The sequence below is a fragment of the Parus major genome, chromosome 8 (genome assembly GCF_001522545.3).
Source record: "Parus major isolate Abel chromosome 8, Parus_major1.1, whole genome shotgun sequence".
Taxonomy (NCBI): domain Eukaryota; kingdom Metazoa; phylum Chordata; class Aves; order Passeriformes; family Paridae; genus Parus; species Parus major.
In genome coordinates, this window is record NC_031777.1 from 6,090,072 (window position 1) to 6,211,967 (window position 121,896).

Genomic DNA, 121,896 nt, shown 5'->3' on the forward strand with positions numbered 1-121,896 from the left:
CATTTCTCTCCCTAAATTTCTTTTATTTTTATAATCAACATGCCTTCACACATATGTATATACAAATCTACACATGCTGGGAAAGAAGGCGGCAAAAAGAGAGCAGTCCTTCATACTCAAAGGAAGAATTTTGTTTGTCCTCAGTGAAATGTTCATGTTGAGAAGTTGTTTAATCTATCAGTATCCTTAGTCTGATTTCAAAGCAAGTTATTGATAAGTTTCTCATTTATGCTAAAAGAATAAGCATGTGGTCACTGTTTTTCTGTAAATGGTTCTGTAAGAATCACCGTTCTTTCTCAAAAACAGTTCTCCTAAATGTAGCCTTAGTTTATGGGAAAAGCAAGTGGTAGATTCCAGACAGCCTGGAATTCAAGAGAACTCTCCAGGAAGATTTTTGACACGTCAATGTTTTTGACACATCTTGGCAATGCCTATACAGTCTAATGGGACACATCATATATATGTATATTCAAATTCTTTCAGCAGAAGACTCTTCCATGTAAAGCCTTAATTTGTGGGCAAAGTTGAAATCACAGCTAATTTCTGTAGAAGTCTACCTGGAAGAGGAAAATTTCTATTCCCAATTCAAGTCTACTTGATTATAATCTCATAATATTCCATATGGCAGTATCTGTTTTCTATACAGAACGTGAAAAGCACCACTGAGCTAAATGTTTGTTCTGAGAACAAGCATGGACTTTTTTGGTCCTATTATGTATAATAATACTCTTAAAAGGCAGCTGGTAGAACAACAAAACATCATCATCATGTGTTGTTGCAAAGACAGAGTACTTTGGACCTGATTATCATAAGAGATCTGATAATCAGGATGCCTTGGCAAGAACAAATGGAGCTTTGAAGAGTGCAAGTGGGTTGGATCAGACTGGTGGCAGAGAAGAAGCTTGTGTGATGATTAGCCCAATCAGTGTAGTAAAAAATTACTAGCCTTCCTAGAATGGTATATAAGCATATGTAGCCCACAGTAAATTCAGATACTGATCACCAGTCAGTTGTCTCTATCTCTCTCAATTACTGATAATCACGGAATGGTTTGGATTGGAAGGACCTTAAAGCCATCCAGTGCCACCCTCTGTCATGGGCAGGGACAACTTCCATTAGCCCAGGTTGCTCCAAGCCCCATCCAAACTGGCCTTGGACACTTCCAGGGATTCAGGGGCAGCCACAGCTTCTCTGAGCATCCCCTACCAGGACCACCCCACCTTCATAGGCAGAACTGCTTCCTAACATTTAACATTAGTATTGCCTTTACTTAACTAAAAAAAAAAATAAATAAGTAGAAAAATTTCCATTCAGTATTTCCTTCCTTTCTCTCCAAACTGAAATTAAATACAACTACCTTGTGAAGCTTTCTGGAAAAGCTGAGGCGAGTGAAGCTCAGGAAGCTTCATTTTCCCTTCAGTTTGAAGAGGCCCACAGAAACATATACAAAAAAATCTGCTTAACACAAAAAAACCCAAAAAAAACCCCAAAACCAACCAACCAAAAAAAAAAACCCAACTACCAAAAAGACCCAAACAAAAACAACAACAAAAAATCTAAGGAGCCATTGCTGCCCAAGTCCATGTTCTTATCACATGTCTGTAAGAATGATTCAAAGGTAATTACAGATGAAATATAGGTGATACCTCCGCTTAGGATCCTGATCTTGTATCCAAAGAACATGTCCTTTATAATTCTAAATATAAAAGGAACAGGGCCCAGTTTCTGCAGTGAAATGTACATAGCCCAATTTTTATCTGATGGCAAATGCCAGCCAAAAGACCCTCCAGCTATTCTGTGACAGATGAATGAAAAACAAGAGCTGGGCTTACCCTGATGTTCAGAGAGGACAAGTTGAGGATATTTTGACATTATATGTTTTATACATGAGATGCCTTGAAATAATTTATCTTCACCCTAATTTTAGCTTTGTTCATTAATGAGAATATTCAGTCCATGCCCTTTTCTCAACCCCAGTTCAAAATTTTCTCTACCTCCTCAACATTCATTCTTGCATCTTTTATCAGTCATTTTGGAAAAATACTGGTAACAAACCTGTAGAAAGTGTTTACATTTTCTCTACTGCAAGATGACCTATCAGTCCTGTTCTGACCATTTTTTTATTTCTGTTTTGGACTTTTATCAATACAATGGATGAATACAAGTCAGTGACAGCCTTCCTATAGCAGAATGAGTATATCTTTAAAGTAATTATGAAATATGTGATCAACCAGCAGTAAAGAATGAAATACAAAATTAATTAAACAGAAACTTTTAAACAATTTGATTAGTAATGAAGAGTTTGAAATTCCCAAAAGCTTCACTTAAAACCTTTTAGAAACAGCTGCAATTACTGTCCAGTATATTGAGGAAACAAATGATGAAAACTGGATGGAGTGCTGAAGCTTAAATTTCCCATGAAGGATAAAACTGCAATAACTGTTGTTTTCTCTGGATTTCAAACCTTCTGCCAACTTTTAAAGTAATCTTTAAATCATGTGCCAGTTTCTGAGGAAGAGCCTGTTCGGCACTACTAACTCCAGCAAGGTTTGCCACAGATCAGAAGCATTTTCCTTGGTTAAAGACAAAACAATACGAACATATGTTCTGTCAGTAAGGATAACTCCGTTCCAATACTTCCCCCTTTCTTTCCATCACCCAAAGGAACACCCGGAGCTGTGTCAGGGCAGAGTCAGGCTGGATCTCAGGAAAAGATTCTTCCCCCAGAAGGTGCTAGGGCACTGAACAGGCTCCCTAGATAATGGGCACAGCCCCAGGTCAGCTCAAGGAGTGTTTGGACAATACTCTCAGGGATGCACAGGGTGGGATTATTGGGGTGTCTGTGCAGGGACAGGGGTTGGACTCCGTGGTCCCTGTGGGTCCCTTCCCACTCAGGATAGTCTGGGATTCTAAGAAGCCATTGTATCAGTAAGTGTGAAGTAATGCACAGCAGGGAAGGCAGTACCTATGGAAAACCTGATAGGTCTTACAGTCCTCTTTGTCTGAATGGTGTTCATGGAATATAATTTCCAGAACACAGTAAAAGTCCAAAAAGTATCTGTGAACAAGTAGCAGGACTAATGAAAATGACAACTAAATGACAGCATTACCTAGCTGTTCCTTCTTGTGCTATTAAACCATGTCTCCACACAATGATGTAAACCAAGACAAAGGAATGAATCATAACCCTAATTTAGGATGATCAGGGAGATGACAGTTTGTGCAAGCAAATGACAGAGGTAAGTGATATACATCCTCATGAATGCTTGCAGCAGGAACATCAGCACAGGAGGAAAGGTAAGCATGAGGAAACAGTCTTTATTAAAACCACATAGGAAACAAGTTACTCACCTGAACATAAAGTTCCCTAAGTTCAAATTGAAATTTCTTGGGATCTGTGGTTATTGTCACTGGACCAATTTCTAGAATGAAATACAAAGCAAATAGAGTTATCCAAAGACATACAGTAGTAAAAAAAATGAAACTATAAGAAGAATGAACAGAAAGGAATAGTAGAGAATTGTATCCCCAGTACTGAAACCTATGATTTCAAATCTGGTAACTTTAGTATTCTAGTTTTACCAATTTCTGTGTGCCTGTAAACTTTTATAAGCACAAAGCATTTCACCTTTGATTTTGATCAAACATTTAATTGTTCTTAGTAATAAAAACAGAACAAAAATTCCCAGAACAAATGTTGCTGGACCAAGAGATAATGTATTTTTCCAGAAAGAGACTCTTCAGACTGGAGAAAATGAGGCTTTGAGAAAACCTTACTGCAGCCTTCCAGTGCCTAAAGGGGCTCAAAGAGAGTTGGAGAGGGACTTTGGACAAGGGGAAATGGCTTCAAACTTAAAGATATTAGGTACTGGGGAAGCAGCTCTTCCCTGTGAGGGTGGGGAGGCCCTGGAAGAGAGTGCTCAGAGAAGCTGTGGCTGCCCCTGGATCCCTGGAAGTGTTCAAGACCAGGTTGGATAGGGCATGGAGTAACCTGGGATAATGGAAGGTGTCCCTGCCCATGGCAGAGGGTGAAAAAAGATGAATTTAAGGTCCCTTCCAACCCAAACCACTCCACAATTTTGTGATTCTAGGTAAACTTGAAGAGGCCTTTCTGGACAGAATACACATACTTGGCTTTGCAATTTTACTCACATAAAAAAAAAAAAAAATACATGCCAATGTGCTACATCTCTTCCCTGAAAAAAATCCCAGTATGAGTGCTATCCCCAATCCCAGCACATCTAGCAGGAGCTGCCAGAAAGAACCAAAGCAGAAACACTTATTCATGGCATTCACCATGTCTTTATCTACTGAGGAAGACATGAGGATGTCCAAGTGAAGTTGCCTGGGATGTGTAACAGTAGCAAATGTGAGCATTTCCCAATCCCACCGAGCTGTCCCTCTGCCCCTCACACAGCTGCCTTCCTGATTGGTTACAAATGTGATTCTAGTCAGCTGGTTCCTATGCCATGATTTCCTGCCTGGGTACATCAATCTGCCTTGGCACCAGTGCCCTTCATTCTTTGCCTGGCCTGAGAAGGCACTGCTGCCCTGGCCATCAGCACTCGCCCAGCTCATCAAGCACATTCAGGGTGCTACACCAAAAATCAATAAATAAACACACACACACACACACAAATGAAGAGACTTCTGACAGTTGAGCACTCCAAAGCACTCAAAGAGATCAGCTGAGTCCCAACAGACCAAATGGGGCACAATTCTGCTGTCAGGGTAAAAGCCAAGCATGAAACTGCAGCAGTGCCAATTTAATACAGCTGCAGCTTACAGGGAAGTGCTGCCTCAGCAGACCTCACAACACTTTCCAAGCTCTATAAAAGTCAATATGCACTTATCTTCCACATAATACAGACATTTCTCTTTTTTAAACAATCCAAAGTTTTATTTCACTGAAGTTACAACAACTGCCATCACTAAGGTCTACTTTAATCACACGAGTATTTTTTGGGCAAGCTCTATTTATGAGGGTCTTTTGGTTTAATTTCTTTGAAAGTCACCCATGAGATCACACAAAACCTTTCCTAGAATATTAAACTGTCCCTAGGGTTTTTTTGTATGGCTGTGAGTCATTTATCTGTGAATGCCATGTTCTAAAATGCTGCACTATCATTAAAAGAGCCATTATAAAGACTCACTGTTCCTTCACATACCTCATCCTGCTGTGCTCCCTTTCCTCCTGACACTATTCTCCTTTAGGTATCCTTTAAAGCCAACACCTGCAAATTGTTTTGCTCTAATCTCCCCCTTGCCAAGCACTCATCTAAAGTATGTCACTGACTGGAGTTTATCCACAGAGTAACCCTATTAGCTCCATTATTCTCATCCGTTGAGGGAGTCGGTGTTTCAGTCTACAGCAGTAAATCCTTTGGAAAGACTTTCTTACCCTATAAAATAAAGATCTGAAAAGCAATACTCCTTCAGCTAAGCCAAAACAGTCCATCAGGTCAGATGGGCTGAGAAAATGGCCTTATGCCCCCACAGGCAGCACAGGCTGGTTCCAGCCAAGTGGAGCCCAGACAGCTTCCTGCAGGATCATAGCTCCAGCTGCCCTCTTCTGAGAGCTCAAAAAAGAGCTGTGAAGTGCACACAGGCCACAAGAGCATGGCATAGTCAGCATCAAGTGCTGTGGGGCAGGACAGAGCAGAGAACCCTGCAGAAGCTGTGCAGGGGCAGATGTCCTCAGCTGATTTCACAAACGAGGCCATGACTGAATGGTGATGGTGCTCCTCTTCACCACCTGCTTCTCCCAAAAAACCCAGCAGCTGTCCTTCACATACTCTTGTGTCACCAGCTCGTGTGACCTGCCTGCCAGAAAAAATAAATAGCCTTCACCAGCTTCAGTTTCTTTCATTCTCATTCTGTGACCTCCAAGTACAGCCCAAGTAAGGCTGTTTCACCAACAAAGGTGGTGAAAAGGCCTTCAAAGTGTCCAGAATAGAAAAAAGTGAGAGGGCTTTATGAGAAGTGATTTAAATTTAAGTAACAAACACAGTTTAAACAGAATGCTCACTCAGAAACTATACCCTGTAAACACACTTTGCAGAAGCAAATAAAAAGCTTTTTAACTTCATTAGCTCTTTAGGTCAAGCTTGACACATGGAATACTCTTAACAGAATACAGAATCACATAATGGTTTGGGTGGAAGGGACCTTAAAGCCCCTCCAGCCCCACCCTCTGCCATGGGCAGGGACACCTTCCACTATCCCAGGTTGCTCCAAGCTCCATCTAACCTGGCCTTGGACACTTCCACCTGATGGGATGGTTCTCCATTCTCACACTGCATTCTGAATCCATTTTTAGGAACTGATATGGGAAGATTTGGAACTGTTTTGTTGTGGAGGTCTGTCCGCTGCTCACTACTCCAAAACTTTCATGGTCACCCAGAGGGAGCTGTGCAAAGGCGAAAAAGCTGACACAGCCCCAGAATGGCAGCGAGTCTTTTTGAGGCACGAACTCAATTCTCCAGCCTCACAAGTACAGTGTAAATATCAGCTCTTCCAGACTGACTTGGGAATCCAACAGTCAATGCACACACACACAAACTGGTAACAGCCAAAAGGAAACATTTTAAAGGAATGGCTGCAGATCCCTGAGCAAAGCCTGGACTTAGGAAACTGAAATTAGAAACATCAAGGTAGCCACTGTGGCATCTAAGCCTCTACCAAAGCAATTAAACAACTATGACAACATAAGACTGAGTAACACAGAGATCAAGGATTTTGATGCTTCCTTCCTGGGGCAAGTCTTGTATATACCATTTCATTGGTAAATAAAGAGAAAAGCACACAACAACCAGAGAAACTGACCATTCCAAAAGGCACTGCTGTTTTTCCATGGCTTTCAAATGGCCACATGTTTATGTACAAGCTGACCAACAAGCACATTGGGAAAACCACAGATTTCCCCATGACACACAATCACACATAATTACTACTGATGTTGATTGCAAATTTGGCACTCCCCTAGTCCTGACCACAGAATACATCTGCACCAAATATCTGCTTTGGAGAGCTGGGTGCATTAGGAGATCTAGCAAAGGAATATGGAAGTCTTTTGCCTATCTCTCATCAACTCAGAACACTGGATTTGTTTGTTCCAGAAGGAATAAAAAAGCTCCAAGTGATACATGGTAGCCGAAGGAATTTGGGCAGAGATGCTAAACCTTGTGGAGTGTTCTCACCCACAGAATTCCTTCTTCTAATTCACAGCAAGGATGTTTTCCTGACACAAAGCCACATCCAGAATTAAAACTAACTAAATAAATAAAGCAAAGATATTCCCCCTAAAAGCCTCTACACCTTTGAATACTTCCAAAGAAATAAATATTTCAGAACTATGACACTACAAATGAAAAAGCAGAAAAAAACCAAAACCCCAAAACCCATCACAGAATAGCAACAAATCCCTGATATTCCAATAAAAACATTATTATTCTATTATATATAATAATACCACAATAATTATACTATATTACATTATATAACTACATTAATTACATACTAATAAAAACTAATATTGTAGTTATTAGTTTATAGTTATCTCTTCATAACACAGTATACACAGAAAAAATCTGGGTAATAATTATCTTCCACATTCTTTTTTATTTATGGAGTTGTGATAGATTGGCATTGAAGAAACAAAGGGAAACAGCTAAGGAAGTTAAGGCTGCTGGAGGCTGATGGGAGTTTTTTCTCCTAGCCAATAACTGGCCATTTCTGAGAACTGACAGTAGTTTTGACCACTGAAAACTGAGATCAACCTGTGAACACCCCCCCCCCCCCGCCCCCCCGCTCCCCTCCCCTCCTTTAAAACCTAAGCCCGGGCATTTCTCTCTCTGGTTTCCAGCTTCGAAAGGTAACAGAACTCCAGCTGGCTCCTATCTCCTCCCCAGGCCACGCGGCCCGGGTGGGAGCTGGGCTGGGCCTGCCGCGGTTTCCGGGCAGGAGATGGAACCTGCGGGAATTTCCCCCAGCCCCAGGCTGGGCCGGGCTCTGCTGCGGCCTCCCGGGAAACCTCTGGGGTGCCTGAAGCTTTTCCTGGGGGGCCCGGCTCTAGGCGCTGCTGAGCTGAAACCTGGCAGCATGAACACCTGTGGTTTGAGCAAGATTTTAACCCTTTTACTACCCAGATGAGACTTGCAGATTTAATCCTTCTTCCAAGAAGAGGGCAAGAGAGAGTGATCAACAGGTAAAGAGACAACATAAACTATCAAAGACAGTGAAGAAAGGAATTAAACTTCAGATGGGGGAGAGAAATAAGGAGATGCCTTAATAAGCTGAAAATATTCTTTTGTTAAAGCTATGGAGATGGACAATAATATTCTGAAAAAACTCCTTTAATTCATGACAGTATTTTGGGGGGAATGGAGTATTTCAAAGTGTGGATCTAAGCAAATGGTAAAGTAGTTGTAGTCTTAAGAGATGCTGGAACAAAAAAAGAAGCGAGAGTTGTTGAAGATTTGTGGCCCTTAAGAGACAATGAGAAAACTTCTGTTTCCAGAGATGATGACAGAGATAGATGAAGAACATTTTTGCTTTTGAAAAACTCATCCTTAAAATGACACCCCTTGACTTATGGCCCATGAATGGACCTCAGAGTGATGTGAAAAGGGAGGAAAGAACTGATGGCAGAGTTTTCTGGGCAGCTGGCATCAGAAAAATAGAAAGCCATGAGAAAATGTGAAAAACTCCATAGATTGACAAAAGAGAACTTCTTTTTCTCTGCCAAGACTGATGAAAAGACTATAGCAAACTTGGGACTGTTTTAACCACCAGGTTTTTTTTCTCTGTTGTCAATTAAACAAGAGAATGATTGGGTAGTGGGGGAAAAGGGTTTCTAGAGGCTTTATTCTGGTTTCTTATTCTTGTAGTTTTGTTAATAAACTTTATTCCTTTTAAGTTTTAAGCCTGTTTTGCCCTTCTCCATATCTCACAGCAAGAAATGAGTACGTTTTCTAGTGATTTTTTAGCTTATGCTTTAAAACCACAACAGGAGTGGACTGACAAATCTAGCACTGGGCTGTGGCAATTCTGACAGTTTTTGAGATCAGAGGACTAATATGGTTTTCACATACTCATATATACAAATCCTCACCTGCCCATTTATATATATGTGTGTGAATACACGTACATCAAATAATTTTCACAACAAATTAAGAGATGCTGAAGGATTTGGAGTAATTAGATGGGACAGCTGAAATGCCTTAACCAAGATCCCTGACAAAAGAAGCTGGTATACAATTATTCACTAAGAGTCATTTACTAAGGGTGCTGAGCACCGAGGTTTATCTGATGTAATGCTCTCCCCAGAGTGAGAAGAGAACTATATCCAATCCATTGCAAAGCTCTGCTTATAATGCCTCCGAAGACCTTTAGGAGCAGCCACTGCCAAGAATTCAGAGAATAAGAACAATGGTACAGCTGCTCCCAGCAAGGCTCCAGCAAGCTATCCATCCTGAGGGCACAGAAGCAGAAACCTGCAATTTTCCAACAGCAAATCGGGTCCTGCAGGTTCTTCCCTCTACAGATCCTTCACAAGCTGCCACTGGAAGTGATTCACAGGGCTCTCCTTCCCCTTAAAGGGAAGGTCATCAGACAGGGGAGACTACATAAAAGAAAACCACTTGTAACTGCTATCTCAAATGATAGTGAACAGTTTTGTTCCACACACAGCTGACAAATACATGTATACAGTATCAGTAACTGGCTTACAGCATTATGTTTTCATGCACCAAAAAATGCACTCCTTTTTGAGTGATTGCAAATTTCTATTGTAGACTACTAAAGCAAGAAGCTGGCTCCACCACATAGTAAAGAAAGACAAAACTTAAAGCCTTGTGCTTTGTGCTCTGAAGTGAAGGACACTATCAGCTCCCATTCAGTTGATGGGAGCTGTGTGGATAGAAACATTGATGAATTTTTCAAGGAGCACAAGACAGCACTGAAAATGCTGCCTACAGTCATGAGCCCCCTGTGGCTAACACACATCCCTCTGGAAAGACTGTCCCAATTCATTTAGAGAGCACTGAGTAAGCCAAGATGCTTAGCAGTAGAACATGTAATAATCTATTTAAAGGTTCCTAGTAAATTGTATTACCTCATGACTCAGCTGCTTTGAGATTCTAACCTGGTAATAATTAATTTTTTGAAGAGACCAGAAACTTCAGTGAGCAACTTTTACCTGATTCTTAACCAGAGAGAAATGAGCCAAACCAGCCCAGCAAGTTCATGTTTCCTTAACACACTCACTTTTTTATTTTTTAAATAATTTTTCAGCCTCATGACTTATGACTACTAGGTTTAACAGCAGACAGGAAGGAGTCAGACTGCTCAGTTTTTCACTGAGTTTTCCATGAGTTGGCTGTTCACAGACAAACCAGATAGATTATCCTGGGAATTGCAGAGCCCTGCTAAGCAGCCAAGCCTAGTTCCAGTGGAGCTGATGAAGCTCCATCCTCACAGATGGCAAGGGCCACCACCCTCATGCATCAAACTCTTCACCTCCAGACAGTGGCCAGAGCCTGACTGAAATTCAGTGACAAAGATCTAACACAAGCTTTACTAACAATGTGCCTTAGCAAGTGCCACGTTTTTGTTGTTATTTCCTATTGTTTTAATAGTTATGAGGTCATGATTTTTTAATTTTTTTTTAAAAAGAAAATAACAATGACAAAAAAAAACATTATACATGCTTCATTTCTTGGAAAAGTAAAGCTCACTGGGAGACCCACACTGGATAAAATCTGATATTCTCATCTTTTGTCTACTGCAACAAGCACCAAGTTTAGCTTATGAGCCTCAAGTGCAGTTGTCTAAAAATTATTAACCCCATGCAGTAAGAAGCAATAAAAATAACAGACAGATTTGCCCACCACACTGTTAAGTCCATCTTCTGAGAACTACAGTCAAAAACCACAGCATGTGCAGAGTAACCTCCTCTACCCAGAGATGGTTAAAATAAATCCAGATTTACTACAAATGCTCTCTTAAGTGGGTAATGCACAGTCTTGGAGCCTCTCAAGCCCTCTGCTTGAGTGGCACATCACATTAACCAAGGAATCCTAATTTAAAAACTACTCCCTTAGACTGGAAATGACAAGAAGACAGCTTGAATGAAATAGAAACACAGATTGATTATAGTTTTGAGAAAGTAATCCACCTGAGCACCTCCTCTAGCTCCACTGTGAAGCCAGAAGTCTATTGCTGGTGCACAACTATGGGCAAAGAGACCAGAAAACTTGAGTCCATGTGGTTCAGATTTAAAGTAATGATTTTAGCGGCTATTAAATGTCTCAAAAAGAATGACACAAAACAAGGTTTTTCCTTTCTAGGGACAAGCAAACATACTGAATGTTGAAATCTGGAACAGCCCCACCTTCCTCCTCCCTGTCTTTTGCACAGCACAGAGGTCTGTTCTCAGCAGGGCCATAACACCATGTCTGAGCTGACTCTGCTGCCTCTGGCCAGCCCTCCGTGGATGACTGCCCAGCTCACAACACGCAGCCACAGCTGGCAACTCGGCTGACAGGCCCTGAGAGAGGCCAAGGGCTGAGAAGCCACGGAGATTATGGGAAGCTCATACAACTAGGTGGTCCCCGACATCCAAGCCTTGAGCTCGAGCTCCATCCCAGCACTGAGTATATTCAGGACTGCAGTCCGTGCTCTCCTCCATCTCTCCTGTGTGCGCAGAGCTTTGGGGTTCATGGTTGCCCATTCAGCACTGCCACTACTGCAGGCATTCATGGGGCTGCTTCGCTTTTTCAACAAAAGGCACAAGCAGACACAAGGGGAAAATGCTTTGAGCGATTTGCTTTGCTCAGCCTACAGTAAAGGACAAACAGCTGATAAGGACTGCAGACACAGCTTCCTTACTGTCCAGCCTGGGAGCAGCACCGGATCCCAGGGCTGGCCTGCACTCACAACTCCCACTGAACATCTGAGAAGGTCATCAGCTCACTTTCTGCTTGTGTTTATTTCCCCTTGTTAACAACAGGCTGAACAGAGTAAAACTCAGTTCATAATACTCTTTAAATTCTTTCTCCAGACTGAACTCCAGTTCAGTCCAGGTCTATTTCTGTCTCATCTCTGGGTCTGTGTATTTTGGCACCACTCCTTCTACACTTGTAACAGCACTGGATAAAGAACGTGCACTGAGGAATCAGGCAGGAATGAATGCAACTACCCATTTTACAGTGCTGCCTTGTCATTAATTAGCTTACCATGCTTAAGATAAATCATGAAATATTTTAAACACAGTTTTTAATTCACCTTTTTTACTTAATATTGCATTACAAAATTAACTTATTTACTGTGACATCTAGCATGATTGACTTTGAGCTGCTGTCCATACCACTGCCAGCTTGGAATATCTGAGCTCCACCATCGGGAGCCTCCTGGCACTGCAGGGTACCACGGCCTCATCCATAAAGCTCCTTCTTCTTCATTGAACTCAGGCTCCCACTGTGTCCCCAGACATACCTCACCATAAGAGGGGTCCAGTGGCTGACTGGAAACAGATTCTTTTATTTGAAGGATAAATAGATTCAATTACAATGGCTAATTAAAAGCTTCTTCTGCTTGGAAGATTATATTCCCAGATTACTTCCTTCAAAGACATTTGGAAAATCCCTGGAGAGAGCTACCTTACTGAAGCCAAGTCAGCTTTTTGATATTGAGACATCAGCAAACTGAAAAGCAACTGACTCTTTCCTGCTGAAAGTGAAGTTGCATTGCTTTCCCAAAGGATATGGAACTGCTAATGCACTCAGAACCCACAGCTACACAAAAGTAGACCCTTTAAGCAAATAAAGTTACCATCAGCAACCTGAGCATCCTAGGAGCAGGATAAGCCAGTCCTGCTCAGTCTTGGATGAGGGGAAACATTCCACATCCCCATTATATAGCACACATTGAAGTCCCAAGGCAGGAATGGTACTTGATGAGGGTAATTACCCCCCAGTTATTAATAAAGCAGCAGCCAGTTTTTCTTCAAGAAGCTGCTCTCCTAACAAGCTTTATGGAGACCATGGCACTAATCCATCAGTGCTTAAAACTGCCAAGAGACCATGGGAACACAAGGACTTTCCAGAGTATGTTCCCATATTAACCTTATCATGCTCTTTAAGAAGCTTATGTTGTGCATTTGCTTTCACATGATATTTTTATTTTAAATCATTATAGAATCATAAGGTTAGGAGAGAAGGGACCTTAAAGTTCATCTAGTTCCATTCCTTGAGCAGGGACATTTCCACTATCCAAGGTTGCTCCAAGCCCTGTCCAACCTGGCCTTGGACACTTCCAGCAAAGGGGCAGCCACAGCTTCTCTGGGTACCCTTGTGCCAGGGCTTTCCTACCCTCATGGGGAACAATTCCTTCCTAACATTTAACCAGTGCTTCCCTCTGGCAAAGGGAAGCCACCCCTCCATCCCTTGTAAAAAGTCTCTTCATCTTTCCTGGAGGCTCCCCTCAGGTACTACAAGACCACAATTAGGTCACAGCAAAGCTTCTCATCTCCAGGCTGACCAATCCCAATGCTCTCAGCCTTTACCCATAGGAGAGGTGCTCCATCCCCATGACCCCCTTGGTGGCTCTGCACCTGATCATAGATGCAATATGGTGTATTAGATTTAAATGAGTTTCTGGAGGTTTCTTTGGCTGGAGGGAGTTACAGCCTGGGACAAAACACCACTGTTGGATATGACGCTCAAACACAGTGTGGTAAATTTTAGGCTTTTTTTCCCTAAAAGAAATACAAAAAAGTAAAGACTGAGCTAGAATTCCTTCAGATGCCAGACACAGTCCTTGAAACATTAATTAAATTTTGCTCAGCAAAGTATCAGCAAACCACATAATTACTCAATTAGCCCTAAACAAAGGGAAAAGATAGACACTAAACACAGACCTACCTACACTTGCATAATTCAAACACTACTAAATAGAGCTTCCTCAGTTTTCATACAAAGTTACCTGTCTCTCAATAGAACACAAGGAAGAAAGAAAAAAGTTTCCTTTTAAAAATTCTAGGAGAATAAAACCAAGGTTCTAGGAGATTATGTGTGTGTGTCTGCACACATATACATACATGTGCATGAACATCATCATTTTGATACTATAAAAGGCTTTAGGATATATCCAGCTGCCATCCTCTGAGAATGCAATTTCCAAATATAACAAAAATCAAGTAATCTGAGGCCAGCTGCTGGGAGAATGAAGTGTCACATTCAGTACAAAATTCAGATATGGGAACTGAACCAGCTGGGATGGATAGTGGCTTAGCTCAGATGACTTGTACAGAAGGCATAAACCTGAGACCTGGCAGGAAGGATACTGAAAGGATGGAAATTAGGATGCTGCTGGGATCATTCCATAATAGACCATGTTTCTGGTTCTGGTTCTTAGTTGGTTCAGGACCTGTCACATATAAGATCATGTCCCTGGTCTGCATTTGCAATTGGACCCCTGTCCTCAGGTATCCCCACATATTGTTAAGTTCGCCATGCCCCTTGGCCTTTGGAGCTTGCCCCCAGAACATGTGGCTTCTGGGGTCTGTTATTTTACCATCATTAAAGTATTTTGGGCAACTCCATTGTTCCCATCCCTCTATTTTGCCACGTTCACCTGGCCAGGCCGGACTTGGAGTCACAGTGAGCCGACTGTGACATTCAAATATTCTGCATGAGGTTACTCTGTACCTAAAATATTCCTTTTTACTACTAAAAATGCATCTGTCTTCTTTCCAAGTACCTGACACAGTTTTTATTGATTTCAGTTAAACAGACCCTAGCTCCTGTCCAAGTATTCCACTATGAAGTGAATTGCTAAAGGGTTACCAGTGTAAAACCATTAGAAACCCCAGCCTTGTCCTTTCAGGCATTACAACTGTAAATTCAAATCTCTGCATCATTTCAGCTAAGTCTCCACTTCACAGAAGTAATCCATGTGCAGCTGACAGAACATGGAATATTACAGCAGATAACACTGTCAGTGTACAGCAATTATTTACTCTGAAAATATCCAGTTGGAAATATTATCCCTAGGGCTCTAACAAGGGTCCAGTGATGCTTCAAATACCACTGTGAATACAGAGGCATCAATTAGCTGAAGTTAAAACACCCACTTAAGGATGTTCAAAGAAGGGCTATTACTGGTGTTCCAGGTTAACGTGAACTTTTTGATCTTTTAAAAAATCTATTACTAACTTAAACAATGAAGACTCTAAATAGATCATTTTGTATTTCTACCTATCAGACACATTTCTTGCTCCTAGTGAGGCTCTGTTTGAGAAGTTGAATTAGATGATTTTTTCAAGGTCCCTTCTAACCTGAGCTGTTGCAGGACTCTATTGTACAAGAAGGCAGTGAGAAAAAGAAGAAAATAAGACTGCAAAATAGTTTATCTGACAGAGCCAACCCAGGAAGAAGAAGATACGGAAATATTATAGTTCTGTTTTTAAAAATATGTGGTTTGGATTGAAATGCCAATTTGAAAATAAAGATATAGCAAGTTTTGCATGGCCAGATGAGCCTCTCAAAAGCTTCATTAGAGCACTGTTTACTTTGGTAACTGGTGAGTCAGCTGGAAGCAGCTCTTTCCCATCCCTTCACTTTTCCCTGCATCATTTGTAATTGTGTCATTTGCAAAATTGCACCAAGAAAAACATTTTTAAGCAGAAACCATTCAAGTAAGGGATAAACTTCTTGCAGAAGTCTAGAGAACCAAGGCTGAGAAAATACAGTGTTCACCACAACCCAGTGGAAGGGGAAAGGAGTTAGGCCAGGCTGAGCAGTGTCTCCACACTGCCAGAATAGCTCAGTGGCGACAGTGGTCTCATGTGTCCTTGCTTTCCATGGGCCACAGCAGTGAGAATGCCTTGCCTCTGGTTCTTCCCAGCTCTGAGTCTGGCCCAGCAGTGCACACAGGGAGCTGGCAGCTCTTCTACCTGAGACAGGCTGTAACCCCTGGAGCTGGGCTGCTGGGAACCACCTACACAATGGCACAGAGGCTTTTCTCCCCCTGCTCTGCAGCACTGCACTCACTTCATGGTTTTAATAAGCCAGGAGAACTGAAAACCAGAACTTCTCCCCACAGTAGTCACACAGGCCCTGAGAATGACTATTTGGTAAATGAATCCTGTTGCACAGAAGTCTCCCACTCAGTGCTGCTGAGGGTCTGGCTGCAAGACACACATGTTTAGTTGTCACTTTGGAAAGGGAAACTGCACATTCATTGATGTATGTAAACTCTGTGGTACATAAGCAATCCGCCAGCCCATGTCTAAGTATCATTTCTGTCCACAGTCATTTGTCATATTAAATTGACATCTCAGTGAGATAGTAAAACACCTTATAATAGAGAATCATGGAATCATTTAGGATGGAAAAGCCCTCTTAGATCATTGAGTCAAACCACAGCCCCAGCACTGCCAAGGCCACCACTAACCACATCCACAAGTGACACATCCATACAGTTTTTAAATCCCTCCAAGGATGGTGATCCCTCCACTTCCCTGGACAGGCTTCCAATGCTTTCTTCTGAGGGAAGAAATTTTCTTAATATCAATTTAAAGCTCCCCTGGAGCAACTTGAGGCTATTTCCTCCTGTCTTATATAACAACATAGCTTTAAATGTCAACTGAGAAAAGACCAAAAAGAAGTCCAAAGCTGGAAGAGCCATGCACTTGATCAGGAAGAATTTCAGGCTGCTTCTCAAGCTGTGCAACAGCAGCTCTGGGGGTTCATCACCAACAGCTCGGCCAAGAACTCAGAGCATGTCACTGTCTCAGTATGACCTGGATCCATGCAGGACTCAGAATCCTAAAAGCTCATCAGGTCCCATCTTCAGCATCCTTCAGAGTCAACCTAAACCCTCAAGGGTATGAGAAGTTTTCAAACCAGATGAGCTGCCATAGCAAGCTGAAGGACTTGCCCTGAGAGCCTGTGACTGCCCCATTCCGGGAAGCATCCAAGGCCAGGCGGGACAAGGCTTGGAGCTACCTGGGCTAGTGGAAGGTGACCCTGCCCATGGCAGGGGGTGAAATGAGATGGGCTTTAAGGTCCCTTCCAACACAAACAGTTCTGGGATTCTATGAGCTGAAGAGATCATCAGCACTTTGGACTCCACAGCAAGAAACCAACCAGGATTTCAGCTGTAGCTGTTACCCCATTCCACCCTGTGAGCAGGCAGAAAAAGAGCCTTTACTGACTATAAGCAGTACTACAGTGCTATGTCTTTACTCCCTATGGGTCTGGCTCAGGACAAACTCAAAGTTAAGCCTCTGGAAGTGTTTTCAGAAAACTAATTTCAAGGGCAAATTTGAGTTGCTGCAGCTGGCAGCCAAGCAGCATAACTGAGGATGCCACCAGTGAACACCGTGGAATGCTTTGGTTTGGAAAGGACCTTAAAGATCACCTTGTTCCAACCCCCTGCCATGACTTCCACTAGACTAGGTTGCCTAGTTCACAAAAACAGCACAGGTGTGTGTCACAGGGCCTGGCCTGGCACTTGGACTGCAGCCCTGCTCAGATGCTACTGATGAGCCCCACAAATGGCATTTGTTCCCTGTGCTCCAGCAGCTCCCTTACAACCACACTGCCTTTTGCCAATTCCTCTGCAAAAGCAAGAACTCCAGGCAGTTCATTACAGCAGGATCCACGAAAGCTTAACTGGGGAGCTGCTAATCCGGGCAGCTTTGCCCAGCCTTTTCTGCCCAGTTGCGGAATCCCAGCCATGCAGATCTCTATCATCTCCCCACACGGGTCCTGTGTGCCCCTGCACTGACTCACAGACACGGCACAGCCCACAGGAGCGCTGGGATGCCTCAGCACAATGGGAGCTCAGTAGCTAGACGAAAGCTGTTTCATGGCTTTGGAAGAAGAAAAAAAAGGCCAGAATATTTCTGCTCTTGATGCAGGTTTCAATGCCCAGTAGTTTTTAGGAAGCTGTGGAAGAGAGGAAAGCATTAAATATTATCTGTGGATTATAAAAGTCCACAGAGCTTTAACAGTGTAAAAATGCAAGCATTCTCCAAACTAACTCAAAAAGCAGATGTGAACAGGGAGGGAGGAAGAAAAGAGGATGAAAACATTAACTTTTTTGCCCTCATCAGCTTAACAGGAATACACTAGGCAAAACTTTGTTTTCCATTCACTCATCATGTAAAATTTGTTTGAAATAATGCCACTATTTATGTTTAGACAGAAATTTATTTAGACTAACTGATTTGTCTTGAACCTTCTATTTCCCAGTTTCAGCCTCTATCTGGCCTAGCCCAAGCAGACTCAGCTGACTACTGGAAAAGCATGGAACTCTCATAATGAAATAATCAATCACTAAATAATTACCAAACTTATCCTAAAAGAATGATTACAGTGTAGAAACAGAAGCATTTACCATGATGATTGTTTTCACTAAATTGTTCAGCTTGTTTATACAACACAGAGCACAAAGATTTCGTCTCTGGGGAATTTGGATCTGTGACCATAAAGCCATCAAGCTCCAAAAATCAATGTTACCACCTGACTTGCACCGTTTGTGTAGGTCAATCTAAAGCATATTTTTCTCAGGATCTGCATCATGTCTGGAAGAAAACCCACTCTCTGAACTGCCAGGTCCTTTCAAATACAATCTGACAGGTCAGATATTTGAAGTGGTCAAGTCACCACTGCCCTCATGAGTGAACATGAGTGAAGAGTGAGTGCTAATTCCTGAGCTGCTGCAGCAAGTATAGTCACTGAGGATGCCACCAGTGCATGGCATGGAATCATGGAATGGTTTGAGTTTGGAAGTGATCTTGAAGCTCATCTCATTCCACCCTGCTATGGGCATGGACAGCTTCCACTAGGTTGTTCCAAGTCCCTCCAATCTGGCCTTGGACACTTCCAGGGATCCAGGGCAGCCACAGCAGCTCTGGGCACCCTGTGCTAGGACCTCCCCACCCTCAAAGGGAATAACTTCTCCCCAGAAGCCCATGTAACCCTGCCCCCTGGCAGCTGGAAGCCATTCCCCCTCATCCTATCCCTCCAGGACCCTTGTCCCAAATCCCTCTCCAGCTCTCTTGGAGCCGTTTAGGCACTGGAAAGGGCTTTCAGGTCTCCCCAGAAACCTCTCTTCTCCAGGTGAACACGCCCAGCTCTCCCAGCCTGTCTTCAGTCCTGCCCTTAGAGACTAGTCCTGTCTTTGCCCTGCTGTGCTGCTCAGTGCTCCAGCTGCAAACTCTCTCTGGCTCACCCTCCAGTGTCTTAAAGACACTCACTAACCAAAATGGAATTCCTGCATACATGGAGAGTCAAGGCAATTTTGATGAACATGAAATGAAGGCCAAGGAACAAAGATTGTGAGGGCATCTCTAATTCTTTAAACAACAGCCTGTTGGGCAGGCCCAAGGCACCATTTTTTTGTACCAACTGCCCACTGGAACGGTTACAGTGAAGACTGTCATTTCATGGAATTCAGGAGATATTCAGGAAATATTCATGGATAGTCATCCAGCCTCTCTTGAAGATCTTGTCCAGGTGTCTGCAGTACAAAATGGCATCCAAATGAGTAAGGCAGGATGGTTCAGGTTTAAATCACCAGTTCTGCCAAACATCTCCTTTGCTTCCAGAGGCAGATCTTCAGGCCTCACTTTAAGGATATGTGAAGCAGGTATCAAAATCAACAGAATATATATATAAACATTCCAAAGTGTTTTGGTTAACTACAGAGTTTGTGCCTGAGGTCTCCAAACTAAAGGAGGTGACATTTCCCATCTCCTATCCCTTCTTCATCTCTAGAGCTGGGGCTGGATATCCTGGGCAGGATTATTTATCATCACATGAATATAGCAATACTGTACCAGCATAAGCCCAACTGCAAAACTGTTAAGACAAACATTACAGATTAATTTCTGGAATGATTACGAGGCCCAAGACCCCAGTGTCCAGCTAAACTACATAAACACAGATAAAACTGTCCAAACTGCAAACCTGAATAATAAACCCTATTTAACTAACAGAATAGCCTAGATGAAATTCCAGATGTCTCTCACACATGATAAATTAAAATACTTTGTGAGAAAGTTGAGTGTACACTTCTACAAAGGAAATATCAACAAAACCAGGAAAAGCTTAATTCATTTCATTCTTCAAAGTTACATCTCACATTTACTGAGACTTTCCAAACACATTATGTTGCTGATTAGCAGTAATGCCTTAAGGTACTTCTTCCTGATCTTTGGAGTTAAAAACTTCTTTAAAACATCACTGAGGCACATAATTCTTACTGAACAATAACATCGGGGAGCACCCTGTAATTTAAAATACCACACTTCTAATGGACAAAATTGAGTCAAGTAGGAAAAGCAGGATGGATCCAGATTCCAGCCTGAGCACAATCAGACTTCAAAAAGGGCTGAAAAAATGAAAACCAGCTGAGCTAATAAAAACCAGACCCTGCTTAAACAATCTTTCATCAAGTAAACTTCACCTATGTTGTTACACTTGGAATTTGGTAAAGTAGGAGGAGCCAGCAAGGTCTGAAAACAAGATGAGAAAGCATATTTGGGAAGGATGTAATATTTAGCAAAATAAGATGGCAGACAACCAAAGCAGACTCTGAGCTCAGTCATACTGGTGTAAATCCAAACTAGCATCACTGACTGTAATGGAATTACTCTGGATTTACTCCATGTTAACTGAGATCAAAACCTGGTCAGAGACAGGATATCAAACTGGGAAAAAAGGCTTTTATATCTACACAATGGGACATTTCATTGCAAATAACTAAGCAAGTGTTTAATGCTACATAGCTACAACACAAGGTGAGATGGGCTTGAGTTACTCCATAAATACCCACAGCCAAAATTCTCTACAGAGTGAAAAGTGTTATGTACTTCAAATCTACCTCTAAGCAAGATATATGCAAATTAATGAGCTAATACAAAACATGCTTCATTATTCAAGACTTTTCTTATTTGTTTTGTAAAAAGGACAGTTTGAGATCAACCAAGACTCATCCCCATGAAGCAGGAATGCAACAGCATCTCTTCAGTTACCTCCCTTGTGTCTTTTCCAGAAAGGAATACAGACTTTCACCATTTGCTAAGCTGCAGCTCCAGATGCATACCATATTATACACTTCTACACTGGGGAGTATTTCTCTAAATAAAGTCCCAGCAACAGGTACACATTGTATCAGTGGCTGTGCCAAACCACCAAGGCATTAAAATATTTGCTCAATGTGGTAAAATTGCCAATTCTTCAAAATGGCATTTAGCCAACAGTCATTATTTTCATCTCCCTATACTGTGGCTCATTTGGGTAACAGAATACCATTGAAATCAATTTTGGAAGATGGAGAAAGGGCCTACGTTTTACAGCAATGACACGATCTTTTCACATCCTAAGCATAAGCCACAGCAGGAATATTGAGAACGAAGCTTGACACACAAAGCAGCCACATTTTTCCCGCCATTGTCAGTATTCACAGAGACTGCCCAGATTCTCCCTCATACACAGATCCTGTGTAACTCAGTCCTTCTAGTTCACTAGCACTAGTGATGGTACTTCCCTGCTCACTGCAGATCTGCCAGCTGAGCCCACTGCCAGTCCTGCTGGCCAGAACCACCACAACACAAGCCATCACCTCCTCTGCTCAGACCCAGGGTGGCTCATGCACTCTAATCAAGCTCCCAAACTAAAGAGCTTCTTTAGCCTCTGCTAACCTGGATTGTTTGGGAATGAATCTGGGATTGCCAAGCAGCACTCATGTCTGGGGATCAGAAAAAGCCATGACCTTAAAGACAACAGAAGCAGGAAGCAGTGCAGAATAATAATTATTTTGTCCACTACAGTTACAACTTTAGGAAAGTGTAACTCAACTGATTCAGAACAATTTCAGAAAACAAAATATCAGGGTCAGTAGGTCCAATTTTGACCCAGAACAAACTCTACAAAAGTACTCACTCCCACGGCCAACATGTCAAGGGGCAATGAGATGTGTCCTAGCTAGCAGCCTCATTCAGGCTGAGGCAAACATACCTGGCAGGTCAAGAGAGGGGATTCTCTCCTCAACTCTGCTCTGGTGAGACTCTACACTCAGCACAAGAAAGACATGGCCCTTTTGGAATGAGTCCAGAGATGCTCGTAGGGCTGAAGCCCCTCTGCTCTAGATCCAGCCTGGGAGAGCTGAGGGTGTTCACCAGAGAGAACTTCCCTGGAAAAGGCTCCAGGGTGACCTTAAAGCCCTTTCCAGTGCCTAAAGGGGATCCAGGAGAGCTGGAAAGGGACTTGGGACATGAGCTTGGAGTGGCAGAACAAGGGATTGCTTTGAGCAACCTGAACTAGTGCAGGGTCTCCCTGCTCACAGCAGGGTGCTGGAACTAGATGGTCTCTGAAGCCCCTTCTAACACATCCCATTCCATGATTCTGTGTTCTCCCACACAAACCCTTTTGTGGGTAACAGAGCACCTCTTTCAGAGCAAGAATATATTGTAGCACTAGCACATTTCACCACCAGGATCCATCCAGTGTGTGTATGCAAAAGATACTCCAGACTGCTAGGAAATCTTGAGATACGGAGGGGAGAGATGAGAAGAGACACTAAACCTCTGAGAGAAAAGGGTCAATGAAAATTTTGAGGAAGCGATGGGCTGAATACAAAGATTATAAAAAGATGAGGAGTCAGACAGACTAGGAAAGAAATGAAAAGAACTAATAAACATTTCAGGGAGAAAAAAGTGATTTGTGGATTTGTGGTTAACACTGAGAGCTGTGACTCAGGGGTAGGTCACATGAATTCCCTGTGATTTGATTCAGCTTATGTAAAATTTATAAAGGGAAAGACATGACCAAACCAAAACAAACAAAAGCCCCAAGACACCAAAAAAAACACCAAACAAAAAAACCCACCACCAAAAAAAACAAAAAACAAGCCTCAACAAAACAAAGCCAACCACACAGACATCTGAAATGTCCTAAGACATAGGGGTTTAAGTAGCATGTTGTTAAATCAGGAGTAAACAATCCTGGCCAAGCACCACTGCCTAAGCACTTTGTTATGTTCTCCAAATGCTGTAGAGAGCAGCCAAAATGTTAACCCAAGCAGTGTACACCATGCCTTATTTCAACAAAGTACTAGGGCATCACCAGGGACTTGGACTGGCCTGTGCCACACCCTGGGTTCTTGATGTGCTACTGGTACTCAGACTCTGGCACATGACAGCAATTAGTGTGCACAGAAATGCTAAAGATCTCTAATTAAAAATCACACCACTAATGTATTGTGTAAGTAACAGAAAACAGGAAAGGATCTGCCCAAAGATGGGCAGAATCACAGGTTCTCTGCCTGAGTGTTCCAGCTATTGCTGTTTTACCTAAAAATGTGTGCTTGCCCAAACATTTCCCTTGTTTGCAGCCTAAAAACTTGGCTCTGACATAGTAGCTTGAAGTTGCAATCTCATGAAGATTTTAGTAAACAGAAACACAAATTAATATGGGACCATAAAAGAAATTACAGTACTCCTAGCTGTCCTAAGACAGAGCCCACCATTTTCCAGCTTTCCTCCTCTTCTGTTCCTCACTAAGTTCCAACAGCAAAAGCATACTACTCAAGTGAACTAAGACCTCACTAACTAAACAAAAAGCTCCATCCTTTGGAAAACAGACTCGGACATACCATTGCAGAGCTTAAGAAAACTCAGGAAATGTTTCAGAGATATTCAGCATCCCCAGAGACACTTCACTTCAGCTCATGAAAATACACTGGTGTCCAAGGCATGAAAATTACAATGGCTTCCTGCTGACCACCCCAGCCCCCAGGCTAAGAATCTAATTTAAACAAGCTGGCAGAAGTCCAGCAGTAACCTACAGTCACAGCTCAGAGCTGCTATCCTGAGCAAACAGCCCAGACATTTAGCAGGGACTACAGCAACATAAGACATTCCTTCATTTTCATTCCATGCTGCAAACCCACCCCCACTCACTCCACTTCAGCAGCATTTTTCCAGGCTAAGAACTAGGGTCCTGTTCTGCTTTGGTTACCTCTCATTGCTGAGCAAGCTCTGCTGGTTGTAATTTATCCTATGAAGTTGATACTTGGCTCCATTATAAATCAGGCTACATGAGATTGGCTTTTAAAGTTGTATAATCATTCACTGTACCTATATCACACACTTACTTGTCTATTCCCAAAAGCAAATGGTAAGGAAGCCACCATTCCAGCGAGAATGGATGAGTCTGCTAAGAGGGACACATCACTAAGAATAAATTCAACCCTTTCAGTTATCTCTGGTTGTTTGAGATGTTTGCTTCATGCTGGCTTGCTGTCTGGGAATATGTCATTTGCAAAAACGCATATATCTTACCAGTAATGCCTTGCAGACTGAAATCTGTGGCTGATATGCTTTTGGAGATGGGCTACAACTTGGGAAAGTGCACAGAGAGGAGTATCAAGGGTGCCAAAGCAAATCAAGATGGAGGAGCACAGGGATACAGAACAGTAAGTTAACATTGCTGCATTAACACACACAGCCCATTTATATTTGCAGTACACAGCACAAGGCACATCCCAGCCCCCACTTGGGGATTGTCCCACGGCACTATCAGCCTCAGAGCTGCCAGTGTTTAGCTAACACAGAAGGGGTCTCTGAACACCCAAGGTTCAAACCCTGCCAATAATCTATGGAGAGGGCAAAAGAGGTGCATGAGCTTCTGAGTAGCCCTATGATAAGAAATGCACCAAGGACTTCGACAAAGCAAGCTCACAGAAGCCCTCAGGGTGGGGCTGCCACACCAGGGACCTTTTTCAGCTGCTGGGATCACCATGTGGGAATAACCTATTTCCGCCCGAGAGCCCTTGGTATCCATGTGGTAGGATGAAAACCTAGGTGTGAAACAAACCTCAGCAACTATTATGTGGACAGTCAGCCCAGTGCAAAATGTGAGAAAGCAGAAAGCCTCTCAATTAACTTCATACTTTCTAAATTCAGGGTTTTGACTGAACTAACCATTGCTTCCCCTACAGCCAGTGAAAGCAAATGAGATCTCCAAACAGTATTTAAAAATTTACAGGGGATTAATTGCTCCTTAAGGTGCCAGTTTCATTTTGTGATTTACAGAAAGTGCCTTTGGGTCACCAGCCTCTCAGCTGAGAGTCTTCAGTTAAGTTCCTGAAGTGAAATGGGATTAATCCTGTCCTCAGTGTCGTGGCTTCATATATCTTGACATATGATGCCATCCAAGTGCTTCAGGAACACAAAGTCATTGTGTTCTTTTTTCCTCCAGCAAACCAGTTACAAAAGAGTAAGTTGCACATGTTCCTCAAAAGGCAACAAAAGCAGCTTAACCACAGATAATAATGGGGTATGCCTGACCTAATCCATTCTGATCTCCCTAAAAAAAGGCAATACTGCAAACTATACCTTTGCAAAATGCAAATCTTGGACCCAGAGTTCACCCAACAACTGCACAGCATGAATTCACTACCAACATCACTAAAGGATCTCATAAATCTGATCTCAGAGCAGCATACCTCAAACAGGAAATCCTAAACACCAGCAACAGTTACAAAAAGTACGTTATGTTCAACAATGTGAGGGGTAAAATATTCTCCCTGGCTGGAGTAATGAAGCACAAAAGCAGCCAGCCCAGAGCATATTTCATTAAATCCATCCTATTCCTTCTAACAAAACTGATTACCAAGGCATGGTGAGCTGATCAAGTAACACCATCACTCTCTTTCAACAGAGAAACTGTTTCGCCATTTGCAAACTGAAAAACAGATGTTCTTAATATTTCCTCTGATGCATGTATCTCCTTCAAAACCAAAGCCACAGCATATGCCAACAATCAAATCATTGACTGGAAAATATATACCAACTGGCATCTGAGGGCTGTCTAAAGGGTTCTTCCTGACAGGCTTTAGGCCACATTCAAAATACATTAACTAAATGAAATATCTGCTCCTTTCCCATTGTTCTTAATCTGGTTTATCCAGATCTTTTAGTGAGTGGAATCCACACTCACTAAATTCCAAGTATGAATTCCAAGCAGCCTCTGATACACACACAAAGGATAAAGCACAAGTCAAGAAAGATGACAGAGGTCTCAAGTCACAGAATCACGAAGTATCCTGAGTTGGTAGGGATCCACAAGGGTCATCCAGTCCAATCCCTGGCCCCACACAAGTCACCCCAACAATCCCATCCTGTGCCTGAGAACATTGTCCAATAGCTCCTGGAGCTCTGGTAGTCTTTGGATCATGACTGTTCCCTGTTTTCACAGTACAGCGGAAATAGATCTAAGGTTTCTAACAAGTTGGTCCAGAAGGATGCAGAATGAACATTACATGATGCATTGGAAAAATCACCAATCCAATACAAACGCCTTTCGCTCCCCATTGGTTAAGAAAAGCTCAAATACAACTTGTCACAGGGAGTCTCATCACTCCATGCCACCTCTGCAGGACAGGTACTGTTCACCCTCTGCTGGCAATACACAGCACACCTCTGCACCACACAACAGTAAGCTTTCAAAGGCACCTGGGCACCGCCTCATACCTGATCCTAATCAAGTCAGTACTGCTGGATGGCAGTGCAGCACACAGAACAAGGATTAAGGATGAGAGTGTCAGTTTCACCAGTGTTCAGATATTGGGTGGTTCTTTTTCTTTATTCTCCCCTGAGAACTCAACTTTATTCTCTTCAGTAAAGGCATTCACCATTAATTCATGTCCAGAGAAGGAAACAGGGCTAGGGAAGGGGCTCAGCCTGGAGAAAAGGAGGCTTAAGCGATAACCTTCTAGTTCTGCAAAAATTCCTGACAGGAGGGTGCAGCTGGGGGAAGTCAGGCTCTGTACCCAGGGAACAAGGGACAGGATGAGAGGAAAAAGCCTCAAGTTGTTCCTGGGGAGGTTAAGATTGGATATTGGGAAAAATTTCTTCACCAAACAAGTGGTCAAGCACTGGAACAGTCTTCCCAGGGCAATGGAGAAGTCACCAGCAGGCATTCAAAAGACGTGTCAATATGGCACTTGGGAACATTCTTTAGTGGTGAACATGGCAGCACTAGATTAGTGGCTGGACTCAAATATCTTAGGAGTCTCATCCAACGTCTCAACAATTAACCTCTCTTAACAATTCTATGATTCTAATTCCCCGTCACAGACATGTTTTTTCCTAGCTTTCCTCTAGGATTGGCACTTGAAAAGAGCAAGCTTGGTATTTCAAGAAGCAAATACTCTGATTGGCCTCCTTGTCAACTTTCCTTCCATATTTCTGCGACAATTCTCTTTACAATGAACACTGTTTCCTCATTTAAAGTGAGATAAAGATGTATACAATATTCGTGGCTCTTTATTCATTTCATTACCATGCATTCTCAGAAAATAGTTGTTTTCTCCAGATGAAAATGAGACACTGTATCAGTCTCAGGGAGGGACAGCTTATTCATAGCTTAAAAGTACTTGAAGATCTGCATCAAATATCTGCTTTTTTTACAGCAGTAGGAATTTGATTTGTGTGCGTTTAAACCAACCCAGGAGATGCATGCAGCAGCAGAAATTGCTCTTTTCTTTCCACACCACAGAGCTCCCATCAAGACCCATAGCCAGTGTAGCTTTGTCTTAAACAATTACTGCCGTGAATAGGATTAACTGGGCTTCTCCATGTGATTGTATCAAACACAAACTGCTGCAACTCCTGGGAGATAAATTCAGAGTGAGGGAAAGAAGAGAGGAAGGTGAATGAGGAAGTTTCTTTGTTTAAAAGCGGTTAAGAAACTGGGAAAAAAATCTCTCTGTGAATTGTCACATACCTAAAAGTTGAGTTTACAAGGGCACTCTGAGTTCTATGTAGGACACAACAGGTGAAGTATCCTCTATGCAAACGCCAGAAGTTCTAGGGAAAAGGTGCACACTGCTAACAAAGAGCAAGGCTCACCTGATAAACAGCATCAGCAGTAATTCTAGGGACAGAATAGCACTGGAATGTATTACATTGTAAATGAGATGCAGAGCTTTCCTTGGGATTAAAACCACTTTGAGCTGAGGAGAGCAAAGCAAAATAGAACAAGTAGCTTCCAAGTTTTGTAGGCAACAATTTCAAATGTAACGTGAAAAATAAATTGTAATTCAAAGCAGAAAAGAATTATGTATTTGAGGCATTATAGCTTTTTTTCCCAAAGAAAGAATCTCTACTGCATCTTCAAATAAAAACAGGGAGAATGATCCTTTCCCTTGACAGAAGGATTCAGGAATCAGAGGGGAAATTCACCCTTGTGCATACCTTCTGGGCTAGACATGCAGAGTTAAGACAGCAGAAAAATAAGTTGTAAGTAATGCTCTAACAGGTTTTTGGATCATGTCACAACATTTTGGCTGACTCACAGATTTTAGAGCTTCTGGCACTGGCAATACTTACTGGTTTATAATCTATATAAGCAAATACTTTTAGAGGGACCCCCAGATAAATCCCTCTAGAGGAACAAGAAAACATCCATGCAATCACAGGGAATTCATTTTATAGATACCACAATGTCTTCGTTAAGGGTGACAATAAGGTTTCAAACACTCTTCACCACACGGTCAGTACTGTTATCCCAGATGCCTCAGAGATGGAAAATGTCTGCAAGTGTTTTATATTTCATTCTTATCAGCCCAGAGCTGTTCATTACAGCTGTGTTGATGACAGCCACTCACCTGGTGACAGCAACAATAACACTTGTTAATGGTAACAACACAGCGCAGTTTTTGAGCATTAGGCAAGCAGTATTTCTCAGTGAAATATTAATAGCAATACTTCATCAGTTTTGGCACAAAAGAGCAGAATTCCCAGTTATTATGCCCAGGTCTGCTTATCATTTGCACTCAGACATACCAAGACAACACTGAACAGCTGTAACTTTGCACTGCACCTCCTAAAACACCAAGGAAAAAACTTGGAATTTGGATGTGCACTCATTATTGCTGTCACTGTGTATGTAAATCCAAAATAAACAAGCTTCCAAAAAACCCCAAATCCTTACACATCCTTGAGTTGTTAGATGGTATGTTCACCAATTTGAAGCCACCAAAAAGCAGTGCTGACAGATCGGCTGTGACAGCTTTAACCTGGTATTCTGTGTGTGATCCATCAGAAGAAGAGGGAGATGAGACTTCCTAAATTAGCACTTTTTTTCCCACTTTTAATTTTGGTAGCAATATAAAAGCCACTCAATTCTCAAATAAGACAAGCCACTCAATTCTCAAATAAGACAATTACTTGAATTAAGTGGACAGCATAATTTTTTTGGCCTCTGACCTTACTCTTTCCAAAGAGAATTGAGGAAATTCTCTATCTGTCATGGTTTGACACTGGCCCAATGACCCAAAAGAGTCACTTGCTCATCCTCCCCTGCTACAGCTGAACAGAGGAAAGGAAAAAAAGTTAACAAAGGCTTCATGAGTTAAGGACCAGGAGAAAACAGTCCAAGGGCAAAACAGGCTTAACTTGAGGTTGCAAAGCGAAATTTACTAACAGAATCAGAGGAGGAAAATGAGAAGTAAAATAAGCCCTTAAAACACCTTTTATTACCCAGCCCCTCCCTCCTTCCCACCGACAGCACAGGGAGACAGGGCCTGTGGGTTTTGGTCAGTTCATCACTGAGATTTTCTTCCCCTGCTCAGGGAGTGGAGTCCTTCCCCTGAGAGACCGTGGGGTCTCTCCCACAGGAGACAGTTCTCTGTGAACTTCTCCAGCATGGGTGCACTCTCAAGGCAGCAGCCACAGCACACCTCCCATAATGTGAGTCCCTCACACGGCAGACAGCCCTCCCAAAACTGCTGCAACTCGAGTCTCTCTTTCCACAGGGTGCAGCCCTCCAAGGACAGGCTGATCCAGCCTGGAAGTAGGGCCCTTTCTCCACCAGGTCTCCCACTGGATCACATCCTCCTCCAGGAATCCACCCGCTCCAGTGTGAGCACCTACCCCACAGGCTGCAGGTTCTCTGCAGGATCATCTGCAGGATGCAGGGATCTCCACATCCTCTGCAGACCCATGACATGGGGGTGGATCTCCGCATCCCTGTGGATCTCCATGGGCTGTGGCTGTATCTCTGCATCCCTGTGGATCTCCATGGGCTGTGGGTGGATCTCTGCGTCCCCCGTGGATCCCCAGGGGCTGCAGGGGCACAGCTGCCTCACCATGGTCTCACCACAGCCTGCAGAGGAATCTTGGCTCTGGCACCTGGAGCACCTCCTCCCTCTCCTTCTCCACTGACCTTGGCATCTCCATGTTGTTTTCCTTCACATGTTCTCACCTTCTCCTCTGACTCAGAGAAAAACCTATGACTTTGTTTTGATTTTTGTATTAAATACATCGTTACAGAGGTGTTACCAGCCTCTCATATTGGCCCAGTTTTGGCCAGCAGCATGTCCAGCTTCAGAGCCATCAGAGATTGGCTCTTCTGGACACAGTGGAAGCTTCCAGGAGCTTTTTACAGGAGCCATCTTTGTGGCCCCCTTGCTACCAAAAACCAAGTCATGCAAAACCAATACATTATCCTATAAAAGTTATGATATTTTGATAAATACCCAGCTTTCACAAAATATTTGCCCATGGAAACTTCACTGGTAAGCAGTTTATTTCTTCTGGGCAACCCAATATCTTATCTATTTCAAATAACAGACAGTTTTCAAACAGTTTTAAGCAGTTTTACCTACTACGGAAGGTAAGGAGGCCCCTGGAATTTGGACAGGAACACAGGGTCATATCCCTCTCTCTCTTTCAGCTGTTTCCCTTTTCATTATAATCATAAAATCACAGACTGGTTTCAGTTGGAAGGAATCTTAAAGCCCATCCAGGCTCACCCTTGCCATGGGCAGGGGAACCTTCCACTATCCCAGGTTGCTCCAAGCCCCATCCAACCTGCCTTGGACACTGCCAGGTATCCAGGGGTAGCCACAGCTTCTGTGACACCAATCTTTTCTCCTGCTGCCTCCATCCCCTGTAAAAGCACCACCTCCATGGTGTGGGCAAACTCAAGATACCAGTACAGAATACCACATTTCCTTTGAATTTGCTCTCCCTGCTTTGGATACCACTGTTGCAGTATTGTTTCCCTACAGCCACGTTCCCGTTCTTTACCAAAACTAATAACAAGTGTTGAAGCACTTCTTCCACCCTGCAAAGGAAGCAGAGGGAATGCTGAAGACAATGCCCCTCTTCTTCAGGCTATACCAAAAGGACCATTCTTCATCTTCTCCAACTGGTTTACACAGACTCAGCCTTTGCCTGAGAAGTTTAGACACTCATAAATCTGAGAGTAAAGCCCAAGGCCAAAGACCTCAAGCGACAGAAGAATGCAAAAGTGCAGGGCAGCACATGGGAGAAGGGCTATCAGGAGAGTTTATACAAGAGGAAGAGGCAGTGACATCATCTGTGATACCATCCAGCTGTGGATACAGCAAAGCCACAGGAGTGCCTTCCCCTCTCCATTATCCATCTGCATAGCCATAGTACTTTAACTCCATTAATAGACTAATTTTAATTTCATAAAATTCCTCTCTGGAAAAAACATTACTTCTTCATTATAACCTCTAAAAAAAACTATCAAACCTGCAAAACCCAAAGTTCCCAGGCTTTTCATATGACCTCCTGAACTTGATCCAAGCTAGTATGTGGCTCGGCAGCCTAACCATGTTACAGACACAGACCTGCCAGTCTGTTAAAAAAAGGAGACTCCAGTTACACATAACTACATGCTTAACTATGTGCATAACTTCACTTAAGATAGAAAAGAGCTTTACTCTCTCAAAAGAGAGGAGTGGGATCAAGAAAAAAAAAGTATTCATAGTTCTCCTACACACTGTGTGACTTAAGTTCAATGCTATTTTCCCATCTAAACTAAGCATTATTAATGTTTCCCCTTTTCTCACACAGTGTTTTCTATTTGATTTGTAAGAAAAGGGTCAGGAGATGCACAGAGTATGAACAGGCAAACACCATCCTCTAGCCCAGGAAGTCCAGAGGTTATATATTCCCTTTATTTTTGTCTTAATCACTGTAGTTTGGTCTATAGAATAGCCATTCACACTAAAGGAATGCTCAATTAAATCACACAGATTGAGTTATGGCTGGTATAATTCCATTAGCTTTACAGAAAAATACTAGGGATGAATTCGTCCTCTCAGGCTTATTTTTCCATTCCAAAATTCCTTAATGGCATAATGAAAAAAATAGCAAAGCTGGCCACAGATGTTAAAGACATTCCAAGTCCAATCCCATTTCCACAGGATACAATGGGAGTTAGTAGGACATCAGGACCCACAAGATGCAACAACAAAAGCATTTGCTGATCTTCAGCTTTAGCTGCAGTTCAAAATTTTCCTGTGCCAACTCTTCTTAAATTTGGGACAATTTTCCATCCCCCACACCAGTTTTTCCATTGAACACAAGTCTGGCAAGAGATTTCTTAGTCAACAGCCCTTTCCACTATCTACAAAAGTTCTGTGGTCATGTTTAGGCATTGAAAGTCCAAAATAAAAAAATTCCCTGTAATCTCTTAAAGCACTTCACATACTTATTCACCAAGTAGAATCCAAAGCAAAAGGTTTTTCCAAAGTTGAACTCTCTGCATCCCACCAGATGGTACACAGTATAGGAATGTGAAACCCATGACTAATTTTTCTGTAGGCCATTATTCTGTGCCAAAGGCCTCAGGTTTGATACTAAAAATATACTTGTATTCCTGTTTTACCGAAGTGCCACTGCAGTAGGGAAAACATACAAATCTACCATCACACACCCCAGTGCATCGGCACATTACAGACATGGAATCACGGAATCATTCAGGTTGGAAAAGACCTTTTACAACAAGTCCAACCATCAACCCAACACCACCACTAAACTTTGTCCCCAAGTGCCACACGCACTTGGTTTTTGAACATCTCCAGGGATGGGGACTCTACCACTGCCCTGGGCAGCCTGTGTGAATGCTTCACAGCCCTTTCTGTGAAAAGATTTTCCCTAATGTCCAACCTGACCCTGCTTTGGCACAGCTTGAAGCCGTTTCCCCTTTTCCTGTCCCCTGGCAGCAGACCCTGATCCCCCCGGCAGCCCCCTCCTGTTAGAGTTGTTCAGAGCCAGAAGGTCCTGCTGAGGCTCCTCTTCTCCAGGCTCAGCCCCCCTCCCAGCTCCCTCAGCCACTCCTGGTGCTCAGCCCCTTCCCCAGCTTCATTCCCTTCCCTGGACAAGCTCCAGTCCCTCAATGCAGCACTAATAATGCAGCACTTTGAGTTATTTAAAAATCCTCCCATATTCTGTTAGACTACATTTATACCAAATTATTTACAATCCAGCTGTGCCCTGTGGGATGTCAAGTGCACTCTGCAACACAGACTAGGAAAACAATAGAGTTTGAAACCAAATCCACACCCAATTTAAATTGCAATTACCTATCAACAGTGTATCTGCAAAAGAAGCTCCTTGGACTTGAGCCCCAACTGTATCTGTACCCCTGGTAGAGTCCCACCTGCCCAGGGACCACAGCAACTCACCAAAACATCCAGAAAATTTGCCTGTGAGGCAACTAATTTTTACATATAAAGCTCTTTTTTGAAGAAGAAGAATTGAGTGAATAACAACACAACTTGTGAAAAAAAAATAGCTTCATGCCAATTAATTCAGTTGATCAACCTTCAGAAAGAATAACACTAGGTAAACAAATTGGATGCTGTGAAATACTTGCCAAGCAGTATTTTTATGAGGTTTTGAGTAAAGTTACTTCTCTATGGATTAAAAAAGAAGGAAAAAAAAAAAAAAAAAGAGGTTCATGTGGTCACAGCATTTCTTGAATTTTCTTTTCAAGTGCCTTGGCTTGATCATCATCAGATGTACGGTACAGATGACCAGCAGTCATCTGGACCTTGCACATTCATAAAATTCAAGACTGGCCTGTGGTGTGTCTTTCTATTCTGAGAAAGACCAAATAAATAATTTTCAGAAACTAGGACAAAATTAAATTGAAAATTGTCCATCCTCCACTTTGAGAGAGCTCCCTGCCATCACAAGTTATCCATCATGCTAAGTAAGGCCCTCTCAGGGAAGTTGGACTTCCACACAGAGAGGTGTAACAGGATACTCTGAGGCATGTTTGCCAACAGCTCTGTGCTGTACAGGTCAGTCCTCTGTAGGTTTGAGTTTCAGTTGCTCCACTGAATATGAAGTCTAACATTTGCCAAGGAAAGGGATCTCCTGTGCAGAGAAAGGGAATAGGGGAGGAGGTGAGGAAGCAAGGAGTCAGTGAGTGGGAAAATGTGACTCAAGTAGGGGAGGGTGGCAGTGGATTTGCTGCTGTTGAGATGTGTACAGAGCAAGGAGGGGTGGTATAACAAGGCATAATCAAAAGAGTCAGTGTGGAACACAAGCAAAGAACCTGTAGAGGCAGTGGGAGCAAAAATGTGAGAAGGACAGAGAAAAGGACTGAAAAGGTGAAAATGCGCAGAAGAAAAACTGAATGAAAACATACATGATGAGAAAGAAAACAGGAGCTACTGAAACAGAGGATGTAAAAGTGGTCTGTTATGAAAACTGAGCACAAGACTATCCAAGAGAGAAAGCTGAGACTTCTTTCTGCTGAGGATGCACAAGAACAAAGGACCACCACACAAACCTGCAAACTAAAAGTGCACCACACAAGATCTTCTTGCCCTTGTGGATGGAATAGCTACCCAATCACTCTGAAAAAAGAGAACTATCAACTCCTAGAATGATCCCTTTCTGATCACTGAAAATGTGCTATCATTGAAAGAAAAGCAAACCAAAACACTCTCAACCTATCTTCTTGATCTTCTGGCCATTCCATGGAAAAAGAGGTCCAAAGAGATCTATTAACTTGATTTTCCAGGCTATAAAAGAGTTCCGGGTTCAACACTTGACCCAAATCTTTCCCTTGTTGTTTATTTCTGTGGCGTGATGCTTCTTAAGTCCCATATAAGCTTGTTTTATAAAATAATAATAAAAAAAAAGGGTGGGAACAGAGGGAAAACAAAAAGAAAATGACATCAAATGTGGAAACAGTAAGGACCCTTTTGTGATAGAACACTCTGATACCACAATGAAGAACTCTTTGTAAGAAAAAAGGAGAACCTATACAAGCTATTCCCTCTAATTTTCTAAACATTTGGTTTAAGGTATTTATACCAACAACAATCATATGTCTTGTAAGCAGAAGCATCTGTGACTGGGGGAAATAGAAAGGATGTCCATTTTTTTTGCTGGCATCCCTGCAAAAATGGAACTCTTAAGCACTGAGTTTGGGAATACCATATTCTGAGATATTCCACGGGAACTAAAGGCAAAAGGTAATTTTCAAGGGCTTTTTCCCACTTTCTAGGGTGTTGCGTTTTTTTTGTTTTTATTTAAGAGAGCGCATACTGCACAGTACAGCACACATCACCAGCCTGGGGCATCCTGTTCCTATTTCCTCTTCAAGTCAACAGAAGAATTTGACAAGGAAAGAGAAAGAAAGCCAGAGAAAATGGATAGGAAGGGAACAAACAACAGATGCTGAGAGGAATGCGCGATGTACACCGTAAGGGGGAAAAAAGGTACGATGAGGGAAAGAAATAAAACCCCAAACAAAAAAAAACACACCATGTAAAGCTTCTGGATCATTTCAATGCAAGTTTCTGAATGTAAACAGGGGATAATAAGACAGGAGGAGGAGTGCAACAGCATTATGCATGTTCTTAACTGCGCTCCCATAGAAGGGAATTGGAAAAAACTCAGTAGCACCATTACTACTACACGTGCAGTTCACTGATGCTATTTCAGCCCGTATCAGAACAATTAAGGGAAATATTTGATCCCTTAAGCTACTCTGTGGTACACAAAGTGCACTTAGAGCCCACTCCAGTATATCCTGAAGGCTTTGGAAAGCTTTGTAGAGAGATAGAGAGGTGGTGGTCACAAAATGTTATTCGCCCTCTGCAGAGAAACGCGTGCGCCAGGGACTAGGACGGGAGAAGAATACTTGGGCTCCAGTCTCTGCAAGCGCAGGAAACAACCTTGTACCAGCACTCGGGAGCTCCCTGCCGCCCTTCCCGGCTCCTGCCCGCCCCGGCCCGGGTCCCGCTCGGCCCACCGGGATGAACGGCTACCTGGGTCGTGGAACGGCACCAGCGCGAAGTTGTACAGCGGCCGCTTGGGTCTCTTCAGCGATGTCTCCAGGATCTTGGATGCGCCCTCGATAACTTGCACCAAGTCGTCGTACATGGAGCCGGTTACATCGAAGACGAAGGCCAGGGTGGAGGCTCCCTCGGGCACCGCCTCGGGCTCGGGCACGGCTCGGGCGCTCAGGGCGAGCAGCAGCAGCAGCACTGTGCCCAGCGCCCCGGGGCTCCCACCGACAGCCATCGCGCCGGCACCCTCGGTGGCCGCGAAAGGCACTGGGGGCAGTCGGGCCGGGGAAACGGGGACAGACCGCGGGGAGCGCAGGGAAAGACCTGGATGGACCGCGGAGAGCACGGAGATAGCTCCGGAAGGGACCTGGGGGAGCACGGGGACAGACCCGGGAAGAACTGGGGAGAGCGCGGGGATAAACCAGGACGGACAAGGGACCGCGCTGAGATAAACTGGGAAGAGCGGGAACAGACCGAGGGGAGCAAAGACCGCGAGCGGAGCTCGTCGCCCACCGCCCGCTCCCCTCAGCCGCGGAGCAGGAAGCGCCGCCGCTTTTGTCTGCGCGCGGCTGCGGCCCCGCTCCGCCTTCCCTACCGGGCAGGGCTGGGGCAGCGCCGCCCTGAGGGACAGGGCTGAGCCCCGGCCGTGCCGCGGGGCTGCTGCTGCCGGCCGGGGCTGGGGATGGAGCCCCCGGGGATGTGAACGGCGGATGGCTGCCGCCCCGGGAGTAGCGGCTGTGGATTGAGGCGGCGCCCGCCCTGGTCCCGCCTCCCGTGGCCCGCTGCGGCCCCTGCCCTCACCTCGGTGTCCCTCTTTCACCTGTGATCTCCTCACTTCGGGGTCGCTGTACTTACCTCAGGGTTTCCGCCCTCACTAGGGGGCCTTTCCCTCACCTCGGGGTCCCTCCCTCACCTCCGGGTCTCCGGTCTCAGCTGGAGTCCTCCCACCCCCCGTCCTGGCCACCCCCCTGCAGGACCTGTCCTTCACGGCCCGGGGTCTGTGCCCGCACCTGCCGCAGGTGAGGGTGGCGGTGCTGGCTCGTCCCAGAAGAGCAGAGTCAGATGGGATATTGGGAAGGAATCCTTCTCTGTGAGGGTTGGGAGGCCCTGTCACAAGGTGCCCAGAGAAACTCTGGCTGCCCCTGGATCCCTGGAAGTGTCCAAGGCCAGGTGGGAGAGAGCTTGGAGCAGCTTGGAATAGTGGGAGGGGTCCCTGTCCATGGCATGGGGTGGGACTAGGTGAGCTCTATGGTCTCTTCCAACCCAAACCATTCTGGGACTCTGTGATTTCTTAGTGTTTTATTATTGGAAACGTGATACAAGACTGAAATCACTGTGACATGCACTACTGCCCTGGCTGTCCCTTGGTTTAAATTACATGTCCATAACTACTGAAGCCCTCCTCAGTGCTCATGTGCATATCCTTAAATTTAATAGTTTAAAGGTAGTAGGAAAGACTCTAGAATGTGACCAGGACCATGACTCCAGGCACTATCAGTTCCTGGTGCAAGAAAAAGCCTAGAAAACAAAGGAAAGGAAGCAACCAGAGTGGTTGCTTCAGGCAATGGAAGAGATTAAAGGTTTTATATTTAGGGCCTTCTTAGTTGTTTAGGGATGCAGAAATTTCCCAGCAGGCATCTTTGGAAAACTCTGTCCTGACTCAATGCCGCACAGAAAGGCTCTGCAGAGTCAGGAGCCAAATTCCCTTTGCTCCAGCTCACCTCAGTAATGCTGTGTAAGCCTCCTTTCCATGGGCTGCATCCTGCACTGTGGGGAGTAACGGGACATCATTTTAAACACCAAGTGGAAGGGAAATCCCCAGCCTTTGCACAATGTTCAGTGCAACTCAGAAAGGTAAACCATGAAGCAGGATTTACCTCATTAGTTTCCATCCTTATTTTACTAATCTTCAAATTGCTGCTAAAACTGTGCATTGTTGTGACTGGAAAATAAATCATGTAGAAACATTGCTTATCCTAATCAAGTTATAAGCCTGGAATTGAATTATAAAAAGCAGATGTTTACATTCTTTCTCCCCTTCAGCACTGATGTCATGAGAAGGAAGCGCATAACCAGAGCTGTGCGAAGCATTCACAATAAAACCCAAAACCATGGAAAACTTGTCTCATCTGTAACTCTGCTAGCAGAAAACTAGGACCAGGTTTGTCAAAAATACTCACAAATTGTGTAAGGAGAGATGCACTCACACCATTAAATAGGAATATGTATTTCAAACATCCTAAGGACTGGCAGCATTTGCATTTAAGGATTGCCTTCAGTCCTTTAGGAAGACAAATTCCTATTATGTTTTGTATCATAAAAAAAGCCGTTGTGTTCTTTCCGTCTCAAATTACTTCCCAATTTTCTGTGAATGAGAAATAAAAAACCCAATGCCTATATGAAAAAATAACCCTCTGGGGTACCTACTTCTGTGTCCCAAAACACATGTCCCTGAACATGGCTTTTAAGGTACAACATAAAGCAAAATCTTTATTTTGTAACAGTGGAAACTGATATTTGTTTTGGTTGCCTCATACTTTCCACTATAAAATAGCCTTGCAGTTGGAAGCTCTGACACTATTATTCACAGCAGGCCCCTGAAATTTTCAGGAAGAAAGTCCTGTAGCAAGAGGAACAACTTTTTTTCTTCTTCTCCAATGAAGTGGTTTTCATAGTTTGCCAAATATTAATCTATGGAAAAAAAAAAAATCCTTGTGTTCCTTCTGACATGCTCTACAGTAAGGTTTTGACATGATGCCAGAATGAGAGCAAAGCACAGGCACTCTGAGGTCAGATCATGGCACTGTGGGAGTTCCCAGACAGGAACACCTGGGGATTATCAGGGTGTGGGCAGAACATGGAGGGGAGCGGGGTCGGGGTACCCCAGAGGGAGCAGGCCTGGCTCTGCCACAGTGGGTACCACCCTCACGAGGTCTGCTGGAGTCTCCTTCATACACAGGTATTTCAGTTGTATTCTCACTTCCTAATTCTGAGCATTTCTAATTTCACCTTGATCATCTTTTTGTGCCTGTTTTGGGGCTAAATTTGGGGAAAATTTAACATTTTCTTTATGCAATTTGGTAGCATGGAAGCATCCAACAGATGTGGTCTTAATAGTGTAAACCCTTGCCACCACACTCCTGTACTTTCACACCGAGTGTGGGCAAAGTGTGGGGCAGCTGACTTTAGAAGTCCCTTCCAACCCAAGCAGTCCATGAGTCTTTCCCTATGAATTTATCCTGGACAGTTGTAAAGTATTAGCTTTAGAGTAAAGAACTAAGTTGTTTAATTTCTTTTCTAGCTCATTTCAGTTAAAACAAATAAAATTCATATACTAGCTTAAAAGATTGGGAAGGAAATACTTTTCACCCTTTGTGCTTCTGTCTGAATCTGCCCCATTTGGTAATTTGCACCTAAAAATAGTTACTGTCCAGTGGCTGCTAATGAGGAAAGAGCTGTCTGTTTCATCCTCATTTATAATAAACAAGACTCCACTTCAAAAACCCAAGTTTCCATCTGAAGGAGAACATCAAAATGATTGTTTTTAAAGTTGATGCTGCTCTCCAATTACAGCAACTGCTGGTCCCAAAACAGATGCTCCTCCTGGGATCCCATGGACCACTCACAGCAGGCTGCATCCACCAGAGCTCTTTCTCACGACACCTCTCTCCTGGCCAGCAAGTTCTGCACGTATCCCAGATACTCTAGGCTGCCTTGTCACAGATATTTGACAATATTTTGTTTCCTCTTGAACTCCGTAAAGCTTTTTATGTATTTATGCATTTAAACCTTTTATTCCAACTTGTCCTGAAAGTCCCATCCCTCCTCTTTTTTTTTTTTTTTTTTTTTTTTTGTGTGTGTGTGTTTGAACTTGATTATTGTGGAAAAGAAGGGAACATTTGCTGTTTGTTTTGGGTAGGTGGCTTTGGCTCTCCCTGTGAGAAATGTGTGTATTGCAGAGTGACATCTCTCCAGTTCACTGACTGTATTTTCTTAGCCAGCCTTTAGTCCTGTCTTTGTATTTTATGTATGCAAACACTCTGGTCCTGGATATGAGAGGTGCAAAATCACTGCTTTAAAACTAAAAATAAACTTTTTTTGTCTCAAAATCTTTCATGCAGGCAGAACCTATGCTGCTTTTGGCAGAGACAGGGTTAAAGTGCCATCCCAGGACAGGAATGCTGCAACAGGAATTAGCAGGTATATCAGGAGCCTGGAAACAGGTAATGCAGCTCACTGGAGCTGCTGCTTAGAGAAAAATCAAAGATAAGCAAAGTGCAGAAAAGAGAAAGAGATGATAGATTAATCTGTGGTTATATGGTTATAATCTTCATACTCATCTACAGAGACCATGAAAAGACCTGCACAACTTTCTGGGGGAGATTTTGTAATGTGAATGCCATTATATGATGAGGGCTCAGACTCTGAAGGGACTCTGACCCTTTTCCAGCCTGTGCCCTGTGGTTTTCATCTGTGCAGCTGCTCTCAAACATGGACAGTGTGTTTTTAGTACTCATCTCTGCTCTGTGACCAAGGCATTTCACTGAAGATGGTTAAAAGCGGTCCTGCAGACAGAACCAGGGAGCCTCTATACTGAACAATCTCAAGGTCTTTCAGTCACAAGAGGACTCACAGCTTCCTGTGAGGTACCTTACCTTTGCCAACAATATGAAAACTGTGATTTAATATAAAAATGGGATGTATGTAACTTTAGTTCTACTTCTGCCTTCTGACTCTTTGAAAGGGTAATACATAATGAATTTTCTCCAGAATCCATGACTAGGAACAACTTGCTCTAGTTAAGGAAACAAACCCTTGGATTCTTGCATCTGTGTAGGAATGATTTTATTACATAACCCAGGTGCAGAAGAACTGCAAGTTTCTGATCTCTACTTTCCCAAAAGGCTTGAATCTGAAACTGAGCTACAGGCTATGTTCCCTGGTCCTACCCTACATCTATAAAGAGATAAGTTTGGAACTGAAATCTGTTTTGAAATGTTCATACCTATAGTGTCTGGCTGAATTCTGGCCGAATTCTAGCCATCCTGTGTTTTATGGGTTCTGCTTCATTTTTAAACTCAGTCTGCTCTAATATTTCATGGTTTTGCCAATTAATGCTTTACAGCAGAATCAGAGCAGACAGGTGAATGGTAGCAGTTCCCTGTATTTTACAAACATTTCTGATGACAGGCAGCTTTTCATGTAGAAGTTGTAAAAATTAGGTATTTTAACATGCTGTGTGTTGTACATTATGAAGAATCTAGAAGTCCTGCAGAGACACTTCTGCCATTTTGAATCTTCTTTCTGTTCCACGGAGGTTTGCTTAAATATAAATGTCAGTTTGATTCATAGTTCAAGACATTTCAAACTTCTCCCAGTGAAAAAGAGTGAGACACAGGCATAAGTAGCTGTAGCAACTGGAGTAGTTTGTTTAACAAACCCTGTGCCTGAGCCAAGAGACCATTTCACCCTGCTGTAGCACTGAATCATCTCTCATCTGCAAGATGAAATCACTTTACTTTTGGTTATAAAGCATTTGTTTTATAAAACAGGCCATCCTGTGATCATGACATAGAAGTCAGGGGTCAAAAGTTTTGTTTCTGGCTCAGAAGCAGACTTGCTGCCTTCATTAATACAATTATGGAGCAAGACCAGGACAAAGTTAGGACCTGCTCTGCTGCTTACTTGGAAAAACAAAAGAGAAGATAAACTGATGAATGAAGATTTCAAGCTATTAAATATCTAATGAGAAAAGTACTGTATTTCTTCATAAAAAGACTGGGAACACACTGAAACCAGAAGAAGAACCATGCCATAAAGGTAATTTTTCAAGATCAGTTCTATAAAGATTAATAAATCGTATAATTGATTTTTTTATTTCTGCACATGGGGAATTCATGCCAATTATCCATTATTCCAAGCTATTTTTACCCACAGCCATGTCCTCATGAAAACCTTACTTGTGGTTGTGTATTAAATACAGTGCATGAGGCAGTGGGGGGGGGGGTTTCATTGGCCCTAAAATATCAGGATCTCCACTGACCATGTGTGTCCACATCCACCCTAAACACCTGGAGCTCCTTCTCCAGTCCATGGAGATCTCCCATTTGATTTCTCCAAGAAAGCCCCATGTATATGCATTATGTTGCATGCATGAACTTTACATCAAATTATATTTATAGAGAACTAGATGTACAGAGGTAACAAAACAAGAATTACAGGAAATGACCTCAAGATGCACCAGGGGAGATTTAGATTGGAGATTTCTGGGAAAATTTTTTCATGGAAAGAGTGTTTAGACATTGGAACAGGTTGTCCAGGGCAGTGGTGGAGTCCCCATCCCTGGAGGTATTCAAATAATGTGAGGATGTGGCACTTGGGTCAGTGGTGGGGAATGGCTGGACTCAATGATCTTGGATGGCTTTTCCAACCTAAACAATTCCATGATTCTATGAAAACAGATAAAATTACTACACAGTTACTGCTTTCACTGCTGGAGTAATTGCCTGTTGCATACAGAAAGTTTTTGAAAAATATTTTTTCAAGGTGTATTAAAATTTTGTCATTTACAAGGATTGTATTCTGGAGAATTTCAACATATTCTATTTGCCATGTCAGGGTTATCAGTACATTTACAATTAGGCAACCAGGTGTGTTAGGAAAGCAAGAGGAAGAACAAGAACATGATCTCCCTCTGCTGGTACAACACAACGAAATGTTGTGAGAAGGGATTATAGAAAGGATGAATTTCAGGCTTATTTTTAATAAAGTTAGAGAATAATAGGATGAAATTACTTTTCACACATGACATTGAAAACAGCCTTAAAATAGCAGCAAATACCACAGATACACACAGACCCATCCCTATGTCCAAATGTTTTGTACATAATATTTACACAAGTCTTATCTACAGTAAGGTTTTCTGGAAAGTAAATTAAATTGCACAGAGATTCTAGTGATAAGAGAATTTAAAAAGGAAGAGTAATTTTTATATTTGGGGGGAAAATGTATTTACTTAGAGTAAACTAATTTTAAAATTGATCCAGTGATAGATTTGTTTAATAATTTGACAATAGAAAATCTAGCATTTAATACTTTCTGTTGTCTCCTTAATAGTTCTGAATTACTTAAAATTAACTTTTCTATTCAGAAAAATCAAAAAAAGTTCCATCACATGACAATCTATAACATGTAACAGCTTCTTTGGAGATGCATAAATATTCTCAATTATTTTACTACTAAAGCAAGTCCTATACACTGGAGAGGGACCTGAGGTTCAATGTTTGATGCAGTGCTAACAGAATTAGTCCAGAACATAGCTCTGCAATCTCTTATCTGTCAGGCAAGCAGTAATATTTCCTGGCTTACACCCAGAATAGGTTCTGAAAGAAGAGGAAATTACTTCAGATAGCATAATATTTGATATTTGAATTACATATTTGAATTGTAATTGAGTTACAAAGGGCAGCTGCTTTGGCACTTGGCTTTATAGATAAAAACTTGTTTTGGAGTCAATGACAGACACTCAAACCATAGATAAAATCATAAAGCATCCCATTCCTCTCATACCAGGAGCTATCTTCTGGAATACAGTTGACAGATGAGCTTAAATACTGCACCTCGTGCCTTGGAATGAACTCTTCTAGTTTTAATTTCTCAGGAGGAGTGAGTTAGGGTTCAGCATCACATCAACACCCCATGACAGAATTTAGATATAGCTGTCCTGTGGGTGTATTCTGATAAAGCTGAACTGAAAGAGATCTAGGCACCCTTGATCATAAATCATGAAATAAAACTACTTCATGGAACAACAAACCACAGAATCCTAGAAAAGTTTGGGTTGGAAGGGATCTTAAATTTCATCCCATTCCAAGCCCCTGCCAGGAACACCTTCCACTATCCAGGTTCCTCCAAGCCCAGTCCAATCTGGCCTCAAACCTTTCTAGGAATGGGAATGAGTTTGGTGTTTGTGCCATTTGCACAGCAAAGAAGAAAATAAATGTTTAGTTCTCCAGAGTTGTGGTTTTGCTCCTTTTAAGTCTGTCAGAAAGGTATTATGTTTTAAACCAAACATAAGTCCAGATTCCAGGCACCTGTCTGTACAGGCTGAGACTGATGAAAATTGCTTGGCATTTCTCTCCCCACCTATCCTCATCTGCATGGAAGTGTTAGCTCACAGTTCCAATCTCAATATTATATTTTTGTCTGTGTGTCAACTTGGCTAATTTAAATATTTCTCACATTATTAAAAATCCTGCTTTAGATTTCTTCAGCCACAGAGCACTAAATAACTTCAGGAATGTGAGATGTGTTTTCCTGGCATTTGAAGAAACCAAGTTCACCCAATTTATGAGTTTATAATTTTTGAGTTATTTTTTTTAGTCTACGGTTTCAGTTTTTACATTTAAGCCCTTAAAGACCAAAGTGTCCTACCAGAGTATAAGTTAGCACCTCCCTAGTAGTTAACAAGGATAACTTTCCAAGACCTCTAGGTAGTGGAGAGCTTGTTTTACTACCAGCATAGACTGTATTCTCCACAGTCACACTCTTCTTGGCATAACAGAGGTGTTCTGAAAACTTGGAATGTTTTGCATATAATTTTTTTCATTATTGTCTGTTTCTCCTTCTACTGTGAAATGTGAGCCTTCTGTCAGGCATAGCATTTTCTAGGATTAAAGGGATGAGTTAAATAGGAGTGGACTTGAGTCCTTATTCATAATAAGAATAAAAAGCCTTTCATAGGAAAGGGTGATAAAAAAGTTTTCCTCTTACAAAACATAATTGTTAACACACACACACACACAACACAAACACACACCAGACAGAAATGGCTAATTAATCATTTGGCATCAGGTTACCTGGCGGTTTCCATTCCAAACCTGCTTTCAGGGCCTTACTGTTTCATTAGACTCATGGTTTAGTTTGAAATTTTCCAGATAAAACATCTGCTCTGGGGTGATTTTGTTGGCTTTCCACTGAAAGAACTCAGGTGTTTCCAAGAGCACTCGCTGCCCCAGACAAGACCATCTGTACCCTTCTCTGCACTGATTTTGTAAAGCTCAGTGCAGTGAGCCAAATGGTGCCCAAAGTAGGAACCAGCAGTATCAGGAGCTCTGCATCAAAGATGGAAGGAATCACAGAATCATGAAGATTGGAAAAGACCTCTAAGACCATTGAGTCCAACTTTCAACCAAATCCCACCATGCCCAATAAAGCATGTCATGAAGTGCTACGTCTGCTCAGTTTTTGAACACCTGCAGGAATGGTGACTCCAGCACTGCCCTGGGCAGCCCGTGGCAGTACTTCACCACTCTTTACATGAAGATATTTTTCCTAATATCCAATGTGAATGTCTCCTGGCACTACTTGGGACCAAGCTTCTGAATTAGCACAGGTGAACTAACACCATTCTGATTGTGGTCACTCTTTGGTCACAGATACTGATTTGGTCACAGAGCAGGGCTCTGAAATAGGGCTGGGTGAGATGCTGATTCTCTGAGCCTGGCAACCAGGCTTGCAGCTATGCAAACTGGAGACCAGGAGCCACAGGTCTATGCTGCTAGGATTTGAAGCTCATTTTCTGAGACTTGAGAACATCTATCTAATTGTTTTCACAAATACCCACAGCTACAGCTGCAGCTGGTCTGCACAGCCCTGGAAGGCTGTTCAGCTTTACCTTGTAACATGTACCAAAGCCAACCTGCTGGCCTGCAGCTCTAGTGGGTGTCAAATTAGGTTGTGAATGGACCTCAGGAGGTTGATGCTGCAGCAGTGTGGGGCTAAAGTCAGCTGTAAGCAGCAGAGGTTATTCCCCTATGGTCACCAAATCCCTTGGTCACAGTCTGAACACAGCAGTGGTTCCTGTCACTACTCTAAGACCTCTGTCTAAAGTGAGCTTTTCCAGTGCCCTGTGACAGGCTGATTTCTCTTATAAAGCCTGACTTACAAGAGAGAAACTTGGTTTGGAGCCAAGCTACAGCAGCATGTGAGACAAGCAAGCCCATTCTGCTCCAGCGCACTGAAGCATCAAGCAATGCTCTGGTCACTGATTGTGGTTTGTCTGTGCTCCAAAACAGTTAGCAGCAGATTCACTTCATGTAACTCAATGCCAAGCCCTTTCTGAAGAACCACAGTGAATCTTGGTAAATTCACATCATGAGTAACTGACATAAGCTGAGCTGGGAAAAGTAATTGTTCCTGCAACTGCAGTGGCAGGCCTATGCACAGGGACGGCTCCTATAAGGAATGATCACAGCTGCACCTAAAAAGACAGTCCTATTTCAGTGCTCTAGTCTTGGGTAGCTTTACCTCCTGCCTTCAGGCTTCTGGGTCTAAGAGTGAAAGCAGAAGGTGGTCTGTTACACTGAAAGGTGTCAGAAATAATGTTGATTCCTGTTAAATACAAACAATAACACATTTCTGGCCTCAAGAAGCGAATGGGCTCCTTCACTTCCTTTCCCGCCATCTCTGGGATCAGACCATTCCTGTTTAACCAGGCAATGTGTTCAGACTCAGAATAAGCTGCTCCTTCAGTATGAGAGGCCACAGTCCAGACACAGGCAGCCTGATCAACTTTCCCATTTCTCCTGTCTCTGTATTTCATTTCCACTGGGAGAGTTTCTGAATCCACTGATTAGGGTGCCATGTATATTAGCATGTATAATAATTCCAAAAATGCAGGGCCTTGATTAGTAGGACTGCTGCTGAAGCACATGGGTCTGCTGGCAAAGTTCTGCATGACTCCTTTCTACCCTGTCTGTGCCCACTAACTAACATGTAACAACAGTAATAAACTAATTTTTCATGAGTTTTAGAATCTAGTCAGTAAAATATAGAGAGATCTCTCCTTTCCATGGCTTGTAGATGAGCAGAAGGTGAGGGGAAGTGCTCTTTCCATGTTTGTCAGCCACGGAACATCTCAAGTGTCTGCAGAATCACATACTGTCTTTGCCTAGCCTTCCTGAGCTGCTGTGAAGATTTTTAAGATACTCACACTTTAATAACTTAAAATATAAACTTTTGTGTGTATAATAAGATCATTTACAGGAAGGTAGTGCATCATAATTTTGTTATACTTCTTGAATCCCAAGATAAAATTTATTCTTGCTTAATAACACCAGTGGCAGTATTGCAGGGTTTGGGAGTGTTCTTGTGATCAAAGCATTTCTGCAGACTTCTTTGGATGCTTGTTACAGTCATTTAGTTCCTGTTGCTTGCAGTTACCATTTTTATTGTTGTATTTTTTGTTCTGGTTAAAGTACTTCTAAATCCACTCTTCAAAACCAGAATAAACAGAGTGAATACACAGCAGAACTGCAGTATTCAGCACCCAACTAACCTCTTCCAGTAGTGCCACTCTGTGATGCTCAATGTGACTTTCCCAGCACAGAACCCAAGAAGCAGGGAGTGAACCTTCTCTGCAAATAAATAAGTAGTAATAGGCAATGTATCCTTCTAATATATTTTAGAAACTCTACTGTAGATGTCCTCATGAAGGGATTGTTCTCAAGGGTCTTCAATTTAAAAAAAAAAAAGGTCTGGAAGTAGAAGGTTTACAGTCTCTTGCAAAATAAAATATTCTAAGGTTTCAGTAATTGGTTTTAAATATAGGACTTTTATTTCACTGATGCCACAGTTGAAGGGACCTACAAGAAACCTGGAAAAAGACTTTGTCAAGGGCATGGAGTGACAGGACAAGGGGAAGTGGCTTTAAGCTGAAAGAGAATAGCTTTAGATGGAATATTTGGAAGAAACTCTTCCCTGTGAGGGTGGTGAGGCCTTGGCACAGGGTGCACAGAGAAGCTGTGGCTGCCCCATCCCTGGAAGTGTCCAAGGCCAGGTGGGAGAGAGCTTGGAGCAACCTGGGATAGTGGGAGGTGTCCCTTCCCATGGCAGGGGATAGGATTGGATGGCCTTTAAGATCCTTTCCAACCCAAACAATTCTGTGACTGTATGATTTTTAATTATTTAACTAACAAAATAGCCTTCAGAAAAAGGCAGGCAGTAAGATTTTGATGTCAGGGCAAGACATCAGATAGAAACTGCTATGGTACCCCTGAAACTCTTGGTTTAGTGCTTAAAGCTGGTTTCTCTGTGTATTGAATGCAGTTTGGATGTACAGAGCTCCCAATTAAAACAACTGCCACAATACACAAGTATTTGTGTTATTTCACTATTTCCCAGAATGGCTTGGATTGGAAGGGACTTTAAAGATTGTCCATTTCCACTCCCTGCCATAGGCAGGGATGTCCCTTACTGGATCAGTTTGCTCATGACCCCATCTTACCATCCTTGGTTACCCTTTTGGGCTCAGAATCACCTGTTACCCACTATTCTGATTTCAAAGTGACCCAGCTGTAATGATTACTGGCTCTCTAAATTATTCATTTTTATTAATCAAGCAGAAACTGCTCCACCAAATATTGCTCCCATAGCACAGTCACAGCTCTACTTTTGACGAAAGCTTATCTCCCAGTGCCAGGCCATGGTAACTTAGATTAGAGATTAGAGATACTTCCTGGAGCTCATGGGCTGGAACAAAGCAGCATGTGCATAAATCCAAAGGTACAACTCAGTTATTAAACTGCTGGGAATTCTTCTCCTGAGCTTTGAAATGGGAATGGTGGGTTAAGAATGGGCTTGACTGTTTTCAGACCAGGACAATTTTGCCAGAGAATTGAGAAAGAAATTGGGAAGAAAAATGAGTTTTCTGTACAAAAATTAGTTCAATATCTAAGTTGTTTACATTCTCACTGGATTTGTCAGAAAGGTAATTTTGAAATGAATACTTTGATCTATCATCCTGAAGGATGCATAAAATCAGTAAGTGTTCCACAGTTTATTTTCAATTAATATTAGTAATTACAGTATTTGGATTTGTCACATTCTTTTAAAATTGACCTGGCAAAGAAAGAGGATCTATTTGGGTTTGATCTAGTTAAATCCATTTAGATTCTTGATGAAGCTTGTGGTTTTTCTTTTAGAGAGTGGGAAGAAGCATACAAGTGGAGAATATTAATGTGACATGGGTAGCTTGGGACTTCCAAAGATCAATTTTATTTTACTTTTTAAACAAAATTCCCTTTTCAGAACATATTCAAAGACCTTATTAAGTGGGAAATGAGGATTAGTACAAACCTTAGCAGAACCCCAGCTCTCATGATCAAACAGAGATCTCTAATCTCTTTGGAATACCAGCCTTCAGGATCAAACAGCACTGTTTAAACCACAGCTGTGTACAGTCCTGGAGAAGCAGCTCATATTTCCTTCAGGGAAGGGGCCAAAGATGGAGGATGTGAAAAGGAAAAACAAGTTCTGCTTACAAGGGATAGCCTAGTGCAGCACCATTGTGTTTGTCCCTCTTGGGAAGAGCACATTTGGGACCTGCCATCACTGCCTCAGAAGATCCAGCTGCGCCCGGTTGGGAAAGGAAGTGGGAATTCAATCATCCTCTGCCTCAGACTGCTCTCTGTGTCACATGAGGTGGCCAGAATCTCACTGCAGTGCTGGGAAGAGCAGAGGGCAAATCTCATCCTGAGGACGTCGCATACAGCATGGTGCCCTGATCCAGAAAGGGGACGGTCCTGCTGGGCTCAGCGTGGGCTCACCTGGAGCCCCATGTGCAGGGCTGTCCCTAGACTGGGGAAAGATGTGAAGGTCCTTGGATGCATCCAGAGGACAGTGACAAGTCTGAAGGCAGGTCCTGGGAGAGGCAGCTGAGGGCTCTGGGCTTGTCTAGTTTAGAGAGACAAGACTGAGGAATGCCTGAGGAAGGAATGTGCAAAGAGAGGTGCTGAGCTCTTCTCCCCAGGATCCAGGGTCAGGATGGTTCAAAGCTGTGCCAGGAGCAGTTCAGACTGGATATTTGAAAGTACTGCCTGTACTTCAGCAGGCAGTCAGACATCGGAACAGGCTTCCCAGAGAGCTGGTGGATGCCCCAGGTCTGTCAGTGTTCAAGAGACATTTGGAACATGCCCTTAACAACACACTGTAATTTCTGGTCAGCCCTGAAGTGCTCAGGTAATTAGGCTGATGATTCTTGTGGTCCATTCCAACTGAAATATTCTGTTATATTCTAGAACTTCTAAACTATGGCTAAGCCAGCCATATCTAGTCAAAAGATTTCTACAAGCTGTTTTTAGTGTCTCCTCTCAGCCAACAGCCATTTACAAAACCAGCCTATATCAGAGCTCTTTGATGCCATCTGAGATATTTCAGCTGCTTTTTCCCTTGCCTGACCAGAAAGCCACCTGTTCCACAGCCTGATCCAGTGCTGATCTGCACTTATGAGGTGCCTCATGGGGTACAGGGACAGGATGACACAGCACATGGGCATGGCCAGCCAGCCCAGACTGGTGTCTCTCGAGTCTGCTTAAGGTCTGCTAGAGGTTAAACAAAGTGTGCACAGCATGCAAAGGAATGCAAGCAGCATCCTCCTCTTCGTCTTTTCAACTTCCTTGAGAAAAATCCAGAGGAGGGACTTGATGGTGAAGGGTCTGGAGGGGCCGTACAAGGAGCGACTGAGGGCATTTGGCTTGTTCAGCTGGAGGATACCAAGAGCAGAGCTCACCAGGGGCTGGCTGCAGCTCTTCCCAAGGAACAGCGCAGGGACAGCTCCAATTTCTGTTTCCTATGCCCAGGAACAGGAGCGAGGGAATGGCTGTAGCTGAGCCAGAGCAGGGCCAGGCTGGAGATCAGGGAAAGGTTCTTCCCCCAGAGGGTGGTGGGCACTGCCCAGGCTCCCCAGGGAATGGACACGGCCCCAAGGCTGCCAGAGCTCCAGGAGTATTTGGACAATGCTCCCAGGGATGGACAGGGTGGGATTGTTGGGGTGTCTGTGCAGGGACAGGGGTTGGACTCCATGATCGCTGTGGGTCTTTTCCCACTCAGGATATTCTGTGACTCTGTGACCGGGTCAAAGGACAGCCCAGGACACCGCTGCTTTAACACCATCCCTCACATTCCTCTCACACGGTTTTAATATTCCCAAAAGGCTCATTAGGGAAGTAAGCAAAACGTGCGAAGCGCCTACATGACTGGTAAGTTAAATTTCAGCCATGCCTGGTGCTGCCGGCTTATTGCACAGCACAGCCACGAGGTGGAGACCTTTACAACGCTTAGTCCAATTACAACAATTAGCCCCAAAAGTCCATTTTACCTACCCGAAGAGACCCGGGCTCTCTGGCGGTGTGAGGGGACACAGGCCGGCGCTGTGAGGCGGACAAAGGCCGGTGATGTCAGGGGAACGCGGCCTTGCAGCCCCAGCCCCACACGGCACACGAGGGGGGCACAGCGGGGGCACCGTGACCCGCAGGGCCGGGTCAGTGCCACAGCGGTGGCACCGGCAGGGCAGAACAATGCATCGTGCTCACAAACACAGCTGTGTGGCTGGACACATTTACAGTTTTGTGACAGAGATTCTTAGTCAGGGATTGATGTCTTGGGCTGAAAGCTTTGCCTTTGAAAGCACAGAATGATAAAATAGCTTGGGTTGGAAGAGACCTGAAAGCTCATCCAGCACCATCCCAGGGGCACCTTCCACTAACCCAGTGTTATATATGGGGTGTCGCAATTGGCTCATGCAAATGAGAGGAAGCTATCAATTATGTTTAAAGAAGTTCTGTTAAAGTTTGGGGTTCTTTTAACATGTCCTTTGTTGCTTCGGTTTGGTTTTGAATGCTTTCCTATTCTCCCTTCGATCCTTTCCACACACAACCCCCCCTTGGTTGCTGCCCGGCAGCTCTGGCTGACAGAGCTGTCAAAGCCTGTGGGGAGAAAGGTGGATGCTTGCCCCTTGCAAGAGGCAGCAGGGGATGGGGAAGCTTATTGCTGGGGAACCTGGCATGGTAACACCTCACCTCCAATCTTGATGAGGCCTCCACCAATGGACAACGCAGAAGGGTCAACTGGCAGACCTCAGGAGGTGCCAAGTATATATAAGGAAAATATTAAAATATGTATGACTGCTCATAAATATTCATGTAGCTAATGCAATTTCCCAGGTGTGTAAAAGCAGAGCTGCCATTTTGTGAATGAGCCTGGCGTTGAGCCAAGCTCCCAGCGGTGCCCCTTTTGCTTTGTGTTTTTATTTGGTTCTCAATAAAACTTTCATAACTCATTCCCACCCAGGATCTGAGTTGTTTATAATATCCAGGTTCCTCCAAGCCTGTCAAACCTGGCTTTGGACACTTCCAGGGATCCAGGGGCAGCCACAGCTTCTCGGGGCACCCTGTGCTAGTGTCCCACTATACTCACCAGCCAAGAATTGTTTCCTAGCAGCTACTTTAAACCTTCCCTGCTTCAGCTTCAGCCCATTAACAAAGCCTATTGCTTTACTTTGGAAGACAGGTGTGGTAGGGAGGGCTGGAGCCTCCCTTGGAATGAAAATGTAGACCTTCTTTCTTCGAATTACTATAAATTTAAAATCAAGGAGCTCTCAGGCAGAAATCTGGGGATAGGAATAACAGTACTTTACTAGTATTTATAACGAGGCAAACAAACAACAATAACCACAGCATTAACAACAAAACAGAACCAGGGACCCTGTGACAGTCCTCTCGGCCAAGACTGGAAAGGATGGAGTAGAGGCTTTGCTTCACAAACCCCCTCAGGCGGGCAGTCCCGGTGCTCCTTCAGGGCTCTGAGGAACACTCAGCTGGAACAGCAGGGATGAGTTGAGATCCTGGGCTGGTGGATGAGATGTATCAGCAGCTCCGTGGTGGTGCCTGGCACTGCCACACATCCCGGCAGGACAGGGGGTGCGAGACGCACCAACGAAGAGGGAAGAAGAAGAAGCAGCAGCAGCTCCATCTGGGTGATGGTGAATTCTCCAAGCCGCAACAGCTCTGAGTCTTCCTCTCCAGCTTAAGAAATCAGCCAGTCTCCAGCTGCTCCTGCCCAGCTAAACTCCCTGTGTTTCTCAAGCACTTACCAAGTACCATCAATCAGGTTTTTCCGCAACTAATGTGCAAAAAATTCCATAGGTGAGACGGAACAAAAGGAAGGACACCCAACCCCCAATACCTATGCTCCACAAAATCCCCTGACTGCATCAACTCCATCTTTAGCCTGTAATGCTTTGATGCAGCGCTCCCTTGGTCTGGAGCTGCCTGCCCTGGAATTCTTACCAGAACTGACACTGACACTGAGCAAACAGTCCAGAAACACTCTGGGTCACCTTTTTATCCTTTTAAACATTTCAAGTGTATGCCAAACTTCCAAACCATTGATGTTTTCCCCATTGAAAAAGGTAAAACATACAGTTCTGAGGAATTTTGGAAGGTTATTGGTTAAATTAGAAACAGATGAGCCAGCCTAAATTGTTTCAACTTCTCCCACATTTTTGCCTTAGCTTGAATAACATTGTATTTTTGTTTTACATGAAGGGAAGAAAATTAGATTTAATAATCTTGTGTTTGATTTTTTTCCTTTGGCATTGAAGCAGCTGTAATAGCTCTAACTGGGATTATAAATAGGCTATATATAGGAAATAACAGGCCACAGATCTAAGGCAGGCTCAAGAATTAAGTATAGAAATGTAGTGGGAAATAGTATTTTTTCCCAAATGCTGGAAAGGACTAAAGATCTTTGTGCCATAATCTGATTAGACACAGAAAGTCTCCTTCAGGAGGAATAATGTCTTTCAATATAAGTAGTTCACAACTGGCCAACAAAATAGGCAATTCCTCCAAAGGCTATTAAATATGTGGTATGTGTAATGCCCAAGAGATTATTATTTATGCTACAACCCCCAGAAATCCTGCTGTGACTTCTTCATTACATCCATAAAGTCAATCTCCATGCCTCATTCTTTTGGGAACAACCTACTGTTCCTCCTGACTACCCCCCACCACCATCTGCTCCTATTTAACCTTCCTGGCAATGGCTGAAAAAACACTTACAGACTACCCAAGTCTCTTTATGTTTTATAACTGGTTCCACATCTCAGATTTAGTTGATCACATAATGATAAAAACTTTGATAAATAAAAAAGAGTCCAAACTGTGAAGACCTCCCACCTTGAGAGCATTCATATGCTTCCAAAAAAGCCAGGCCAACAGAAAAGAAAAAAAAAATGCAAAAAAGCAATTTTAAAATAGTTGTAACATACCCATCACTTACTTGTTTCCTGTGTACTTCCAACTGATAAATCATGGGATCCAAATGCAGCCACCCCCCTATAAGACAATACTTCCAGCTCCTCATGAAGGCACCTGCAGCAAAGAATGTTCATATTCTCTCATTGCCTTTGATTTCCTGAGCAGGTAAGTCAAAGGCTGGAATGTTCATTTTTTATTCAATACAAATATGCTGATGAAGAGCAGTTTCTGAGAACTGAGGCTATCGTTTAATATTTAAAGTCTTGCCATACTGTTATAGTAATATTCATATAACTGAGAGAAGAATATTTTGTGTCATTTAGAGACACAAACCTTTCTGTATGCTGAATATTTTGATAAGAAGATTTGCATGAAACAGTTACTCAGCTCCTTACAGAAACTAGTTCGGATTTATGCCTTGTGTTTATCCAGTTTAAGTGTTTTCCAATACAAAATATTCATCCTTATAAGTCAGCTTTTATTCACTGACCTTCAATGAAGTGCAGGTGTAGACAGGGATAAGATAGTATTTTCACTTTAAATTCAATGCAAAATGTGATGTCAGCAGGAAGTCAAGTCACAGCAGACTTGTTACATTAACTTTTCCAATTAACTGTTCTATATTGCTATGTGATGAGTATAACCATTGCAAAGAATCAGGCTCTTCACAGAAGTTCCATTAGACCCATATTCCTAAATGCACAAATCCTCACCTTCCTGCTATAGAGAGCAAGGACTGTTCCATGACTCGTTAACTTGCAAGCAGAAAAGGAATCCATGAAAATCCATTTATGAACAGAAATGAACAGGTAAAACGTTCATAAAGGAATAAAAAGTGGCCACAAGCTGCTTGTGCCAGCAGGCAGTTGGGTGTCTATGCCAAGTAAGGTGTTATTTTCCTGAGTGCTGGGTGTATATATTTAATCTTTAATATTATTTCATCGTTAATATTAAATATTTAATATTTATATATAATTTATATATTAAAACCAAATACCAACCTTGCCCCACAAGAGCCTGTATTGCACCAGACTCAGCAGCAAGGCAGGGGTTTGCACACAACCAGTTCCTCTCCTTTTACCATCAACTTTGTGTAGACGACACTTTGATATTCTACGCACACAAGGATTTTACTCAATATCTTGTTTATGCTCACAGTACATATGAAATCGGGAACTGATAAGGTGACAAGCTTCAATATGTACAAGGCTCAGGGTTTATTTAATCAAAGGAGCAAAATGCATGATATTGGCTGTAAGCAGAAAATGAATGGGGATAATAAACACCTCAGAGGCGAGATGCATAGCAAAATACAAATTACTTACATGAGGCTGAGTCACACTTTGCAAGTGAAGTGAAAATGAAAGGTTTTAAATTAAAAGGAAAAAAAAATAATAAAATTAACTACTTAAAATATTGGCTAAAGGAAACGCAGACCTGTTCTATCACTGTCCATTAGTGGTCCTCAGGATGCCAGCAAGTAATCTCCAAAAGACTGCACAGGAATACAGACTCATAGGTACGCTCCCACACTTGAAAGCAATGTAACAACTAATGCAGGGGAAAAGAAAACAGAACCATTCGGGCTAATTTTTAGCTGGTTGAAAACACAGAAATACAGCATAAAGTGCATTAATATGTTCAGGATTTCTCAAAAAAGGTTACGCAGTTCCTTCTAAAGGATTGAAAATCTCTATTGCACAACAGGGATAGAAGTGAGGTTAAATGTGATAAACACATAGATAAATAGATATACAGGTATATAGATATAGCCCCCAAAAAGAAATGCAGATTTTGCCTTAGTTAGCAATAGTGATGACGAAGGCAGAGCAAAGGTGAAGTAGATTTCTAGGGTTGGGAAGAATCACATTATATCCAGAAAATACTGTATTATAGCAGAAATTAAATGATATTTCACAATAATGCACACACTCTTGGAGTGCAGTTGCTAAATTTTCAGCTGGAAACAAGAAATAAATTTAAAAAATAAAACTAAAAAAGTATTTCTCTTAATTTGGAAAAACAAAATATGTCTGTAAGTTGATAATATGGTGCTCTGAAAAAAATACACATGCAAATCCAAACATTGACATGTTGGTAGCAGCATTTCATTAAGATCATGGAAGTATTAATACTAGTAACTGACAATGTAAGATTTTATTTGTACATAATTTTGATCATATAAGCTTCCAAAATTTTCCAGATGAAAGAAGACCAGAAAAAGCCTCAAGAAAGATCATAAAAGGAGTCAGCTTGTTTACACTGAAAAAATTAGTAAAAAAGCTGAACAATCCAAGCTAAATATGCAGGCAGCCAACCAGCTGATCCCAGTTAAGTACAAGCAGGTACTGAACTTGACTCTGGGCTGCTCTCTCAGTAGGCAGATGGACCTTTTTAGCTCTGCAGGTAATTTCTGGAATAATTTTGGGGAGTTTATGCCCTAACTTGTAAGAAACAGATGAATGTGAACAGCAGAAAATTCATTGTTTGCTCTCACATATTGCCAGGTGCAGAAGTAGTGGACTGAAGGAGAGAAATCCTTCTGGTAGGGTACAGGATATTAGGAATAGTGACAGGTAATGAAGGGAGTCAAAAAGAATCCACTTAAAAGTGAACCTTGGCATGGATATGGATGTGAATATGGATATGTTTGTGCCTAAAACAGGAAGGGACATTTGAATCCTTTCTGACTCATGGACTATGAATATTAGCACAGTACCCAAGCTTCAGATTTGTTTCATCCCTTGTGAAATGCCTTTCAAAACAAATTCATATAACCCGCTAAGATAAGTGTCCCATATCCTGGACAGCTGGATTGGAAGGCAAATACACAAATACACAACTGAAACCTGTGAACTTCATACATTGCAGCAAGAGGAGAATTCCTAGAGCAGTGGTTTTACCCAATGCACATGAGAGGCCAGGAGGAGACGTCCCTCACCCCCTCAGAACCAAGGCCAGGAGACCACATCCAGATGGAAGTTTTCCTGGCACAGACACTAAGCCACAAAAAAAAAAAAAAACCAAACCAAAACCAAAAACAACAACAAAACACCAGCAAAAAAGAACTGAATTTTTGTTCTCTGTTCTTCCTTCATAGGTTCTACAAGTTAGAACATTTCAGACATTCTCAGCTTCGTGCAAGAAGCAGGAACACTTGCATTTCTCATTATGAATTTCTCAGGTTAAATACAAGAGGCACAGAGTAAAACAGCTTTCCCCCGGCCATCAAAATGCTTTTACTCTCCATTTCAAAATGGAAACATTTTTTTCAGGAGCTACCTTAAAGATTCACACTGCAGGAGTTAACCTGGCAAGAGGCCTGCCATAAACACCAATGGGACCAGCTATTCAATGTGAATAATGACAACCATAGGATTTTAGGAGATATCTTTAGTACCAGGTATCTCCCCAATGCAACCCAAATCTCACAAATCTGGAAGCAGCTGCTCATGCCTATGTGCTGTGCTCTAACCCCAGTGCTGAGTAACCTCATAGATCCAACCTTAATGATTCCATCAGAGCTGCCTTTTGGTCCTCTGCTCTACCACTCCTCCCATTTCAATATCCAGAGAGGCTGTTAAACCTATAAAGCTTCTGATTTTTGTGTCTGTTACCTTGTGGGAAAAGCTCATCACACACCCTGGCAGATCTTCCCATTGGCCAAGGACAGACACATCGCTGGTGTGCCAAGGTGGAAGCATCCAGCTGCTCCAGCCAGAGGACATGCTGGAGTTACAAAGGTACTTTTGCAACTTAGCTTAAGGAAGATTATTTTCTTTGCAAAGCATTAACATGTGATTTACTGCTAACTTTACCAATTTACAGAGTTATCTTTTACAGACCTAAACACTGGTCCACACTATAAAAAACAGTCACCACCTTGACTTTTCTAGGACAGACTACAGGGCAGGGGCTGAAATTCAGGATTCCTGCATCCTGGCCTTAGCCCTGGCCGCTAAGCAAGATGTTTAACTCCTTTGTGACCCAGGTTGCTTTGCTGGAGATGGCCAAAACCACTTCAAATATAACTAGTTTTCTCAAGGTACCTCAGAACTAAAGTCTACAATCCTGTGTCTCAGAACAAATGCCAATGAAGTGATTCATCACTGAGTCTCCAGGCAGCACCTTCCCCTGCCCAGAGCCCAGGACACTGTGGAGGGGTGGAACCTATTGGATTTGTTTGGAGAGGTAAAAGGGGAGATCTACAACCACCTCAGGGGAAAGTGTAGGGAGGACCAAGCCAGACTTTCTTGGAAGTGAACAGCTACAGGCAAGAGGCACAGACACAAGTGGGACAACATGGAAAATTCCAGTTATGTACCAGTTCTGTACTGTTATTTCACCATGAAGGTTGTCAAAAATGTCCTGAGTGTGGACACCGAGATAATCAGACTTACACTTGTCAAGGGCTGTAAGAACCAGACCTAACTAAATCTTCCTTGAACAAGAGGTTGGACCTTGACCTCTCCAGAGGTACTTTCCAGTCTAAGTTATTCTGGGATTCAATGACAATTTTTCCTTCATTCTTAGATTATCCAATACTCAGAACAGAAAAAGGGAATTTATGCAAAATCCCACCTCTTTCCTTCTCCCAGGCCTTTTTCCTATACTTTTGCTGAATGCCAAACTCAACTTTCTCTGGGAACACCTTCAACTTTTCTACTTTAGCTGTGATTAATTCATTCCCTGTTGGATAGCATAGTTTGTTTTCCCACTTCATATTGCCAGGTGGATATTATGTTGTAGAAATCTAGACTTTTTTGCAAATAGCCCAAAAGTCCAGGTTCAAGGATGTTCATACTCTGCTGGTCCCTAGACACAGCATTAAGCTCTGTGAGCTGTGTGGTTTTGGGTTCTTACATTGGAATTAGGCTGCTTTCTGGCAAGAAGTCCCAACTCACCCATTCTTAGTGTATGGGTTCAGGTGTTATTTACCAGCAGAGCTGTTTCAATTACATTTCAAATGTGGAAATTAATAATGAAAATAATAATGTACAATAGGCACTTCATTAAATAGAAGATAGGCTTGTTAATTAACTCAGATTAAAGTGTACTGGTCATTTAATTTATTGTTTCACTGCTTTCAGATTATACTTTTATATTAAAGCATTATCCATTTTCTCTCTCTTTTCAGAACTTTCATCTATAATGGAATGTTTTTCATTTTGGGATCTAATTTTTTCCATGAAGATAATGAACAAAACATGCAGCCAAAGGGCTTGCAGGAGTCACAATTTGCAGTTCACTGTTAAAACAGAACCTGTGCATCCAATTCCCTGCTCCTCAGCCCACTCCTCCTCTTATACAGGAACCTGCCTCAACAATCAGGAAGACTTTGGGATGGCTGTGGATGTGGAGCACAAGAAGGAGGATAGGAGCAAACCCTCCCAGGGCACAGAGAGTCCTGCAGCCCTCCAGGAAACATTAATGTTATTCTATTACTGGACTAGCTTTGCTCCTGCTTTGCTACCTTAGAAGTGTTCCTGCCATTTCATCTCATCTGCAAGCAGAATGTTTCCCCAAACCATACCTGGGGATGTTCCCTTCCCAGCCTGCCTACATCACTCAAGCTGCTAAGTTCAAAATTTCATTGGTATCTCTGTCCAGCAGTAAAGCATTTTCTGTCCACTGAAAAATGCTGCACATTGGAAATGTTGTGAAATAGCAAATAGTTCTTGGTCAAACAAAGAGAAGCTCAATGAAATTCAAACTATTTTGAAAACAAAGAACCCATCACCAGCAGCTAATACAGATTATCTACACTTCTATATTCAAAGCTGCATTATGAGTATTAAGGAAGAATTAAAGAAGAGAAAGAACTGGGAAGGTTCCCAAGGTTCACTAAATCCTTTGTATTCCAGAAAGAGATAAATTTCTCATTCATATCTCCATCATGAGCTCTGTATACAGAGAGGACACAGTTCTGCTTTTCACGAACATCAACATGCCTCACATATTTTTTCTCCTCACTTGTGCCAAGTCATTAAAATGCAAGACAAGAAACAGCACAAAATGGCTGTGGGATTAACAAGACATTTCTTCTCTCCAGTTTCTGTTTGTGCCTCTCCTTCTTTTCAGACTCCTTCTGCTGTTGGAATTATTTTGCCTGAAGTCCAATGATATTTGAATAATTTAGCATAGTCTTGTAGGGAGATGGACTCAAGATTTAGTGACCTTTCTTTCCCCTGTTTTAATGTATCCAGAGCTCCTGCTAAAAGAGGTAGGACCTTTCCCTTTACTGGCCCATGGAAAGCTGGGCTTCCACCACTGGGAGGAGGCCAGAAGGGAACCTGGCTGCTGTGCCTCCAGCTCTTTCCCAGGTGAGGAGGTGGTAAGAGGAGGGAATGCAGGCTGCCAAAACGTGGGAACAAGTCAGCCCTCAGTCCTAAGAGAAAATAGCACCAGAGTCTAACCCCCCCATCCCCATGCCCAATGATGAATTTGTCCAATTAAACAGGTCATAAATATCTCCCTGACTCCACCTAGTGATGAGGTTGGAAGCAGAGGAATCTATAACTCTTCACTTTTTGCCAGATAACTGCAAAGTAACTTCTGGAATAGTTTCCTGCCATGTAGAAAACAATGCTCTGGCAGCAGGGATTGTGTGTGAGTGCTCTGCAGGCAGAGCATTGTCTGGCATGTCAGTGTGTTTGTGTACGCAAATATTAATTAAACAGAGGCCAAACAGGAACTGAACTCTCTCTGGGAACTGCTCCTCCATGGCATACCCAGAGAAGAAGGGAATGAAACATTCCACAACTGTGCAAAAATCGCTGAAAAACAACCACTGTCTTCTATTGTGCCTTTCTTTTGGGGAAAATCACTCTGAGAAACTCCACAAGTGTATTTATGCTGCTCTCAAGTGGGGTTTTGAGTTCTGTTATTTTGTGTCATTGCAAACACTAACGCGATTGAAGGCCACATGAAATGTTTTGTAATTTGCTTTGAATAATTGTTGGAGGCCCAAAGTGACTGGATTCTATACACTGTGGGCAGCCACAGCTTCTCTGGGCAACCTGTGCCAGGCATCACAGGGAAGAATTTCTTTCTAATATCCCATCTAACCCTGCCTCTGGCAGCCTGTAGCCATTCCCTCTTGTCCTGTCCCTCCCCATCGTTCCTGTAGGTTCCCATCAGGTACTGGAAGGCCTCCCTTCTCAAACATTTACACCAGAACATCAAACACACAGATGATGTTTTTAGTTACGTGAAACTCCATTTCCACTACCTCAGACAGGAAAAATATGCTTTCTAGGGATGAAAATAAGTAATTTAATTTAAAAAAACTTCCTAAAGAGAAAGTGGGTTCCATATAGTTTTACTATAAAACTGATCAAGTGCCATGCACTGGTCTTGAGAGAATGGCCAGTGTGCTGAGTGTGAGGCCCTTTTGGAGGTTTCTGGAAGGAGCAACCTTTTAAAAATATTACTTTAGTTCTTGCTGTGATTAGAAATTCTGTAGCTATGACAGCAGTGTGCCATCTGTATAACAGGACCCTGTTAGAGTATCCATCTGGTAAGGAAAGGATTACTTCATCAAATCTTACAGTTTAAAATCCTCATGAATGGGCAACTTATTTACCCTGGGTGCTGTGAAGGGAGGGACACAAGGAAGTAGATCTGGAAATTTACCTGCGCAAATGACCAGACCATTAACATCCACTAAGGTTTTGAGGTGCTTTAAATGGTTAAAAATGAGCCATTATTTCATTTTATATTACATTACACCTCCCTCTGGAGAGACCCACTTCTGCCAACAGCATAATGCAAGGCTGGGGTTTTGAAGAGCTCACAGGCAACACCTAAAGGATTGACAAAGCAGCTGCAGAAAAACCTTGCTTTAAAGAGGATGTTGTTTCATATTTCATATGAAATACAGAACCCTGAACTCTGGCTTTGTCAGTTTTTTCTGTTCCCATTTATTGCTTGAAAGATCAGGCTAATACTTACACAAAGGATTTATTAGTGAATTTTACAGGAGGGTCATAGTACCCAAAACAAGGAAAGGAATCTATTGTGCTTTGAAAATAAAGTCATGGAGGGAGGAAGAGAAGCAGAGAGAAAGGGAGAGTGGTGTGGCTTTAAAGAGAGGTAATCCAGTGACTTTTTGAGTAATTAAAATTGGTTTTTAATCTTTCTAAAAGAAAAATGAGATTGGCTCTATCCAAGCAGCATGAAAGCTTAAATATATCCTGTATTGGACTAGTTCAGCTTTAGTAGGAGGGGAAAAGTGTGAACATTTCTGAAAGAGGAAAAGGCAAATAAGCCAAAAGAAAATGAAAAAAAGCTGTACAAACCTTTCAGAGAACATCATAGAGAAACCATAGCACTGAACCAACACCAACACTTCCCAAGGCTTATGGACAAGCCAGGATCAGCAGAGTCCTGGCTGGGGTACACAGAAGGGAAAGGGCCAAAAGCAGCCCATGACAGTGGAGCTGTCTGAAACACTTGGTGAGCTTCCCAGCCAACTGCTTCAGGACCTACAGTCCAAATTCATCTGAAAATTCATGCCTAGGTGAACTCAACAGGTTGATTCTACATCAAATGCATGGGTTGAATAAATGCATTTCTACTAGCCAAGCTATTTGAGTTGTGCTCTCAACAGGTGGCACACACCACATTGTGTCCCATTACTGAATTTATTAGAAATGGTTTTTCTCAAGATAAAGTATCAAAAATGTCCATTTTAACAAGAAGGAAAGAAATCTACTCCATTAATAATTAAAACATCTTTGGTGTGTCCTGCCTCAAAAATAATTTTGTTTCCAAGAATATTATAAGGGGAACATCTTCATGTAGGAGTAGTTCTGCCCACCTGCTCTCCTTTGTAAAGCTAAGGAGAGGAATAAAAAAACTGCCTGGCCTGTGACAACCTTTGGATAAAGCTTTTGGATACAAAAATCCTGGTGCCAAAGGCAGGATTTCCACTGTTCCCTGGTGCAGGAGCTGATTAGTCAGTGCCCCAGGAGCAGAAATGCGGCAGTGCGACTTCCAAGGCAGGCTCAGGACCCTCCTCATTCATGAATTCTGCACTCCAGGTATACTATTTCCCCATTTCCACACTCAGATGTTAAACTGAGGAGAAAATAGGAAAAGTCAGTAAGTACAGACTTTTGAAGTTTGCTGGTAGGAGGAATCCTATCAGTTCTGTGGGATAACAGCAGTTGCAGTAATATTGAAAAATAATGCCTTTGTTTCACAGAATCACTAAGGTTGGGAAAGACCCCCAAGGCCATCAAGCCCATCCTTAAAATCCCACAGTACCCACTAAACCATATCATGAAATGCCACATGTACTCATTCCCTCAACTCTTCCAGGGAACGGTGAAAGGGATTCCTTTACAACTCACTTCCTGATTAATAATCAAATGGCATCAAAATGAGGCTTGCTTGGCATGAATTAGCAGTGGTTGATGTGCATTAAAATATTTAATCTTGTACACAGCATTAAAATGTTTAATCTCATAAATACCACAGGTAGCTCTCATCTCTGCGCTGTTGCCTCCTGCTTTCTCCCCAGGTGTGCCTTCCTTCCTCATCCATCCTAAACCTGAAGCGAGGGATTTGTACCCAGGATTTCAGAAGGAAGGCAGTGGGAAGGGAAGGAAGGGGAGCCTCTCCGACTGCTGGCCTTGAGCAGTTGACTTCATTGTCAGGGAAGGAGATAACTCTGTTTACATTTCCATTCCCTGGAAAGATTACGAGATTATTTAGATGATGTCTGGACAGTGCTCTGAACATGCAGAAGAGCCACATAAAGCTCAGCATTATGAGGAATAGTCTCCCCTTTTTTTAATACTCTAATTTCCAAATGCACACAGCCAAAATGTAGAGCTGAGTATGCCAGCAATGCTGGGTAAATCCATGGCACCACACATCAGTCTGCTATTTTATGTGAAATTAAAGCATTCCACTCTAACCAGAGTGGAAACAAGAGGCGGGCACAGAACAGCCAAAGGAAAAACTGAGGCTGGGGAGTGAGGCATTGGAACAAATTAACCTGTCTGAATTAACCTGTCTGCTTGACTCTATAAAGAGTCAAGATGCAGAAAACCATTTTCTGCCCAGTTGCTGTCATATGAGCCACAAACATCCCAAGAGGCTCCCCAGCAGCCCCCACCAACCACATGCCATGTCCAATGTTCTTCATTCCCTGCATGCAACGTCCATAGGGTGTCTCCCACCTAAAAAATGCAGTGTTACAAGGTTCTGTGGCTCACCCTTATACAGCTGTCCTGGAGTGACTTGGGAGAAATCACACATTTTTCTGCACTCCCCATACACACAATCAAATAAAATACAATTTACATTCTGAGCTTTGGAATATTTAAGACAGTTTGGATGGTGAAGCAGCCTGAAATGTTGAATTAAAAGGTATTACAGAAACATTATCAGTTTTAGAGTGAAATACTCGATTTATTATTTGGTTTAATTGGCCTGAATTTTCACCCATTAACATGCAAACCAGATTGAATGTGGTGCTGTTTCCAATTACAATAGCTGATTTATCCAGGATGGAGGTTAGAGGCACGATAACACTTTCACTTGGCTTAACAACCCACCCATTTCACAGAGTCAGTTAAGCACTGCTCTTCAGTTATACTCTACTTCCATAGCTGTGCTCATGCAACTACAGAAGGAGATTAAGAAGAAATTAAGCTGGAAATGGACCTCCCTGTTCATCAAATTCACTCTCCAGTTGGCAGAATCAGTGTTTCTGTATCATTATTATATAATCCCTTTCTTAATGCATCAAGTTCCCTCCTCCTGCTCCCAGGAAATCTTCTAAGAATGTCGTAACTGCTTGGAAGCCTCCATGCAGTTTCCAGCTTATGCTTGGACAATTCATATCCTTTTGTCCTTATGACAACCTCCCCACCAGCTTCCCAGCCTTTCCCCTGCAGGCACAGGCCCCCAGCTCTCTCCTTAGACAGGAGTGATCCCATGTACACCCACAGGTCCCAGCTCCAGCTGAAAGAACCACAAAGGAAACCCAGAGACCAGCCCAGGCAAGAGCAGGGAAAGCTCTTGCTTGCTTGGGATTTTCCAGAATCCCAGTTCTGCTGGATGGGCACCTGGGACCAACCAGTGCCATGTCACTGAGCAAAATTCACATGGCCCTGCTGTGTCTCCTCAGTACTGAATCTACCTGAACCTCTCAAGGCCTTTTCTTTCTTTCCTACCAAGTTTATCCAGGCAGAAGGAAGCCTCTTTCTGCTGCTGCTGCCTGTGCCTGGGAAGGAGGGTGTGCAAGGTGGCCCATGCTGTCCACACTCCTGCAGCCCTTCACCAGAACACTGATGGATCTCTGTCTGCAGCAGCAATTCTGTCCTCAGACTAGCACAGCATGTGCTATCTGCATCTTGGGAACCTTCTATCAGCCTGTTGGGCCTCAAGGTGGGAAAAAGTGAATGTTATCAGGACAAACAGCAACACAATTCTGTGCTTGGGCTTGGGGTGGATGCCATTTCCCACACATTTGAGGAAAACAATTCCAGGGGATTAAAAAAAAAATCACAGGTTTTTTTCTTTTTTTTTTTTTTTTTTTTTTTTTGTTATGTTTTGGGTTTTCTGTCTCTTTGTTTGGTTTTTGTTTTTTCTTTTTTCTAATAAAATCTACAATGAAAACAGACCATATTAAGCAGAAATGAGCCTACCAGAACTTATGAATAACTTGCATTCTTCCACTGGAGCCCAGCCAGCTACCCTTGGAAAAAATTCCTGTTTACTTTGTAGTGAATGTGAGAGACATGCAGTCTGCCAGAAGCTGCTAGGACAGTGAAAACACAGCCAGGGGCTGTCACAAATGGGGAAATCACAGAGAAAGTTAACTTTTTAACTTCAAGGACTAGATTAAAATAATATCTATTTGGTTAAAAGTTATTTACTTTATCACACAGAAGATTTAAGTTGCCTTTACATAAAAGCTGTTCTAGTTCAAAGGCAATTTTCAGCTGCTTCTACAACAGTTAACTTGTTTTTTAACATTTTTATTAGATTTATAAAGGAAGTGTCTTTCCTTGTTGTTGTCAGTTGGGCTGAGATTAATATTTTGCCCTACAACTGCATCTTTCTTTCCCCAAGCCTCAGGCAGGATGGTTGCTCTAGGAATTCCTGCCAGTGTCCTCACTCAAGTCACTTTCTAAATCCTTGGGGTATGATTAGACATGCTTGACCTTGTGGCTCTTCAGCGGTTTCATCCTAGGGTGATTCCTACATAAATCCTGCCCTAAGCTTTAGGTCTGTGATTTCAGAAATTGCATAAAATATATTCCCAGTGCCTCCAAGCCTGAATACTGAGGCCTGATTAAGTGACAAGCTCTTTGAGAGGAAAAAGAGGGTAATAAGCAGCTAAGAGCTCCTGTGTTTTGTGCTGTAATCTGGGATTTCTTCCCTCCTGTTCTTCAAAACAGCTGGATTGATTTTTTCATCATTTCCACTCCTCTGTGTACATTATTTGTACATTCTTCCTTCTGTCCATGTATTATTCCTTCTGTCTTGGCAAAGCTTAATGTAACCCTAAATTGGATATGAAGGCGCTTTCTCCTGTTCATTTATGTTAATTCATCTTTTCATTTATCTTATCTTTCATATGCATCTTCCTTTTTGTCCCAGAAAGCAGTCAAAGGCCCATGATCTGCAGATGTCTGTCCTCCCACAGTGGCCCCTGCACTCCTGCTATCACAATCCCTTGCTGTCTCTTATAAATTTTCCCATTGTCCCTCTCATCCTTTAAAGCCCATTTCAAGTCTTTGTTGTTTTGCTTTATACTTGAGACCAAGAACATGTTTAAGTCTCTTCCTGCACCCGAATCCAAGAATGGCTGACCTGATAACCCCACAGCAGTAGAGAAAACAGGAGACAAATGTCACCTCAAAGGGACACTTGAGTATATCTGGTCCTGTCAGGAGCAGGAAATACCACGAGTCTTACGTCAAAGATTTCTAACCTAAATCTGCAGACCCAAGGGGGCTGGAATGGCTTGAATACGATTCAGATAAACATCCAGACCTTGTGATGATTATCCAAACTCTTTGGGAATGTGCAAGTTGCGAGGTTCACCCGTCAGCAGTACCTTGAGCGCATCCTGCACCTTGAGGACAGCCCTGATAAGGCTGTTTGTCCCAAGCGCAGCAGTGTTAATTAGATCCTGTTTGTCGGAAGCTGTGAACCAAGGAATGCTGGAGACACTGCCAAGTGGCTCAGGAGAAATAAATCAGAGTTGTCCAAAACACAGCCCCATACCAGCCACTGGAAAGAAAATTAACTCTGCCCTGGCAAAAACCAGCACAAGAGACTACAAATATCTTCAGAGTAAGAAGAGTGGTCATTATTCACTGTCCTAGAAAAGAAGAATCTTCAAGATGGGAGAAAACATTTTGAGCACCTCCTTGTAGAAATTTAGGAGTCAAGTAACTTTAATTTGACCTTGGAAATTAAATCAGCTATATCAAATTAAGGCCAGATTAATTCTGATTACAATTAACCACCCAGAGGCTTAATACAGTTTGACTAATACATGTTAAAATCACATTTTTAGTTAATTTAAATTATTGCTTGAGTGTTCCTGCAAAGGTGAGTCTTAAATGTCAACAATATCAATCAGCCAAAAGAAAGGAGGCCTTGCATTTAACTGGTCTTTCTCTATTTGTTTTGTAACATCTTCATTGTGAAATCTGCTCAGCATAGTGCATTTAAAAACTTTGTCGGCCTGCAATGGGCAAAAACCTGGTAGTTTGGTTAAATTACTCAAGATAACAAAAAGGACAGGTATTTTCAGAGCTGGTTGGTAAACACACCTGGCTTAAGGATTTCTGCAGGCAGCTTGAGAATTCAGTTGGAGTTACACATAAATGGACTAATTCATAGAATCTTGGGATGCTCTGGATGAAAAGGGACCTTGGGCATAATCTAGTTCCAACCCCCAATTAATTATTAATTCTGATTTGCAGTAACAGAAGGAAAATTCACTGTCTCCAGCTTTTTAAATAAAAGGAAAAAAAAACCACCTGAATCTCCATTGAGTCTCAACAGCCAATTTCCATAGACTTGGGTATTATCTTTAGTGGGCAAAAGTCTAGACAGACAAAAACTCCAGTCTCCCTCAGGCTAACTCTGTTAGCAAGAGATTCACACACTGTCTGAGAAGCTGCTCTTCCCTTCCATCTTCCCAGCTGTAACTCCTAACACTGATGCACCACCACCCATAGACACAGCACCCCATCAGCTTATTCCCCCTTATTCCTTGGCCTTTTGTAGGCCTTTTACATCTCCCAGGTATTGTTTACAGGTGTAAACTGTCCAACCGGAATCAAAATTGTTCAATCTGGAACACCTCCTGCCAGTTAATGCCTTTAAGGAGCTAAAAGCCATGAGCAGATTTGCCTCATCACACCTCCAGAAGGGCCTGGTTGACCAAACCTTTGGCTGTTATTCGCCAATTACAGTAATTGGTCCCCCAGAGGATATCACCCTCCCTTCACACCTTGCTTGCTTTTCCTGGCAGGCAGCACTGCTGCAAAATTGTGAACACAGAGAGCAATTGCCAAAGGGCTGGTGCTCCCCTTCCTTCTCCTAGGGTTCTCACAGTTATTCAAAACATGCACAACTGTCCATCACAACACAGCATGTCTCACATCCCACTGAGCAGTGACCACGCTAAATAACCCTAATTACTGAGTATGCCCAGTCCTAGAAAGAAACAGCATTTATCATAGAATCCCAGACTGGCTTGGGTTGAAAAAGACCTGAAAGCCCATTTTATTCCAACTCCTGCCATCGGCAGAGACAACTTCCACTATCCCAGATTGCTCTAAGCCCTGTCCAAACTGGCCTTGGACACTTCCAGGAATCAAGGGGTAGCCACAGCTTCTCTAGGGCCAGGGCCTCACATCCCTCACAGGGATTCCTTCCCAAGATCCCATCTGACCCTGTGCTTTGGCAATGGGAAGCCATTCCCTGTGTCCTGTCCCTCCAGGCCATTGTCCACAGTCCCTCTCCAGCTCTCTTGGACCTCTTTTAGACACTGGAAGGGGCTCTGAGGTCTCCCTGAAATCTTCTCCAGGTAAACAGCTCCAGCTCTCCAAGGCTGGCTTTGGAGCAGAGGGGCTTCAGCATTCAGGGCCTCTATATTTATCATAATCATTTATAGTTCACACCAGTCAGGATTTTATATTTTTGTAGAGATGATTGAGAGAAATAAGGCACTATTTATAGAAAAATTCCCAACAGGGTCCTAACAGGGTCTCATGAAAAGGCATTGTTTTGCTTTTTTATTAGTTGTCCCTGTGGAACTGTAACCCACTGCTCCCCATTATTCACCCCTATCTATTCCTATGCAGCAATGAATGTGAAGACACCCCAGGCTGGTTGCTGGTACCAAAATGCTGTAAGGACATTTACTGCCATTTGGAATATTTTTACTTCAAAGGAAAGGATTAATGAAGATTATGGAAATGATCCTCAATCTCTGCAATTCCACTGACCTGCTTTTCCCCAGATACCACATAATGATTTGTTAAGCTATGTATCAGCCATAGGAGAGAAATGTTAAATGTAATGCAGAGTGGGAACTGCAACATTATCACTTCCAAGGTAAAAATACTTTTGAAGCACAGCCAAACACCGCTGACACTTAGAGCCAGTGTCCTCGAGTGGTGTAGCATTGTCAGAAGCAATCTACACTCCTCCATCCCCAATAAATGTGTATCAGTTCCAACACAGTTCAAGTGCCAGCACTGAAGCTGAACCACTCGAGCCTTGCATTCTCCTCACTCCTGGCTGCTCCCTGAGCTGCAGATCCACCATTAATTTATCCTGTGACTGCTTTAACCATGGGATAGCAGGAAAGGAAGAGAGAAAACAAGACAAAGGTACTATGATAACATGTGAGAGACAGACAATTTATCAGATCAAAGACACTATAAAAATATGCAAATTTTTAAATCTTATTTCAATTCTTAAGAGTATCTTGCAGTTTTGTGCTATGTTATCTATATTGATGCTACCACTCCACCTATCCATACTGACCCATCTTGACATATATTACCATAACTTTTGTTTAAAGACATGAAGAAAGTGTCAAATCCCAATTACTTGCAGAGTCTTGTCACTCTTCAGAGTAGTCAAATAGTGGCACAAGTCACCTGTAGAGGTTGTGGATGCTTGCAGATACTAAGAACTCAGATGAACTTTAGTTAATATCTCCTGATGACCTCCAGAGATCCTTCCAGTTTTAATTTTCATAGGATCATTCAGGTTGTAAGGGATCTCAGGACGTCTCTGGTCCAGGCTTCCATTCAGGGTCTGCTCTGAGGTCCAACCAGGCGGGTCTTGGAAATGTCAGAGGGGAGATTGCACAAACCTCCAAGGTTTGATTTTCCTCATGCATGAAAAGTCACTCCTTGTATCCAGTCTGATCCTCTCAGGTTTAACTTCTGCTCCCAGTCTGCATGCAGTGAGAAACTCCCAGCTTGTCAGTAACTTCCTCACAGGTACTGGAGGCTGCTGTGACCTTCCCCTCAAAGCAGACTGAGCAACCTCCCTCTCCTCAACTCCTGACAGAGCAAGTGCCCCAGCCTCGAGCACCTTGGTGTTCTCCACTGAACTCCCTTCAGTTTAGCCTTTCCTGTACCAGGAGCCCCAAGCCTGGCACAGATTTGGGATGTGATCTCCTGGGTGTTGAGCAAAGCAGGTACCCCCGATGTGGTGGCCCTGCCCCTGCTGGTGCTGCCCAGGGTGCTGTCAGGGCACTGTGGGCTCCCTCATTTGGTGCCCCAGCCTGGCCCTTTCCTGGAGCTGTCCCCAGGCAGGCAGGTTCAGGCTGGGTTAGGCTTTCCCAGGGGCAGGGCTTTGCCCTGAGCTCACTTTCCTAAGCTTTACCTCACCCCACCCCTCCAGGCCTTGTAGCTGACTCACACTGCAGTCTTGCTCTCAGTTCATGCTGCTTGCAAACATGATGAGACTTTTCTTCATATCTTTCTCCAGGACTCCGATAAAGATGTTGAGCAGAGCAGATATCTTTGGTACTCCATTTTTCATCAGCCTCCAGGTAGACAACAAGCTCTGAACCATGTTTCTATGATCAAGATTACTGAAGTAGTTAATAGTATTGAAGCAGATGATAGGCAGCCTGAAAGTTAGATGTAACTCCTGTTCTGTGTTTAAATGAACAATTTACTCCTTCATGTAACATAAAACCCGGGTTTAATTTCCTTTTTCAGTGTCTTCTGGAAGACAAAGCATGTCACAGGATGTTGGAATCATTCAGTTGTGCATATGTTCTTGATATGTCCATTCACTGAAGTCTCAGTACTTATTTCAACACAGTACTTAACACAATTAACACAGCTGATTTTATCAGTGTACTGGTATTGAAGAGTTCAAGACATAATGATGAAAAATCATTTGCCTGGGAAAATAATTCATAACTAGGTTTTGAGGGAAGTTTTTATTTGTTCAATTGATTAGTTGGTTTGGGGGTTTTCTTTTTCCTTTTTTTAATTTTTTTTTTATGATCAGCTACAAATAGAGCAAGCAGTCTCAGCACAACTGGTAGAAATCTAAAGGACCAAGTTATGGGAAAGTCTGTCAGGACAGCCACATACTTTGGTGGATAAACTGTCTCTCAGATATGCTAAGCTGTGAAGGAAAAGGGTAGAAAATGTTTCATCAGTCATTTCCTCCCAAGGCCTGTTTATTTCCCTCACAATGCCAGACTTGACAGGCCAGCCTGTTTGACTGCCCCTCTCAGGCACAGCCCTGGGTGTGAACTGTGCAGTGGAAAATGCCCCTTTCCCTCAGGGATAGCCCCAGGCACACCCTTGTGCAGAGGGAAATGCCCCTTTCCCTCACCCTCTTAGGAATACCTTCTGTGAGACAAACACAGCAGGGCTTATCCCAACACATTTGGTATAACGCTGTAAGAAATACGAATAATGCAGCTCACTTCCAAAGGAGCAGAACTGGCATGTTGAGCAAGTTCCTGGTGGCCTCTGTGAAGAGCTGTTTCCCTTCCTTAAGCAAATTAACAACCTTTAGGTATCTAAATTAGATACAAGCCATCTCATCCTTAAACCCAAAGTTTCTAACTCAGTAAATGCGGTTTCCCAGACATTGTTGGAGGGACACTTGGGCTCTGTCCTATTTAAATGGAGATGTACATGCATTTTAAAACAAGAAAAGAGACCCATCTGTAGGAGTATGTGAATAGCTGTACAGCTAGTTTGGGGCACAACTATTGCAAGGTGAGGATTCCAGCAGCTGCATCACCAGAGCTCCTTGAGAAGGCTCTGTGCCACCTGGGGGACTCGGAACTTAGTGCTGCCCCAGAGTTGTGCCATCACAAATGTCATACACAAATGTAAGCTGGTTTTTAATTTCTGATAAATAAGAAATGGAATGAGCAGCTTTTTTGCCCCTGCCAATCAAGCTTTATGTGCCCTGCAATTATCATTGATAAACAGATGGAAAATTGCAGTGACTAAACCCCAGAAGCTGGTGTTTTTCTACTTCTAAATTAGTAGTTTAGTGGATAAAGGTAAAATATTTGCCTATTGCTGTATCACCTTGAAAGTATGTTAAACACTGGGTTAGGGAACAATGCTGTGAGTAGCCAAGGAAACAAAATCTGGAACTAAACTTCTATTTGCAGGTGGCAAGAGATCAGACACAAACAAAGCTCTTACACCCACAGAGGAGCCACTCTGGGTTCTGTTAGAAGTACCATGTGAGAATATGCAAAATAAAGTGCTAGTGAATAATTTGCACATGCAAATCTAGCCCAGGCTGAAGGGCTGACTTTTGATCTCCAGGAGCAGAGATCTGTTCCATGCCCATCCCTCCAGGCCTTGGAACCAGACTATCAGATTTGCCTCAGTTCCTGACAGGGCTTCTTTGCGCTCCCTTTCCTGGAAGCTTTTTTTCCACCACAGAAGCTTAATAGGAAACTGGATTTTGGTATTCAATGGCTGAGGAATGGCTCTGCCGTAAGATGGGAAGAGGGAGGTGGTATGGAAAACCAAAAAGAAATACTTAGATCTGGACTGTAGATCCTGCTGCCCAGAATAGTTTTTAAAGCAGAGGCAGATCCTGCCCTACACACTCCACTCCTTTCCTCCCACTGCAGCAGCAAAATAACCCAGCAAGGCCACAGCAATCCTGCTGCTGCCCAAAACCATGAAGTGCTTTTCCAGTGATAGTTTTCTGTAGGGAGACAAAAGCCACACAGTTCTGATGACTGTGTTATATTCCATATTCTCTGGTTTGACATCAGCAGCCATCAGGAGGAAGACATCCAATCCAAAGCCCTTCCTCAGCACACTGGCAGCCACCACATGCCATAGACAGCAGACAGTCTCAGTTCCATAGGACCAGGATTAAGAGCAACCTCTCCATTTGCATTGTAAATATATTCCTTTGCAATATGTTGAAGCTGTCAATACTGCAATTAACATGTCAATATTCCAATTAGTATTTTCTCTACCTCCTGTTTACCCGACTCTGCTAGGGCAGAGCAGAATCCATGGCTGTTTGTTACTTAAAACAAGGAGATTTGCAGGAGAAGCTGCTAGGAGCTGCAGCTTCTGCCTTCAGAACAGAGGGAAAGATGAAACCTTTTGGGCCAGGCTGGAGAGAGAACTGAGGCTAAAGGAGCCAGAGGAAGCAACAAAGTGACACAGGCAGTGCAAGTCTAAACCTTTGAGTTCAGGGGATTTCATAATTCATGTAATCATGAATTCTTCTGTCTTGCATGACTCTTTGCTGGATTTACAGGATTGAAGTGTTGGGGAGGAGAAAACCCAAGCTATAAATAACTGAAGGGAAAAGCAACAGAAGATTTCAAGGCTTTGCTGATTCAACAACAAGGCATGAAATTCCTCTCTTTCACTATTTAAACAATTACTCAAAATAGAACTCTTAAAAGTAAGGATATCCAAATATTATAGTCAGCAGGATATGTGACAGCCCTCAAACTCTCATTTAGTCCTTATAAAGTGTAGGAACAGGAATGTGCAAATCATAAATTGAAAAGGCAGCATCTGAAAGCCTTCATTCAAGGTTCCTAATTGCTCTGTGATTCAACCAGACATGTGTCTCTTTTTATTTATTATTTGTGCATATTCAGGCAAACTGGCTGGTATTAGCACATGCCTGGGGGATGGTCTTTTTCAGGGAGGTGTTGGCATATTTCTGTTTTGTTTTTAGGAGGTCAGTGGTTTAGGACCAGACTGAAACATTCCAAAGCTAGCATAAACATTTATTTTCTTTCAGATTATCCTCGGGGAAAAATAACAGTCTGGCCATTGCAACTTTAAGAGTTACAAACTTACTCCTGCCAGTGTTCTCATCCCTGGCTTATACCAATACAAATTCCACAACTCTCCATATGCACTTCACCCCTCAAAAAGATCAGAGATTAATTTGGAGCTCCTAGACCAGAGGCAGATGCTGTTTGAGAGCATGTACGTGTAATACCAGGAGGAGAATCAATGCTACAGAAATAGTCCTCAGAGCCTGTAGATGAATTTTCAAGAGTACAGTAACGCTCCAGGTAACTGGCTTTATATCCAAAGATATAGGGCTGTGTTTTAACTCCACAGTCTGTGGTAAACATCTGCCCAACACTCCCTGGGAAGACACTGCAAGCACAAAACGGAAACAGAGTGAATCCTGGTTTCAAGTCTCTCCTAAGCCAAAGAGATACACATTGTCATGAGAAGATGCACTAAAGAGCCCAGACTTTCCAAAAGTACATATCCAGGTATCCATCTCAAGAAAACCATACCCTAAAACATGAAAAATGGGGCTCATTTACCCTGGGCAGGAAATATACACCTCTCTGGTGGAGGATGTCCCTGCCCATGGCAGGGTGTTGGAATGAGATGATCTTTAGGCTTCCTTACAGTGCAAAGCACTCTTTGATTCTGTGATTTTATTAACACTGCAGATGTAATCTTGAGGGACACTGAGCTCAGGGACTCTGGGACAGCTGTCTTAGCCTGCCTCCTTCCATTTCTGTTATAAGGTTTTATTATGAGCATTGGGCTAATAAAATCCTTTTGAGTGATCTCAAAAAAATCCCATAATTTGTTATTAGGTCACTGTCTTGGTTTGAAAGACAGGTGTCTGCCAAGGAAGGCAGGAACCTCCCTTGGAATGGAGACCATGACACACCCACACCCCCACCCCAAATTATAACTTTTATAAGGGGCTTTCGGGAAAAGATATGGGAAAAGGAATAACAGTTCTTTACCGGTATGTACGTGCACAACAAGGCAAACAAACAACAATGGCAACAACAAACAAGAGAAAGAAGAAAGCAGAAACGCCACTGAGCAGGCGCTTCCCGCCCTGTAAGCGATTCCCCCGGGTGCAGTTCCGGGCACGGCCGTCAGGGGCGCTGCTGCTCCCGGCGGGCGGGGCGGGTGCGATGATTCCCCCGCGGCTGCAGGGGGCGCTGCAGTGCGAGCTTGGAGACCACACGGGTAATGGTGCCTTGAGCAAGGAAGGGATGGGACAAAGGCTTTGCTTCACAAACCCCTGGGGCAGCCGATCCCCGTGCCCCAGCAGGACCCTTGGAAGCAGCAAGCAGGAACGGCAGGAATGAGCAGATCCCAGGGTGGTGGATGAGAGGTATCAGAAAGTCAGCAGCTGTAGCTGGACATATCCCGGCGGCAGGGATTGCGTGGCTACAGTATAGCAAAAAACTCAAAGCAATGGCAGAGACAAAGCGGGGCTGGGCAGCAACAGCCTGGCTCCTGAACAGGGAAGGGAGGGAGACTCCCTGGGAGGAGAAGAGGGCTCAAGGATCCCCTGAGCCCCCTAGCAGATGGTGAAGGGTTCTTTGTTTGGTGAGGCAGGGTGTTTATTATAAGGTCCCAATGCACCAGCTGCTCTTACGAGCAGAGGCTCCGTTCGCGGCAGAAGGCAGCAGAAGACAGAACCACACAGTGATGGTGAATTCTTCCCACAGTGACCGCAGCCTCCTTCCCCTTCCAATGCCGAGAGCACAAGCGAAGAAAGCTCAAGCTAGTAGCTGCCTAAACCCCTTTCTGCCCAGCCCAGTTCCGTGGTATCTGTCCCACCCCCACAAAGGAAACCCTCAGGTAAGAGAAGTGCAGCAGATTTCCTCTAAGCTGGGCAACTTTTTTTTTTTCTCTCTCTTAAGTACGTGGTCCTTATCGTCTTCTAGCAACATATGGGGGAAAATTCCCTAAGAGAAAGAAACAAAAGGAAGAATCTCAAACTCCAACAGTCACTAAAAGGAGAGAATTATACCACTGGGATCCTACTTTCCTTAACTGATATTCAAACAAATAACATAAGAGACAGATTATTTCATAGATGGGTGGAGAATGGCTTTAGGTCACCTGAAAGCCAAGTTTGCAAACTTGTCCTGCACGCCCCCCCACTGACATCATGCCAACACTCAACAACTCAAAGCTGTGCCTTAAGGTATCCTTACTCAGCCCCTGGCTCAGGAGACAGTGGCAGAACAGAGGGAATATCTCCAAAGAAGGACTGGAAGTGTAGTACCCAAGGACATCTCCCAAGGGTACTACAAGGATTACTCCCAAGGGTTTCTGTATTACCTACAGACAGCAGTTTTGCAGTTACTATTTTGTACATGCATTCATTTTTCACCTGAGTACTGAGCTCTTTGTGTAACATCCTTTCTACAACCAGAATACAAAGAGCTACAGAGCAGAGGTTTTTACCTTGGCAGGGCTGCTCAGCAGTGCTGGCTGTACCACACACCAGGCCTCTCTGTCTTTTGCTCTCAGCAAGATCAAGTCTGTCTCTTCCCCTTGAGTGTCTCAATACCCTCCCCCTCATATGCTACAGACAGTATTTCAACACCCCAGTGTTACTACACCTTCCAGCTGCTGCAGACTTTCTTGCTTTTCACTTGTTCCCAGCTTTTTGAACACAGAATTTCTACTTTCATTGAAAAAAAAACAACAAATAACCCCAAACCACACCAAAAACAGCTGTAGCCACATAGTTGAAGACCTGAGTTTGAAAATAAGAACATAAGATACAGGACTTACACTGATGTTGACAGCACCCAGCTCTTATTAACCATCAGCAATTGGCTGCAGAAGTCCTTCTCCTCCATGCAGGGAATTGGTGCTTGCACTTGCAACAAGACATTTTCCTATGGTCATCCTTTTAAAAGAATGAAAGTGAGAATGAGTATGATAATTATAAATGGCTTAAGCCACTTTCTAATTCTGGGCTGAAAAAAAAGGCATGTACCCACTTATGCCAATTCTTGCCCATAGAGCAGGCCCAAGTCAGTAGATCCACTTGTCAACTACCAGAGAAAAACAATAGTTTTCAGACAGATTAGCTCCCTCACCTGGCTGGCAGTGAAAACAACAGTGCTGCTGACTCAAGGAGAGGCATGACCAGCAACTTTAGAGAGATCAGATCTAGTAAGGTAATTGAAGGTGAGGCTCTGACTGTGCTTGAGCTTTGCTTGAAGAGTCCAGAAAGAAACCCCTGATCTCCCTCCACTGAAAAGGAACCCAGAAAATCACTAGATGTATTACCAGCATTGATGTTTAGGTATTCTATGTGTCACTTGGAGATACAGAGCCACGAAGTAGCTGGAAATAAGAAACTAAGTATGACATGAACTAGAGAGAGAAGTGGGAGGAGAGGCCTTTGACCAGAGCCACACAAGTCCAATAAAGAGTATGCCAAGAGAGAATATCATCTGAAAATGGGCCCAGCAGAGACAAAAGAAAAGTGCTGTCCATGTAAGAGTATACTCCATCTCTTCTAATTAATTTACTCACTACTTGAGAACACCTCATTCAATCTGAAACTGGCCTTTACCTGTCTTGGACTGAAATTATCCACTCAAGCAACCAAAACATTTTCTATCCTGTACAATTCTATTCTGTTTGTATTCTAGAACATGTCTTGAGCCTCTCACTGACCCCTTATAGAAGCCCAGATTTCAGAAACATGCAAGCACAGCCTGAATCCTGAGAAAACAAGTATCAGTATTTTCCAGCATATTCAGTGAATATTATTGCCAGCCCTGCAAAGACTGCTTTCTGCAACTTAAAAAAAAAAGACTCAACAGGCTCAACACAAAAAAGGAAAAAACAGAGGAAACCATAACTACACATAAACAGCCTGAACTTCCTCCTCCTTCTTCAGCAAGAGGGCTTTGTTTTTCCTCTCACAGCTGTTCAGATGTTAGAAGAGGTCACTTTTGTGCTCAGGCAGCTGAGGGTGATGAAACTCACTGCTCCTCTCTCTGTTAGGGAGCAGGGAGCTCCCTCTTTTTCAAGCTGAATTCTGCAAACCACAAAAATCAGGTGCTGAGAGCCTGAAGAGCTCTAGACATAGTCCTGTAGCTGTCAGGAGAAAACCTGCAGCTAGTTTCACTGGAGAAAGGCTGTATCCAGAACAGAGTGTCACTTTCATACCAGCCTTTCCTTGCATGAGTTTGGCTCAAAGCTGCCTTGTCCTCAGGAAGGGGGGTAAAGCTATGGGCAGAGATGAGTGAAGAAAACAGATATCCTTGGGGGTGAGCAAAAAGGGGAGAAACAATTAATTTCAAGTCACAGGGTAGACAGGGAGAAAGCCCAGTGTATATGATGTGTGCAGCCATGACCAAGTCCTGTGTGATTGGTATCACAGACCCCACATTTGACTGACAAGAGCTGTGGCTGTTCTTCTCCTTCCCTTGTAATTGGTAATTGTATTACCTGTGCACACAGTAAATCCATCTCAGGAGCAAAAACAGTTTAATAACAGGCAACACCATAAGCAAGTGTCCTGGGTTGCAATGCAAGATGTAAGCAAAAGTATGTATTCTGTTCCCATCTGTTAATGGTAATAATCTGGTGTTGCAGTATTCTTTATCTCTTCCACAACCCATCCTCCCTCCAGGGGGATATATTCTGGTAATGGGCCATTGGGTCTCACTGCATGACTGATAAAATATCATCACCCCATTGTGAGATGCTCCACCCAGGGGGCAGAGCCAAGCATTCCTACCTGGATATAATCAAACTTGGAACACCACAGTCGGCCTTCCTCTACTGGATTCACAGAGGAAGACCAGACCCAACTACACCACCACTGGACCTTTGGAGGAAAATTATATCCTTCTACGGGATCATTGCTTCAACAGAACCACATCTGTCACTCCAGGAGGACTGTAGCCACCATTTAATCAGACTGCTACCAACACCCTGACCAACAGGGTGTCAGGTTGAATTCTGACTTTGCCAGTTTGGGGTTTTTTTTTGTACTACTGCATATTTATTTTCATTTTCCTAGTAAAGAACTGTTATTCCTATTCCCATATTTTTGCCTGAGAGCCCCTTGATTTCAAGATTATAATAATTCAGGGGTGGGTGCTTGGGTTTACATTTTTCCATTTCAAGGGAAGTTTATGCCTTCCTCAGCAGACACCTGTCTTTTCAAACCAAGACAGAAAGTTAAAGTGGTAAATCTGAAACAAATCCAGCTCTCTGTTGGAAAATATTTCAAGCCCTTTCAAGGTTGGCACATTGAACACTTTGTCCTTGTCCTACCACTGGTGCAAGACACCAGTAAACACTTGTGTAGGAGTAGCTAGGGGAAATAAATGTCAGAAAGTCCTGCAGGCCTCTGTAAGTCTGTTTGGGAATGTGAAGCTTGGGAATGAGCTTTTTGGAGGACATGAATATAGGTGTGCACCTCCTGTACCATGTCACATACCTCTTGTGTGCAAGGCTGGGGTGTATGTGACAGAGGGAAGGGGCTGGGGAAGAAGAGCTTTGCGAATGAGGAGCTGAAGCCTTATACAAGCAGAGGATTGCCTGCAGTGTGACCTGAACAACTGGCTGAACAGTGAGTTATGCATCAGAAAGACCAGCTGAAAGAACAAACAAACCAAGAAAATGATCCTCCAGCACTCTGGAATATGGTATTTTTATATACCTGGATGTAGACTTGCTAGTGCATAATACAAAATACGTGAGACTTGCTGGTCCATAGTACATGATTTTATCACAAATCTTTCTAGACACATCAGCTGATCTGAGGGACCCCAAGATCTGTCACTCAGGCACCTTCCACTGTATCAGTTCTATCTGTGGAGCGTGAAGCATTGCAAACAACAGTATAGGTGCAATGATCTGGATAGAAACATTTAGTTCATTCTTCAGAGCCTGGTGCTTTCACTGCTTGTAGACATCCTTATCATGTTAAAAATACTGAATGCTTTATCTGCTTGTACAGAAACATTGCAGGTAAATGAATCAGCAGCAGGTTGAGCAGCACTTTGATTTCACCCACATAATCCTCACCAAATCATGGATTTCTTGACCTGGGAAACTGTATGGGCTTAGCTAGGCCTGACACCCAGCTGCAGATGATGGATATATATACCCCAATAAAAACCAAGCCCACGTGTTAGATGATTCCATCATTTTTTCAGGATGCACAGAAACCTTTCAACACAGTATGAACCAGTATTTCTAATTCTGCATCAGAACAATGGGGGACTGGGTTTGCCTACAGCAACTGATGATCCCCAGAGATTCCTGTGTGTGCAGAGCCTGTTCTTGCATTGTTCAAACACAGAGGGAAAACAGCCTGATGTGATTCCAGCCCCCTGCCCCTTTCATCCCCAATCTAGAGTTCTTTGTGTATCCAAAGGAAGAACACACAACGTGCACTCAACCAGACAGAGTTGAACTGCCTGCAGCCAAAATACAAAAGATTGGATATCTAATTTTTTTTGGTAGTATAATCATTCTGTCATGTGTAATGGATGCACAGGCAGAGTTTGGGCTTTTGAAAACCTAGAGCAAAGCTTTACTTTATTCCTGTAAATCTCATGGGCTTCAAATTGAGGCATTCTCTTCTGTCAGCAGCACAATGCTTTGCAATGAAATTCCATGGCTCCAATAGGATACTGAGGATTTAATTACACTAAAATTAGAGTGCCACCAATAGGTTTGCTGTTTTGGGGGCATATGAAATTCATGAGCCTTAATATAGCAGTAACCCACCCATAAAGGGTGTGGGAAGGAAGAGATCAAACAGATTGCCCCAAAATTTAGTTTTCTTCATTTAAGACTGAAGATTCCTGGATGTCTGAGCATGGAGGAAGCTAAAAGTTTTGGGGGTGGGGGGGGGTAAACTTTTTAAATGGGGAAGAAATTGGTGGGTATATTCTCCAGCACTAAGGAATTAATTAGGCATTTATTATCAGTCTGTTCCAGGGGAGAAGAAGTGAGGATGGAGAGTTGGGTTTTTTTACTTAGTGGAGGTTGGAGAGGTGGGGGGACAGCACAGAGGTTACAAGAAGGGAACCCTCCCTAACAAGTGCAATAAATAAGGTAACAAATATTTCATATGGAAATTTTTGTTTCTCTGTCTGACAATGCTGTTACAGGCTCGTAATGCCAGATATTAAATTACCCAAACTATGTTGCTCCATCTCTGGAAGTGTCCAAGGCCAGGTTGGACAGGGCTTGGAGTAACTTGGGATGGGGGAAGGTATCCCTGCCCATGGCGGGGGATGGAATAGGAAGGGCTTTAAAGTCACTCCCAACCCAAACCATTCCATGATTCTATGATTTTATGTGGTTTCATTTTCCTCCCAGGATATCAGAAATGTCATCAGCCTTGTTTTACAGAAGGAGAGAGCAGATGACATGCCTGAGGTCAGCCAGGGACACAGGTGGGAACAGGGCTGTGCCCCATCTTTTTTAGGTGACCTAACTGCAAGGTCACATCTGCTTTTCTAAATGAAAATCAGATTTCTGTAGTGGCGAGTCCGAGCTGCAGAGCCCAAATCATGATCAAAGGTTTGGATGCCTGGCGTGTAGGGCATTCAAGCCATTAATGCAGTGTGACTCATGGCACTGGAAGAGGCTGGCCACAGCAGTCAAATCCAGGTTTTCCAGTTTTGATGTGGTCAGCACTGAAATGCTAGTTCTGAAAGTCCCTGCTCAGGCTTGGTCAGGTGCCCTTTGTGTTACCATAACCTCCACACAACTGATAACAAACCACATGCTCACGGCTGTGTCAGAACCCCCAGGAGCTTCCAGAGCCCCTAATTGCTCACTGCACCTCCCTGTCCTATTCGGGGCACCACAATCCAGAAGCAGCACTGTAACTTCAGCCCTGCCAAGCTCAGGCCCAGGGAGGAAATTCCACCAGCACAAGCACTCCGAGCTATCCAGAAGAGGGAGTTCACAGCATGCACACAAGGACATTAGGGGTTGTTGTGCTGTGTCCTCACTGCCCAGCACAGGGGCCCTGCAAACATCCTGCCCCGCAAGAGACTGCCACCCACTCAGGGAACACCCCTCCCTCCACACAGCACATCCACAAATACTGCTCCTCCGGGACGCTTGAGATTTTTCCCAGGGGTTAGGGGGGAGTGGGGGGTAGGGGGGTGCATAAGAAGTGTATTTTTGCTCTTTGATAAGTTTGCTTTACATATCAGCTCTCCAGTAAAAATTAATTAAGAACTTTTGGTTCCAAGTCCCTTGCTCCCTGATTTGATAAGTAACTTGTAGGCAGTGTTGCAGAATGCAAACTCAGAGCTAATTTCTCAGAATTAGTCAAGAGTGAAGTTTAAAAATTCCCTTTCCATGAGCAACAGAGTTTTTCCAAGTGGAACTTCCACTTGTGTTTATCTGGGTTTACAACAACAGCCCAAAACGGTCCCTGGACGCTCCTGTAGGTGCCCTTGACAATTAAAAATGCAGTCAAGTACAGGAACAAAGCCACAGGCAACCACCGTGTGCAGTGATTAACTAGTCAGACCTACATTATGAAAAGGAAGCAAGAAGTGGCAGCAAGTTTATAAAGAAAACAATCCTGATAATGTTTCCACATTTTTCTCCTTTCTCCACTGACACATCCTCTTCCTCCCCCAGCACATGCTGTTCACTCTCCAGCTGAATTACCTTCTTCTACACTGGCCTAAATCGATGGCCTTAGTTTGACTTTCTTCCGCTTTGCTTATCTTTGTCCTTCACTCAACTTAAGAAAAACCCCACAATACTTAGGTTTGAAAGGTTTGGAAGGCAATATTAATTCTGTTTTGCTCCCAGTAATAGTGTAACAGCAATAACACAATTCTTTAATGATTATTACCTGATTTTATGTGCCTTCCTTACCTAACCTTTCTTTTTTTTTTGATGTCTCTTACAGATTATCAAGAGCCAGTATTCTGTTGACTTCTGTTATTCATTAAAAATGAAGTTCAAGGTTAACTGATAAATACATGTTGCTATTAAAGTTTTGAAAACAGTTTTGAAAACATTGCAATGCAGTGAGAAAGATTTTGAAAAGGAAAAAAAAAAAAAGGAAAGAAACTTCCTGCCTGTGCAGCATTATTATGCAATTCAAAGTGGGTTAAAAAAAATGCACCATTGTAATTTGAATTATCAGTGCAATGCACAATGCTTTATCTTGCTCAACTTGCACCATCTTTCTGCAGAAACATCAAAATAGCAAGTTCAGGTAATAACCTCTGGTTATCTCTAGCACAGTAAATATCTGAGAAAGTAATTGGCATCAACTTGCAGTTTCTTAACAGTGGTTCAGCTCTGTTATCAAGCCCTGAAGAGGTTAAGGTCCAAGTGCAGACCAGATGCACTTGGTCCCTGACTGTGAGGAGCAAAGGCAGCCTGAGGAAAGCACAATCTGGGCAGCAGCACAGCAGAGGAACCTCCTGTAATGGTCCTCAGTGCAGGAGGCCAGGCTGGACAGGATGTGGAGCACCCAGGTTCACTGGAAGATGTCCCTGCCCATGACAGGGGATAGCACTGGATGGGCTTGAAGTTCTCTCCCATCCCAACCCAATTCTGTGAGAAGAGACAGCAATGGCTTCCCCTCTCCCCCACACCTTGTGCTCTGGGAGGAATGCTGGCTGCACACACTGCCACCCCTGGGCAAAGGCTCCCTGGGCACAGGGCAGGGAGGTGCCTGCCAGTGGTAACCTGAAGGTGCTCTGGCTGCCAGGTGCTGCAGGGCAATGGTCACAGCCCGACACAGGTGAGCACCAAGGGATAAGGGATTGAACACCACACTGGGGTTATTTCACAGCCCAGGCCCTGTAGGAACCAGCAAGATGTCCATGGACACCTGAAGAGCAGGAGATAATTGCCACTGTGTGCTCATGTGCCTGCCCTTTAGCAGGTTGGAGGCAGGGGCTCTGAGACCCTCCAAGGTGCCCCTGAGGAGCCAGACTGCAGCCATTCTATTGTTGTTGTACTTGGTACAATGGGCATTCTGCCTTCTTTCCACAAAACTCCCAAGACTCTTCCAGGATAAGGATGACTGGGGACACACCACAACTTGCACTACAAGACTTGGCAAACACAACAGCTTTTGTTTAGCAGGGTGTAAAGGACTAATAAACCACTTAATGATTTGTGTTCAAACACTGAGCAGAGTCATCGACAGCATCAATTGGCGTTGGGGCTCTGGCAGTGGCTCAGCCCTTGGCTGGGCTGGGAAAAAGCCTGGCCACCAACAAGGGCTGGAAAAGATCTAATCCTCCTTTATTTACATGTATAGTTATTGGAACAAAGGAAGGAATGGCAGCAAATGACACCAGTGAACAATCAGGATCAATAAGAACAGTCACAGAAAATGAAAAGTTATGGCAGAGCTTAACCCAAATGGAACAGAGTGCAATGATTTGCCCTTACCTGACTTTGGTTTCTTCCAACCATGAGGGTATGTTGTTCTTTGCACACCCTGCCCCAAGGATTAGTTGATTTTCTAGCAGCTGAAGCTATTTCCAAAAAGAAACAGTTTTTATTTTTATTTTACTTAGTGGATGAGCTACGGTTCAGCTGATAAAAGTACCCCAAACTTAAAATCTATGCCATGGTAGAATCCAGTGCAAGCTTTTCTACAGGAGTAATAAAAATAGGAGAAAACAAATCCTTCTTTATTGATCACATTTCTCTACTGATATATAGGAAGAACAAAAACCCACAGAACATCTTGTTGGACAAACCAGCCATTCTTAGTTTTAACACAGGAGCCAAATCTCTCTGTATAATCATTCTGGCCTTCTGAGTTACCCAAAGCATCAATTTAGAGACTTCTCTCCTCCTACTGAGCCCAAAGGGTGTCTTTGTTCACAGGTTACAGCAATACCTTCCACAAATACTTATAAAATAGTTCTTTAGAACACCCTGCAGTTTTGACCTCCTTTAGTTTCTTTACTCCTTGAGTTTTTACAGGGTTTTGCATAACCATGCTAAAAGCAGGACTATTCACCTGCCTGATCTGATAAGAAAACTCATTTCCTGCTAGAGTAGGAATTTGATTTATTTTTTACTACAAATGCATGATTCTGGTAGAGTAGCCATCAAAGATAAGGAAGTATCCAGAAGTTCTGAGCCCCTGACTTTAACCAGCAAGAAAACACTGACAGTCTGTATGTGTTTTCAAAAATGCCTAATAAACTTAATGTTTTCAAGGAGGTTAACAGCATATCTGATGTCCTACAGGTTGTTTGAAAACAAAATTTCAATGTACCTTTTTTTCCCTTTGTAGTCTCCAAATAAGCACTACACAGAAAGGTTAAACCACGACAGGGAAAAAAGAAAATCAACAGAAATTCACTTCATTTGCACAACTGCCATCCCACATGTTTGCAAATACCACAAATATTGGGTCAAAGGAAGACAACAGGAAGCACTGCAAACTCTGGCAGCTTAAACACAAAGCACAAATTAAAAATAAAACATTAAGGGAGGCCACAATAAAGATTTTGAAAAACAGTTTGTGAAGGGCAAAAAGTAGTTATTGACAAAGATAAAAATGAACTGTGACATGACATGAGGGTCATGTTCATCCACAGCCTAGGGGCAGATTCTGAAGGATTTTGGTGATCCATCCAGAGCACCTTAAGTCTGTTAGAAATCAGTGTAAGGCACAAGGTTCCTGTGGTCACACTGCTCTTGTGATTCCCCTCCAATATGGATGACCCGATTGGAACAGACAGGTTTGATGTTATATTCCAAGGGCTGCTCTCCTCTGCAAGTTTTACAGTACAGTCTTGATATGACAAAGGCATAAATTACTCTGAGTAACTTGCTGGTCTCTGAAATAAAGAGTAATTTCTTCTTCACTCATCCTGGCAGTGTTGCAGGCACTGACTTCAGTGTTTGATGTTGGTGGCTTTAAGGTGACCACATACCAGAGCCATTCAGAGGGTTCATGTTTCTCCAGTAACTTGCAAATATATGGTTGTGTGTTTGTTCTCTTCTTTCAAGAATTAAGCTCCTTCAGTACTGACACACACATGCATTCTGCCTCAGAATATTATTCAGAACTAGTTCTTCAAACTAGTTTTTCATGATTTGTTATGTGTAGAACAACTAAATACCCATGAAGAACCAGTATATTTCACCTCCAGTTTATCCTGGTTGGAGTCTGTTTCCCACAAGTTATACGAAAACATGGGGTCTTGTTCTGCCCTTTCTTCCAGCCAGGGTGACTAATCACAGAGAGAAACATCCCAAATCAGCTCATACTGTTCTAGTGGAAGTATCCATCTGAATGTTACCAGCACAGCCTTAGACAGTGTTCCACAGGGATAAGGAATTCCTGGAACCAAGGCCACTCAATAGTTATGTTGCAAATGCAGATGTCCCCCCAGGCTGACAGAGGCTCAGTCTGTAAACCAGACTTCTGCACAACAGAGACTGATCCTACTTTAGCAAGGCCTTCTCTGGTCCCTGGTTTAAAATTCACACCAAAACTGGTCCACAAATGTTCCTTTGTACTTTTCTCCTCATTATATGATAATTATATAATATGATATATGATAATTATATCTTTGATATCAAGATGAGATCGCTCTCATTTATTCTGTCTAGTTACACTTGAGTTCTCTTGATTTCATATGGATGAACTGCAATTAATTTTGAAATGGGGAAAAAAGGGTATAAACTTCTTCAACACAAGTTCAGTTTTGCTCCATCCAGCAGGTTGAGAGCACTTGGGGCTGTTGTCCCTGAGACTGTGTGCTTTTATGGAATGGTTTTAACAGCTGTTATAATTACAAAGAATTTAAATGCACCATAGATTTGTGTGCCACTATATGTATTTCACCTGCTAAGTTGACCAAAATGGATGTGGAAGCAGAAATACAGGGAAAGTTACTTTTAATATTTGAAAACAATTTAAAAACCAAAAACAAAGACAAAAACAAAAATAGACTAATTAAAGTAAATGTACAAACCCTTAGTCCTGTGAGTAATCCTGCAAATCATTCACTGACGTCAGGTGACGCTCTGTGTGTGAGACAGGGTTATTTACTTGTCCAATGGCTTGCAAGATTAGGTCTGAACACTGTTCCAGAAAGAGTTCTCAGAGGTCTCCAACATTATCTTCATTATTCTGCCCTCTGTAAAGCAGCCATTCAACTGAAATTCCCTTTAATAAACTCATATTTTCCTCTGGGCTTTCTATTACCTTTGTGTTGGGTTTTAGTTGTTTTCCTGCAGTCACAGTGACTGGAACAGTGACCTAAGGCTGAATTTGGCAGTGCAAGGTAACGCTGTTGTGGGAATAGCTTAGGTTGGACTTCTGATATAAAGTCTGATTTTAGCTCATCACTATGAAGAGTCAGAATTCATACACTGATATGTAAATACAACAGATACTGATACAAACCCAGCCTTTCATGGAGTTCAAGCAGTGCCAGTACATCACTGTTTCCTTTGAACTACTTGATACAAGATTCTAGTGTCAAATTATCTCGTCATAGATGGAGAAACCTGGATGGTACAAAGCTTTAAATCTTTTACTATATAAATGACAAAAAAGTCACCTTTTGTCATTTTGTTTCAATTGTGTGACTCCACAGTAATAAAAGATGGTCTATATTGTAGTATGTATCAGTAATATATCATCATAATAAAATCACATATCAGATTCATCCTTGTTCTAGTGAATTTTTAGCCTTTCTCCAATCTAACACTGGTTTATTGAGTTATATAGCAGTATATTTAGAAGATCACTGCCACAATCTAAGCTCAATAGTGTCTATGGTTTCTCATCATGAAAAAGAGGCAACAAAAGAGTTTTTTAGTTCAGAAGCTATCTTCTTTGACACTTGTTGAAATTGAATTTGCCCTTAAAATTGAGTATATTAAAATATTTGTGTACCAGAATGCTCTAAGGGAGTGAATGATATTGTTTCTCTTGTGGCACTTTGAATCACTTAAGCAATACAGGGAGCTGGATATGTCTGTGTTCCCATCTGGACCTGGACATGGAACACATGGATGAGCACATTTGTACCCTGTGCTGAGTGCTCACATGCACAAGTTTTCCCAGAAATTGGGCAGTTTTCAGTTCTTCTGCCTCCTGCTATAGTCCCAGCATTCAACTGAGTTCCCCACTGCTGGGTTTAAGATGAAGAGAAAATAGGAGCTGCTGCTCTGTGAGAGAGCAGAAGAGTGAAGTGTTCCCAGGGCCAGCTTGAAAGCATGGAAGCAGGAGGTTCTTCTCAGGGGGATCTTTAGAACACACCTCATATGGCCTCAAAACAGAGAAGGCAGCAGAAGGTGGCCTTTAAGGGCCATTTTGGTTTAGCTTTGATACAGAAGTGTACTCTTGCACATCTTACCAACTAAGTCATCATCTGCTGTCCATTATTCCCCAGGGCCACACAAAAACTGTGGATCAAGTTGAGGATAAACACAACCCTGCCCAATTTCCAGAACAGCACCAATGGCAGGACTGATACAATTTAGGGTTGCAAGAGAAAAACTCAGACCAATCTGTGGGATGATTTGAAGCCCAGATTTGCAGCTGGAAGTAATCTTGGTTCTTAGGCCATACCTAACACTGTTCCTAGAGTCAGCATACACACAAAGGCTCAGGAAAATCCTGCTGTTGTGGGAGTATTATACTGAGGAGGACTCAGCTTCCAGAATTTTGTGGTGTCCATTTCAAAAGGACAGAATTTGATCCATGGATTTGGCCAATGGCCTGTCACCCTGAGAATCAGGCCTTTCGGTATTGTTCTCATAATTTCTAGCCACTTTCCCAGGAAAGTAACTATAAACATAGGTGTTTATACATTCCATTAAAGATATGCCTTTTGATGGACATCTCTCACAGCCAGTGTGGTTGAGAAGGTGGTAACCTGACTATCCAATCCCTGGTCATTGTCCCTGAAAACCTATAAATACTGAAAGAACAAATAAACTTCCTTCTTCTTTTATCACACTTCGAGCTGTGTCTGTGTGAATCATTTTGTGTCCAACAGTGACAATGGCCCATCAATCATTCCCACAAGGACTTAAAAAAACCAGTTGATGCTGCACCATCCTCCCCAAGTGCAAAAAGGGATGAGTAACAAGGCATGTAACATAATTTTTTTTTCTGAGTAATTTGAATATAGAAGGAATTCATCTGGCACAAACCCTCATCACTATTACAACAAGCTTAGAAATGACAAGTTTCCACCATGGCAACACTGGATCGAAGCCTCAGCACAAACAGCAGGAAAACCCTTCTCATTTCAGAGTCCATTCCCATATCAGCTGGATTCCCTGTGCAGTTGCAGGTTTACTTGTTGTCCTTAAACCAGATGGGATCCATAGCTTGATGCAATATCTAGTTACCATTGTGTTATGATGCTCAGATCCTGAATCTAAGGATTTTATTCAAAAAGGTCCACTTTCTAAACAACGATTAGACTGTATAACAGAGTTTCATGTACCCACAACCTATCCATTTGTGACTGGTGAAACACTGGCCTTAGTGAAACATTGGCCTTAGAAGTAAAGCTAATATGTAGATGTCCAAGTGAGAAAGATGCCCCTGAAAATGCCGGGCTTTTTAATGGTTTAGAGGGGGGAAAAAAATCCATCTTGCCCAGAATGCATCATGAAGGATTGTGGCACATTTCATGGGCAGAGGATGGGGAGCAGGTACAGAAGTCCTGCCCAACAAACACCTCTGCCCAGCCCAGTGACTCTGCTGCAGGACATATTTCTCCTGAGAACACAAAGCACCAGTACTGCCGCTTTCCCCTGATGGGCTTCCCCTGAGAAACGGGGTGGAAGTGAGAGCTGCAGTCCTACTGAAGCATCCAGACACCTGCTTTCCAGGAAGTGTTTTCTTCTCTCGTATTCCTGTCACTCCCTTCTGCTCCAAAGGTGAATTTTAGTGATAAGACCATAAGCCACATGAGTCACCATAAGACCATGACTCACATTTACACAAACCACTGTGAACCCTAAATGGAACACAGCCCTTTGGGAAATTTGATCAATGTCACAGAATAAGCCTGCAAAGAAGCCAAAATTCAGGAGCATCGCTTCCAATCCTGGTGGGATTTAATTTCATTTTTTCAAGAATCATAGAATTATAGAATTGTTAAGGTTGATAAAGACCTTTAAGATCATCAAGTTCAACCTCCAGGCAGTACCACCCCCATGTCCAACACTAAACCTTATCCCCAGGTGCCACATGCACGTGGTTTTTGAACATCTCTAGGGATGGGGATTCTACCACTGCCTTGGGAAGCCTGTGTTGCGCTTTATGGTGAGGTTTTGGTTTTGTCTTGGTTTTTAAAGTACTAAAAGCTGTAATTCTGATCCAAATCACAACACTCTAGACATGGATGAGAGGGAGGAAAATACCACCACGTGTGTAGGAACAAATATCCATTCTGTAACACTGCTGGAACAGCTGGCCAAATTATTGAGCTATTGCATTTTAGTATGAGTCATTTGTTTGTTGTCAGCTTTAGCAGATGAATCAGTGACCCTGTGTGTCAAAGTCTCTAATGTTGATTTGTTTTGATATTTTCCTAAAATGTTAAATTGAATCATCTATTCCATTTGCCAGGTAATCTTGCAAATTATTAACACTGCAATCCATAATAAAATAAATCATCAACTGAAAAATTGAAAGGTCTTACCAGGACAAAAACAATCATTTAATAAAGCCCTAGGCACTAAACATTAAATTATTTCTTTCTAATTTGCGTTGCTTATGTTTCTAGTTAGGAATATGCAATCCCAAAAGAAAAGCTCTCCTAGAAAAGATCAGCAGCACCCTACTCTCTAGCCAGCATCTTTAAAGTTTGAGTTTCTCTGGAAATTGCAAACTCCTACTGCAGGAAGAGAAGAGCAGGACAACAAATCTCCCCCAAATCTGTGCTGTGTATATCCTCTCAGCTCTAAGTAACTGATAGACAATGAATCACAATGTTCTTTGCCTCCTCCCTCAGTAACAGTGTTTAAATTCAACTAACATTGGTTCAGAGAAACTGTTCATAGACAATTTTTCTGGACCTGTGCTTTAACTGCACTAACAATTGGTCCCCAAAGCCAGCTTGGCTTATCAGCAGAGTAACCCCTTGAGAGACTGAAATGCACTGTTCTAAGAGAAACTATCAGACTCTGAAAATACTTTTCTTCTGGGACCAACACTTTATATCAATGTAATGTCATTTATATCAATGTAACAAAGAAAACATTTACTGTGAGAAAAAGCCTTCACTATATTATGAACATAATAAATTAGGGCCTGTTGCTTGGAATTCTAGTTTCATTTAGGCCACTAAAATAAACCTGGAAACATTTGCCTGAGCTCTGTTTGTTCTTCATCTGAGGACATTAGCGCTGTAAGATCTAAAACTCCCACACATACCTCTGTTTCTTTCTATTTACCATTTAAAAGTAGAAAAGGTCTGATCAGGAATGCCCTGTGCTGGCCTTCCTCACTTTACCAAGCTCCATAGTTAAGGCTGCACACAGGATTTAGGTCCATAGTGGTTTTGATACTGACTTCAGATCAAACACATCAATCAGATACTGTCAGTATCAAACAGATAGTGACATCCAAGTCTCTTCTACCCTTTTTTAAGAAGTACAGTCTTTTTAAATGAGATTTTCATCTGCCTCTGCTCAAAGTAGATACACAAATGACACATTGTGCCGTTTCAGGGACACTACTGCCATGCTTAGACTGAATTTTTAGGCTCAAGGAAGGCAGGAGTGGGCCCCAAAACACTTCCCTTGTGTTCTGTGAGGATTCACTTCCAGTGTGGCCATTTCCATCTTGAGCACTTGGTCTGCAGGAGAAGCCCGTTTGAATTGTCAGTGCCTTGACTCAAAGTGAGCTCCCAACAGGGGTCTGCCTGATCCTCACTCCAGCCCCAGCCCGAGGTTCATTACCAGCATCTCTGCAGGCTTAGAGCCAGTAAATAGGAAATAGCTGGTACTGAGAATGAGTAGGAGTCTTGGCAAAAAGTCCCAAGGCTTTTAGGCCATCCTGCCTTACAAACCCTAAGAAAACATTCACCTTTTCCATCTGTAAGGCCACTGGCTGTCAGTCCCCACTGCCATGGGTTTGAACTCATGTCCAGCTGTGTCTCAGAAAGGGGAACTTTCTAAGACTTTCTAAAGGGAAGAAAATTTTCCATTAGATGTTGTTAACATTGATTTACTATCAATGGAGATTTACTATCAATGTATTTTCATAACAGCTAAAACCAGCACCATGGTAAAGGCTCTATCTGCCAATGAAGGGATTTCCTCTATAAGGCTTAGAGTACTTATGTAGTAAAAGGAATATTTTTATATAGCTTAATTACATTTATATTTTTGCAACAGTTTACTTCCCCTCACAAAAACAAAAAGTTTTCTGCGTTGTTTTTCTTTAACACAACAAATTCTGCTTGTATTTCATCAGACTGAAAGTCTCGTGTATTTTGTCTGCCTGCTTTACTGGACTTGTACACGTGGCCCATATAATGTGTCATGCCTTTTACAAAAGTAAATTTTTAATCCACTGCAGTCTTGGTGACCTCCTATAGAACATTCAAAGTACAATTCAAGCTTGGTTTACATATTGATAGTCACTCCAGAACATGATCAGTGAGCCATGGAGGTGTTTCCACATGAACTATGCTGCCAGCAGTTGGTAACACTAAAGCACGTATGGTAATAAATCCCTGTCCTAGCAAAGCCTGGCACAGACTCCTCACATGATTTTCTCTGTACCCAGGCTGACTCCAGTCCCTGTTTCTCCTCAGAGGATTTTCAGGCACACCTGGACACAGGCCTCTTGTCCAAGAGCATTCTATAGATTATAGTCAACTTTGGCTCCCAAAAAACAGGGGCTAAAACACCTCCACTGTACAGTAACAGATATGAAAATGCTACTGAGCTCTTCAGGCATCTGGCAGCAGGTGGGATCTTTGTTCCAGTGGAATTACTTTGTCATAGTAGACTTACTGATGTACATGAGATACAGGTGAAAACGTTGGTGGAGAGGCTGCCTCACTTCCTGCCATCCCCAGAGTGGGAAACACCAAGGAAGGGCAGTCAGGCTGTAGGAGTGAAGGGAAGGAGGACGGGCAGAGCACTTTCCAGGCTGCAGTGACACACTGTACCATTTCCCAGCCCAGAGCAGCAGGAGGTTTCCAGGGTAGTTGGAAATTGTTTCTTTTTGGCAGCCTGGAAGGCAGAACTGGGTGGCCTTAAGCACATCCCACAGTCCTCCGTAGGGAAAGGCTGTGAGGTTTGTCCTTAGGGAGTTGTACCCCAGGGAGAAATGGAGAAGAAGCCACACATATGAAAAGCATATAATAAACCCCATAAAAACACCTACATATTATAGTAAGCAGTGCTATTAAATCAAGTGAGTAAGCATAAATAGAGGTACACAAAGACAAGGAGAAATATGAGCACAGACTCCTCAGAGGAAATCAGAATTTTTCTCTTTCTGAGCAAGTAAATTACCCATGTTGGAATACTTACGTCATGAATGCAGACTGAGCAGAAATTTGGTTTCTTATGTTTATTGGAAGAACTTCCCTAAACCACTAGCCAGTTTATTTTATTTTATAGAAATTTATATAAAGCTGCTCTCCAGCTATGTAGAGATGGATGGAAATCTTGCATTTTCATGTTTTTAGGTGGTTTGTTGTTAGCTGGACTACCAAACACTTGCAAAGTGTCCTGAACATCCGATGAATGGTAAAAATCTGGAGTCCTAAATAAAATTAGATCTACTTCAATACCCATTGCCCTGTGCTACCTACCACCACTTGTTTTGTATACAATAGATAAATACTACCAAGAGTTTGTAGGTGTTACTAAGGGCTTGTTTCTGTGACCCCTCTCAAGGCTGTACAGAGTGTTCCCTCAGCCTCACACTTCACCTAGTCCTTGTGCTAATATTGTGTTGATGTTTTTAACCACCTGAAATTGATTTGTTTGAATGACCCACATCCTGATGTCAACCTGGCCACAAAATCAGCAAGTTCATAAGAAACTGCTTGGACAGAGAAGATAGAAGTCCACAGACAGGAATTTTTGTCTCTCTGGTAGGTTGCCAGGTAGAAGTGGCTATGTCTTGTTGACATAGAGCTGAGAAGACACCCCCTACCAAGGGGGACCCTGGGCAGGCAGAGACCTGTCCTCTGGAACATAGTCAGGAGGATACCCAAACACCACCCTTCCTCCTCTGCTGGGTTTTCAAGCAAGGCAGACGCCCTGGCCAGCTCCAGCACGGCGGCTACCTCCAGCCGGCGGACCCCAACCCACAACATCAATTTGATGGATGGCGTTAATGGCGATTTATTGCAGAAGAACTTAACATTTTATAGTCTGGGGTCACTGTGTTACTCCCATCTGCTTACATCACACTTAGATGCTATTGGCCAATTACAAGGGGCCTTGCTATCTTAACAGAGAAAGGGGTCTGCTGACTTTCTGTTACATCCCGGTGTCTTCTGCTCCGCCAGGCCCTAACTACAACACTCCTCATGATTTGTTTTCAGTCTGAATCAGGATTGCACCCAGATGCACTCCCAGGACATTTAAGCACTCATATTTCCTTTTAAATACTTACAGCAGAACAGAAAACACAAATTTTACTGTCTTTGCCATAAAAGTGTGCACAACTGCTGTGCAGTCACAACATTAGTGCAGTCTTGGACTCGGCTCTTTCCCATCCAGGACCTTTCTGAACTATTCCTTTATTTCACACAGCTCACTCGATGGGCCCTCTCCAGTCCAACCCAGTACAGCATGTGGTGTCCCTTCAGGGATATGATCTGTTTACCTAAGCTTGATAAAACAGGATTTGACCTGCAGCGTGTTGAGGAAATACACCACTGTCTTTAAAAGGAAAAGGTAGAAGGAAATCTGAGGTAATGTATCCCTCAGTAAGCCTTTAATCCCCTGGAAACTCATGCACAAACAAATATGAGACAAGAAGGCAGTAAGTTATGTCAAAGCCACGCACATTCTTGGTGGGGCGAGTAGTCCAATGGCAGGAGGGGAAGCCTCAGAGGTCCCTTCCCTTCCCTTCCCGAGGCACATTGCCACAGGACATTCTGAGAAGGAACTATCACCTGGACTGTAGTTAGCAAATCACAGATGTGCAAGTCACTGAAAAAAAATTCCTCTCCAAATGTAACCACCAGGAGAAGATTTACTGTGAGACCCTAAGGTGTTGCAAGTGTGATTGTATCATTTAGGGTAAGCCTAAAATTTACATCTTAATGCAGTGACTGCAACGAGAACAGAGAAACTTAATTACAAAATTTGCAAAGCAATTTCAGATGCTCTGGAAGCCAGGATCAAAACTCAAAGTTGTCTTGGCAAAATTGAAATTAAGTAAAAAAGCAAAGAAATAGGACCCTCAAGAGACTATTTTATCTACCCTCTGACCATAGGATCAGTTCCTTCCAGTAGTTTGTCAAACTTAATCTTAAAATGTTCTAGTGGTATTTCATGTGCTCCCTCTGTGTTTTGGGTTTGTTTCCAAGGTGTAAGTACATTTACCGCTTTTTCAAAATAAATCCAAATCTCCCTTAATGTAATTAGTCTTTGTTTTTTTTGGTCTTGACCATCCTGGACATAGAAGACATACTGTTTTTCTTTCTTTTTGCAGCAGCTGTTTAAGGCCTTTAGATTTATGCCCCATTCTCCTTCTTTCAGTTGCTTTTAAACGGAGAGAATTTGGGTTGTTTTAACCTTTTCCTGAGAACTGTATTCTTAGATCTCTGAGCACCTTCAGTGCTTCCCTCCCAGTGCTATCCAGTCAGCACACGTCTCTCCTGAAATGCAGCATCCAAAGCTGGACCAGGTTCTACTAATGCTGACCACAGCAGACACATTACACTTTTTCAAGTAGTGCTCCTTCTTGCACACCCTCGCGTGATATTTACCTTCTTGACCCCTGTAGAACATTATTGATCAGCACTTGATTGATCAGCTTGGTGACTCCTTCTCCCACCCTCAACTCCTTCCCTGCAGAACAGCTGCCTTGGGGCGTAGGGTAAAACTAAACCTCTTGGAATCAAACCAGAAGCTGAGGGCTCCAAAGCCATATAACCATGTCTCCATTTTTCCAGGGAAAGGCCAAATGATAGGGAAGATATGAACATGGTTGGTGGCACAGTTTGGATGTTTTACAGGATTGGCAAATACTGTTTGGATGTTTTGGATGTCAGTAGTCAGAACAAGTTTTCTACTTTGCACACATGGATTCATCACTGTGACATGGAGTTGATTTCCCAAAATGCATACAGTGCAATGCCAGAAAGATGCTCCCTCTTGCACCTTCATGTGCATGACATTTCCTTCTAGCACCTGCTAGTGACTGATCCTGATCCTTTTGGAATCAAAGTGTCACTCTGCTTCCCAAAGAACACGATTCAATCCCAACACGTCACCTCACTGCAGTCCATGACCTGTCCCCTGGGGTCCTGCAGAGAGACCTTTGTGTAGGCAGTGCCTCCTTTGATCCCTGAGCTCTGGGCTCTGGAAAACCAGCTGTGTCACTGGGTCAGCTGAGTGACCTGAACCTTTAGATGTGTTCCTTTGCTGTTGTTTCCAAGAGCATTGTTTAGGAGACTCGTTTTTAGGCACTGCATTGCTGGCTAGGGCATTCTCTCCTTTTGCCTAAGCCCTGAGCAAGCAAGGGAATGCACAAGATGTTTCTCCCTACTTTGTCTTCCTTTCCTGTGCTTCAGTTCCTCTTTTCTCCCCCCCCCCGCCCCATCTCTTTCACTTTCTTCCTCTTTCTCTCTTCCTTCCTATACATAGGATAATAGAATGGTTTAGGCTGGCAGGGACCTTAAAGATAATCTCATTCCACCCCCTACCATGGACAGGGACACCTTCCACTAGCCCAGGTTGCTCCAAACCCTGTCCAACCTGGCCTTGGACACTTCCAGTAATCCAGGGGCAGCCACAGCTTCTCTGAGCACCCTGTGGCCTCTCCACCCTCACAGGGAACAATTCCTTTTTATACACTCTGCCCATTTCCAGCATAGATCCCAGCTAAAGCTAACAATCCTAAACTCTGCACATTAAAGACTCAAATTATTCAGATAATCTCCATGCACCACAGCAAGCCATCATCCCAATTCCCATTTTCAGTGATGTCAGAAAGTCAATGCTTTAAAAGCCCACAGGCACTCTCAGCAAATACCATAATCCCATTACAGATGGGATTTTTATTTAATTGGAAATAAATAAGCAGGGAAAATAGCCCAAGAGCCTTCCTCTACCCCCAAGCCACGTTGTCACCCACCACTATTCCAGTTTAAAATCCATATCCATTACTAAAGACACTTGGCAAGTGTGACCATGCAAGGCTCCATTCCTACGTTTATCCATGGAAATGTGACATGTAGGAATAAAAGCTTTGCCTCATTGCTCTGCTATGGTTGAGGAGGTAGTCAATCCCTGTCATCTGGAGGTGACTGATAATTTGTCAGGGAGAGCACTAAAGGCAGTGTCAATCCTGCTGGAGAAGGATGGCTGGGATCAGTCACTCCCAGTAATCCCCACTGAGCTCTGCTGGACTGACGTCTGTCACTCTAAGTCACTGATGGCTGAGGAGATGGAAATCATGCTGAAGCACCCATGGATGGGTGTCCATGGATGCTCTGTCCGGCAGCCAAAGTGGAGATAAAATAGGAGATGTAAATCACAAAATGAGCTGCTTCAGCTGGAAGGTTTCCAACAGAAAAGCAGGGTTCCAGATATTGAGAAAAACACCAAGTTTTGCATCAAATAAGATGTTAGCAAATCTTCTATTTAAATCTTTCCTTGTCCTCAAAGATAATAAAAATATCTGCTTGCCACTTTTTCATTTCCTTCTCTTTTCCCGAAAAGTCCTTTTCCAACTCTCTTTCCAATACTTTCTGTAAAAGTAATGATGTGAAAAGAAAAACATGCAAAGGAAAATATGTAAGAGATCTAAACATCATCCTGCAAGCCTCATCCAAAAAAAAACAACAACAACAACAAAAAAAAAAAAAGTAGAGGGAGGGCAAGGGAAAATGCAAGAATGCAAGAATATTTAAAAATTCAGATTTACAAATATAACACACATAAGACAATCCAGTTACCTTAAAACAGTTGTTTTATCATAAAAAGCTACACAGGAGAGTAAAAGACTGCACCAGGAGCACTTCATCCATGTTTCTGCTGAAGATTTTTCAGGGACTCTTAGCCACAAACTGCAATGCCCAAGAAGAGAGTACATATAATAAATGCTCTCATCTTAGTCCATCAGACACACTAAAGGTTTGAATTTTTTTCTTGTAAGTTTCCAAATCATGCAGCACTGCCATTTCTCGGTTAGGTTACACAATCTGAAATCAACAGCAGACAACAGGAAGCACCAGTTTTTCTTTATCTTCCACTTTATAATAAGAAATCAGACAATAAATAGAGTCTATAGAAGTCAAACCAGGAGAATTCTGCACTCTGTTTCACCTGAAGAAAGTTGGGGCATTGGCTCACAGAGCATCTCATAGAAAATGAAGGGAGAGTTGGGAGAGTAATCAGAAAGTACAAATTGATAAGCAGTTTTATAGCAATCTCCTTGCCAAATCCTTTACCTCTCCTTAAGTCTTTAGGCACTGGAACCTGTTTTCATCTATTTTATGATGCTCTTTTGGAAAAGACAATTTGTTTAAGGAAAATGGGGACAGAAGCTGATTTTAGTCTAGGAACAGTAATTAAAATTACTAAAAATACTCTAGGAAAGGTTAAAAACAAACCAAAGGTTAAAATCAAACAAACAAAAATAATGAAATTATCTTAAAGTACGGATCAGCAAGTGCTTGCCAGTGGTGAAATGTTTACAGAAGCTCCACTGAAATGGCAACATTTCTAACAGCTTTTGTTATTTCTACTTACTGACCAGGATTTACAAATATTTTAGTTTAAAATTGTATAAAACAACATACATATATGTGTATGTGTATAAAAACAAAATAAGTAGGACCCTTAGCAAGACCCTTATTGAGATGAGGAATAAGCAACAACAAAAAGATCCTCTTCCCCCACTCTTCAGTATTGTTTGCTTTAGTTTGATCATAAAATACTATGAACCTGTCAAAAGACAAATATTTTTGGCAGACATTGAATTGTCTATCTATAAGTATGTATTCAAACAACAGAACTGGTGTTCTTCTAAGTGCATCTAAATTCCCATGAGGACTCAGTCCTTGTACATGGTAAATACCTTCCTCTGTGCCAGAATCAAACTACCTAAGGAATGGCTAAGGGTGTCCACTTCGTAAATTGTCTTCCTTCAGAGTAACTTTCCCACCTGGGCTTGTTTATTCTTCTATGTGTATATTTATTCCACTATGTTTATTCTTCTCTGTGTACATGGTTTCAGTGGGGTCTGAAAAGAAAACTGGAATAAAAAAAAAATAAAATTATTGCTTGAGAGTCATTTAGATTTTGCTAGAGCAATTTTCCCCATGAATACAACAAACTTGTTTTTTAAGCATGGCAGTTATTCCTTTCCTTATCTGTGTTGCCCAGGAAACACAGGCAAAGGTTAATTCTCTTAAGCAGGCCATTGAGTTCCTCTCCTGTCTATACTTCCACAGCTGCAAGAGTTATGTTCCAGTGAAACTGAAAGCTTGCCTCAATGTCATCAAAACACTTGGTAGCTGTGGGTGCTACTGCTAGGATTCTTCCCTTCCTATGCTTCATCCATGCCTGGAATATGAGAGCAGAGAAAAAGAGCTATATACACATCCAAATCTTCACAAGTTTGGGGGAAAGAATGCAGCTGAAAGAATTCAAATGCTTGATCCAGACAGCAATTGCTGTTCCATTTGCCTTTTGCATTGTCCTCTCCTTCCTCTACATAATACTATGAACATGAAAAACAGAACAATCCAACATTTAAGATTAAACTCCACAGATTTTCATGCTAAGCTGACTGGTTTGGATACTGAATCTGACCCAGCACAAGGAAGCAATTTGCAGATGACACTGACTGTATTTCTATTTACAACTGAAAGAGTGAAAGGCCTGGAAAAGGCCAATATTTCTAGTTCCTCAAGTAGGTGCAAAAAAAAGGTTCTCATACATTACCAGGTCAGCAAACACAACTGAGCAACAGCATTTCAGAACCTCTGATACCCATTGTCTGACTGCTGACAGTTGGCCTGCAAAGGATTCCCAGGTTGTCTGCTCAGTGCAGGAGGGCTACAGAAAAAAACCTCTGTGAATAAGATGAACATCTACATAAACATCTGAATAACACCAGTATTGGTTCCTCCTCAGCCCTAGCACACTCAGGCCAGCAGAGTTAACCAAAAATTTGCACTGTGTATTTCCCAAAGAAATCTTCAGTTCCACAGGGCTTGCATCAAAGAATCACCAAATCTCATCATTGCATGCTCACAGTAAATACTGGGGACTAAAGAGGGAAAAGGGTTCTATCAAAGTGAGTGAGATTTAGCCCTTAAGGGGTCACAGAAAACATGAAGTGCATGGACTCAAAATACAAATGCTTTGCTACTGATTATGGGAGAGTAATGTATAGATGAGCATTTACACTGGGACCTATGGGCAGCCTATGTCTTATAAGGGACACTTTCAAGAATGAAGAGAAGCATGGCAAACCCCACTGCAAATCTAGGCCTATAATCTTGTAAAATGAAGGTTTAAGCCCATCACTGGAGCTCAGGAAGTTCTAAGTCAGTTTGCTACTTTTAACATTAAACAGTAATAAGAGACAGCGTTCCAAGGAAAGGTTTATCCATGTTAATAATTTCTCATGGAACCAGTGACAATTTAGTAGAAAATAACAGTGCTATGATACATATGTGTTCCCTCATTGCTAGCTAGTCTTGTATCTTAAGATCCTTTAAGCAGGGACTCTTAAGGGAAGCAAAGCAACTGGGAAGTTGTTTAATCTATCACTAATAAATACAAATTTATCAAGAAATAAAAGATTGAAAATCATTGTGACATTATTAAATGGAATCAATGATTCTGTCATTTTTAAAACATATTGAACTCTATGATTCTTGTGGGTCCCTTCCAACTCAGGATATTCTGTGATTCTGTGATTGTAAAATCCTTACATTAACATGATAATAATTTAATGGTGTCTGGTGTTTAATGGCACACAGGGAAAAAGTGCTGCATTTTGGGAAAATAGGACTTCAGTCATCCACAGGAGTTTTTTATGAATAGTATTAGGTAGAGAATTAATCTCCTCCAGGTTGCTGTTCATTCTCTGAGCATGCCCTGTGCTCTGTACCAGCTCCCAATATAATTTCTGATGTGGCAGGATCTCCAAGGCCTATGACACCCCAGAGAATGGGGACACAGAAAATACTGGTGTATTTTTATTGATTTAGAGCCAGCAGTGGCAAACCAGCATTGACAGCTGGAGATAAATGTAACCTACATTTGGTGAGGGACACATCAGAAAAACAGGAGAAGTGGGGCAACAAAAGGCCAATCTCAATTAGCTTTTATTGACCCTGTTGCATAAACAGGCCAGACAGAAGACTCAGGACAGAGGTCTAGATGCTTTTTTTTCCTTTGGTTGTTTTCCAAAAGATCCAAGGATCCATCCTAACTACATGTGGAACACAGCATGGAGCCAACCTTAACACATGAACACAGAGCATCCTAGAAAGTAGGTGAGTAATAGTCTGGCCACAGGATTGCACAACTTCTGAGGAAAAATAACAACTACATACTCACAAATTAATCTCAGGAGAAAAGCTTTCATCAGTTCCACAATATTTTAAAATGCAAATTCTGTTTTTACCATGTGTTCCCTTACTATGCTTACCACAGTGAGAGTCCACCAGCAATTCTGCTGACAAGAAAAATGGCATTTCTCAGCAGTTCTGGGTGATATAGAAGGTATTTTCTTTCAGAAGAGACTTGCTAAAAAAATGGGTTTAAAAATGCAGAGAAGAGATTGACATTCATAGAACCAATCAAAGATTATCCTGGAATTCTGGAATGGTTTGGGTTGAAAGAAAACATCTCATTCTACCCCTTGCCATGGGCAGGGATCCTTTCCACTAGCCCAGGGTGCTCCAAGCCCCATCCAGCCTGGCTTAGACACTTACAGGGATCCAGGGGCAGCCACAGTTTCTCTGGTCAACCTGTGTCAGGGCCTCTCCACCCTCATAAGGAAGAACTACTTCCCAATATCCAATCTAACCATGCCTTCTGGCAGTGGGAAGCCATTTCCCCTTGTCCTGGCCCTCTGGGTCCTTGTCCCAAGCTCCTTTCCAGCTCTCCTGGAGCCCCTCTAGGTACTGGAAGGCTGCTAAAACACTCCCAATTAAAAATAGCCCAGGAGGAGATGCAAACAGTGATTGTATGCTAAACTTTTCATTATCTGAGGAACAAACTTCATTATCAGCACAGAGACACCATCAATTGATTTTATTTAGCAAGGGAATGTTCACTGGTCAAAATTCATGCCAAACTGTCATTAAGAGCCTCATCTGGCTAGGTTAGTGAAGAGCCAAGAGGAGAAGGGGTATTTACTGTTCTAAATAGTGTCTGTAACAGATATTAAATAATAAATCTTAATATGGAGGCAGCAAGTAGAGCTGGGAAGAGTCACTGCCACTGCCTTACAGACTTTCTGTTCCATATCTGAAGAGAGCATCACCCTTCACCTTGTCCACAAGTTCTTTGAGGAAGCTGAATTTTGCTTTCTAATTTTTTAAGCATTTTTTTTTCCTGACCTTCCCCTTATATTTCAGTATTTTCACCCTGCTGGTAGGAGGTGCCTTTCTGCTGACGTCTGTTCTGACTCATCCACCCCTGACTGTTACAGCACTGGCCACGTTTCAGCTTGAGCACAAAGCTTAAGGTGAGATATGTCAAGTGTGCTGCAGCCTTTCCCAAGGAGAAACAACCGTCCCTAATACACATTTTAAAGGGCACCTCTTTTTCCAGCCTGGAAAACTCTTTGAAGCAAAGTTTTAAAACAAACAAAGATAGATTTTAGCCACATGACTATGGAAAATAAACATCTTTCGTAAACACACTAAACTCACTGTTCTGAGTGTGTTAAACATGCCAACCGGCTTTTAATGGAGCTGCAGCACTATCAGAACTTTGCCTCAGACAAAAGCTGGGAAATTCTAATTCCTTAATCATCTTAACTGAGATACTTTAAGCCCAAAGTACTGATTTCTTGGCAATATTGTAATTTCCAGGTAATTACAGTAATGGGTATTTGAAATCAAGTACAGACACACTATATAGGAAGCAATTCTAGAGATTGATTCTGGTGTTGTACCAATAAAAATTATTCTGGTAATAGCTCTTTAATGCTATTGAATGCTGGAGAACTGTAAATGACTCACACAAAAGACAAGATCAGAATTTGAATCAATTTCATGATCAGCGGTAAGAATATCACTAGCAGGCAGGTGATGTTTTGGCTCTTCAAAGCGCTTGACATATACATTAGATAACAAATACCATCATCATGTAAACAGTAGGAGTATTGTCCATTATATATTACAAGTGTAGAAAACAAATGCAGCCGTAGAACCAAAGCTTTCCTGAAGTGAAGCACCACAGACAAGGCACAGGTTTGTCCCACCTTCTGCAAACAAAACCAACTATTTTAACTGTGCACTCAGCTGACAAATTCAGACAAGTTTAGACCAGCAGGAGTAGGAAAACTCACCATTTTTCTAGTCTTAGGTCCTATTATCAGGAAACAAAACCATATAATTATTGCCACTGAATCTCAGGGGCCAATTCATTTACAGAAAGAAAGGTAAAATCTCAAAAAGCAGAACTGGGACAGGAAAAGGGAATCCAGTATTGGATATCTGTGATCATCTAGCTCTGGAAGACACTGCTTTCCCAAATAAAAGCAACTATGGAAACTAAAGGGCAAAATAAGGATAAAAAAAAAGGGGGGGGTGTTCCTCACAAGTACTGTGGTCACTATACATCCACTTACACATTGGGAAATGTCTTCCTGGCTACCCCAGCTGCACAAACCTCAGAAGGATGCCAGGAAGAACTCTGTGGAACTTCCAGAGATTCTTACAGAATTTTCCTTTTTTCCAGTATACATTTCAGAAGGGTTGTAGTAAGATTTATATTTTTAGATCCAGTGCAGCAAGACACCAAATTAAGCTGTGCATGAGCTTGTGCATTGTTACAGCCAAACAGGAAGTGAGACCTTGCTCCACACATTTTCTGCTGTGTGTCTCTGCCATAGCATTAGAGGGGTTCATTAAGAGCCCATTTAAAAGCAAATCACTTTCTGTTAAACTCCTTGATTCTCACAGAAGTTCAATTGTTTAATCCTTATTAAATTCTTGAGAACTTGTCTGTGAAAGTATTGTAACAGAGGCTGACAAACTGAAGATTTCAAAGATATTCTAAGCATTAGATTATTTACATCCTTAAGAATGCTCCAGACAGTGAAATTAATTCAAGCTGGCTTGCCCTAAATTTTTTTCCAGCTCCTCAAGAGATTTTCCTACTGGGTTTAACAATATCAAGCTGGTAAAGAACAAACTACCACAAGATTTGTAGAACAATCCATAAATTTCATCTAGAATAGAAGTTCATGGAATTAGATATTTTTGAAATAAAGAAATTATAATTTAAAGAATAAAGTGGGAAAAAAGAGTGATGTTCTTTCTACACAGTAAGTCCAGATATGTAATTGGGTCTTTTCCCTACAAAATATCTTTGTAACCTATTATTTTGACAACTTTTGCCAGCTGCAGTAGGCTAGGAAAAATTTAAAAAAGAACACTCATACTCAAAATTGGATGAGCTTCACCCAGCATTTGCTGTTGAAAGCCTGCAGACAGGTGCCACAATATCAAATACATTTTAAACTTGCTCCTTTTTCACTAGGGAGAGCATATCACAACTCTGACAGTGAGAGCTTCTCCTGGAGCAGCAGCAACAGTCCTGGAGCCACCATTGCCACTGCAAGGATCAACAGGGTGTTAGTTCCATTTCTGGGAGACATGGGTATTCCAGGTGTGCTGAGGTTCTTACTGCACTTTTGACTCTCCAGCTGCTGCCTGGCCTCATAACAGGAACAACAGACCTTTCTTTCCAGACCTCTGTGGTGAAGACATGGCAGTTGCCCAGAAAATCTGCTGCAAACCCATTTTATCATTAAATGCACTATAGATTCCACAGACAGAAAACAAGGTAGTATCTTTTCCCTTACCACAGGTTTTTTGTCCTTGAAAACTTAGGTTCTTCTTCAGTCTCCTTTTCCTTAAGCAACAGAATTCTTGTGCTTTTCTTCACAGAAAGAGTTGTAAAACATGGGCACAGGCTGCCCAGGGCAGTGGTGGAGTCGCCATCCCTGGAGGTGTTCATACATGCCTGCATATGGCACCTGGGGTGGTGGTGCTCAGCTGATGGTTGGACTTGGTGATCTTAAAGGTCTTTTCCACCCTTAACAATCCCCTGATGTCTCAGACACCTTATTTTCCATGTCCCTGATAACTCCCACCACTCAGCTGAGGACTGCTGGCATCAGTTGACCTCCATCTCATTCTTGCTAGGCACATTTCAAATACTGAAAACCTCCCTTGACTGAAGGCCTTGCCAAAGGCAAAAGCTCCTTCCCTGAGACCACTAAGAAAGATTTTTCTATGGGAAAAAAAGACCCGGACCTTGGGTTAGTGAGGCTAAAGTAAAGGAATTATGGTCAATTCTATAGTGACAGAATGGCCAAAAAAGAAGTACTAATATTGCTTTTCAGCTGCAGATTTCAATGATTACTTGTAAGTGTGTGAAGATATTTTCAGTATTTGAAGGTACCTCATTGATTATCCATTAGAAAGCACATGAAAATGCAGATGGCATGGCTCTGTTTCACACATTTTGTTACACAACTATGATTGGAGTGACCCCAAACTGCCACAACAAGACATTTAACTCTCATTTCAGGCCAAATGTAAAAAAGATATTCAGATGCCTAAAGATGCAGATTGAAATCACTCAAATGATTAAAGCTAATTAAATTCAGTATGCATATATAAGTATGATCTTGTAAGTAATTGTAATGAAAATAGTATTCATTAGTTTGGGAATTACTAAATCAACATTCTGAACAACTTCAGGAAAACGGGCACAGCAAGAACCGGGCTTAGATGAAGACTTACATGAAACCATCCACTCAGTTGTTGGCTGTCACTTCGATGTTGTAGACAGGGATGTAACATAAACACACCAAAGCTCATGTAGCCAGCTTTTACGGAGTGCTCTTTTCCATATATAGCTGTGAAGGTCCGTGTGGTTAAGCCCCATTTTCTGAACTGGTTGCCCCCCTGGCAACCAGCCAATAGCAGCCATGTCCCCAGCAACCTGGGCCTGCTCTTCAGTGGTCCACACTGGTCAAGTTATATAACCTGCCGGTCAAGGTACTTCTATAATGAGTTACCTATCGGTTATAAAATGGGGATTTATAATTGTGAGGCTTCAGGCCAGCTGTTTACCATCACAATAGTTGGCAGCTGTCAAAAAGTAAAGACTCAGGAGTTGTTACAAAAACAATGAAGCATGAAACAGGCAAGATGATACCATTACATACATCCATGGATCTTTCATACTGAGTACTCTGGGAAGCTTTGGTGAAACACAAAACATGCAAAGTGTAAAAAGGTCAAAAGAGAGCAAAGACGATGAAATGTATGGACCACCTTCCATATGAGGACTGACTGAGTGGAAACCCTGCAGCACAGGAAAGGATTGACTTACAGGGGATATTTTAGAAGCTTATATATTCTTGAATAGCCTGGAAGAGGTGAGTAAAAATAACTATCCCTCTCATGCACAAGTTTTTGTGCTGGAAGAGAAAGGGAAATTAGCAGAACACAATTTCTCTCCTTTTGTGTTTTGGCTGTGGAGTTCTGTCCAACCAAACCTTACATGGATGTTGTTCTGCACCTTTGCTGTCCTTTCCATTTGCTGCCTTTTCCATTTTTAATAAGCAAAAAGCTTATATGAGCTCCCAAAGCAACTGGACAAATGCTTAGCAAGAGCTGTAGTAGGAATTTCTAAAACACAAATCCCATCAGCCCTGCCTAAGAAAATGGCTGGGAGATCACATGGGACTAGGCAGAGAGAAGAAAGGGAGAGGGACAGGTAAGCTACACACCCTATTTTATTTTTTTCTTTGCAGCCATCCCCTTCTGGCCACTGTCAGAGTCAAAGCAGTGGCCAACTTGGTCCCAGTCAGCGTGTGCATTCCTATGTTGGCTAAAATCAGAGTGAAATTTTAAAAACAAAATCATTTAACAGGCTTTTATCCAATAAAAAACTAAACAGTATTTGCTGTTCTGCCTTGAGCTGTTATTTTTGGAGCACCATTAGCTAGGAATTAATTAGTAGTAATTGGTAAACCCTTACTGTGAATCTTGCTGTAGAGTTTATGGTTTATCAAGATGTTTCATGAAGATGCATTCTTATGACTCAGATGTGAGGATAATGTTTTCCTTCAAGACTCCTGCAGGTTCCCTGCCATGACTCAGTGCTGTTAGTTATTCTCCATTCTAAGGGCACAGCTGGTTTATAAGAACAAGTGACAAGACTGATGGATTCTCATCACAACCAAAACCAGAGGGGATGGATGGCTTCAACCTCTCACACAGTTTTAATGCTATCACACAAACTGCCCATAAACTGAGCTGAAAGACACAAATAAGTCACTCCAGATTTTGGAGTATGTCCAATATTCTGACACACAGATGTTGTGAATACATCTTACTCCTTATCTTTGATAGGGCAGATGTCAGAAACCTGTGATTTTTGTGTTGTAAAAAGCTGATAAGCACACACAGATGCTTCCTGCTTGATATTGTAGGGTTCAGCACAGCCCTCAGTATCAGCAGACACTGGCGAACAAACTCTTTTCATCTTTGTTGGTATTTTGAGTCCTTTGATCCTCTTATTTCAAATCTGGATCCAAAAATTCCCAATTTATCTTTATTTTAGGCTCCTGAGAGAGAAAACAATCCTTTAAAACCCATGAAACTCCTGAGTAGTGATGAAACCGCATATTTTGAAAACATTTTTCAATCCCAGCGGCATTCTAAGAGCAAGGCTGGGCTGAAGAACAGGACTACTGCTTCTAAAGAAGAGGTGGTTCGCTATTGTATCAATACAGGCTCAAAGTTTGTTGACCTTTTTTTACCTCCTTCCCTGTACAGAAAAGGTTCACTTCAAGCAGCAGGCAAGACTTAGGGTTCCCCTGTTCACATTTACTCTGACATTTACACGCAAAAAATAGTCACCTTCAAAAGAGGAGGGTGAACCAGTGCTTTGGTGGTTTTCTATCAGCAAGCTAAATAAAAGCAATCAGTGCTTATATTTGCAAAGCCATTTTCTACATCAGATTACAGTCCAACATGCTGAATTTATAAATTCCTTTGCCTGGCAATATTTGGGGAGCAGCAGGAAGAAAACTTTCAGTAGACAAGCTGTGTGTAATCAGGAAGTTAGTAAACCCTGTTTTGGAACAGAAGCATAAAGCGACATAACACTTTTACATTTCATGACTGACAACAAAAGAGAATTCCTAGATTTAAAAAGGGAACAACTAACAGATCAAAGTGAATGGAAAATGCATTTACTGCCTGCCCTTCGGAAGTTCCCTGCCTGTGAGGCTGCAGGCACAGCTGCCAGCAATCACCCCAGCCAGCCAGGTGCCACTATGGACCAGGCAATGGCAGCACCTCAGAAAACAGACTAATTAAAATCTTACAAGGCTTCAGAGATCCCTTTATTCATAAGTAGACTAAAAGTACTGAACAAAGCTTTAAACCTATCAGCAGCAAGACCTTATATTGAGTATAAATATCAGTGAGTGACATCACGGAGGAGAGACTTCACCTCCAATCCAATTGACATTGTCTGATCTGCTTCAGAGACAAACGCTCTTAATTCCTGCAGGGGTAACCTCGGAGCAGTTTCCCAGGCTGATCAGCTTGCCTTTGTAGGCCAGGCCAGCTCTGCTAGTCCCAGGGCTGTGATACTGACCTTGGCTGGGCACTTGGGTTACTCCTTGTTGGCGCTGGCGATTCCACACGCAGGAGCTCCACAGCAGCTCTCTCACAGGAGGAGCTGTAAAGCCTCTGTGAAGAGCACTCAATATTGAAGCTAGAGAACAGAGGCTGGCAACAGAGCCGGCCTTAGCAGGAAAATACATTGAATGGGTTGGGATTTTTTTTTCACAGTATACATGACTAGTATTTTTTTTTCTTTTTTTCTTTTTATTTTTTTTTTGCAAGTGTCATGTGGTATTGTAGAAACATAAAAGTTTAAATCTGCTTTTTTCCTGAGCTGCAAACACAATATTTCTTCACCCTCTTTATTCAAACCACTCTAATTAAAACTGTAATTTGCTGTGATCAGACACTTAGGAAACACAGCAATTCCCAAAAGGCTGTGGAAAAGTTGGGTTGGTTTTTTTTTTGCCTACTCGGACAGTATTTCCTTTTAGCCCTGTCATACTGCTCTTTCCACCAGATGGTTTGCTGGTTCCTATTCTCGCTAAGAGGGATTTAACCAGCTTGAATTAATCCTTAGAGTTGTCATCGACTAAGTGTTAATGCTCTGACACTGCTTTAAACCTTAGGGATTTCTTTCCCCTCTGCCCCCCCCGTGACGTGTGGAAAGGGAGGGAGGGCACTCAGGATGTTGAGCTGACAGAACAACCCAGTGCTCCAGTTCAGCAACTCGGTTACAGGCACTCAACTGGATAACCTGTCCCGAAACATTCATACAGGAAATAAATGACAGCCAAGGAGCTTCTATTACTGCAGGAAAACTCAATAATTTCAGTGATTATATGTGAAGCAGGAGCACATGTACACACGTAAGATTTGGCTAGTTGCTTTTTAGCTTACTCGAGGTATTTTGTGTCTTCCACACTGCCCAATTTTTAAAATTTTCCTTTTTAATGTATTCCCTGTTTTCTGAGAAGTAGAATCTGATATAAAGTAGCTTTCACTCTGGGAGGGAATTTCCTTCTAGAGTCCATATTTCCTGTTGTACTGCTGAGCTCATGAACCCAGCACACCTGCATGCCCATTGTATGCATTAGGAACACCCCCTGGAATTTGGGTCATTAGCATAACGCTAATCTCCACAAAGTCATTATTATGCGCACACCGGATTTGCACTGACCTTTTCACCCAGCTGTTCCACTGACAGACTCCCACCTTCCCCTTCCTACTGTCCCTCAGGAAAGCATGGATTACTGGGTGTTCCCACGAGGTACAGGGATCACCTGGCAGGCATTTACCTTTCTGGAAGAGATGGTAACGTTTGTCACTTGTTTAGCAACAGAAGCAAATATTCAGGATAAAAATTAATTAAATTTGAATTTAAGAAGCCTCTTTGCTACTGATGGAGCTCCTCTATGGCAAACCTTGCCTCCAGAAAACATCTGAGCTCCTTCTAGCTGGGCTACAGACAGCAATCTGTGAAGCATCCATTGAAAGCTGGGTGGTTATTCAGGGGGCACTGTTCCCACTGCCCTTGCAGGAAGGCTACATATAACAAATAAATTATTGGGACTATTACATCAGAAACCATATACTAGTGCAGTGATTTTAAACCACGAAGAACCAGGTCTGTTTAATTGTGACAAAATACACAGTCAGCCTGCCACCCCTAGATCTGAAAGCAGCTGTATATGAATTATTTTGAAAAATACTTTGACTGAGAGGCTTATAAATTGTCTCTGCAGCAACCAGACAGCCCTAGACATGCTACCTTCAGTAAACTAAACATGAAGTAATTCAACAGAACTTAGACCATGATCTCACATCCATTGAGCTTAATAACCATTCACAAGTATGAAATTAATACCTTTAGATGTTTGCAGGAAAAAGGTTTTAAATAAACATTTCCAAGTAGTGAATGAACAATTTTAAAAGAAAATATAAGCCTTCTCTGGTTATGGCTGGGATCCCACAGAGGCCATTCATAGTTCCAATTTTATCTTTTCTGTCAGCTGCTTTTCTACTTTTTGCATTAGCATTTTAAAGAGCATAACCAAAGTATTTTTACAATAGAAGTGAATATTTATTCTCTTCTATTCTGCTTTTCTTCAGTGCTTTCAAGAAGCAGCACAGGAATTTCTGCTCAGGATTTTTAAGCTTATTCTTCAAGCAGCACAGGGGCGTGTGCAGGAGTTCTACCCAAAAATGAAGCATGTTAGTCTAATGGAAATCTTGGGAAGGCTGCAGCTGGCATGACCAACCTCCAGTTTAGAGTTTGGGTTATATTTATATTTCTCTGTGTATATAATTTCCAAAGTGTTTTCCTACCCCTCCGCATGTTTATAAACTTTGTTCATTCACTTTTTTCCATTTGCCAACCTTTACCTGGACCACTTTTCTTCCCCACTGCTCACCAGGGCTCTGGCCTTTCAATCCTTCCACAGTGAAGAAGATGAACAAACACTACTTTTCAATCCACTTCTGTGAATTATGGTTCCAGAATTTATACCTCATGTTAATTTTAAGCAAACTCTTGAACAGGGATACTGGAAGATAAAATTATATGTAAAATGCAATTAGAAATGGGAGGAAGGTTTAGTGTGCTGGGATGGCTTTTATTATCCATTTTCACACTACACCAAAGCTTGTTGTGTACTTCTAATTGACTTTTTTTTCCTCCTGTTTCTCTGTTCCACATAATAATAGAAACGTGGAATTATAGAAAGGTTTGGGTTGGAAGGGGCCTTAAAGCTCATCTCTTTCCACCCCCCTGCCATAGACAGGGACACCTTCCACTATCCCAGGTTGCTCCAAGCCCCATCCACCCAGGCCGTGGACGCTTCCAGGGATGAGGCAGCCACAGCTTCTCTGGGCACCCTGTGTCAGTGTCCCACCATAATATATAATGATGTATATTATTAAATATATGTTATAATATATGCAAATATCTACAAAAGTACAAGGGTCCCCAGCAGAGCAAAGCAGGGATGCTGACTGACGTTAGTGTCTCAGAAGGCCCAGTTTAGGCTGATTCACAGCACTGTGGGATTTCTGCGGTGTCTGCGTGAGGCATAGAAATCATGAGTCACCACCACTGCCCTTCCTCTCATCTTACTGATCCCTGTTTCTTAAAACTATAAAAAGTTTTAAGTAATAAAGTATAAACTGAAGCATTAAAGGGAAGATTGGGGTTTCAGTCTGCCCTCCAATTCACACAAACTGCAGCACAGTCCTCACCCATCTGCAGCAAGAAACCTGGTTTGACTCAAGCTACTGCAAACTGATCCCAAGAAGGGAATCATGTTCCCAGTATCAGGGCAGCCAGGCAAAGGATTCCCACTTTGGATCAGTTTAAAAACACTGACATTTTGCTTGGACAAAGACACAGGGCCATGTGAGAATCCGAGTTTCACAGATATTCACTGTACTTCCTGCCACTGAATTCCCTGTGTCCATTAAATACTGTAGGACTCTAAATAAAAACTGAACAGTAGCAGATAATCACATTGTAAACAATCACAAAAACTGGTGCTCTGAAAGTTATAATTTCTAAATGAAACCCTTTTTGGAGGTCATCAGCCAGCTAAAAAAAAGTCATAGGTAAATTAAAATGTATGGTTATTGTATATCCCACTGCAGAAAGCCAGCTCAAGTCTTGGTGGCAACAGTTGTGTCTGAGAAAAGTGTTGAACTACTGATTGATTTATGGGGATCTAATATTAGGGATTTCTCCAAAGTGGTGATGGGAAGACCTCCCCTTTTAGGACAATTATCCTTTTCTAAAAATGACCGATCTCCTCAGGCTGAGTTCCTGACCCTTGTTCTTCTCTGCTGTACTCCAGAGGCTGAGCAGATTTATTTTGATTATCTGTAATACCTTTACTTGCTTTCAAACTTACAGCCAAGATTCTTATCCCCTAAAGACAGTTAATTAAAAAAATCCATTCATAGCAGCTTTATTTTGCATGATGTCAGTGATTACCTCTGCTCTTACTCAGGGCATCATCTTGTGCAAACCTGTGGCCCACAATTAGCAAGACAGTACTCCTGGTCAAAAAAAAGGGGAGGCAATAATTGTTTTAATCACATCCTTCAGTGAATTTAAGCCCTGACGTGTACACCTGCTCATGCTAAATACCTCTGATTATTGTCTCTTTGACAATTTAAATATGAATGTCTATTACTCTAACTAAATACAAAGCTCTGAGTAGAACATGTAGCAACCAAGATTCTTGGTCATGTTGTGACTTGTAATGATCGCCATACTTTTCACCAGTCTGGTTTAATGTTTGCTTTGATGAATATTTTCCCCTCTGCTCACCAGTTAAAACAGCAGGAGAGTTCCCGTGGTCCGACAGACGCACGTGGTCCACACACAGCCTGTCTTCTATGGAGAGGCAAGGATAGGGACAAAGAAGCACACAGCAGGGTTGTTCCACAAAGAAAAGCTATTCCCCCATGCTTCAGCTTCCCTATCAAGATGCCTCTGACAGAAAGAAGGAGGAAAGTCTTCACAGAGCAGGTCCCTCCCCTGCAAAGATGACAGGGATAAAGAAAAAGCAGCATCAGTGCTGTTCTTGTACTGAGGGTACTTAAAACCTGTTCCTCTCAGCTGGACCTTGTAAATGGAAGTTCTGGAGAAGACAAGGGACAGCTGATGTCCTCTCCACTAAACCTACCAGCCTGACCTTTAGATATTGATTTAATGGATGCTAGCAGAAAGGAAACAGGATTTCTGCACTTGATATTGTAAGCCCCTGTGAAAAATGTGGTTCACCTTTTTGGTATAATTTAAAAAGTTTAATAAAAAGACAATTCTGAGACAAAAATAAAGCAAATAGTTAAATTAATTAATAAATACAGCTGGGTGCCTTGTCATTCAGCCAAGAGCACCCCTTACTAGCAAAGGCTTGTTCCTTAAAAGCACTAGCCTGTTGTATATTCATAGATTCCTATGCATGATTCAAACATTCCTCTTAAGTTTAGATGTTCCTTTGCTTAGTTTCAACTCCACCCCCCCAGCAAATCAATCTTGTTTTGGCTCTGTTCAGTCTCACACTCCCTGATAAGAGAGGTTCAATAAATTCCTCCCCTGGAGCTCTGGTTACTGCCATCTTCATCTGGATAAAATAATCTAAGAATGCAGGGGGGGTTTCTGTCTTTTCATTCTCTGGATTATATGAACAAAAGCAGTCTATTTTAATACTATGCTACAGCCTCAGAAATATATATATGTATCACACTACTATTTCTAAGTTTTGTTAATAGCAGAAATAAAAGAAACTATATTAATACAGTAAAGTTTTCTAACATTATACATATAGCATTCATTTTAATATTTGTGAAAAGCCAATAATATATACTTATAACACCCCTATCTGGAAAATTGCTGTACCTGGAGTAGCTGGCAGAGCTCCAGGGCAGCCCATCACAGCATCCCCTTCTGCTCAAAAGGTTCCAGTGGACTCAGCCAGTACTGTTTGATTCAAACTCTTCCCCAGACCTCAGTCCTTTCTCACCCCATAAGGTTTCAAAGTCTCACAGCCCCAGGGTCTGTTTGGGCTGGCAAGTCCCACGTGGCTCTGGATTAACCAGCTACTCACAACTACCTAGAGCCCTTTTTAAAGGTCCCCAGCAAAAAAAAAAAAAAAAAAAAATCCCAGGTAAATTAAAATGTATGGTTATTCTATATCCCACTGCAGGTACTGCCAGAGAACTGCAAATTTAATCTGGTGAAATGTGCTGTGATTAAACCGTGCCAGATTCCTTGTTCTGTCAAGTTAACAGCAGGCCTTTCCATCCATGCCTTTATTGCAGGAATTCAGAGCTCTGCTTTCAAAGGAAATAGCTTTAGGCTGCATCACACATTCCACCTCCATATGGGGAATAGATATAAAACTCTTTTTTTCAACATATCCGGGAAAACTGAGTTGCTGCTAAGACTGACATAACAGTCTGCTTTATCTCCTCAGTGGATAAGCAGACTAAAATAGCATTTTCCTCACAGAATGCTAACACAGCTCCATTTCTATATATAAGCCCATGGATTTATTGCAAATCTACTGATAAAACTAACACTACAATAACTTATGCTGACTACTTGGGGATTTTTTTCCTCTTAAGAAAATTTGAATATACTAGTATTTTTAAATTTTAAATCTTCTAAAAAGTTGCTTTAGGAAGACAACTTTATTTCAGTGAATTTCCTAATTTCACAAGCACCTCAGAAAGTAGACATGAACAATGCTAACTCATGTCTTTGGGCTGCCTCAGTCAGCTTGGAAGGGACCTTCAAGGTAATCTCATTCCAGCTCCTTTATCACACCTCACACCAGAGCAGGTGAAATTAAATATGAGCCTTAACTTATCAAATGCCTATCTAATAATATTGTGGCCAGGTGAATTCCAGTTTTGTTGGCAGTAGCAATGTTTGACCCTGCCTGCTCAGATCTGACCTGGTGGCAAATTTTTGGGAGGCTGCATTCCACTGCCAGTCACATGCACCCTGCCTGCTCCCAAACACCTTCCTGTCCTTTATGGCTTTGCCTGAAGCATTAGGAATTCTTCCTTTTAGACACATGTTCTGTATACTGTTAGTAGCTGATGATATGCCAGCCCCCTTCTCACAGATTTAGAGTTCTCCAAACAAACATTTATGGAAATCTTTTTTAGTAGCCTGAAAACTACCTTAAAGGTTATTTTCCAGCCTAAATGAGCATATGAAAAAAGAAAGCAAAATTGATTAATTAGGGTAAGCATTAGCAGTTTTTCTTATACTCCTGAACTTCTTTTTCTCTGCTGTAGTTATGGCAGGTTCCAACTACTCGTGGATTCAAGTTCAAGACATGGTGTAATTCTGACAACAATAGACCACACCTTTTTAAGGCTCCTAAGAAAGGTGTGGTCTAGACAGGTTCTAAGTTGTGGTAACTATTTGTGTGTCTTGTGCTCAGAGGAATGTGTAAAGGGGTGAAAGGTAGCTGCATTGGGAAGTGTTATTATATAATGCATGCATCTTGAGCTCCAATTAATCCAGTAATGCAGTTATTTTTTATTTTCTTAAAGTTACTCTTTTTTTCTGCTGTTAAATCAACATGGGCTTTAAATGTGAGAATTTTCCTTTCACACTTTACAGCAACTGGTTTCCATTTCCTGGTAATTAGTAACTGCTGGCCTAGATATGCCAGAGCTATAGGAGAACAAAGGAGAGAGAATCCTTGGATGAAGCCAGAGCAGAGAGGGGACTGGGTCTTGTATTCTAACTCAACAACTTGTTCATGGTGGTCCCTTCTTTGCAGTTTCTATGGGGGATTTAGGGCTCGTATTTTATTTTTTTTTTTTTAATGACTTGATTTTCCGTAAATGTAGATGATCATGCAATGATATCCCATTCACAGGCAGCTATGCTGGCCATCAGCTCTCCATGCTCACAGCAGTTGTAAACCTGCACAGAAAGCCAGGGTGACCCAGACATCTGAAGCAGATGGAAATCCAGGGGTAGCTGGGTGGGTGGGGTAAGATCAGATATAGTGACACTCACATCCTCCTTTATTACTCACACACTGACTGCCTAGAAATCCTTTCTGAATGGGATAATAATACTGCTCTTCAGCTCTGGTGTTTTTAACATAGTGCTCCTATGTCTTGCTCACCTCCATTTACTGACATGTCACTGGCTTTTGAGTAGGGAAGTTAAAAAGCTGTCACAGAAACTGAAGCTGAGGCACCCAGGAAAGTTCAAGATATTCCCTCCCCAGGAAACACTAAGCAGAATGAAAATGAAGAACAGATCTTGCAGCACAGTTTTTATTTCCCATCATTATTATTATTATTATTTGCACTCTCTGCATGTTGGGTATTGCAAGGGAAAATAAACAGCTCTGAAACCTCTCTTCATTGTTCCTGAACAGTCTAGTTGTCTCTTTAGTCAGCCAGTCACTCCTACTATTTTCACCTCCTTGCTTTGTTTACCCATGATAGCATGATTGAATACATTTCTCCCTTACCATGCAAGTAGGTGTTATAATTTATGCTTTGTTTTCTTAAATAACCTCCTACAACAGACTCCTTCCTCTACAAAATACAATCTCCACATCACTTCTATTTTTTCACAGGCACCAGCTGAGGTACCACTCACATTGTCATTGCTGTAACCCCTGAAGTCTAAACCAAACAAAAGAAGGAGGTGGACCCATTGGAATGAGTCCAAAGGAGTTGGAGTCCAACAAAGCTGATCCCAGGGCAGAAGTCCCTCTGCTCTGGAGCCAGGATGGGAGAACTGGGGGAGTTCACCTGCAGAAGGCTCTGGGGAATACTTAGAACCCCTTTCAGAGCATAAAGGGGCTCCAGGAGAGATGGAGAGGGACTTGGTACAAGGGATGGAGGGACAGGACACAGGGAATGGCTTCCCACTGCCACAGGGCAGAGTTACATGGGACACTGGGAAGGAATCGCTCCCTTTGAGGGTGGTGAGGCCCTGGCACAGGGTGCCCAGAGAAGCTGTGGCTGCCCCTGGATCCCTGGAAGTGTCCAAGGCCAGGTTGGATGGGGCTTGTAGCAACCAAATAGTGGAAGTGTCCCTGCCCATGGCAGGGGATGGGACTGGATGAGCTTTAATGTCCCTTCCAATCCAAGCCATCTTGTGATTCTGTAAGTGAAGCAGCCTTGCTGAAACTGGGCAGGACTTTTTCAGGACTCACTGAGAGCTGTCTGTTAGCCATAACCTTGATGTAAGAAGAAGACTGAAGGGCTGTGGGGAGGCAGGAAGAGGTCGGTCTTCAAACTTCTTCAACCCTCGTCCTTTTTATCGAACTTTTTGAGAAAAGAAATCCTTGTCTGTCTGGAATAGAACAGAAATCAATCTATCTGCCAGCCTAAATTGTATGGTTTTTAGCCCATTCCAAACCTGAGTGTACACTGACAAGTTTATAGATGAAAATAATAAAATATCATCCTTCAAACCAGTGATTCCTTACCACTGAATACTACACAGAATTAAATCATTGCGGTCTGCACATATCTGCCTACAGCAACTTCAGGTTGTAGCACTAATGCTGATCTGTGATTTTACTGTTTTACAAGTAAAAATTTAAAAAATCTTCATGATACAGTACAAGAATTTCCAAATCAGCTAAAAATTATGGACCTTTGTAGAAGAAAAAATATCACTTCAGAAAAAAATTACTTACTTGACAATTACTGCTGAATAAAGCAGAGTAAATAGAGGAGACCTAGTACACTGTACTCCTGCATAAACACTTCTTAATCAGGTCTGCTATTTCCCAAATACATGGATAGTATTTACATCACAGATTATCTATCCTTGGAGTGAAAACATTATGAAACCTTGTCACTAAGTAAATATTCTTAAGCTAAATGTTCAAGTTAAATCTCAAACTCCTTTGTCCAGTTCATTGTATCCTACTGGACAATTCTTTTCTGTTAAGTATCTTTCTGAATTGGTTTTGCTCTGGTTCATTATTCCTAAACAATCCCTTGAGGAAGTTCACAGGATAAAGACTTAGCATGTCTTTCCAAATACAAATCCCTCTCTTAAACTGTGCTGTCATAACAGTCACGAGGTCTTCCAGACCTGTCAATGTGCATGTGGTGAGAAACAAGAAAAATATTGTACTTACAAGTTCTGGAACTTAAAAATAGAAGCAGAGCTGATCACAGGCTCTCTTAATTCAATTACCCCACAGAGCCTGCCTAGAAAAGACTTGCTCTGTCACAGGAAAGTGCAGAGACTGATGTCAGAAGCAGACATAAAGTACCTTTAGTTCCCTTCATCTTCAGGTGGAGTCACCTGACCTCCTCAAGAGACCACTTAATACTCCTTGTGTATAAAATATGCTCATGTTGACCCAGAGTTTGCTGTCTTGTAATATAACCTCCTCAAGGCATTAAAGGAATGAAAAAAAAAATGTTGCCATAATAAGGCAAAATCCTTTCTCTGATAGAAAGACCTAAGAAGTTTATATTGCTTCATCAATATAAGATAGCTTGAACTCAACTAAAACTGTTGTAACCCAATCTACTTTCATGAGGTGTGTTTATCCTGGAATATGACCCCTTCAGCCTGTCACAGGTCTGTTTTATCAACATAAAATTCCATTAATAATTAGATACCTCACTCCTCTGACCATGGGAACTAAATTATGTGTTCTACATAATATCCTTCTTGCTTCAGAAATATTTTCATTTCTGTGTTAGTTATCTTTTCATCACTGTCTTTTTAAAAATGGATATAGATTTGAAAATGGGTCACGCAAAAAGAAACTATTCCAGAAATTATGCCCCAGGACATAATCAGAAGCCTTACATCTTTATATTTCACTAGGTTCAGTGGAGCTATAGTGACTTAAGTAATTCTTTTCATGGCAGTCAGTGATCAGAAAAGACTTCTGCATATTCAGTAATGCTTCATCACTCATTCTTTACAAGCTACAGTAGTTTATTTTTCAATTTATATTTACAAGTTTGGTCTCAAGAGGTTAGTGGCACTTTCACATATTCATATAAGCTCTCAGTTTCATAAAAGTTGTGTAGTGAATAATCGCCATCACCCAAGAGGGATGTAAAGCCTAGGAAGATTTTTTTAAAAAATTAAATAACCCTTATCTCACACCAGGGTTTTCTTGGTTTTAAGTGTCTCCAATTAGTTACTGCTGCCTTGTAGATTCATCAGCTATCCAGCATTTCCTGGAGAGACACAGAGGGAGAATTCCTTCAGAGAAGCACATCCAGAAAATATCACTCACTCACTCACTAAAGAGAATGCTCCCAGCTGACTGTGCTAACAGCTAATGTTTCTTACATCTTCAATAGCTACAGTCTTGAAAATATTTACAACTTTTTTATCTTCCCCTTTTCCCCCCCTTTCTCATAGTGTCATGAGAATTATGAGATTTGACTGTGTATCATTAACGTTTTGAAATGTTCTGAATATCATTTGGAGCTGGGCTGTTTTCATGTGAAGTAATTTTAAAAGAATTTGAGTAAGAAGCTCTTGCTCCATCTACTAAATCTGGTTTGTTTTAGCTTCACCTTTCAAATTGCCCAAATGCATGATGTCTCCCAAAAATTTACAATGTATATATACTATGAGGTGACACCCAACATAGTTTGTGCTATGGAAGTCTTCAGTTCCCATAGAAGTAAATTTAAAAAATTGTGTTGACTTAGTGAAAACTGAATTTGGCCCCAGAAGAGTGAGACTCTGCTTATATGAACAAAGAGAATAAGGTATTTTTCTTTCATCCACTGTTTAAAGAGAGAATGAAAATTCAGGAATCTCTTAGAGAGGAGAGTGATAAAGACATAATTCCAGTGAAATAAGCAGAGATAAACTGATAAAACTGTTTTCAGATGAAATCTGAGGAATGATGCAAAAACTGTTTTCAGATGAAATCTGATGAATGATGCAAAACCAAGACACAAAATAGAGATGTTTCACAAGATAGAGACACTGCTGTATTTATGAACATAAGGACATATATTCAGCTCAGCATTTTCATCTTATTCCTTTCATTCTTGCATTTATGATCCCATCAGGGTTTACTGCCCTTGATTTCTTAGCAGTCACAACCTGCAGTACTCTGAGCTTAAGGACTCTGTGAGTTGCCCTGGATTGTGTTTGGAGAGATGACGCTTGAGCTCCTGTGGGGCACTGCAGCAGCACTGTCACCTGGATTTATTAAACTCTTACACTACAATGTTCCTACTTAGAAAACCGTACTTCATGCAGGGCTAAAGAGTTCCCTGAAAAACAAGCTTGCTGACCTCAGACAAGGTTCAGAGGTCTTCTTGTGCACTGCATAGTCTTTCTGAAGTTTCTGACATCTCCCTTGGATCTTCCAGAGGGAAGGATAGCAGCTGAAAAAGCTGAATTAGTCTGTGTGTGACTGGGCACTTAGGGGTTCCTGCAATGAGCTCTGAAACCCTTTCTGGAGGCTTCCACCCAGCAAGGACCAGGCTGAAGCTGTTACCACCTGGTGGGTGTGAAGTGAAGAGGCATCCACTGCTTCTCTTCTTATCTAAAACTCAGCATTATTATCTAGTAGAATATTCCTATGTAGCTACACCAATCTTAGAACAGAGCTTGGCCTTTGGATGTGACCAATCATCACTGATGAAATGCTGAAGGAGCATTTCTAAAAGCTTTAAATTATTTCATACTTAAAAAAGAGCTGTAAACCCATTCAGAATCTGGATTTTTGGAAAATCATAGAGTTGGACGGTCATGTCATTCCACCCTCTGCCATGGACAGGGACACCTTCCACTATCCCAGGTTGCTCCAACCCCTGTCTCACCTGGCCTTGGACACTTCCAGAAGCAGCAGATTG

At 42.3% G+C, this 121,896-nt stretch overlaps 1 protein-coding gene and 1 long non-coding RNA gene across 7 annotated transcripts in view; both read right to left on the bottom strand.

Annotated features, from left to right (window-relative positions):
- The window catches only part of HMCN1 (hemicentin 1), a 177,761-nt gene extending 141,106 nt beyond the window's left edge, over positions 1–36,655 (bottom strand). For both annotated transcript variants that reach the window (XM_015636090.3, XM_015636087.3), the window contains exons 1-2: positions 36,127–36,655; positions 3,352–3,422 (exon numbers count right to left, since the gene is read on the bottom strand). In XM_015636090.3, coding sequence (XP_015491576.1) covers positions 3,352–3,422; positions 36,127–36,382 — 327 coding nt within the window. In that variant the 5' untranslated portion in view covers positions 36,383–36,655. The remainder of the gene's footprint in view (positions 1–3,351; positions 3,423–36,126) is intronic.
- Positions 36,656–52,892: 16,237 nt separating this feature from the next.
- Positions 52,893–119,329, bottom strand: LOC107208429. 5 transcript variants are annotated; one of them, XR_001523206.2, is made up of 8 exons: positions 114,944–115,139; positions 113,870–114,079; positions 111,934–112,094; positions 110,729–110,850; positions 99,864–99,953; positions 98,653–98,763; positions 77,303–77,420; positions 52,893–54,359 (listed from the first exon to the last, which is right to left on the bottom strand). It is a non-coding gene; the product is annotated as an uncharacterized LOC107208429 (long non-coding RNA). The 5 variants fall into 5 exon arrangements; XR_002002052.2 differs by adding an exon at positions 55,683–55,796 and having other exon boundaries at positions 98,653–99,953; XR_002002050.2 differs by lacking the exon at positions 114,944–115,139 and adding an exon at positions 119,187–119,329 and having other exon boundaries at positions 98,653–99,953.
- Between the last annotated feature and the right edge of the window lie 2,567 nt (positions 119,330–121,896).